This window comes from Adiantum capillus-veneris, chromosome 11 (genome assembly GCF_014529385.1).
Source record: "Adiantum capillus-veneris isolate H3 chromosome 11, ASM1452938v2, whole genome shotgun sequence".
In the NCBI taxonomy this organism is placed as follows: domain Eukaryota; kingdom Viridiplantae; phylum Streptophyta; class Polypodiopsida; order Polypodiales; family Pteridaceae; genus Adiantum; species Adiantum capillus-veneris.
The window spans coordinates 125,476,360-125,620,538 of NC_140941.1; the positions used below are offsets into that span (position 1 = coordinate 125,476,360).

The window sequence follows — 144,179 nt, forward strand, 5'->3', positions numbered from 1 at the left end:
ATCTCAAAAGAGAAAAATGGATTTATTTGAGGCCTTGTTGAAGAAGGAATTCAGTATGCACAAGATTTATTAATTCTCAAGATCAACTTTGACAAACCGTATGACCAACTAGAATGATCATTCTTACTTGAAATTTTGAAAAGGATCTGGCCATAAGTTCATTAAATTTATGCTTACGTGTTTTGGAAATTCCTAGGCAAGAATGGCTGTAAATGGAGCATTGTTCGAACCTTTCCCACTTCAAATTTTAGTTTCGCAAGGGTTCCCCATAGTCCCTCTACTGTTTCCTTTGAATGGACTCAATTCCTAGGCAAGAATGGCTCTAAATGGAGCATTGTTTGAACCTTTCCCACTTCAAATTTTAGTTTGGCAAGGGTTCCCCGTAGTCCTCTACTGTTTCCTTTGAAAGGAATCAATTCCTAGATAAGAATGGTTCTAAATGGAGCATTGTTTGAACCTTTCCCACTTCAAATTTTAGTTTGGCAAGGGTTCCCCGTAGTCCCTCTATTGTTTCCTTTGAATGATGAAATTTCCAGAGGACTGATCAAGGGTATCTTCTTGCCTAACTCAAAAAGAGTCCAATGTTTGTCCTAGTTTGTTGACGATACAAATGCACTCTTGGCTAATAATGGTAGAGCTTTGAAAATATTTTGACAAAAGCTAGACACATTTTTCCAAGACTCCGGACCAACAATTAATCACCACAAAAATGGGAGTGTATGCAAGCAATAGACCCATACTTGCATGGCTCTCTAATGAGGGCTCTGAGACTATCCCAATGTGGTTTAGGGTCATCCTAAAGTAGAGTTGGATTCAGTATGTTCTACTTTTAGAAGTAAACTAAACACATGGATAGGGTTTTAAGATTCAATTGGAGGAAGGGTTATGGTCATATACCACTTCCTAGTAGCATATGTGATCTTCTTCTTATCTTGTTGGAGACCCCTAACTCACATTTCGACCAAATCATGAAAGTATGCAGGAATTTTATTTGGGCAAGGGACCCTTTCACTCTAAATTAGCTACATTTAAATGGGAAAATTGTTGTCTCCCAAAGGATAAAGGAGGACATGGAATCAAGGACATGTCTACTCTAGCTGACAAGATACCGTTTAAAATAATTATTGTATCAACCTCTGCCGCAGATTAGAATGGGCAGGGCCCTACTTCTGAGGAACTTGGACAAGCTCAAGATATCAATTTCTCATGGTTGGAAGAGTTTATCTTTGAAAAAAATATTATTCAATGAATACTCTATCTCCCCAAGCGATTTTGACCTAATGTGCTCTCTTTGGAAAGCTACGGATAGACACAAAGTCAAACTCAGTATCAATTAGCGCATCCAAGTCACCATAATAGTTCCCAAGGTCAACTACTTGGGATGACGGGTCATAGATGTGGATAAGGTAAAAGAGTTGTAATGGAATATGGCTATGACATTGAGAGTAGCAGCATTAAGATGATTGTAGCGAGCATTTCTTTAAGAGAATTCATCATAAACATAAGAAGAGTACTTGATTAGAGATAACAACATAACCATTATACCTAGTTAGCTTGGCATGAACAATACTTGTAAAAGAGAGAGAGAATTAGAAAAATTGACAACAATTGAGGACAAGATTGATTTGGAGCCAGCCCCCCCTCCAAAAGGCTTTTGTATTATAGATTCTCCCATGAAGAGAGACTTGGTACAATACAAGCTTTGTGTTCCTTGAGACCTAATTGATGCAATGATGATGGTAAGCTTCATGCATCAATATTATGCCCGTAACTTTTGCAAAAACATGAACTTTTCTACGGTCTCATCCCAAGACCTCAAACACCTTCAAAGGTGGAGAGAGCTAACATGGAATGAGGGAAGGAAAGAAGAAGAAGAAGTATTCTTATGAGAAAGAAATAGTTTTCTCACATATAATTACTCTTAGTGCATAGCATGGCATCATAATGGAGGTGGAGAAGATGGTAAGCATTGCTTTGAAGCACGGCTCTTGGTTGGATTTGCATTCCATAGCCAGAGGTGTTGGTGTAGGCTCTCTACTTCTCAAACTTGGAGAAGGAGATGACTTGTGTGCACAACACACAATGGGGGGTTTGTGTGTGTATGGCTTGTGGAATATATAAGTCCTCCTTTCCCCTTTTCACAAAAATTTCTTCTTTATTTATTTTTAATTGTAGCCTTTGGACAAGCACCCTCCTTTTCCCCTTCAAGAGAAAGACTTTAGTTACATTAATTGTATCATTTGCACAAATGTCCTCCTTTCCCCCTTTAAGGCAAAGGCTTTAATTTATTAATTGTAGCATTTGGACAAATGTCCTCCTTTTCCCCTTTTATGAGAAAGACTTTAATTTATTAATTGTAGCATTTGGACAAATGTCCTCCTTTTCCCCTTTTAAGGGAAAATCGTAATTATTTAATTGAATCTAAATTCTCATTGGAATTTCCTATAGATCATCCAATAGGATTCAAGAATATTGTGAGTTCAATATTGCTAGGGGCCTGACTTGTGGTCTTAATGCCTTTTGGGCTTGCCTTGAGTGTGTGTGTGTGTGTGTGTGTGTGTGTTCTCTCTCATGCCTCTCCCTTTAGGGCTCATCTTTGACTTGAACACCTCAAGCACATGCCTCACTTGCTTAAGTTCTAAGGCTTTTAACACTAACCTTTGGAGGTGTTTAATGAAGCTAACCCTAAGGTCTATGAAGCTCCATTATTAGCACATTTTTCTTCAATAGACCATCTCCTTTTGAGCCCTTGTCGGGATGTAACCATCTCCTTTTGGCCTCATGCCGAGTTAGATCTAACAACACATATCTATCTTCTAGCTCTTGTTCCTCTTTTACCTTCCCATATTAAATGGTCAGGTTAACATGAGAAAATCATTTGGATAAAACTAGATATTAGATTTTATAACATTACCACTCCCTTGAAACCATAGTCGTCCTCGACTATGAGGTATAGAAGATAAATTCTTAGTCATTATTTCATTTTTCGTAGCAGGTAGAGGATCCCTTTTTACCCTACGAAATCATTCCAAAATGGATGACTAATCCATTTGGTGCTTGGGAGACTTAGCTGCCACAAGTATGTCTGCTCTTCAGACCATATCATAGTTCTAAAGTAGAGTGACAAATTCTACTTGGTGTTTGAGAGAAGTCGTCAACACAAAAAATGATTCTAAGCATGCATACTACATTAATTTTTTCACAATAATAAGAGAACTAGTCTTATAAAACAAAAACATTGTTCATTAAAAAAGAATTTACATTTTCTTACTCTAGTGTAGCATTGTAAGCATTGACAAGGTTCATATTATCCTTAAGCTCTGTTCCTTGCATCCATCTAGCATCTTCAAAAGGATAATTTTTAAACTTAATAAGATATCGTCGGATAATCTTACCATTCCGTAGCACCTTGTCCTCATGTCGAAAAATAGCTTCGAGTTGTAGCACCTCTTCTTGATTGCGATCTCTAGGGGGGTCTTCAACAATTGGTTCTCTTGTTGGCTCTCCTTTGTAAGGCTTAAGTAGGCTCACATAAAAAAAATTGTGTATGAGCCAATGGTTGGGCAACTTGAGTTGATATTCCATCTCATTGATTGGCTTCAAGATTTGAAAGGGACCATAGTATCTTTTTGCTAATTTAGCATAATACTTTTGATGGCCTGTAGGATGTCTGCCTGTAGTTTGCCTCAATCGAGCCTTGGGAAACTTGGTAAGACCCAATCATTTTCTTTCAATGTTAAGGCCCTTCTGTGCTTATTAGCAACAACATTTTGCCTTTGTTGAGAGATAGATATAACCTCCTTAATCTTTTGGAAAGATTCTTTAGGTCTCGGCTTTACTCATTGGCAGCGAAAATCTTCCCATGTACCTTAAAGAGCAAGGGACTTTTAGGTCTTTCCTCAATGATCTCAAAAGATTTTTTTCCTCTAGTAGTATGGACAATGTTATTGTACGCATACTCTACAAGTGGTAGATACTTATCCCATTTTGAATGTTGATCTACTTCTGTAACATAGGTATTTAGTAGATCGAGAATCGTAAGGTTGGCTATCTCACTTTGGCTATCCGTTTGTGGATGCTAGACCAAAGAGAAAATTAACCTTGTACCTAGATTTTCAAAGAGACCCTTCTAGAGTGTTTGCAAATCTGGGAGATAAAGAGTGTTGCCATTTGGTGGCCTTAATAGTTTTTTTGACAGGTATAAAGTGTGCTTGCTTGCTAAACCTGTCAACTATTGTCCATATTCTCGTATTCCCATGGACAGACTTGGGTAATCCAAAGATAAAATCCATGGATATACTCTCGCATGGCGAATTAGGGATTGGGAATTGGCTGGAGTAACCCATGTTGCTTCCCTCTATCATACTTGGTATTTTGGCATACCACACATTTTGAAACATATTCTTAAATGTCCACTTTCATGGTAGGCCAATAGAAATACGTTTCTACTCCTCAAAGAGTAGGTTGAATCCCTCTATGCCCCGCATAGGGAGGAGCATGCGATTCATACATCACTTTCTTACGAAGGGAGTGAGTAACACATAGCCTATTGCCATGGAGAAGATAACCATCCTACATGGTGAATGGTTCTTCTTTTTTCCCTAAGGCAAGGGCTGACACAATGTTCTTAAAATCATGGTCAGTAGCATACTCATCTATCATAAAAGATAGATCATTGTGAGTTGCTATGGGTACTGCATTGACTCTGGGATGTCTCATGATAGTGCATCAGCTACTTGATCATGCTTACGAGCAATATGGAAATTGAATTGTGAAAGAAAACTTGCCCACCACATTTGTTTGTCGAAAAGCTTGGTTTGCATCATGAAGTACTTAAGACTTTGGTGGTTCGTTCGTAAGATGAATTGCTTCCATGTGTCTAGGGCATGTAGAACAGCTAGTAGCTCTTTTTCGTATATACCCAAACTTGTTCATCGGTATTGAGTCTTCGACTTTCATATACTCTGGCATGCCCTTCTTGAAGCAAGACTGCTCCAAGGCAATCTCCACAAGCATCACATTGCACCTCAAATGGCTTTGAGAGATCCGGTAGTGTAAGCATTGGTTGGGAGATAAGCTTCTCTTTGAGTTTGTCAAAAGCATTTTGCTCTTTAGCAGTCCATGAATACTTAACGTTCTTCTTTCTTACTTCATGTAATGGTCTTGTTATTTGAGAGAATTTTTGTATGAAGCATCTACAGTACGCGCACATACCAATAAAGCTTTGTAGCTCATGTAGATTCCTTGGATTAGGTCATCCTTTTATTACCTCTAACTTTGTTGGATCCATACCGATACCATCTTGAGAGATAATATGACCTAAGTATTGAATCTCTTGAAGGAAAAATTCACTTTTCTTTTGATAAATAAAAAGTTTATTCTCCATCAAAGCTTGAAAAATTACCTGGAGAAGTTGCTTGTGCTCCTCAAGGGATTTGGCGTAGATGATGATATCGTCGAGGAACACTCCAGTAAACTTGCGGTGGGGTCTAAAACTTTTCTCCATCAAACGATTGAATGTGGCCGGAGAATTTACCAAGCCAAAAGGCATGGCTAGATATTCAAAAAGACCAAATGTTGTACGAAACACGATCTTTACAATAACTTCATTCACTATCCTTATTTGATGATAGACACTTTTAAGGTCAATCCTACTGAAGTAGATAGAGCCTTGTAGCTTATCAAATAGATCTTCTACCCGCGGTACAAAACATATGTTTTTGATAGTGATGCAATTTAGTGCTCTATAGTCAACACACATACGGTATGTGCCGTCTTTCTTTTGTACTAGAAGGACTGATGAACAAAAGGGGTAGGAACTAGGCTTCACCATCCCTTTGTCTACTAGCTCTTGTACTTGCCTCATAATCTCTTCTTGTTAAGCTTGTGAAATTCAAAAAGGAGGCTTATTACGTGGTGAGCTTCTAGGTAGAAGCTCTATTCTATAATCATCATCCCCTCGTTTTGGAGGTAACTCTGTAGGGATGTCATTGATAAAAACATCTTGGAATACGTTTAGGAAATTAGACAACTCTAATTTCACTTGATTCCTACCATTTGCATTGGATAAAACATTAAGATCATTTATGGACTCTTTGACAAAAATCATATACGCAAAAATTGAGCTTTTCATTGATTTGTCAAAAGCATGGGAATTTTCAAGAGGTATGGTACAACTAGGCTCATTGGCATCTATGTACATGTTGTTTGTCCTATACTTGAAATACATTCTCCTTTCAGGAAACTTTTCATTGACATCCATGCGGTCGAACCATGGTTCCCCTAGGATAACATCTTCATGCTTGAGAGGGGAGACGAAGAAATCTTCCTTGTCAACATAGTCTTGGACATGAAGCCTCAATTTTCCAATAAAGGGAGTAACTGCAGCTCCTTGACCCTTGAAGACACCATTAGCCATGAGAGAATCTCCCATCTCATGAGCTTGAATGCCTAACTCGGTGGCCAACTCCGATGATATGAAGTTGTGAGTAGATCCAGGGTCGAACAAGCTAAAGGAATCATGCTCCCTCACCTTTTTCCAAGCATAGGAAAGAGGTGATCCTTTGCAATGAGCATCCTCTTTTGGAGCTTCAACCATGGAAGCTCTAGGAGTCTTATTGCAAGTATTTCTTTTGGGGCAAGAATGGTAGCCATGTCCTTGCTCCCTACACTTGAAACATTTGTGGTCCTTGCAAAAAGCCTCTAGCTCTTCAAGAGAGAGTTTATTTTTACCTTTGTAAACTCCCTTCTCCTTGGACTTGTTGTTGTTGGAATTGCCTTACGAAGAACTTTGAGCATTGTTCTTCCCTCTTGAGTCATTTTGGTCTTTGTTTTCCACGGGCTTGGCATTCCTTTTAGCCCCTTGTTGGAAATTGATGCATGAAGCAACCATAGTGTGGTGGATGACTTTGGTGATAGTAGTAGGCCATTGTGAGTTGACATACTCGGCCATTTCTTTAGGTAATCCCGCACAAAAATTTTATTTTTGCTCGGCGAAGTCTATTTTTTGAAAGACTGTAGCTTTGAGATGTAAATCCCAAAACTTGCCCACATTTTGTGGATAGACTCATTGGAGAGTAGCTTCAAACTCCGCCATTCGGTGAGCACTTTATCTTTGTCATCGCTTGCAAGGAATTGCTTCATGATGGAAACTCATAGTTTTTTCCATGTCTTTGGAGCTCCGCATTGCCACGAACGCTAGCCCACCATTATTGAGTAGATTTTTGAAAGTGCATAGCTACATGACGTAGCTTGGAGGACTCTGTATAGCCCTCGTCTCCAAAGGCCACATCAAATTGTTGGATGAATGCCAAAACTTTGTCGGTAGCACCAAAGGTGCCATCATAGGTGAGAAAAGAGATGCTCCTTCCTCCCTCCTTGAACTTATTAAGCTTGTAGGACCTTTTTCAAGAAACATAGGATTTGCGATGTCCTCCCCTCTTGCATTCTCTAGAAGAAAAACCGTTGTTTTCATTGGAAGAGGATGAAGATGATGAAGATGGAGAAGAGGAAGACCTCTTTATTGCCTTTCTCTTCCTTTGATTCCTCTCTTCCCTTTCAGAGTGATGAGGAGAAAGACTATAAGGCGATCTTTTCCTTTTGGGAGGAATTGCAGATCGTCGAGACCGCCGTCTTTGTGGAGCCACATCTTAAGAAGAATTCGGAGATTTACTTCTTTCTTGTTCATTGGATTCTCTTCTTCTCTCATAGGAGAGAGTCTTCTTTTGGAAGTCTCTAGAAGAGGCTTCCTAAGCTCTCTCTCCTCTTAGAGAGGTAGGGAAATCCCATGAGCACGAAGTTGTTGGGTAACTTTGGCTTGCAAAGCAGGGTTGCCCATAGCTTGTTGCAACCTAGTAACAAGATAGTTCACAAACATGGGGGCATCATTAGTAGCACCTTCATAAGCAAAATCAAAGTCGTCAATAATCATTCTACCCTCTTTATTATTGTCAACCATGCTAATTAAAGTTATTTATTTGCTATTTTGTGCTTTGGTACCCTCCAAAACCTTAGTTGCTACTCTTCTTTACTTTTCAAAATTAGCTCTCAAGCAGCCACACTCGTGGTTTAGAGACTGTTGATAGCAAAGAGTAGTGGAGAGGGTCTAACATTGCTCGATTGATTATGGTTCTTGTTGAGCTTGCTAATCAATAATGGTTAAACCAAAGGCAATCCTCGAAAGACTCCATTATTAAGTCTATAGTTCCCAACGGTGTACCTCAAACTAAGTCCTTTTCAACCAAGATAATAGATCCTTGTCCCACTTACCCTCTTGCAATGAACATGTCCAACCTTTCATGGACAACTTAAGGACCTCTCTTCTTAAGCAAGAAAAGAGAAACCAATAGCTCTAATATCAATAAAAATGGAATATGGCTATGACATTAAGAGTAGCGGAATTAAGATTATTGTAGTGAGCATTTCTTTAAGAGAATTCATCATAAACATAAGAAGAATACTTGATTAGAGATAGCAACATAACTATTATACCTAGTTAGCTTGGCATGAACAATACTTATAAGAAAGAGAAAAAAAGAGAGAAATTGACAACAAATGAGGACCGTATTTACTTGGAGCCGGTCCTCCCTTCAAAAGGCTTTTGTATTATAGATTCTCCCATGAAGAGAGACTTGGTAAAATACAAGCTTTGTGTTCCTTGATACCTAATTGACGCAATGAATATGGTAAGCTTCATGCATCAAAATTATGCCCGTAACTTTTGCAAAAACATTAACTTGTCCACGGCCTCAGTCCCAAGACCTCAAACACCTTCAAAGGTGGAGAGAGCTAGCAGTGAATGAGGGAAGGAAAGAAGAAGAAGAAGTATTCACATGAGAAAGAAATAGTTTTCGCATATATCATTACTCTTAGTGCATAGCATGGCATCATAATGGAGGTGAAGGAGATGATAAGCATTGCTTTGAAGCATGGCTCTTGGTTTAATTTGCATTCCATAGCCAAGAGGTGTTGGTATAGGCTCTCTACTTCCCAAACTTGGAGAAGGAGACGACTTGTGTGCACAACACACAATGGTGTGTGTGTGTGTGGGGGGCTTGTGGAGTATATAAGTCCTCCTTTCCCCTTTTGATAGAAAGTTCTTATTTATTTATTTTTAATTGTAGCCTTTGGACAAGCGCCCTCCTTTTCCCCTTTAAGAGAAAGACTTTAGTTACTTTAATTGTACCATTTGGACAAATGTCCTCCTTTCCCCCCTTAAGAGAAATACTTTAATTTTATGGATTGTATTATTTGGACAAATGTCCTCCTTTTCCCCTTTTAAGGGAAAGAGTTTAATTTATTAATTGTAGCATTTGGACAAATGTCCTCCTTTACTCCTTTTAAGAGAAAAATTTCAATTATTTAATTGAATCTAAATTCTCATTAGAACTTCCTATAGGTCGTCCAATAGGATTCAAGCATATTATGAGGGCAATATTGCTAAGGGTCTGAAATGTGGCCTTAATGCCTTTTGGGCTTGCCTTGAGTGTATGTGTGTGTGTGTATGTGTTCTCTCTCATGCCTCTACCTTTAGGGCTCATCTTTGACTTGAACACCTCAAGCAAAATCCTAGCTTGCTTAAGGCCCAAGGACTTTTAACACTAACCTTTGGAGAACTTTAATGAAGCTAACCATAAGGTCCTTTTAAGCTTCATTATTAGCACATTGTTCTTCAATAGACCATCTCCTTTTGAGCCCCTGTCGAGATGTAACCATCTCATATTGGCCCCGTACTGAGTTAGGTCTAACAACACATATCTATCTTTTGTGTCTCATCCTTTTGTGTCTCATCCTTCACAAAGCTGCAAGTAAACTACTAAAAATGGGCGTAGGACATGGCCTTTGTCCCATATGCAAGAGTAGGATATAGCCCATTTATTCATCAATTGTCCTTTCAATGAACCTATCCTAGCCCTCTGGTTAAGTCCTAGGCTTTACCCCTTCTAAGCAACATATGTTACTAGGAGAAAGTGTTGGCCTCCTTTTTGTGTGGAACAAAGCCCGCTTTTAGTTTTTGTTGATAATCTAGAGACTGAGAAATTATTATGTGTAGGAAAGTGCTTACCAAACTCTAGTTTAATGATATTTTTTGACACTATTTTTTTGCAAGATAAAGATTTGTGTTTGGGCCAAATCACAATATGGAGAAAGCAGTGTGTGATGCTCCATGAAACTACTCTGAGATATAAAGTTGTGCACAATGTAGGGCTAGTCGTATTGTTTAAGGTAATTTTGTTCATCTTGAGGAATGGACTTAAGAAATCCAAGATCAAGTTCAAGGGTGATTGGATGAATCCAGGAGGGGAAAGCCTTTTTGGATACTCGCAGAGGGAGCTTTGATGAAGCTCTAGTTGTGGTGTGACTTTTTTATTTGAAATATGGTCGATATATGGTAGTTGGCTTGTATAACTTTCTTATCATATCCCCCAATTTGTTATCTCTATAATCATTAAATCCCCGAGCCCCTTCCTCGGGCTCTAAGATGTATAATTTGGTCTCTTCCTAATGAATTCGAAAACACACTTACGACCAAAAGAACAATCTCATGGAGAGATCCACTAACCAAGGACAACCGCTCATCATTTATAGCGTGGACCACCAAGTTATTTAATCTTGTTTGCTTCCCAAGCTCTTGCACCCTAGCAGTAGTAGAGACGTAGAAAATTGCTTGTGATTTTTCGATGTTCTCTTGTATATTTCTAGAACTTACCGCTATCACTTGAAATCCAACTCCCCTTTGACCGTGCACCACACACATATATGGATCACACCAAGGAGACACACATCAATTTTTACGAGAATGTTTGTCATTATTGGTCGTTGCACATCAATGCGGCCCTACCCTAGTGTAAGGGCTTTGAACTTTGGTCAAATTTGAGACTTAATTGAGATTTTGGTTGAAAATTGAAACCAAGTGTGAAAAAGTTTGAAGTGTGAACTAACCTTGTAAAAAATGGAGGGGCGATAGACTATAGTACTATAGAAGAGGTACTCAAGATGGAGGCATGCTTAGAGCAAGACTCAAGTGCAAGGTGGCACAGATATAGGTAATGGGCAGAGCATTTAATTGTTCAAGGACAGCACAAGCTTTCATAGGTAGGAATCCTTATGATTGAGATAGTTAAGATAAAGTACTTTGCAAGGCTCAAGAATCAACCCTCTTATTACTACTTTATATCTAGAGGCCTCTCAGGCAAGGCTCCACCCTCCAAGATCTATATCACAATTATCTGTTTGTTTGAATAGATAGATTTAATTCCTTCATGGAGACATTGGACTCTGTGAGTTCTTTTGATTCTTTTGGGCTCTTGCTTTCTATTGACTTTTGTAGTGTTCTGTTCTTCATGGAAGAAAGAAGCCACCCATGACCCATTCATTAGCACAATCTTCTTTAGCCATCCAAAATATATTGGCCTCATGCTGTGAGCAAGGTGGTCCCCCCCCCCCCCCTCCCCCCCCCTCTCTCCCCAAAACAAAAGCAGCACTAAAGGGCCCGGGAGGAAAGAGATGGGATCCGTGGTGGGGGTTCAAAGGGGGAATCTCGAGACGAATGGATGGCGGAAAAAAATGGGCGCTGGTCGTAGGCACAGACAGGGACTCAAACCCGGGTCACCAACGTGAGAGCCCAATGCACTAACCATTAAACCTGCGACGGCCATGTGAACATGTGGGCAAACCATAAAGTCATAAATAAACTTGGACAAGCTCCCCGCCTGTCCAAGTTTACTATATTTTGTCCTAGTTTACCCTTGAAATCAAGGGTTGCGTGCGCCTTAATCCCCCCGTCCTAGTTTCGCTATCGTAGATCCCAACGTTGGAGCTTCATTAAACCTCCCGTGCCCTTTAGTGCTGAGCCCCCCCCCCCCCCCCAAACAAAACACAAAAACACACACACACACTCAAAACATGGAGCGAGGTAATTGTACATGCACATGGAGCGGGATAATTGTACATGCACATTGCACAAGGAGGGAGGGTGTAATGTTAACTTTACCTATTTAAGGTAAAGCTATTTGAGAGGAAATATGTAATCATGTAATCAGTGTTTGGGAAAAAGCACTTTCAGAACCTTACACAATTCCTTTTCATGAGATCCTGCAAGGAAAATTTTGAGCTTATTTTTAATGCTTTTACTATATTCTCTTTAAAATCTAGGCGGGGCAGGGCTAGAAAAAAAGAATTTTTCCTAACCGATCAAAATAAGGGGAAGCTTGAAATTCTCCCGGTTTTCAAGTCAAAATTTGAAGCTTTGCCGGTAATTACACTAAAACCTGTGTAAATTTGCTAGTTTTCTTAAAGGCAAGCTTAAAATCTAACCGGGATTTTATAATTTCAGCCGGTTAAAATACACTAGACCCCGTTTTTTTTCTAACATTGAGGCGGGGGTTTTCCTTTTCCTCAAATAGAATTTTTGAATTTCAAAACTGCATGATTGTAAGTTGGGACACACTTTTCCCAAACACTGCATGTAATGAATTCTACATCATGGACACTCACAGTAGGGGTCACCAAAAATTCAGACACTAGATCTGAAATGGCCTCAATGTCTTCTCAATCCTAACACGGAGGAAGTATAGCATGGCCACTTTATGCAGAATGAGCATGGAGCTCAGATAGAAAAAGGACATATTCCTCTGTTTTTTGGGTTAAAATTTGAATTATTTGTCACTTTTTAATGAAAACTTGGAAAAATTTATTGGTCACCAAAAATTCAGACACTAGATCTGAAATGGCCTCAATGTCTTCTCAATCCTAACACGGAGGAAGTATAGCATGGCCACTTTATGCAGAATGAGCATGGAGCTCAGATAGAAAAAGGACATATTCCTTTGTTTTTTGGGTTAACATTGGATTATTTGTCACTTTTTAATGAAAACTTGGACAAATTTATTGGTCACCAAAAATTCAGACACTAGATCTGAAATGTCCTCAATGTCTTCTCAATCCTAACACGGAGGAAGTATAGCATGGCCACTTTATGCAGAATGAGCATGGAGGTCAGATAGAAAAGGACATATTCCTCTGTTTTTTGGGTTAAAATTTGAATTATTTGTCACGTTTTAATGAAAACTTGGAAAAATTTATTGGTCACCAAAAATTCAGACACTAGATCTGAGCTGGCCTCAATGTCTTCTCAATCCTAACACGGAGGAAGTATAGCATGGCCACTTTATGCAGAATGAGCATCGAGCTCAGATAGAGAAAGGACATATTCCCCTGGTTTTTGGGTTACAATTTGAAGAATTTGTTTTTACATAAAAACTTGGAGAAAATTATTGGTTTTCTTCAAGGCAAGCTCAAAAGCTAATGGGCTTTTAGCTGGTTAAAAATACACTAAAGGCCAGTCTTTTGCAAACACATACTCAAAGAATGCGTTCACTTCCCAAAGGATAGCGCCACCGAGTATACAATGTCCAATGTCTCCTTCATGGCCCAAACAAAGAAGTGCAATTACCAAAGACAACACTAGGCAAGATTTTTTGCTCCATAATTTTAGGGATAACCTTACAATTCACAAAGGTCTCAGCCCTACCAAAACTTTATTGTGGCTTGTTAGCCAGGCAAAAGTCAACAAAAAACCGAGGTTTAGTGTATTTCTTAACATTGCAAGATCCTGGCTAGATTCTGGGATCGACTTGAAGACTGACAAAATAGTACAAACCTTAGTGTAAATACCGGCAAATTCTTTAAATTTTGACCTGAAAACTGAAAGAGTTTTAAGTGTGGCCTTATTTTCTTCGGTTAGAAAATATGTTTTTTGGCAAGGCTACTACTAGGCTTGGGATAGTGTACATAACAAATCTAGGTTTCGAGTAGTTTTAATCGATTAAAACTGCAAAATCAAGGCTAGATTTCGAGCTTGCTTTGGATAAAACCGCCAATAATTCATAATTCATAAGTTTTAATGTAATTACTGGTAATTGCTTCAAGGTTTGACCTAGAAATAGGAAGATTTTTCAGTGAGCCCTTATGTTTTCGGGGATTTTTTTTATTAAAAAAAAAAAAGCAAAAGCGCATTTTTTGAATTAATTAAGAAGAGATAAAATTATTATATATTCAAAGCCCAAGGAAGGGCTTCAAGGATTGACTGTTTACTTAAAATAGGCTACAAAATTGAGGGATATGGTATATACAAGCCACTACCATATTCCGGGGCTCAAATCCTTGAAAGAAATGAAATAATGCCCAATGGCCGAGGGCCACGAGGGTGAGGTAGTGCGCACTGGGTCCTGAGAACTGTCATATTATTATTGGCAGGGGGCGTACCGTTGAGGGAATCAAGGCTTTCAAACTTCATCTAACGATCTGTTCTACGATTTCCCAACGATTTAGATCTTTAATATTGAGTTTAAAAAGGGCCGGACAAAATGGGCGTGCTCTCTGCTGCTGTGTAGTGCGTGAAGAATCGCAGGATTCGAGTTTCGATCCGTAGATTCCCCACCCACTCCCAGTAGCAGGCCCACTGCTCAGTGCTCTCTCTCTCTCTCTCTCTCGATTGCTCCCCTGCACCGGCACACATTGTCGAGGCAGGTTCTTTAACGGCAAACCACTCTGGTTTCTATGGACACTACACATTCCAGGCATAAAGTTTCTTTGATTTTTGGCCCACACAAGGCCTTTGAAATTCCAGGAGCAATTGCGGACCGTTGGATCTAGCCTCTCCATTAGTGCCACATGGCAAGTTAAAGATTTGTCATCTTTAACTTGCCACTGCCATTGTGGACGGTTGGATCAACCCTGTCCATTAGTGCCACATGGCAAGTTACACAACAAATCTTTTTTTTTTTTTAATGCAAGAGTTATTATATTAAAAAGGACTCAAAATTACATTTTTCGCAAGGAGACAGCACGATAAAAAGAGGGTACATATGGGATCCAAAACATGTTGAGATACATTCACTAGTAAGCTTTAACACTGTCAAAAAGGTGGGCATACATATCGGAGACTTTGGTAAGATGTTCTTGGATGACATCCATCTCAATTAACAAAGCCCTTGCAGAGTCTAAACGTGCTCAGGAGGGGGGGTACCTTCACATTTCTTTTCTTCTATTGTCACATACTTTCACGATGGTATAAACGAACCAGGGTTTGGCTACACAATTGACTTTTAGCTTCACAAACCTGCAAAACAGCATTAACAATCCAACCATTGTCAACTAGTTGTGAGTGGGAACAGATAGTATTACATCTTTTAATCCAAATATGCCACAAATTTTGTGCTCGAATGGGTTCCACATGACAAAGGGAAAGCCCATGAAATTTCCTACTAAAATTTGTTGCCTGAACAAGTTAGAGCATTTAATGTTACAAAACTGAGTTAGAATGAAGAAATCTATTTTGTTTCCTTTGCAATTAATAAACAAGTGAAAAATATCCTTTGTATGCCAATTTGCATCTGGGATAGATGTCCCTCCCTAGTCCACATTTATGAGCCTGAACTCCAATCCACACACTTTTGTGAAGAATAAGCCAAAGTAGTGCTGATTTTTTTCAAGTGAGGGGTTTCACCCATAAATGAGAGAAGAGACAGTACCATTGGGAACCATCTTTAAAAATTGCCCACCTTTTGTTAAGTTTATTGTGTAGAGGTGTCAAAGTAGGTTGGTGGAGGCGAGGGATGTTATGGACAGGTTGATAGCCTGGCCATTGTAATTTCCTCAAGTCTAGTGGGCCTCCACAACCAATTTTTCAGCTCTGACCTTCTGAAAATTGAGAGGAGTGTAAGCTTAAGAAAAGGGCGTCTTTAATTGAGATGCCATAAGACGATTCTAGCCCTTTAGCCGTCTTATTCCATAAATTTTACCAAGTGCGAAATCCTTTTTTGATCAGTTTATGGGCTTTTCAATAATCACGGTGGGCCAGAGGAGGGATGTTTAGGGCCGACCATCATGGACAATCAAATTTAACAATATCCTATTGGGATTTGTTGTGGATAGCGAAGATGAGGTTTGGTTTGTACTCATTCCATGCTTGCTACATGTCTCTAACCAGTTCTAAACCTTTACTTTTGATATTGGACGCGGACCCGGGGGGGGGGGGGGGGGGGGGGGGGGGGGGGGGGGGTTTTGGTTTTGTGCACCATGAAGGAGCCTTTGCAGTGAAAAGTGATTAATATGTCTATGTATTAATTGTGCCCAATCACTGGACGGGTTTAAAAGAGACCTCATGATCCATTTAGCCATCAACTTCTCTGCTACTGCTGAAATGCAAATGATCCCAAGCCCGTCCTTGTTTTTAGGTAAGATGCAAGTTTAGTAGTTGACTTTAGCTATGCCTTTCTAAAGTCCTTGCAAATCTTGTGAACCTTTTAAAGAGTTGATTCTAGAGGTTGCTAGCAAGATACATAAAAGAGTAAGGAAGTAATGGTAAAATGGTTTATCACTAATACTTGACTGGGAATATTGGACAAGAATCCATCCCAATGTTTTAGATTGATAGAAACCTGTAAATCACCTTGTCCCATCTTTGCTTCTAACTAATAAAGAATCCCATGGGGATACCCAACAGTTGGAAGGGTATACCTTCCTCAATGATTTGGCAGCCATATGACTTTAGTGTTGTGGAGTATGTCTTTGTGGAAGCGAATATACCTATTTTTATGTGGTTGATCACTAACCCTAAATCTATACAAAATATCTCCAAGTAATTGCAAAATTCTGATATGGATTGTTCATCGTTGTGGAGGAAACCTGTTGTATCATCAACAAACAGTTGTAAGCAAAGCTGCTCCTTGTTAGGTAGCATGATTCCTTTGATCTTGCCTTGAGTGATTCTATCATGGACCAAGCTAATGAGGCCTTCTGTGATTTTTCATGAGAGACGGTGGTCTATTGGTCAGGCTCCTCAGGCATTTGATCCACAACTAGCACTTGTTTGAGAAGTTTAGACTTAATAGGAGAAGCACCTTGCAAGGAGGAAGGCTTTCTAGAGCAGGACGGCTTAAATAGATCACTCGGGACCAAGGGGTAGAACTCGTCGTTGTTCAATTAAGCTAGAAGAGTGTATAAGTGGATAGGGGGATTTTTTTCCTGGTTTTGCTGCTTATGGGTGGGTTTCTCTTTCCCTAAGACAGAGTCGAGTCTTTGGGGCAAAGGATCCCACATGAGCTAGAGGCTGCTCCTGGGGCGGTTACTGACAGGAGTGGGTGAGGAGGTGACGAACCTGGTGGCTACTGCAGCATATGAGGGAGGTGGGCAAAGGAGAAGCTCCCTAATTGGGTTGCCCAGGAGAGTGCGAAGTAGAAAAGCCTTGCATGTGTGACAACACAAGGGGAGAGGGCCAGGGTCACGACATCACCAAAGCTCTCAGCTCAATTCTCAAACCTTTTTTCTTCCATTTTCATAAGAGGGGCATTAATTAAGCATTGTTTTATGTAGGGTGAAAATCCCTCTTAAAGGACAAGGTTGTGTGGTAGGTTGCTCACCGCTAAGCCGCCATTTATTTTGTAGATCCCCACTCAAACTCAAAAGCAGGAACACTTGTGTAAGTGTAATGACACCAGAAATCTAACATGTTTATATCCCTTTCCCCAAGAAGTGAGTTCAAGCCCCGATCAACAACGTCCTTTCTATGGGGGGCGCTTGGACCTCGCTACTAGTCCTCACTTTTGTTACACAGTGAAATGCAAATGTGCAACGCGACTACACTATGGCGCATCAAATTCAGCCTCACCTTGTGCATAGGGAAGCTCTCCTCTCATGTATCATTTTGTGCCATTCCCCGCCTAAATCTAATTTGAGATGATGAAGATCAAGTTGCCTCGATTTCAATGTCCTTAATTTGGCCCCTTTACCCTATATGTAGGCCGCGTGAAAGATAGGTCACGTGGCATTTGTTTTTCATTTCTATAAAGTGGGTCATTGAGTAGTAGGCCACACACTCTTTCTTATCCTCTTATATGTGTGATTTTTGACCTTGTTCCATCTATCTTTGTTTTAATGCACCTCTTTGGATCATGAGGAATGCATCATCACTATTTGGCACACGAGGTCCTTAAAAAATATATATAGTGCCAATTAGCCATCAAAAATTGTTGGGTAATCTCAGTCATTACAATCACTTATGTGGCCTAGCTTGAAGTAGGCCATCCCTAGTTGCCCCTAATTTATCTCTAGTTCATCGCACTTATTTGATAGCCAATATTGTCTCGGTCGTGACACCTAAATTCAACCATAGATCCCAACCACCTTGTGCCATGCAAAAGCATGAATGCATGACCACAATGCTTGATCAAAATTTCCAAATACGATTATAATCGGCTTTTCCATTACAAACTAGAGTAGGGATATGTGAGCATTGGAAGGCATACTTAAAGTAGTTAGTATGTCATGCTCCTCTTTCTAAGAGAATGCTCCCATATCCATTGATCAAACATGAGGTCGTGCATATCAAGGATAACATCATAACCATGCCAAAGCAAGAGCCCAATTGGTGGAAGAGCTGGCTCCAAAGAAATTTTTTAAAAATTCACTGTACCCAATGCCAACATGGAGATCATGGGACAAGTTCTTGTTTATGCAAAAGAATCGACCAACCTAGTTGAGTTACCCATTGCTACCAAGGCCAAGAGCTAGGCTTGCTACAAAATCTTATATGAGGGAAACTTTTGACAGCATGGCAAAGACACGCCAAAGAGTTCCAGACTTGGCATGCACGATGATGCGAAAGATGTCATATGCTACTCACATGCATTGAGACCAACAACGTGAAATACGCTGATGCTCCTGTTATGAGTTGCCTAGAAGGTGCTCAAGGGCTTTGTTAAATCTACCAAAGCAGCCATCCACATAAGGTCTTTTTGGCTTTTAAGCTCACTTAACTTTTTTGGCTTGTAGGATTGAGTTACATTTGAATTTTGAGCCAACAGGGAAAACCATTGCAGTGGGAGGCTAAGTTGAACCAGTAATAGCATCAAGCATCCATCTTGATTTCACATCCCCCTTGCGGTTCTGCACCTCATTACCCTAATAATGCTATAGCTCAAACAAATATGCAGCGTTTCCCTGGCTTTCACAAGGGTAGCTTGTATTTCCCCAAGTTATTGCTCATTTTTTTCATATTCAGAATGATACACAATTTGTTTTATGATTTCCCAAGAGAATATTAAAAATTTGAGGTAATTTTGAGAAAAATTTAGGCAACATATATCGGTTCTTTCTCAACAAACTTCTTTTGAATATAACCTGAACTTTTTCATGGGGTCATTATCGGTGAAGTTCCTGCTTTTAGGTCCATGCGACAAGGTTGCCTTTTTACAACAGCATAGTTGCCCGAACACAATCAGAAGCTTACATGTAAAGATCCTCCTTAGTGGTAAACATGTAGTGAAATATCCACTCAATTGTCCCAATTCTTTTGAACACGGTCAATGCATATATATGCTTACTAGAGTGTAGTCTCCCCTATCAAGCACGCAATGCTTGCTTCAAACCATACAATGCTTTATGTAATAATTTGCTTTCTTCCCTTTCTGAAGGAAGCTATCAGTCTTTGTAAGCTATGTGTGCAACTTCCATACATTTATTTCTTGCACTTTCTGAACAATCTGACGAGACAAAAACCAACAACGGAGATAGTGACAAGAAACACTATATGATACAGTTTCTCTAACACTGAATTGCAAGATGTGGAAGCCTGTACATTTTTACCATAGTATGCTTCGCAATGCAAACAAAAGAAATCTCTCGCTCTCTCTGCCTTCGGCCTTGCACATGGCTCCTCTGTGCCTCTCCCTCTATTGTTTAAGACGTACATGCATCATGAACATTGGATTTTGAAGGCAATAAACATTGAATGCCTGCTTAGTACCCTACGCAACATAGGCGAAATTTGCATTGCATTATGGAAATGGCAAAATCAGCCCTTTCCTCTTTGCATTCTTAGTACATAATTTTGGACCCTGTAACCTCTGCCCACATGGTTGCAGCAAGTGCTAAGCAAGCAATTGTTTGGAAACGTGCATATAAGATTTATTTTGTTAAAATTACAGATTGCCTTGCATAACTCTTTGGGATTTCTTTGGAGCACGCTGTGGTTTTAGTGCCCACAGTTAAATTTGCACACTTGCCAAAGTTCAGGAGTTCCAAAACTGCCAAACTGAAGTTTTCATAGCTAGGGATTTGTGGCTTTTCTTGACTTTCGCCATAAGTATTCTCATATTAAAGCATGTGCAAGCTCATGGTGAGGAGCATAGAAAGAGCAAATTACTGCCCTTTTCTTCTGGTCAACACCCTGTTCTCGATTGCCATCACATATACCAACCACCTCCTACCAATAGGCTATTGCCAAGGGGTGTCCCTCAACATGCCCCTCTTGAAAACGCAGTGAGACAATGAAGGGAGTGTTATACAGCTAAATGTTCAGGTTAAAAAACAGAAAGGAAGGTGAAAATCAACAAGGTGTCTTACAGCATGGCACTACCTTTCGATTGGAAAAAGAGAGTTGAGAGAGAGAGAGAGAGAGAGAGAGAGAGAAATGAAATGTTATATTAACGTCTATGAGACCAAAGCGTCACAATGTGGTGGATCTGATACAAAGTAACAAAATGAAATGACAAAATGATAAAATACAAATACTAAGAAATCCTAAGCTGGTAGGTGTGAACTAAGCAGCTAGCCGGGATAGCAAAATCACGTCACAAGAGATCCAACATTAGTCGCTGGCGGATCTCATCAATCTCCTCCATGGTCAGCAGTCTGACCGGGCGTCGTGCATGTTGGGAGAGAGAGAGAGAGAGAGAGAGAGAGAGAGAGAGAGAGAGAGAGAGAGCAATCAAACAAAAATTCCTTTTTTTCTACAGAGCTCAGGGGCTCACTCACATGAGTTGGGGCCAAGAGCCAGTAGCTAGGTCAACCAAGGGCCATGTACCATTGGTTGCCTGACAGCCATGCGCCCACCATTATCGCCCTCCACTGCTGAAACAGTGGAGCAATCTCGAAGGGCTCGGAGTCCACCCAAGGAGGAGGAATCACTCCAGGCTTCAGTGTCCTGATAGAAACTTCAAACTTTTAATCGGAAATTTGTGAGCTTTATGCTAATCCGGAATTTCCAAGGCGCATTCTTTCTCCCCTTGCTCTGACCTGGCATATTAAGACGTATAAACAGCAGGGTTGAAAGTTAAGACACCCTTTTCCCCGGCAAGATGAACAGCCCATTAATTCAACAGTGTCATTGCTTTTAAAAGAGAAACCAAGGGGCATTTTACAAGGCTGAATTTATGCGACCATTACACAAGAGCAATCTTCTCTACAATGTCGAATTTTGTGATCTTAGAAGTGCCATAGTAGAGCCTAAACCTCCAGCTTTTCTATGCCATCCTCTGGCTTTACCAGCACCCACAATTTTTGAGTCCTTCCCTGCAGAAGAGCTGCTTTTACCATTTTGTTTTTCTAGCTCTCGATTCTGGATAAATGCAGTCTCCTCTTTATTCGCAAGCTCCTTGTTCACCTGCCCATTGTTTGTAAGATCCACAATTCTGGTTGCTGTGGTCACTCCAAAGATCTGTGATTCAGGTCGATGTTCATTCTCAATCTCCTGATCACTTCCATGCTTTGAAACTTCAACAGCTGGAGTTCCCACTTCCCTTCCAAGCTCCTCCCGCTTTCTTTGGAGGGCATCAGAAATTCCCAGCCAACCTGAACCACCCACAACTTACAAATGATCTATGGTCATAAAGTGTCTACATTAGAAGCAACGAGAGCACATGCTGTTACAGCGAACCAAACCTTCAAATGGAGCGGGCCCGCTCTTTTCGATCTGTTCTACTTCTGCTGCGTTTGGTTTGCCATTACATGCGAAGCTGATATCCAGTGTAGCATCCGTGGCCACGTGCAAGTCTCTCTCATTGACAAGATTCTCAACCGATGCCTGTACAGTATATTCCAGCTTGTTGCTGCGTTCAACCAAGCGAACTTCGGAAAGAGATGAGATCTCGGTCTGATCACCATAGAAAAGAAGAAGCTTTCCTTAGTTACAAGCCCCACAAAAGACCGTACCTTGTATTTTACAGCCTTCAAGGATGGCCTAGAAATAAATGAAGCTTAGTAACTGCTCATGAAGATACCTCTAGGATGCCACCTTTGTAAAAAGAGGGCTCCTGGTCATTGTGTTTCTGTGTTCTATAATTTGGAGCTTCAGCGAGTTTCACTTTTCCTGATTGACTTTCTAAATGAAGTACTCTTCCAACCTGTCAAACCAAAGCCCTTTCCTCTCTCTCTCTCTCTCTCTCTCTCTCTCTCTCTCTCTCTCTCTCTCTGTGCTGATTAGAGCCAAGGCTTCTGTACCACATGGTATCATTCGAGCAGAATTAGCTGCCCCCCCCTATGGAGATTGAGGCGCTGACTAGATCAGTCTCCTTTGTGCACGGTCTGAGGGATACTACCAGAGACAGATATGTCAGGGTGGCTCTAGAGTCCTCCAGAAAATTAGCTCTTAATGGGGATACATCATGCTGGTATGCACACATGGCATCATGGTTTCAGACACATGGTTTCACCATGGATAGGTTGCCTCCTTTTTAATACTCTCTACAGGCACCCTTGAGGTCTTTGACGCGAGTAGAGATTAATAGACTCATTCGTCAGGATCTGATCCAGCTGGACACGAGGAGGACATGGATAGAGCCGATACAGGAGTTGGGCACAAAGATGGCTTTTTATAGAGAGCATTTTCTCCACCTCACGGGGGATGGGTTTGTGATTAGACCTAGCTATATGGACAGGCATCTTTCTCATGGTGTGCGATGTGCCATTGGCCAGGTACGGATGTCCACTCATCAGCTCGAGATTGAGACTGGCAGATTCAGAGGGACACCAGCAGATAGCAAGATATGCAGCTTATGCCATCCAGAGCCAGAGACAGAGGTACATTACATATGTCATTGCACAGTGTACTATGAGATACGAGGCCGTTTTCATTGTCTATTCAGAGAAGGTTTTGGGCCTCTATCTAGGGTCATGAGATACGAGGATCAGAGATGTCTTGGGCTATATCTACTTGAGCTACACAGGCATAGAGAAACTTTACTGAGGAGAGCTGAAGAGAGACAACCCCAGAGACAAATCACAGATTTCTTTACACTAGATATTGTACACCCAGAAGAACAGACAGAGGAGCAACCAACAATGGAGAGGTCTACCCGCACTACTGGCATTCTCATTGACCAAGCATTGGAGCTAGGGAGATCTAGACGACCCCGATGGAGAAGAGGAGCTACACAATTTCGAAGGAGGCTACAACAAAGGATTCGAGCCATACTTTTTCGTCGTCCAGAGTGCAGATGAAGATGGATCTCTATGAAGATAGATCTCTACTTCCCTCCCAAATTGTCTACACATTGTATAGCTCAGTTCACACATCTCACGCCTTTCGCCTTTCACACCTATTCGCTTAGTTTAGGATTCCGCAGTATTTATATCCTGTTATCCCTAGTTGGATTTATTTTGTTAATCTGACTTGGTATCAGATACACCGCATTGTAACTTCCTGGTCTCTTTGGTCACTTTGGCCTTTTGAAGACGTTAATATAACATTTCATTTCATCTCTCTCTCTCTCTCTCTCTCTCTCTCTCTCTCTCTCTCTCTCTCTCTCTCTCTCTCTCTCTCTCTCTCTCTGGCGGGCGAGCAGTTCTGTGGCGGGCTGAAGCTCTGAGGCGGGCAAGTCTGGCGCGAGGCTGAAGCTCTGTGGCGGGCAGGTCTGGCGCGAGGCTGAGGATCTGTGGCGGGCTGAGCACGAGGCTGTGACAGGTTTCATGCGTTAGGGACAAGCAGCACAGTGACTCTCTCTCTCTCTACACACTCAGTTCGAGCAGTGTGCAACATTCTGTGGGCAACGTGCAACATTCCACAAGGCAGCGCTGCCTGTGCATTAGGGTTTTGGGCGAGAGAGGTGGAGCAAGCAGGAGCCCGCGCGAAGGGCAGGCAGCAGAAGAAGTCCTACGCGTAGCATGTCCTAGCAACCCTACGCGTAGCAAGTCCCAGCAAACGCGCACCCTTCACCTACGCGTAGGAAGTCCCAGCCTTAGAGAAAATTTTAAGCCTTAAGGTAAAAAGCCTTAAGATAAAATATTTTAAGTTTGTCCTATTCTCCCTAGTACCCTACCCCACATTTGGGGCTCGGGTTCGATGGATCCGCCTATCGAAGGGGAAGGGCCGGGTGTAGATAGCTACACCACCCCAAAAAAAACAACAGCTACATTTAAGCGGAGAAACAGAGATACTGTACTATCACCAGGATCATTACGAGTGGGGAAAACGTCCAAGATACATGATGAACTAATGATGGAGAAGGTCCAAATGATGCTCAAATCAGAACTAAACTACATGAGAGATGACATCAGGAAGGAAATGCACGCGAACGCTGGGAGCTACAGGAAATCCATGTATGGAGACATGATGAGAGAACTAAGGAGAGAGATCCAGGGGATACAGAATGAGGAGATTCAGATCTTGAAAACGGAAGTACGAAACCTAATCAAGGCCGAAGTAAATGTAACAGAATGTGTTATGTAAAAGAAACTCGATGAGGCAGTAGCAAGTTTTGAAGCATGGAGAACAAATATGGAAAAGCACATGGGGGAAAAAGATGCAATAATTGAGGAGCTAAAAGGAGAACTTGCGGCTTGCAAATCTGCAACTAAGGAGAAGGGAGACGACCAACCCTCGGTGCTGAAGGAGCTCGAGGACATGAAAGATCAAATGAAAACTCTACGGGAAGGAGATGAACAGAAATCGAAAACGGCATCTTCATGGGCGGAACGTCTTTTTAAGACACAAGAAAAGGTTGATGAAGCACAGAAATGGATTGAGGATGCGAAGAAAGGGAAGGCCCAGATGCTCGAGACCACACCTACTTCTACCATTATTAATATGACCATTGAGGAAGAGCAAAAAAGGAAGAATCAGGCTCTGCATGTGCCGGTCACAGGAGTCAAAGACAAAGAGAATGTAGATGAAGAAGTGAAGGAATTGCTACAACGCATGGGCATCACAGAGCCTACTCACACAAGTGCATGGAGAGTGGGCAAGAAAGGAATCGATGAGAAGGGAAACGTAAAGGACCGGGCACTTATTCTCCGCTTCCCGAATATAGAAATAAGGAAAGAATTTCTAAAGAAGAGGCCAACTCTTAAGAAAACCAGTATTTTCCTGGGAGATGACCTTACATTGGCACAAGTGGCACACATGCAAGAGTTGATGCCAGAGATCAGGGCAACAAGAGAAAAGGGGAAAATCGCCTTTTATAGAGGAGGGAAAGTAGTGGTTCTGGAAAAGCGCTCAACATGACAGTGCGAGACCTATGGGGCGACGCTCCAAATAGCGGCGTGGAATTGTAATGGGTCATATAGGCTAGATGTAGGTGCCTTTGAAGACAGCTTGAGGGACAAAGACATAGTTTTCTACTCAGAGACACACCAGATACCGGGACAGCGTATGCCACATGTGAAGGGTTATTTATGGGAAACAGCTGGTCGACCAGACAAGAGATCTCTACAGGGTAGCCGGGGGTCAGGAGGAGTAGCAGTCTTATTTAAAGAGGAGCTGAAACCACTACTACAGATTATCAGGAAAGATGAGCAAGCAAGGTATATGTGGGTGAGAATGAGAGCCGAGACAGGTAGATTTCTATATATCGCTATATGCTACTTCCCTCCAAGTACCTCAGTCTACTCCTCACCTAAAGGACAGTCCCCTTTCTCCATATTGAATAATGACATATGGGAGTTCTCTAGAGATGGAGACATAGTTCTCTTAGGAGACTTTAATGCCAGAACGGCCAACTCTCAAGCAGTATTCTATGATACTTCTGAGGAAATGCTCAGAGAAGTGGATTTATCACAAAGGGGGCTTACTAGAAACTCACAGGATAAAGAACACACTGAATATAGGAGACATCTCATGGAGATGGCAACCATACATGGTTTGGCCATACTTAATGGTCTAGAGAATTTCCCGTTATCTGGGGGATTCACATGCTTCCCACACAGGCATGGGGCCAGTACAGTGGATTATGTCATGACTTCACCAAGCTTTATTTCTAGTATCAAGGACTTTAAGGTGGGACCCAGACCGGTTGGGATTGCAGTGGATCATGCTCTCTTGACCTTATCAATCTCCTTCCAATACAATGCCTCTCAAGTACAAAGGAAGAAGACACACACAAGATATACTTTCACGCCAGAAACTGATTCAATCTATGTGGAAAAGATCTATAATAGGATGCGGGCAGCCAAGCCAGTATATATTGTAGAGGAGATTACTTCTCAGTTAACAGAGATACTACATGGAGCAGCACAACAGGCATACCCACATACTCAACCTGATCAGAAGAGAGGAGCTGGGAACATGCCTCAAAACAGTTGGTATGACGAGGAATGCAGAGAGACGAGAATCCAAGTCCAGAAAGAGCTTACACTTGGGATCATCACATATAAGCAGTCTCGGATTGCTCTTCGGCGTATAGTACGTCGCAAGAAAAGGACATTTTTAGCCAAACTAGAGAAGGATTTATATCAGCTCTTCTTGAGTCAAGACTCACATGAGGCATGGAGCTTATTTCAAGAGCACTCACCGCCTCCGACGATTACTTCTCCTGAGATCTGGGGTCAATATGTAACATCATTATATATGGTATCTGGACAGCCTCCATTACCAGATCCGTTAGAGCCATGCCCTGCTGCTAGCACTTTCTTTACTACGGAAATGGTGGAAAAAGCCATTGATAAGATGAAGCCAAGAAGAGCATATGATCATGAAGGTTTAATAGCAGAACATCTGATCCATGCCACGGATCTACTTTCAGAAGTCCTTGCTCGACTGTTTAATCGGGTCATGTGTGAAGGATTACCTGAATCTTGGAAATTATCTACTATCGTACCTATTTTCAAGTCAGGGGATCCTATGATACCCGGGAACTACCGCACCATTATGGTAGGTCACACTTTGACCCGACTGTACGCATCCATTCTTGAACAAAAATTGAGTAGATGGGCAGAGAATGAGGGCATAAGAGCAACAGGACAAGCTGGATTCATAAGGGGTTATTCCACTTTAGATCATATTCTTACGCTCAGAGCCATTATTGAGGAAGGAAGAGCAAACGGGAGAAGGATGTATTGTTGCTTTGTGGATTTTCGGAAAGCTTTTGATACAGTACCAAGGGCCAGATTGATTGTAGGATGCAAGAGTTAGGGGTCCCCAAAGAGATTATTTGGGGGATTATTTGGGGGATCATGGCTTTATCCGGGTCAGTAACTGGTTATGTACGTACTCTAGAAGGGGATTCCGACATTGTTCATTCCACCGTTGGAGTAAAGCAGGGATGCCCTACTGTCCCCTACTTTATTTGGTATGTACATAGATGAGGTATCATATTACATTCATAGAGAGGGTGACATAGGGGCTCAACTTGCAGGGTCATGGATCCCTTTGTTGTTGTATGCAGATGATATTGTATTGATAGCAGAATCACCAGATGGAATGCAGAGGCAGCTAGATGCATTACATAAACTCGCAGAGGACAGTGGTCTGTCGGTAAACTTGGGTAAAACCAAAGTTATGGTGTTTAACACCACACCGCAGTGGGTCAGGAGATCGGCACCTACATTTGCATATGGCCAGGATACAGTAGAGTACACAGATGCATACACATACCTTGGGGTGGTATTTGCAGGACCGAAGTTTACTCTTAAGAAAGCAACGGATGCTAGATTATCCAAAGCCTCTGCGGCCTTGGGAGGGTTGGAGAGGATGTGTTCACAAGTGCAGTTTCAGGAACCACGAACAAAACTTTGGCTCTTTGATACTGTGGTGGCTTCGGCTATGCTTTATGGGGTCCAGATTTGGGGACCATCTATGGATCAGGATAATTGGAAGTCAATGGAGAGACCTTTGGTATCTATGATTTCCCGAATGATTAGAGCCAAGGCCTCCGTACCACACATGATTACCCGAGCGGAACTAGCCGCCCCTCCGATAGAAATTGAAGCTCTTACCCGATCAGTATCCTTTATACATGGTTTGTGGGATACAAATAATTGCCGATATACTAGACTGGCCCTCGAATCCTCTCAACAATTAGCAATGAAAGGGGATACATCATGCTGGTATGCGCAACTGTCCTCGTGGTTTCGAAGACACGGGTTCAGTGTGGAAAGATTACCCCCCTTCCAATACTCTCTTGAGGCCCCATCACTGGCAATTACACGAACGGAGATTAATAAAATCATCCGACAGGATCTTATACAGTTGGATACTAAGAGGACATGGCCTACACAAGAATTGGGCACGAAGATGGCCGACTACAAAGAAACTTCCTACAACTATCTGAAAATGGATTTGTGATTTGCCCGAGTTACATGGATACCCACCTGTCTCATGGTTTGAGATGTGCTATTGGTCAGATTCGTACATCCTCACACCATTTGGAAATTGAATTTGGCAGATTTAGGGGAATCCCACCTGAGAGCAGAATTTGCAAGTTATGCGGAATGGAGCCGGAGACAGAATTACACTATATATGCCACTGCACAGTATACTATGAGATACGGGGGCGTTTTCATTGCCTCTTTAAAGAAGGCTTTGGACCTCTAGATAGAATCATGCAATACCAAGATCAAATATGCTTAGGCTTGTACCTACTGGAACTACATCGGCACAGGGATAATCTAATGAGAAGACAAAGAGCACTACAGCCTCAGAGGCCGATCACAGATTTCTTCGGATCGAGAGAAGTAGGAGTGGAAGGAGAAGCAAGAGGCCAACAGCCAGCACAAAGGAGTACCCACAGTCATACCAAAGGCACGCTAATTGACAGAGCGACTGAGCTTAGGAAATCGAGACGACCACGACCAAGATGCAGAAGCACACTTCACCGGAGGAGACTACAACAAAGGATTAGAAGCATTCTAGCCAGACACCTAGAATGCTCCTAAGAAGTTTATTTAATACTTTGTATTTAGTTTTTCACATTTATTTTCACACTTTCACACTTAGTACTTTAGTACTAAGGTACCCAGACATTGTAACAGATTCACCACTTTTGTATCAGTTTGGTCTCATAGGTCATTCTGGCCTTTTGAAGACGTTAATATAACATTTCATTTCATTTCTCTCTCTCTCTCTCTCTCTCTCTCTCTCTCTCTCTCTCTCTCTCTCTCTCTCTCTCTCTCTCTCTCTCTCTCATGTCATCCCCAACCTCACCTATGGCAACAAGCAAACTCAAATATATGCTTCACTCCAAACGAATTTCCATCATTGAATTGGAAATGAAAGCATGGAGAAAAGAGATGGAAGATTGGAGGAACGCGAAGACTGTTTTCCTCCGAGAAAATGAAGAAAAGGAGAAGAGGTGGAAGGACGAGAAGGATCATCTTCTCAACAAGATCGCCACGTTGGAGAATAGCATTTTGGACCTCCACAAAGAAGTGTTGGAAACACGGTCAAAAAATGGGCTTGAAGAGGGGGAATTTCAGCCCTCTTTGAGGGAAGAAATTGACAACATCAATGAGGAGAAGAAGTCATGGGCCGCGGTCATATCCGAAACGCAAAAGAAAGTAGAGGAGGCCGAAAAATGGATTGAGGTTGCCAAGAAAGGGAAAGGTAAGGAAGCTCCTTGTACACCCACTCTTATCAACATGACCCTCGAAGAGGAACAAAGAAGGAGGGTGCGGGCTCTACATGTGAGGGTAACCGGCCTCAAGGACATAAACAATGTGGAAAAAGAGGTCACAAGCCTCACATCAATGATGGGGGTGGAGAAGCCTTCACACACAAAGGCATGGAGAGTGGGCAAGAAGAGTGAGGGCCCCGGAGAATCTTCAAAGGAAAGAGCTCTCATACTACGCTTCCCTTCATTGGAAGAGAAGAAGGAATTCTTGAGGAAGAGACCTACTCTCAAGAAGACAGGTATTTTCTTAGGCGATGACCTCACTCTCTCACAACTTGCGCATATGAGAGAAGTAATGCCCGAGATTCAAGCGGCAAGGGAGAAGGGGAAGATGGCCTTTTACAGAGACGGTCGGGTGGTGATTGTAGAGCGGCGCTCTACATGACGGTGCGAGACCTATGGGACCACATTGAGGATGGCGACTTGGAATTGTAATGGGTCTATGAGGTTGGATGTTGGTGCCTTTGAGGACAGTTTCAGAGACAAGGACATTGTTTTCTTTTCAGAGACTCACCAGGCCCCTGGCCAACTGTTGCCACATGTGGTGGGATACAAATGGGAGACAGCCCACAGAACAGTCACGAGATCTGAGCATGGGAGTAGAGGTTCAGGAGGAGTAGCGGTGTTGTTTAGGGAGGAGCTACAGCCACTACTACATATTGTACGGAGAGATGATCAGGCGAGATACATGTGGGTGAGGCTGAGAGCTGACACAGGTCGATTCTATATATTGCTATATGTTACTTCCCCCCCAGTACGTCAGTATATGCTGTATCCAGAGGGCAGTCGCCTTTCTCAATTCTAGATGATGATATATGGGAGTTTTCTAGGGATGGTGATATCATCCTCCTAGGAGACTTCAATGCTCGAACGGGCAACTGTCAGACAGTCTTCTACGACACTTCAGATGAGATGCTTAGAGAGTTGGATGTGGGTGAGCTGGGGTTTGACAGATGCTCACATGACAGAGAGCAGACTGAGTATGGGAGATACCTCACGGAGATGACGACTACACATGGGCTAGCCGCCATACTTAATGGCTTACAGCGGTTTCCTGGAGCAGCAGGCTTCACATGCTTTCCACACAGACATGGGGCCAGTACAGTGGACTATGTTATGACACAGCCGAGCTTTATTCCTTGTATTCAGGATTTCACAGTGGGAGCCAGACCAGTGGGCGTAGCAGTGGATCATGCTCTCCTGACACTGTCCGTATCTTTTCAGTTTAGTACAGCCCAGAAATCAGGAGGCAGGTCACACACCCGTTATACATTTACACCAGAGACTGACTCGGTTTATACACAGGCGATCTGGGATCGTCTATGCACAGTTGCTCCAGGCCTCTCAGTAGAGGAGTGCACTACTTTACTGACTGAGACACTACATGATGCAGCATCAGAGGCATACCCACACACTCAACCGGATCGGAGGCCACATTCTGGGAGCATGCCCCAGAATAGTTGGTATGATAAGGAGTGCAGAGAGATGAGAGCCCAGCTTCAGAGGGATCTTCATTTAGGAGTCATCACCTACAGACAGTCGCGGATTGCTTTCCGGCGCCTTGTGCGAAAGAAGAAACGAGCTTACCTGGCCCAGATGGAGCGAGACTTGTATCAGTTGTTCTTGAGTAGAGACTCAGGCGAGGCATGGCGACTATTCCATGAGCACTCCCCTCCCCCAGTGATTACTTCTCCTGATGTGTGGGGCCAGTATGCGACATCGTTATATACGGTTCCTGGGCAGGATCCCCTTCCAGATCCTACAGAGCCATGTCCACCTACGAGCACCTTCTTTACCACTGAGATGGTAAAGAGAGCCATTGACAGGATGAGGACCAGGAGGGCTTACGATCATGACGGTCTAGTAGCGGAGCACTTTATACATGCTAGGGATATGCTGATGGAGGTTCTTGCAGTGTTGTTCAATCGTGCCATGTGTGAGGGATTACCTGAGACTTGGAGGTTGTCTACTATTGTGCCTATATTCAAGGCAGGTGATCCTACAGAGCCTGGAAATTACCGCACTATTATGGTTGGACACACACTGGCACGATTGTATGCATCCATTATTGAGCAGCAGTTGAGTAACTGGGCAGAGGGTGAGGGTGTACGGGCAAAGGGACAGGCAGGTTTCAGGAGGAGTTTCTCCACTCTTGACCATATTCTGACACTCAGAGCTATCATTGAGGAGGGCAGGTCACATGGGAGACGGATTTATTGTAGCTTTGTGGATTTCCGCAAAGCATTTGACATGGTACCGAGAGCTCGACTGATGCGCAGACTGCAGGAGATGGGGGTGCCCACAATGTTGATTTGGGGGATTATGGCTTTATACAGATCAGTGATGGGACATGTACGCACCCCAGAGGGGATATCTGACTTAGTTCACTCCACTATCGGGGTGAAACAGGGTTGCCCATTGTCTCCTACTCTATTTGGTATGTATGTTGATGAGGTGTCTGATTACATTGACAGAGAGGGTGATAGAGGTGCCCAGCTGGCAGGGACGTGGATCCCATTGTTGTTATATGCTGATGATATTGTCTTGATCTCTGACTCACCAGAGGGTATGCAGCGACAGTTGGATGCATTACACAGTTTTGCAGAGGATAGTGGATTGTCTGTAAACCTTGGTAAAACCAAGGTCATGGTGTTTAACACTACACCACAGTGGATCAGGAGATCGGCACCGACCTTCACGTATGGTCAAGAGATTGTGGAGTATACAGATGCATACACTTACCTTGGGATAGTCTTCACTGGGCCGAGGTTTTCTTTGGGGAGAGCAGAAGAGACTAGACTGACCAGAGCTTATGCGGCCTTGGGAGGCTTGAAGAGGATGTGTTCGCAGGTTCAGTTCCAGGAACCTCGGACAAAGTTATGGCTCTTTGATACTTTAGTAGCCTCAGCTATGATGTATGGGGTACAGGTTTGGGGACCTTCTGTAGGCCAGGATGGTTGGAGACGTATGGAGAGGCCCTTGGTATCTATGATCTCTCGATTGATTAGAGCCAAGGCCTCTGTACCTCACGCGATCATTCGAGCAGAGCTAGCTGCCCCCCCCCATGGAGATTGAGGCGCTTACCAGATCAGTGTCCTTTGTGCACAGCCTATGGGATACTACTAGAGACAGATATGCTAGACTGGCCCTTGAGTCTTCCAGACAGTTAGCTCTACAGGGGGACACTTCATGCTGGTATGCACAGATGACTTCATGGTTTCAGACGCATGGCTTCACCATGGACAGGTTGCCCCCTTTCCAGTATTCTCTTCAGGCACCCTCGCTGTCTCTTACACGGGTGGAGATCACTAGACTCATTCGTCAGGACCTGATCCAGCTCGACACCAGGAGGACATGGATAGAGCCGCCTCAGGAGTTGAGCACGAAGATGGCTTTCTATAGAGAGCATCTTCTCCACCTCACAGGAGATGGGTTTGTGATTCGACCCAGCTACATGGACACACATATGTCTCATGGTTTGCGTTGTGCCATTGGTCAGATACGCACATCCTCACATCAGCTCGAGATTGAGACTGGTAGATTCAGAGGGATACCAGCAGACAGCAGGATATGCCGATTATGCCAGAGAGAGCCAGAGACAGAGTTGCACTACATATGTCATTGCACAGTGTTCTATGAGATACGGGGGCGTTTCCACTGCTTATTCAGAGAGGGTTTTGGTCCTCTATCTAGGGTCATGAGTTATGAGGATCAGAGATGTCTTGGACTATATCTACTTGAGTTACACAGGTATAGAGACACTTTACTGGGGAGAGCTAGAGAGAGGCAGTCCCAGAGACACATTACAGATTTCTTTTCACTAGATATGGGACAGCCAGAGGAGCAGCCACCACTGCAGAGCTCGTCCCACACTCATTCGACCACTACTGGGACTCTCATCGACCGAGCATTGGAGCTACAGAGATACAGACGACCGCGACTGAGGAGAGGAGCTACACAGCATCGACGGAGACTACAACAGAAGATTCGAGCCATACTCTCTCGACATCCAGAGTGCAGATGAGGATGGATCCTCACCATTTCTTCCATCTTTGTTTCACACACTGTTACATCCAGTTTACCGGGTACCTATTGTATCAGCTGCTACACCCACGTAGTTTTAGATTGTAGTAGTAGTAGTAGTATTTTGTTCCACTTCTAGTTCTTTTGTACCCAGACATGGTATTAGATTCACTATTTTGTAACTGATTGGTCTCATAGGTCATTTTGGCCTTTTGAAGACGTTAATATAACATTTCATTTCATTTCATTTCTCTCTCTCTCTCTCTCTCTCTCTCTCTCTCTCTCTCTCTCTCTCTCTCTCTCTCTCTCTCTCTCTCTCTCTCTCTCTCTCTCTCTCTCTCTCTCAAAAGAGGCTGATTCTATTACTTGAAAATCCCCCAGAACGCCCAAATGGTTCCTATTTCGAGGGCAAGTACATCATTGTTTACATAGCAAGCCCGTAGGCATCAAACGGAAAACTGACAAGCGAGATACAACTAGACACGTGGCCAAAGTTAGCTAAGTAGAGAGAGGATGACAGTAGCCTCTAAAAGATGGGCACTTCGACCAAAAGCCTTTCTGCAAGTGCAGATCAAGAACCGGAGCCACCAAAAGCCGCCAGCGATGAAGATGATAGTGAGCACAAGCTCGGCATACGGCAGAAGCCCGCCAACTGGTAAAATCTGACAGCTAGAGGTAATGGAGAAATAGAAGGGAGAGAGAAGTTGGTGACGAAGACGAGGGTGAAGAGGCAGCCGACATCACAAAGAAACTATAGGAGGATAGCACAAGGTTGGGTTAAAGGACTGCACCGGAGCTGGCAAGAAGCATTCACCTAGAATAGAGAACAATCCAACTGCTGAAGGTGGCTCCTGAAAACCATGACTGGACAGGGGACTTCTGTGAGACATTGTAGGAGGCTTTGAAAACATCATCCAGGTGAAAAACCGGCTGAAAAATCTTAGAAGAGTGAGTAGAGATGAGAGCAGCTAGCCAACCCCGAGCAAACCAACAGCCAACAGGCAACAACAGTGACCCAAGCCCAAACAAACAACCGAAGCCTACGAAAAGAGATGGAAAGAAACAAAACAAACAAGAGCAACAGAAACCGAAAAGGCAGACAAAACAAATTCGAAGGACAAGCTTTCACGCACTCATTCGCACGCGCGCACACCCAAAAGCAAGCTTCAGAGAACAACTAAGGAGTAAACACACACCCACACAGACTCTAGGCGCAAGCTTCCATGCACACACACCTGCACTCAGAAGCAAGCTTTTAGAGGGACACACATACACATACACACACACACCCACACATACACAAAAGAAAAAACAAACCAGAACCAATGAAAGATGAAGAAGCAACAAAAGAGGAATAAAGAACCAAACCCGAAACATGCAGGGCACCGATAAACCAGTATGATCAACAGGAGGAGGAGAGCTGGTGTGCGAGGCAAGGTTGGGCAAGCAGCCTTCTCCAAGCGGAGACAGCTGTCCCGACGGGCTCCGTGTTGACGGAAGTAGGGTGGCAGCTTGAAAGTTGGGTAGGGAGACGAAAAGGACGGGGGAGGTGGTCACGAACCAGATCCGTGCAAATGGCAACGGCGGCGAAGGTGTCACGAAGCTGGGAGCTACAAGGGGATCTGGCCGCAATAGAGAGTAGGGGGAACAACTTGCAGGAAGCGGGGTAGCAAGCCACGGCAAGGCAGGGGCACATGGTGGAGGGTAGCATCGCCGGGGTAGGGCAGGGGCACAAGGCAGGGGCAGCAACGTAAGGAGCCCTCTCTAGTCAATTTTCTCTCTCTCTCTCTCTCTCTCTCTCTCTCTCCTAAGACCTGCGCGTAGACTCTCAGCCCCAGCAGGGCTCTGCGCATAGGCCTGCTCTCTCTATTGCTCTCTCTCGCGCGCGTAGACTCTCAGCTTCAGCACCAGCGCGTAGGCCTCAGCCTCAGCACCAGCAGCAGCGTGCGCAGGTTTCAGGGTGCTGTGCACAAGTCTCGGGGCACCAAGGACAGTAGAGCATGGACTCCTAGGGCAGCCATCACTGAGCAGGCCCCCCCTCTTCTCTCTCTCGTACGAAGGCAACCTTCATGCTTACAAACAAGCGGATAACACAAGTGGAAAGGGAGATGAAGGAGTGGAAAGCAGAGATGGAGGATGGTGGAAGGAGAAGGAAAACCTTCTTCAAATGTTCCTCAACGAAGGCCCGCAATGGAAGAAGGAGAAAGAGGATCTGCAAGTAGAGATGCAAGCACTGAAGGCGGGTTCACAAGCACTCAAAGAAGAGGTCTCAACCCTCAAGCGACAGCTTGCTAATAGAGCAAGCAACAGACTAGAGGAAGGTGAATTCCCGCCCTCGGTGATCCAGGAAATCAAGGTCATCAAGGAACAGGTACAGAGGAAGAGATACAGAATGGGGCAAAGACGTCTTCGTGGGTGGATGTAATCACGAAGACGCAGAAGAAGGCAGATGAGGCCGAGAAATGGATAGAAGTCGCTAAGAAAGGGAAAGGGAAAGAAACCACATCTATCCCCACTCCCACAATCATCAACATGACTTTAGAAGAAGAGCAACGAAGGAAGACTAGCGCTTTGCACATACGAATAACCGGTCTAATAGACCGAGATGATGTGGAAGGGGAAGTCAAAGAACTTCTCCGCATGATGGGTAGTGAGGCTACTCATACAAAGGCATGGAGGGTAGGGAAGAAGACACAAGGAAATGAGGAGACTTCATAGGAAAGAGCTCTAATCATGCGCTTCCCATCCATGGAGACAAAGGACTTCTTGAAGAAACGGCGAGCATATTTCTTGGAGATGACCTCACACTCACACAGCTTGCTCATATGAAAGAAGTTATGCTCGAGACAATGACAGCTCGAGAGAAGGGGAAAGTGGCCTTCTACAGGGATGGACGAGTGGTTATTCTGGAGAAGCGTCCCGCATGACGGTGCGAGACCTGTGGGACCGCACTCAAAGTGGCTACATGGAATTGTGATGGATCTTTGTGCCTTGATGTAGGGGCCTTTGAGGATAGTTTCACAGGGAGAGACATCATTTTCTACTTTTTGTTTTGTTTTCGGAGTCGGGTAGGGCACGCCCGACAGCTCCCCTCATACACCAAAAAAAAAAAGTATACAAGAAGAACGACAAGGACTATGCACCCAGAAACCGAAGGCAGACGCTTTGTCACTAGTTTCCTCTGGGCTACGAGAGTTTAGAATTATCTACACTCTTAGGGCCATGACTAATCCCTTGAGAGACCCATTCGCCACTTGGATTTGGGCGTGACAACAACCAAGTACCTCTGTTCAGAGGCCCAGGTACTACAGGACTTGCTTCGGTCTTCCCTTTGGAGTTGCCTCCTCTAGGTAACTTATCGCTCACCTCACTAAATTGCCTTTGAAACACGACGGTTTTCCCCTAGGAAATGCCATACCCGCTTGGAAGGGCGTCGGCTCACAGGTGGCGTCCGCTGAGGTTGGTGATGTCTCCCTTTTGCATCTCCCAACCCCTTTTAGGTGAAGTTGACCCCCCCCGGGGGAATGGCACTTGAGTGTTCTTGTAGCTCATCTGGCTTCGCTTGGGGAGAATTACGTCATTTCCCCCGGAAGGGATCGGATTCAAAATAATAGCATAGGAAGGGGAGCATTATCTCCCCTTCCGCCTATGCAAAGCACCCAAATACCGGGGTACAACTTCACCGAGGAACTTCGCCACAGGCACGTGCCCTGCGGTTCCGTCCCTCGAGTGCGGATCACGGCGTACCGAGAAGGGCATCCAATTCCCGCGAGCCTCCCCACCAAGGAGGATAACCGTCCTTTCTTCAGGGTCCAACGAAGGGTCGATTGCGTTGAAGGTGGAGTTGAATCGGTTTAGCCAGCGGCCCCTAGATTCATCTACCGCCGAACAACTCATCAACAAATGCGAAAGCCAACGACCCTCTAACTGGGAGCACAGCGTGCAAATGCTGTGTCCGCGCATGTAACTATCAGCCAGTTTAAGCCCCCCTACTCTAGCAAGAGCTAGCATTCTCTCCTCCTTTCTATTCACTATAGTGCTCTATTGAGCTGCAACAAGTATCCACATGTTTGTTCAAAGCCAGCCTCCTTATAGGGCTCCAACGCCAGGCACAAATGCCTCTCGTCCCACTTGTCCCATGCGTGGTAGCGAACTGAGCTAAAGTCAGCCGTTGGGATATACTTACTCATCCAATTCTCGGTTCTTGTCGTCCAAGTCCACTTCTTGAATGGTTGGTTCTTAGGCTTCTTGTTTACCTAGGAGCCTATCCAAGTAGATGAAACCGAGCGGTACTTGTCAAAAGCCCTTGCTCGTTGTCCCCCACAAAAGGAAGGTACGGGTGGTATGTTAAACTCGTGATGGAGAGTTGCCGTCCCTACAGAGGTTGACCTTGCTCCCTTTCCGAGTAACATTCGCATCCCGGTGGCGACGAGGCGCTGCAGAGAGTGAAGGACATGCTGGTTGTGGGCCCCCATAATTTCCGTGCCATAACAAATCACTGGATACACGCACGCCTTAAAAACAGTCACTCGAGACCAAATAGGGATGGCTCGGTTCGCCAGTAGGTGCTGACATGCAAAGAGACTTTTCCTCCCCTTGTCCACTCGCTCTTTATCGATGCGTTCAATGGAAAAGGTCGAGTCTACGTCGATGCCAAGGTACTTGTACGTTTCACCCACCGCAACCATCTCACCACCTAAAATAAAGATCCTCATAGAGAGATCTTGCAGGTCACCGTGGAACACCGTGACCATTTTCTACTCTGAGACGCATCAGGCCCCAAGGCAGTCCATGCCCCATGTGAGCGGATACAGATGGGAGACAACTTGCAGACAGGAGACTCGATCAGCGCACAAAGGACGAGGTTCAGGAGGAGCGGCAATCTTATTCAGGGAGGAGTTACAGTCTTTGATACATATTGCTCGGAGGGCTGAGCATGCTAGGTACAAACTGAAGGCAGAGACAAGCAGATATCTCTATATCGCTATTTGCTATTTCTCTCCTAGTACGTCAGTATATGCATCACCTAGAGGACATTCCCCCTTCTCTATTTTGGATGATGATATATGGGAGTTTTCCAGAGATGGCGACATTATTATCTTGGGGGATTTCAATGCTAGGACTGCCCATCACTAGACAGTATTTTATGATATCTCAAAGGAATTGATGCGAGAGCTTGATATTACAGAAATGGGCCTGTCTAGATTATCACAAGATGAGAATCACACTGAGTATGGCAGATACTTGATCGATATGGGGACTAGACATGGATTGGCCATTTTGAATGGCCTACAAAGATTCCCTACAGCAGGTGGTTTTACATGCTTTCCACATCGGCGTGGCGCTAGTACAGTGGATTATGTTATGGCTCCGCCAAGACTCATTCCTTCCTTTCAGGATTTCATGGTGGGAACAAGGCTAGTTGGCTAGCAGTCGATCATGCTATCTTGTCTTTCACTCTATCGTTCCAATTCATTACAGTGCCAGTGGGAGAGACCTCCACACGTACTCGGTATACCTTCACGAGGGAGACGGATCCCGTGTACACTAATGAGATATATAGGAAGCTATGCACTCAAGAGCCAGGACGACCACTAGATGAGATCACCTAGCATCTGACAGAGATGCTACATGATGCAACATCAGAGGCATATCCCCACAGCCAGCCTATACATAGATGATCTTGGAGCATGCCTCAGAACAATTGGTATGATGAGGAGTGTTGTAAGGTGCAACGGAATGAATGTTTGAACTTTGCTCAAGATGAGTGCTCCGAACTGTGCTCAAGGTTCTTTCTGTTCTTATGGAAGGGAGAGCCTTCCATCTTAATGAGAGTGCAATGGACACAAACAAAGTGAATGGACACTGTGCGTGCAAGTGTATGAGACTGAGAGAAAGAGAGAGAAGAGAGATATGACACCAGAGACGTTGTAAAACCCTCCTCCGAAGGCCCCACTCCCGTCGGCGAGAGTGGTCTACTATTGATTGCACAAACTGGTACAATGGGAATGCATGTGACTGATGCAAGTTTAGGCTATGTCGGTGTCGACAACGGGGATGGCGAGACCGACGCTATGGCTGAAATCTGTTGTCCTTTTACTGCTGTCCAAAAACGCTAATGGCTGATTTCTGCTACGGCTGAAAACTGATGTTCTTTAGGGCTGAAACTGATGGTCTTTTAGGGCTGAAACTGATGGTCCTTATCTACTGAAAATTGCAGGTCTTAGGGCTGAAAGTCGCGATACACAAGAGAGGACGATCTGGCTCCAAAAACGCTAGGGTTACAATTCTGCTAGCGATCTTTGCTTGAAGGAAAAACGCTAGGGATGTTGATCTGCTTGCGGAGGAGACTTGCTGAAATACGCCAAGTACTGAGAGGCTAGGGCGATTTGATGAAAAACGCTAGGGAGAACTGCTAGATGGAATCGCCAGGGATGGGATCTTGGCTTGGAGGGGAAACCACCAAGGTTCGTGCACAGCACTTCCCAGGCGTCCTTGGATGCAATCACATGCACAGTTGCAATGCAGACAGACTTCCTCGCGGGAAACCATCTTTCCCGAAAAGCAATCCCGCTTTCTCATAAAGCATCTGTTTTTTCTCAAAGTTTCCATTGAATCCATCTTCATTCAAGTGCTTGCTTTTCCTTGCGCACAATTCTAACACAGTTCGTAATTTCCTCCTGATTATGCATATTCCCTTTCCGATGCACTCGTCACCCACCTTGTGACGCATCAGGAATACCCTTCAGCTAGTCCTTTCCTACCGAACTTGTCACCCACCCTATGACACATCAGAGATGTGCGTTCTCGGATGGTCGAATACTTCTTCTCGATGCTCCTTGTCACCCATCCGATGTGGCACGTCAAAAGTATCCATTCCTATTGGTCTTACAGATATTTCCTTTCACGGTGCTCCCATCATTACTCTGAAATTCCCTTTCACAGTGCTAATGTCATTACTCTGAATGATGCACTAGGAATACTTTGTACTCGGATATCTCCAGTGAGAAAAACCCTCACTTAAAATTCCAATAATTCATTTATAATTATTTTTCTTCGTGTTCCAAGGGAGAAAACCCTCACTTATAAATCCAATAATTCATTTAGAATTATTTTTCTGTTAGATAAAGCCAATTTAGCAACATTCCTCTCACTTATAAACAATTGTCCTCAATTGTAGAGGTCCAACTGAACTGTTAGGAGAAACCGGAAAAATTCAAAATCTTGCTCAATGGTGAGTTAAGAGGTTCTTTCTCAAAAGAGAACTTACAGATTAAATTAAATAAAAATTCGATAATTTCAATACTTACCTTACCGGTACATGTCCTTCCTCTAGTACCTCGAGGATATCCTTCACCATTCATCAAACTAACGAGCCACGTAAGAACTCATCGTTCACATCTTTCCGAGAATCTGTTAAATCAATTCCACCTTCTCAATCCCGAGAAGAATAATTCTCCTAGAAATCAATCTAGGTCTCTGTCCTTGCGCATAACCTTGCGCTATTAGTCCTGAGGATATTAAACCTCTTGTGTCCTCCCGCATAGGGATGTCGAGAGCATTAAGCTCATGTGAATCTTCGTGTGGTAGACATAGTGTGCCTTCTTACCAAAGTAAGTTCTTATTCCGGGGCTTTTCTTTGGGTAGGCCAATTGTTCTGATCCGAAGATCCCTTGTGCATTGCCGCACGTCTTTCAACTTTTTTTCTCCAGATCCAAAGTTTCCTTATTTGAGACTCTGTTAACTCGATCTTGTCTTCTCAAATTGGAGAAGAATAATCTTCCTAAAAATCAATCTAGGAATTTGTCCTTGCGCATAATCCTGTGTTGTTAGTCCAAGGTATTAAACCTCTTGTGTCCTCCCACATAGGGAATGTCCAAATCATACAGTATTAATCTTGATGTCTTTCTTTCACAAACAGAGTGTGCGATCACCTTAAAGAAGGTTCTTGTTCCAGGCCGTCGCTCAATGTAGGCAGACGGTTCCAATCCGAAGATTCCTTGTGCACGACGGCACTTCCTTCCAATCTTTTCCTCCTACGAGTTGTTACCACCAGCAATGTTTTCCTGACGTCCCGGTTGGCGAATTATACTCTTCCGAACATAATAGTTCGAGTTTATTCCAACAGCGTGTAAATGCTACTTGACCTGTTCATGGAGAAACATATACCACAACCAAAAGTTGTTGCTGTAATGGTAAAAGTACATAGCGTACTCAATGATCAACGACTATCAGAAAACCTCTTTTCCGTAGAGAAGCTCAAATTCCTTCTACCGAACACATCTCAAATAGAGATTCTCGTGTAGAAATATCCTTGCGCACAAAAAGGCGCTTAAGAAAGTATAACAAATTCCCGTCCAGTTCCTGAGAAGGAAGTTGGATCATCTCATTCCGTTCAGAAGAAAAAAATTCGACTAGTAGATGACCCACCTTGGCATAGGTCTGCATCTTCGTGTGTTACCCATGTACCCAAAGGTGTACATAATTCTTAAGTTGTGTTAGAGTTTAGGTGAACCTGGGAAATTACCTTTCCTTCTGAAGATCCTTAGAGCGAAGACGCTCAACCTGGCAATCCCTTGGCTCGATCTTAGAGCAAAACCCGCTCATCAAATAAACTAGCATTTCAATCCTTGGATTCCTCGAGCACAAGTCGTAGCTGTCGCTTATTCCTTCACTCGTAAAGAGAGTGTTCATTCACTTGTGCAAACAACACTACCATAGCTTCCATTAATTGGTTTAGGCTTCAAGCTTAGCGAAAGCTTTTTACTCTGCTTGAAATCTCGGAAAGATTCCTTTCTTTTTGCTGTCCTACCCGCATTAGCAAATAATTTGTTGGAGAACTACCGGATACCAAATCAATTATTGACCTTTTGGATGGTTAGCAAACCAGTTGATCTCATAGAACAATGTTCCTACTTGATCCTACTCTCATAAATACTCGAGAGTGATTGTCTTGGTTAGACACATGCATATCTCGTGCATAAAAGCAATACGCAATTTTCGAATCCCTCAAAAATTTAACTTTGATCAAAGACCTGCCCTCTCACTTAAAGTTTGAAGGTCTTCTATTCAAAAACACAAGAGTTAGATTGAATTCCCTTACTCCAAACTTTCCTTCGAGGAGAGGTAACAAAAATTTGTTGTTTGTGTGTTCAATGGTTCCCGTCCCACTGCGGGGATTAGATTCTATGTACACTAAGGTGTACACTTTCAGCTTTTATTGCTGACTCCACCATCCGCTGCAAAGTATCTTGCAGATGCTTCTACAAAATTCGAGCAAAAGTCCTTTTTTGAATCTCTCATCTTTCTTTTCTTAGAGAGTGTCAAGAGTGGAGCTACCTGGCAAGAGTAAACCACTACTTGCTTTGACTTGCTCGTGTTCCTATTGGGCAAACCAATCCCAATCTTCTTGGATGCCTTCCTCAAAGTGTAGAGGAAAAAAATATTGTCGGAAAATTCAGCCTTGAATTGAATCCAAGTCTTGTTGTAAGTTCCTTGTAGAGCTTTAGTATACCACCAAGTACTGGCAATTTGAGGTGTTTGGTCACATGTTTCACCTTCGATGCTTCTGAGAAATTGCCATTTGTAAAGGCAACTTCAAACTATCGAATTAAAGCGGGTAGCTTTCAGGGCATCTTCCCTTCTGTCAAAACTATCAAATTGAGTGGAGTGTTCCTAGGTCTAGAGACTTTCTTTATATCCTTCTCAAAATGACAAGATTTCTTGGCCATGGTTCTGGATTGATGTTCATGGATATTTTTTGAGTTTTGAAGGATCTTGAGCATTCCGCTCCTTGGATTCTCTAGGTTCTTGATCATCATGCTCTTATCACCTTCTTGTAGAACAAAAAAAATTTCCCAACTCTGTGAGCTTTTTCTTGCAAGGCTTAGGGTTCCGCCTGCTTACTTCTCTCTTGGCTTGTCATGGCTTCTTTCCATATCTTCCCAGAGTCGTCCTCCTTTACAGAAAAAAGGAGGAGACCATGCTCTGATACCACTATCACAAACGGGAGCGCATAGCAATATAAAATAGACTCGCAATAAGTAGAATTTATCACTTAGTATTGAAGCCAGAGGATATATATAAATATATATATATATATATATATATATATATATATATATATATATATATATATATATATATATATATATATATATATATATATATATATATATATATATATATATATATATATGTGTGTGTGTGTGTGTGTATATATATATATATATAGAGAGAGAGAGAGAGGATCGACACAGTACTGGGGACCAAAAGATGGGTGGCTTTATTTTCTAGGTGGCTGTCCACTTATTAAGTGGACGGGCGACGTATTTTAAAAATAGTCTGAATCTGCACAAAAACTCAATAAAACCTTATAAGTTAAAAACAATGCTTTCACAGCACTTCCCAGGCGTCCTTGGATGCAATCACATGCACAGTTACACTGCAGGCATAGAGTTCCTCGCTGGAAAGCATCTGCTTTTTCGAAAAGCAATCCCGCTTTCTCATAAAGCATCTGTTTTTCCTCAAAGTTTCCTCTGAACCCATCTTCATTCAAGTGCTTGCTTTTCCTTGTGCACAATTCTAACACAGTTCGTAATTTCCTCCTGACTATGGATATTCCCTTTCTGATGCACTTGTCACCCACCTTGTGACGCATCAAGAATACCCATCACCTAGTCCTTTCCTATTGAACTTACGGTACAATCTCCTTCGCGATGCTCTATGTCACCCATCCTATGACACATCAGAGATGTCCGTTCCCGGATACTCGAATACTTCTTCTCGATGCTCCTTGTCATGCATCCGATGTGACGCATCAAAAGTACCCATTCCTAGTTGTCTTATAGATATTCCCTTTTACAGTGCTCCCGTCATTACTCTGAATGGCACACTAGGAATACTCTGTACTCGGATGTCTCCAGTTAGAAAAACCCTCTCACTTAAAATTCCAATAATTCATTTAGAATTATTTTTCTTAGTGTTCCAAGCGAGAAAACCCTCTCACTTACAAATCCAATAATTCAGTTAGAATTATTTTCGTGTCAAATAAAGCCAATTTAGCATCACGAGGTACCAGCCTGTGCGTCCAGTGTAGCTGGCTACTGGGCAGGCTCAGCCTTGGGAGGCTGTGCATGTGATGTAGGTCTAGGTTTCCTACGATGACAGGCCTTTGCCAAATGGCCCATTTGTATGCAAATAAAACATTCATTCGAGAGGCCCGAATACTCCACGCTCTAACGGAACCAACCTCCACTCACCCGAGGTAGTAGGATGACCTTCGAGAGAGTATGGGTATCTCTAACCGGAACACGTGTTGTGGGTATGCCAGCCGCCTTGGCAGCTACAGAGGCTGCCATGTGAGGTGTCTCCAAGACAGTCCCAATCGATGCGTCTGGAAAGGAGCGGAGGGTACTACTCCCTCCGCAGACCGGGGAAGCAGATTGAGATGGTTTGTTCTCCTGCTTCAATTAGATGGTTTGTTCTCCTGCGTCATAAGAGGCATGATACTTGTACGACCAAGGCATGCCTAGTACGAACATCACATCCTTGTAGTCGAAGTGATCCGACCAATGGTGTCATTGATGTGTAGGTTTCATTAACCATTTGAGGCTCAATTTATGTCCCCTTGACATATTCCTCAATACTAATCAGATAAAATTTTGCATGGAACCTAAATCAAAGAGAATAAGGGCATCTTGATATTTAACTTCTCCATAGCTTTGCATGGTTCATAAGATGCGTCGACGATAGAAAAACCTATCAAATCTAAAATCATTCCAACTGAGGGTCATGATTTCTTGTTTTCTGTGCTGTCATAAGTGGATGATCTTTTGTTATTGGGGTTTTCCAAACACTCCCAGGCAATACGGGTGTGAAGGCCAAATTTGAAGCACCTTCCTTCTGACCACTATTGTGCCATCTCTTCACGAGTCAGCCGTCGAGTAGATGTGTTGCAACTGTACTAATTCACGGTTGTGGGGTATCTTGGGCGAAGGATCGAGGATTGGATTTCTCTTCTGAGAAGGGGCGGTAATGTCAGTGAATACCATTTATTTCTTCATAATGCAATAGCCCACTCTTGGATGCAACATCAATTGTTGTATATTTGATACCACTCTACCTATATAGTAATCTCGCAGTGGAAAAGGTAGGCCCACAATGTACTGCTCGGTCTGTTCCCCATAAGTAAAGTCTCGAAAGGTGGAAATTGGCAAATAGGCAACCCACAATCTTTGGTTGTAATTTGGAAGGGTATCTGAGGGGTACATCCTGAGGCCAAACCATGCTACAATTATATCTACTTCAAATGTTTTGTCAAGGGAGCTTGGGTAAAAAGCAAGCTTAAAATCATGCCAAGTCTTCGAACTGTTAGGTTTCTTAGTTAGGGCAGCCAAAGCACTATCTTGGAGAAAAGAGGTGACTCGTAGCAACTTGGATTCTTTTGTAAAATTCCCGTTATTGAACAAGACGTCAAACTACTGTAAGACCTTGAGAGCGCTGTGGGAATCTTGGGCGCCTAAGAAAGTGAAAAATTTAAATCTAGCACCACCATCCTTGAAGGGTTTTCGACCCAAATCTGCCACATGAGTTATTGAGTAATGATAGTAATGATGATGGTGTCGGGCTGTAGTGGTATCGGTCGTGGTACTTCGGAAGCCACATGCGGTCGTTCTTTTGAAGCCATATTCTTGAAAATGCCTCCTAGAAACTAAAAGACATCTCCCGAGTTCTGCCGTGACGAGGTAATTAGATAATTCCGACAAGGTTCATGTGGAAGAAATTAGTAAACCTGAGAAGGTTGGGGTGGCATAACGGGGTTAGCCGGGGGATTCAAGGTACTAAAATAGCTATGCAAAGCTTCCGAGTCAATCATATCATTTGTTGGTCTTTGTTTTTGTTGTTTTGCTAAGTATACCAATTGTCGTAACACGTATTGAGCGTGTGTCTCGTCAAGGTGCCTCTGAGGAGAGTGACTTGGTAGGTTTCCTCTTTCGGCAATTTTATCTCCGACTGCTCCGTCCATGTCAATAGGATCATGATGTGGTTTGCAGAGGGCAAGGGAGCAAGCTGATCTTTAATACCATTGTAATCACTTCTAGCGACGAACCGAATGGAAACACAGAGATAACTCAAACTTTACACTCGACAATACTTAAACACTCCAAAACACTCAAATAGAAGGGAGAGTAGATGACACGGTGCAGCGAGGTTCCGAGCCAAGACGCGTTGGGCCCAAAGACTCGTGCCCCTTTCGGTATTTTTTTATTATTGACTCGCAAAGATACAACTCCACATGGTCCAACTCTTTGAAGCTCTGTCTTCAAAATACCCAAAACAGTGGCCCATGGGGCGCTTATAAACATACAAGGCTTGCCAAAAGCAAAGCCTCAAAGTCAGTAATCCTAGAAGCATTCAGCTTCAAAAGCATCTACTTTTAAAATCTTGCCTAGAAAACTGCCCAAAAGCCAGCAACGTAATTCATGGAAATCCGTACACGACACTTGGCATGTCAGCGCAAAACATGAAAGTGTAGTACGGTACCCATCCTAAATTGTGGAGGTCCGTATTGCTAGCACGCCACCATGTCCTTTGTTATTTTCTATAAGTGGGTCCTTTTCATGATTTAAGCCCCTCGGCAGGAGTAATAAGTTGGAGAGACTTTTGTTTCTTCTCTTTTAATAAGTGAGGCCCCTCGGTGGGTATTCATAAGTTCGGATCCCTTCCGTTTCTCTCTCATCTTCTAGGTGTTAGGCCCCTCGGTCAGTTCTGCAAGTAGCGTCCATATAAAATCTATCTAGTCGCTCTAGCAAACGACCAAACAATCGTCTATGATGCCTTTGAGTCACATATCAGCCATCAATGAGACAAGTTTCATGGTCTTGAAGAATGATCTCTTAGAGTGTTAACATGGTTTACGTGAGTGTGAGCTTTCCTTTTTAAGATTTGGCGTGTTGTTTGTGATCACACCCGTGTTTTGCAGTGTCCGTGTCCCTTGTCCGAGCAACTAGTTGAGTCTTGCAAAGAGTCATGAGGAGACACGAAGCGAGTGTTAGTCCAAAGCAACTAGAAAAGTCTCCTAGGTACGGTATTGAGCCAAAAGCTAAAGGGTGACCCTTTCACATCCTTTGAGCAGTGCTTCAAAGGGGGGTGATGAAGTTCATCGGGGGAGGGGGGACAAACTTGCCAATTACTCCTTAGGTGCCACATGTTGAGAGTCAAGATCGCTTGAGTGCACGTTACCTTAGAATTTAGAGGACCTATGCACTGTTTAGAAGTCAATTCTATTGACCTAATTAATTTTAGAACATCCAAGGTCAAAGGGCTGCTCCATTCTTTGGATATTGGGAAAAGAGAAAGCATTTCCATGCACTTCATCACAACATTGCCTGAAACGCGTCAAGGGAATAATTTGGTTTGGGTAGTGGTGGATATGTAGCAAAGTTTATATCTAATAGTAGGGAAGTGAAAATACTTGAGCTAGCTAAATTATTTGTTGAATATCTCTACGAGCTATATGGCTTGCCTGTACATATAGTGTCAAATAGAGATAGGAGGCTTAGCAATCGCTTTTGGAGGGAAGTCTTCAAAAGGTTGGACACTACTATGGATATGCGTACAGCTGATAAATCATAATCTGGAGACTGATGGCTCATACTGAGAGAGTCAAGTACCCTTCAGAGGATATGTTGCACTCTTGTGTGAGAACGAAACAATCCTAGTGGGAGGATAACCTACCAAATTTAAGTTAGTTAATAAGAGCTCCAAACATTTGGTTGCAGGCTTTATTTTATTAAAACAGAAAAGCGCATTATATTTTCCCCATGGTAGTGTTGACACTATACAATCCTTTACAAGATTGGTTACAAACTTGAGGTGATTGAAATCGTGTAAGTGCATCTTGTGTTTCATGTTAGAAGATTGAATGAGTCCCTTCACCCTCAGGGAAATGTAATCTCCCCCAATGTCAAGGGATTGTGACAATCCATAAGATCAGCCCATACAGCTGCCAAATCAGTATCTGAATCATACTTCTGACAAACAAGTGAGATGCAACAGAGATTGTTGCTATGTATGGCTTACTTGACAATGCATCCTCTACATTCTTCTATCCCTGGGCGTGTGTAATTAGAGAATGAAACAAAGGAAACTTGCTATCTTTATATGCTTCTCAAACAACGTAGTTGCGTCAAGAAGTATCTCAAGCTTCGATGACTGGTTTTCGCTGTGAGTCAATCCCAGGAAAATGATATTTTCCGAAATGTCAAAGCATAAATTACAGCCAAGTTCCTACACTTTTCAGATGCCACAGCATGTCCCTCTTTGTTTAAAAGAGCTCCTAAGCATTCTCCACATGCCTCATATTCGACAAAAAATGTTTTTTGTAAATTTCGAGCAACCAAAACTTGGCATTTCTACTGCAACTTTCAATGCATCAAAAGCACCTTTCTCATCATCCGTCATTTAAATATAAGCTAGAAGTAGTCCTACGAACTTTCGTTTCTTCCCCACATCCAAGATAGGCAAGAAGGTGGACTTGTGACAAAGCTTTTCAAACGTTCTCTACATGATTCATGTAAGACCTGAGCAAAAAAGTGTTTTAACTCCTTCCAAGTCATGATTGGCTTAAGGGTCTGGACAGCTTAATGCTATTGTAAAAGGGCTAACAAAGGAAGCAAGTCCTGCTCAGGAGGCTTTCACACCATTCCATTCTAGCTAACAATGAGAGAAAGATCATAGTTAGTGAGTCTGTAGATATCAGGGTTGGTAGAGACTAGGACAATTAGCACAACATAACTATGGTGGACTAAGTTACTCTTTGAGCTACATGATCATAAAATTGTTAATGAGAAGAAACCAATACATGTTTCATTATTCAAAGGCTATCTACACATCAGACAGCACAAGCTCCATATTTGAGAAAATTTATAAATATATAACTGCTGCAATTCTTAAGCATAACACAATCACTTACTCGATATTCAGACAGCTCTGGACGGCACAAATTTGTCAGCTCCAGAATTCGATAGGCAATGACGTCACCATTCTGGCAATGAAACTCACTGGTTAGGAAAGCTCTGATAAGAATACCAGTTACAAACAGATGCACACAATAGCTTATTGCGTGGTAATGTCTGCTTTTGATAAATTGGTCAGCTGAGTGTGTGCAGTGGAATGCATGCTTGCAGGCATGAGTTGTGTGTGTGTGCGAGTGTGTGTGTGTGTGTGTGTGTGTGCACGCACGTGTGCATAAGTGCGAGTGCGCGTGCCCATCTGTGCATGTACTACATTAACCATTTGTGCCTCTAGGATGATGCACCTGAGGCATGCCCTCAACAGCAGGTAAGGTTTCAGGCTCAAGTTCTTGAATATCATCAAGTTCCGTATCATCCAGTGCTTGTAAATAGTTGTTGCCCCTTTTTGTTTTCTCTTGGCCCCAGCTCTGTCCTTTTCTCTTGCTTATTCCAGTGCTCCAATGATCGTTAGGCTGTTGCAAAAGTTGAAAACATCGTGACAATGAAAATAAGCATCTAATAAGGTCGAAAAAAAAATGTAAAGAACTTACCAAGGGTTTTTGTTGAGGATCAAGACTGTCATTTTTATCTGCAAAGAGAAAAGGGTTTTGGAAGGGGAAAAAGGGGGGAGAGGGTTTCTCTCCTCTGCTTCTGCTCCCTCTGCATGTGCTACCTTGGCATGTGCTCTCTCTCCCTTTCTTGTAATGATATACCCCTTATGAGTCATAGGAGAGTTTCAGAAGCCAATTGTAGTTTCTTTTTTTACTTGCCTGAATGGCATGATGCCCAAAGTGGAATATAAATGCAGATGAAAGAGAGAGAGAGAGAGAGAGAGAGAGAGAGAGAGAGAGAGAGAGAGAGAGAGAGAGAGGTTATGTTAGAAAGTGTTGCTAAATAGACTATTTTCTTGTTTTCTCGAGTAATTTCTTTTTATTGAAATTAGGATATTTAAAGATGTGCACTTGAACCGTAAGGTTAGGAACTGTAGATCTAGTGGAATTATTAAAAGCCATCACGAAGGGAAAACTCTGATGCGTCATATGATGGGTGACATTAAGCATCGCGAAGGGGTTTTACCGTTAGTTCAGTGGGAGAGACCGGGAAACGGATATTCCTGATGCGTCACGTGATGGGGTGATGGGAGCATCGGAAATGGAATATTTCGTTGGTCTGGCAGGAAACCCGAACTGGAAAGAGGAATACGCGTAAAGACGCAAGCACAAGAATAAAGATGGGTTCTGAGAAGCTTTTCTTAAAAAGCGAAAAATTTGAACGAGTTTTCCGGGAAGAGCAAACGCTTTCCCGCGAGGAATCTATGTATGCATTGCATTTGTGCATGTGGTTGCATCCAGGGACGCCTGGGAAGTGTTGTGAAAAGCATTGTTTTAAACTTGTAAGGTTTTATTGAGTTTTTGGGCAAGTTCAAACCAATTTTAAAATATGCCGACGGTCCACTTAATAAGTGGGCATGCACTTAGAAAATAAAGCAACAAAACCAGCCAGCGAATCCTCTCTCCCTATTTCGGGTAGAGCAGCCAAAAAAAAAAAAAAAAGACCACGATCTCTACGCGAGCAGCTATTCGTGATGTGGCCAAGGAGCTATAAAAGCACCACATGCCCTCACTGAAAGGGAGTTACCAACGTCAGCAAGAGAAGACTCTGCAACCAGATAACGCAAGAGGTCGCGAGACTACGAAGCACGGAAGTCGCTTTTCCCGCACAAGAGCGACAAGTATCTATTATGGATTCGCCATACGAATTGTTGTCGCATGTGTGCTTGCAGATACTTCATCGCGAAGGAGAAGCGAGAAGGCTTCGGCCTACGCTGGGAATTTCGGGTACGAAATTCGGATATTGTCTGCGGAATCTCGACTCCGAGTACAGACGGAAAAAGGATTGAGAGCTCGTCTCTCGGATTTCCCTTACAGGAAAGTACGACCGTCGAGTCAGAGATTTAGAACGGAGGGGTTTTCTCCGGTTCTTGTGCTTGTAAAAAGATTCTCCCTAATAAAGGATTCTCTTTAGGGGGGGGGGGCGGGCAGCCCATCTTCTGGTCCCAAATACTATGTCGAACTTCTCACTCAACTTTGTTTAGTTGAAAGATTATTTATTTTCATCGTGTTGATTATTCGTGTGCGCTCCCATTTGTGACAGTGGTATCAGAGCTCGGATTCCTCTCTTTCTCTGCAAAGAAGGACGATTCCGGGAAGGAACGAAAAGAACCATGACAAGCCACGGAAGAACCGCTGAAGACGAACTTCAGCAAGTGCGAGCCCAACTCGCGGAATTGCAACAACTCATTTCGTTGCCGGCTGTCCAAAAGGCTTTAGACGGAATCAAGAAGCCGCAAGGAACGGATGTCGATGGGCGTCAGGAAAATCTTGTTAATGGAAGTAATCCGCAGGTTGATGGTGCAGAAAGAGGTGCTGAAACGCACAAGGGATCTCCGGATCAGGACAAACGGCCTTCCAAGAGCAAGGGCCAGGCAAAAGAACTTTCTCTGCTTAATGAAAGCAAGGATGTCTCAATCTCTTCTCCATCATACTCTCCTGACTATACTACTACATCTACTTCTCATACAGTATCTAAATCTTCTCCCCAGATGTTAGGTGCAGCGGAATGAATGTTGTTTTTTCTCAAGATTAGTGATCCTTATTGCTCAAGGTTCCTTTTAGTTCTTAGGGGAAGAGAGAGCTTTCCATCTTATGGAGAGTGCTATAATCACGAACAAAGTGAGTGGATATTGTGCGTGCAAGTGAATGAGACTAAGAGAAGGAGAGAGAAGAGATACGACACCGCAAAGGTTGTAAAACCCTCCTCCAAAGGCCCCACTCTCGTCGGCGAGAGTGGTCTACTTTGATTGCACAAAGGTGTACAATGTGTATGCAATGAACTAATGCAATGGGACTATGCCGATGACAACGACGGTGATGGCTGAAATCTGAGATCTTCTAATCACTGAATTCGGGGACTGTTTCGGTGGCTGAAAATGACTGTTTTGGCTGCGTTTTTCGAGGCTAAACTTGGGGGGACTTCTGCAACCAATCTGGGGCTGATCTGCTGCTATCCCATAGGCTGAAAATCTGCGTTTCGGACTGCTGCAAATCTGCGTTTAAGGGCTGATAACTGAGGTTCTTCATGGCTGAAAACTGATGATCTTTACGAGGCTGAATCTGCTACTTCTTGTGGGCTGAATCTGATACTTTTTCTATTGCTGAAATCCAAAACACTAGAGACTGAGGTTAACCAAAAACGCTAGCTGATCTTGCATTTCCAAAAACGCTGGGCATGTGAAAAACGCCAGGCATGTGATGGTCTTTCCGGCGACGATCTGATGCAAAAACGCCAAGGGCTTGGCTTTCCGGCGATGAATGTTGTTGAAAGCGCTAGGGATAGGAATCTGCTGCTTGGAGAAAACGCCAAGGCTTGGGATCTTGCTTGGAGGGAATCCACCAAGGTTCTGCTGAGAAGTTGCCTGTTGAGCAAGGTGCTCCTGCTGCCTCTTCTGCCATTTAGTGCTAACTTGGGTTTGCTTATATACAAACTTAGCAAAATTGCCCTACCTACTTTTGTTGGAAAGTCACTTAAAAATAATAAGTGAAAATACCAATAAATAGGAAAATAGGCTAAATGCACTTGAAAATTCCCCTAACTGATGCTAATGGATTCTGATGGGAATTCCGATGATCATGCTGTGTGCAACCGGAGGATATGCATCTATACTGAGTGACTGGGCATGCACGGTCTACGAATAGACTCACAAAAGTGCCAGATCACTGCTAATCTAGACTTGATTGAACTGACTGAACCCTGTTGTGGTGTAGCTTGTCCACGGACACATAGGGTTGGGATGTGTCACGTGACATCCCCTCCTTTTCAAAGTGAGGTATTGGTACCCAACTGTATGGCGTCGAGGGAGATCGCCAACAGCATCCGGAATCTTGGAAGGGACTCTTCGTCGGCCCACTCTGATGTGTGGGTCGTGCCGTACTTGAACTTCATAAAGGTCTGCAACGCTTGCTTCTTTGGGCCGCGCCGAAAGCGACACAAAGTCTTCTGTGGCTCCTTCGATGCTTCAACTTCGTCTAGAGACCTGCTTCTTTCGTCCTCAAGAATCTCCATGGCTGAAAATTCATGAAACAACCTCCAACACAAAACCATGAACATACCCATTCCATGTAAAGTGAAGGAAAAAAATATTGTCTTCTCTAAAGACTGTGTATGCAATGTAGATGAACATAGAGACGGAGTGACAACCCGTTCATCAAACACATGCAAACAATGCGCCCGAATCCTTTTTGTTTGATCAAAATCAATCAACTGTGGAAAATCACAATGGAAATGCCCATGCTTGGTGCTCATACTATCATGTGCGCTGTCTACAACTGTGTCATGCCAAGGAAGAGACATGGAATGCGACTTCTTGACATACAAACTTTTCAGCTTTTCATGGACAATACGCATACATTCGTGCTCATCCATGAGAGAAACGTGCTCAACATACAGTATGTCATGCCTAGGAAAAGGGATCACATAACGATGCTGACTAAAATACAGGAAACCTTCACGAATGAAACGCTCGAACAATGCGTGCGTATCAATCATGCGAACACATAATACTTCCTATGAGGGTTCTTTGGACCAAGGCTCGAGAGCCAAAATCGCTTCTTTGGGATCTATCGAATCGTCTTGTGGGGGATCTGTGGACCTCGACTCGAAAGCCAAGATCGATTCTTGGTGATTGATCGAATCTACAACGAGGTTAGCTTCGCTAGAAAAAGCATCAACTAACACATCATCCTTGTGAACAATCACATCTTCTTCATGCAGCTCGTCATGCTTGTGAGAAATCACATCTTGATCATGCAAATCATCATGCTTGTCATTGTCATCCAAATCATTATGCAAATCATTGGCATCCAAATCATCGTGCTTATCATTGTGCTTCAAATCATCATGCAAGTCATTGTCAATCAAATCACCATCATGCTTCACACAATCATGCAAATCCTGTGGGTCATGCTTTCGAGAAGAAGAGACTGAGAGAGTCTCCTTTTCCCGAATCTCTTGCATCGGTGCCGGCACTGGAGACAAGAGTCGCGAGAACTCTTGCATGTGTCGGTCGCGTTGTTCTTGTCTTGCCTTTCTTTCGGCTTCTCTTTCTGCTTTTTCTTCTGCGTGTCTGCGTTTCACTTCTGCCATTCTTTCCTTAAACATCTGCTGTAACTCCTCCATAGGCGTTAGTGCAATCTTTGTCCTAGATGGGGAAGGGTCGGAAAAACGTCCTGGTGGGGAAAATTCTTCTTCGCCTCTCTCATGCTCATCACCTCCAAGCGAAGTATCCATTCCGCTTCGAGTGATGATCATTCTGAAGTCGTGGGTTCTTGTGGGTTCTTGGGGTCTTGGGTTCTTAAGTTCGCGAGGAACTTGGGTTCTTGAGGTTCTTGAGTCTTGAGGGTCTTGGGTTCTTGGGGTTTTCTTTCGCTTGCGAATCGCGTTGGAGAAGGATCTTCTCTTCACCCGAGTTCTACCCTTTTCTATGATGCACCCCTTGGCGGCCTTGCGCTCACACCAAGGTTTCTTTTTCCCACCTCAGGTCGATTGGCCGACCGCTAAGTGCACGGTCCGCTCTCAATGAGTGAAAAGAGACACAAGGGGAGGCTGGACAAGCCCTTCTTTCTTGGGATTCCTGTCACTCTTCAACAAAACACGATTAGGAATCGCCACGCCCAAGTAAACTTGGGTTCGTGCGATCGCAACAAGCAAAAAAAATTCTTGTGGTTCTTGTGGTTCTTTCCTTGAGTAATGCAGAACACTTCCAAAGCTCTGATACCAATGTAAGGTGCAGCGGAATGAATGTTGTTTTTTCTCAAGATTAGTGATCCTTATAGCTCAAGGTTCCTTTTAGTTCTTAGGGAAAGAGAGAGCTTTCCGTCTTATGGAGAGTGCTATGATCACGAACAAAGTGAGTGGATATTGTGCGTGCAAGTGAATGAGACTGAGAGAAGGAGAGAGAAGAGATACGACACCCCAAAGGTTGTAAAACCCTCCTCCGAAGGCCCCACTCTCGTCGGCGAGAGTGGTCTACTTTGATTGCACAAAGGTGTACAATGCGTATGCAATGGACTGATGCAATGGGACTATGCCGATGACGACGACTTGATGGCTGAAATCTGAGATCTTCTAATCGTTGAATTCGGGGATTGTTTCGGTGGCTGAAAATGACTGTTTATGCTGCGTTTTTTGAGGCTAAACTTGGGGGGACTTCTGCAACCAATCTGGGGCTGATCTGCTGCTATCCCATAGGCTGAAAATCTGAGTTTCGGACTGCTGCAAATCTGCGTTTTAGGGCTGATAACTGAGGTTCTTCATGGCTGAAAACTGATGATCTTTACGAGGCTGAATCTGCTACTTCTTGTGGGCTGAATCTGATACTTTTTCTATTGCTAAAATCCAAAACACTAGAGACTGAGGTTAACCAAAAACGCTAGCTGATCTTGCATTTCCAAAAACGCTGGGCATGTGAAAAACGCCAGGCATGTGATGGTCTTTCCGGCGACGATCTGATGCAAAAACGCCAAGGGCTTGGCTTTCCGGCGATAATTGTTGTTGAAAGCGCTAGGGATAGGAATCTGCTGCTTGGAGAAAACGCCAAGGCTTGGGATCTTGCTTGGAGGGAATCCACCAAGGTTCTGCTGAGAAATTGCCTGTTGAGCAAGGTGCTCCTGCTGCCTCTTCTGCCATTTAGTGCTAACTTGGGTTTGCTTATATACAAACTTAGCAAAATTGCCCTACCTACTTTTGTTGGAAAGTCACTTAAAAATAATAAGTGAAAATACCAATAAATAGGAAAATAAGCTAAATGCACTTGAAAATTCCCCTAACTGATGCTAATGGATTCTGATGGGAATTCCGATGATCATGTTGTGTGCAACCGGAGGATATGCATCTATACTGAGTGACTGGGCATGCACGGTCTACGAATAGACTCACAATAGTGCCAGATCACTGCTAATCTAGACTTGACTGAACTGACTGAACCCTGCAGTGGTGTAGCTTGTCCACGGACACATAGGGTTGGGATGTGTCACGTGTCACAAGAAGAAAACTCCTACTACTTCCCTGCTCGCTACTAAAGAGAAGCCCCAGTTCAAGAGGGATAACCGCAGACGTCACCGCAAGATGCGGATTTTCAAATCCGGTGACAAGGATGTGAAGTTTGATAACTACACATGACGGAGAGATATCTCCAAGGCACTGTCTTTCATCAGGCAGTTTGAAGTTGCTTTTGCCAACGGTAACTTCACTGAAAAATCCAAGTTGCATCATGTTGGGATGCATCTGAAGGAGACTACAAGCAACTGGTGGTTAGCCAAAATTCTGGAAGGAACTCAAGCCAAAACCTGGGCTCAATTCAAAGCTGAATTCTATGAACAATTTCTTCCACCTGATTTTGAGGACATTCGGAAGGAATGGGACTGGCTCGCCCAGAAGGAACATGAGAAAGTCACCACTTATGTTGATAAGTATTGGTCGGTTCTTCTAAACGTTACTCCTTTCATGAAGATCTCCGACAAGGAAAAGATGCGAAAATTCGAAGCGGGTCTCCTACCACAGCTTCGAAAGAGCGTGAAGGTATATCCTCATAATACCCTTCAGAGGATGATGGAGTCAGCAATCATTACTAAGGACCTACATTCTAATTACAGAAGAGATACTCCAACCGAAGCAGACTATCCATCATCAGGACCGGACACTTAAGTCTCGAAAGATTTCACTCTAGATGCTCAGTGGATGACCGAGCAGGAATTAGCATCCTATCCCAAGATTCTGGAAGGATATATACAAGCACTACAGTTCAGGACAACTATTTAGAAGCCAAAGGGATGTTGCTAATAGACTATTTTCTTATTTTCTTGTTTTCTCGAGTATTTTCTTTTTATTGAAATTACGATATTTAAAGAGGTGCACTTGAACCGTAAGGTTAAAAACTGTAGATCTACTCGAATTATTAAAAGCCATCAAGAACGGAAAACTCTGATGCGTCATATGATGGGTGACATTAAGCATCGCGAAGGGGTTTTACCGTTAGTTCGACGGGAGAGACCGAGAAACGAATATTCCTGATGCGTCACGTGATGGGGTGACGAGAGCATCGGAAATGGAATATCTTGTTCGTCTGGCAGGAAACCCGAACTGGAAAGAGGAATACGCTTAAAGATGCAAGCACAAGAATAAAGATGGGTTCTCGAAAGCTATTTTGAGAACCCATCTTTATTCCCGAGTCAGCCAACGCAGGGAAAGATAAAGCTACGGCTGAATCAGAAAAAGGACCAGCAAAGAAATGGAAAAGACGTTTTCCTCGCAAGTCAGAAGAGCAAAAGAAGGTCCTGAGGACAAAGAACAAATGCTTTATATGTGAGCAGCCTGGCCACATTGCTTACAACTGTCCTACAAAGAAAAGGCCAGCTGATTCTGATGACAAGGAAGACAAGAAAGGAAAGAAGCCCATGGCTGGTCTAGTGCCAGATATGGTGGGCGATAAGCCAAATTCAGATGCAAGTGAGCTTTGCAGAGCATGGGGAAAGGTCAGGGATCAAACAGTGCTTATCTTCTTTGATCCAGGTGCCAAAGCCAACTTTATTTCCCCAGAATTGGCTTCAAAGTTGGGAATCACACCTGAAGAGATGGGGTATACAACAGAGGCAGGTTTGGCATGTCCTGGCCATACAGAGGCTGTGACACCCATCATTGGAAAGTTGCGTCTACATATCCAGTCCTATGTAGATGCTGAAGAATTTTATATCATGCCACTGGACGGATGTGATGTGTTGTTAGGTATTCCTTGGTTATTTCGTGTACATGGAATCATGGATGCCTACAACAAAAAGATCACTGTACAGAGCAGGGGAAAGACTCACATTCTGGATGTAAAGCTTAAAGGGGAGTCTATTCCTACTGTATCAGCTTCTGCTATTACTTCTGTAATGAAAAAGCATCTTTCTGCGTACTTGGTTTTTGCACGTGAAGTGTCAGATTGTGATGAATCAAATTTATCTGTCCTAGATAAAGAAAGGTCAATGTTTTTACAACAGTACAGTGACTGTTTTTTCGATTCATTACCGTCTCAATTACCGCCAGAGAGACCCGAGGACCATGCGATAGATTTGGTGCCAGGCAGTAGCCCACCAAATAAGCCTCCGTACAGGGTTAGTGCGGCTCAGCAGAAAGAGATAATGGGCCAAGTACAGGAGTTGTTAGAAAAGGGGCTGATTCAGCCCAGTTAATCTCCATTCTGTTCTCCAGTGTTGTTGGTGCAGAAAAAGGATGGCTCATGGCGTATGTGCATCGACTACCGTGCATTGAACAAGAATACCATCAAGAATAGGTTCCCTATACCTGGAATTGATGATATTATGGACAAATTAGAAGGAGCAGCTATGTTTAGCAGGATAGATCTAAAGAGTGGGTACCATCAGATCCGCATTAGATCAGAGGATGTGCACAAGACTGCTTTTGGAACAACGTTTGGCCTTTACGAATTTTTAGTGATGCCCTTTGGTCTTACAAATGCTCCTGCTACGTTCAATAGGATGATGGACAGAATTTTCCGTCCACACCAGCAGTTTGTTGGTACATTCTTTGATGACATGATAGTCTACTCAAAGAATGAAGAGGAGCATAGGCATCACTTGGCCATTGTGTTCAAAGAGCTACGCAGTCATAGGTTGCTCATCAATGCAAAGAAAAGTGAGTTTTTTCTGGAAGAGATTCACTTTTTGGGACACATTGTCTCAAAGGATGGTGTCAGAATGGATCCTGCAAAAGTTGAAGCGATCAAGTCATGGCCAAATTTGAAGACGGTGCATGATGTCCGAAGCTTCTTGGGACTATGCTCCTATTACAGAAGGTTTATCCAAAATTTCGTTGAGATTGCTTCACCTTTACATGATCTTCAAAATAAGGCAGTCACCTTTAGATGGACACAGAAAGAGATTTCAGCTTTTAATCTCTTAAAGGAAAAGATGACTTCACATCCAGTCATTGTGTTGCCAGATCTTAGGAAGTCATTTGTGGTCCAGTGTGACGCCTGCGGTAGTAGCATTGGTGCAGTGCTAATGCAAGATGGCAGGGTAGTAGCCTATGAGAGCAGAATTTTGCAAGGGCCAGAGATGACCATGCAGGTCTATGAGAAAGAGTTACCGGCTGTGATTCATGCGCTCTTAACTTGGAAACACTACCTGCTAGGTGCAGACTTTGTTGTCCAAACGGACCATCAGACCTTGCGATACTTCTTGACACAGACAAAGTTATCTGAGAAGCATATGCGATGGGCAAATATCTTGTCCATGTTTCATTTTCAGATTGTGCATGTGGAAGGCAAGAAGAACGTTGTGGCTGATGCCTTGTCAAGGAAGCCACAAATTTCAGCTCTGTCGATTCCTTATCATCATTAACTTGATGATATGAGAGAACAGTATGCAAATGATGAAGATTTTGCAAGGGTCTTCGACCAACTAATGGATGGACAACGTCATGAACACTATCTTCTTAGAGACCGGTTCATGATGATGCATGGCAGATTGTGTGTCGCAAAGCCATTGCGACGCAAAGTGATAGAAGAGAGTCATGTCCCACCGTATTGAGGGCATCGTGGTATCGATGCTACAGGTAAAGCGGTTGAGACATTCTTCTATTGGCCTACATTGAGAAGAGATGTGGATGCCTTTGTGCGAGAATGCCTAATATGCCAAAAGGTCAAGTTTGACAGGCAAAAGGCACCAGGGTTATTGCAACCACTACCTATTCCAGATAAACCATGGGAAAGTATTGCTATGGATTTTATCTTTGATCTTCCAAGAACGCAGACAGGAAACGATGGTATTTGGACCATTATTTGCAGATTCAGCAACAGGCTCATTTCATTCCTGTCAGGAAGAAGATAAAGCCAGATCAGATGGCACGCTTGTTTATGAGCAATATTTTCAAGTATCATGGCATGCCACAGTCGATTGTTAGCGACCGTGATCCACGCATGACAGTTTGTTCTGGAGAGGCTTGTTTGAGAATATGGGCACCACGCTCAAATTCTCTTCGTCATTTCATCCTCAAACAGATGGGCAGTCAGAAGAGGCAAATTCTACTGTCCTAGATCTGTTGAAGTGCTATGTGTCAGAGCATAAAGGAAAGTGGGAGCAGTATTTGCCATTGGTGGAGTATGCATACAATAATACAGTGCATTGATCAACTGGCAAGGCACCCTTTGAGATAGTTGAAGGTGGCAAGAAAGTTACTCCCATACTGCATACAAAGGACAAGATATTTGAAGCAGATAAGTATGTCAGGACATGGATGAAATGTACAAGAAGGTCAAAGTGGCCTTAGAAAGGACTCAGGCAAAGCAAAAGAAAGCAGCTGATCGTCACCGTCGTGAAGTGGTATATTAACTTGGTGATTGGGTGCTTTTACGCTTTGAAAAGGCAAGGTTAAAGAAGATGAAGGGCAAGGAAAGACTGTTTCCAAAGCTCAGCATGCGTTATTATTGGCCTTTTCAAGTGTGCGACATAATCAGTGATGTTGCATATAGGCTGAAATTGCCTAACAGTTGGAAGATTCACAATGCGTTTCATGTGAGTCTTCTCAGACCCTATGTGGGTGATGTGCTTGAAGATTTGCAAGCTGAAGATCAGCCGGAAGTCGAGGAACTTGACGAGATCTTGGTCCCTGAACAGATTTTGGCACACAAAGAAAGGAAAGTGAAAGGCAAGGTTGCTAGGCGTTACTTGGTAAAGTTCAGAAACTATCCACCAATGGATGCTAAGTGGATGGAAGAAGGTGAACTTGCAGAGTCACCAACTGTGTTATCACTTTACCTTGAAGCCTTCGATTTGCAACCTACCTTGACCCCATGAGTTTCAAAGCTACATGGACTGTCAGTGTGACAATGGCTTCTAAAACAAATGATGTACAAGGTATTTAAAGTGAGCTCAAATGAAATACCTGTTACATGAATGTTAGAGCTGTACAGATTGTCAGTTTGGCAATTGCTCTTATGCAATGTCCAAAAGTTTGGTTAGTGCTATAGAAGTGAGTATTTCTTGTCAGTTTGTCAAGGATACAGTGATTGCTTCTATTCAAGAGTACATGTGTAACTGCATTCTTAAACTATCGGTTTGGGTATGCTCGAAAGTGTTACGGGATCCAACGTGTACTATAAGACAGTGGCAAAATGTGCAGCTACCATTTTGTCATTGGAAAGTTAGTGACTCAAAGCAATGGCAGAGTGCGAAGCTACCACTATGTCATTGGGACAGGGTTCACACGCAGGTAATACATGAGTTGACGAGGTGTTGAATACACCAGGGTTGACAATGAGCATGTATGTGTCGTATATGTGTCGACAGGTTTTGAATACATCAGTGTTAACAATAAGCATGTACGACATACATGCAAACGAGGACGTTTGAGATTTCAAGAGGGGTATATGTCACCAGCGTGTGACTACTATCTATCCTTTTTGTTGATTTCTTTCTTATTATCTATTTACTTTCACTTTTTGGAAACACCCCTCGGGAAATCTAACTGCCCTGCATTGCATAGCTAGTGTGGAACTGTCCAGAGGGAGTCCAGGCCTGAGGACAAGAGAGCACTAAGGTTGGACAAGGACTATGGTTAGCCAAGTGGGGTCATTGACTAGCCAAAGTGGAATCCTTTGCTACAGAGGCTACATTTCAGTTCTGGATGTGGCCGCAGTGTACAAAGAGGGTCGGATGACCTAGAAAGATACAATGGCAGCATCTCCTAAAATTTAGGGAATTGCTATTTTAGGACTTGAAAATGTGTTGGCGTCATTACCTCCGGAATGACAAGGGGAACATTTTCTTACTTTGCCGTGAAGTCAACTGGGCAGCCGGTTGGGAGATTTTTAGGCGGCAACCCCGAAAGGGGAAAATGCTTGTAAATGTGCCAAGTGGCACCTTCTGGTGCACTTGCCTCATGCAACAAGAAGTGGCGCTGAATTTAGGAGGGGCAGAGCCTCATTTTCAGATTTGTCACAGGTTAAGAGCTATGGAGTGCTTGCTTTCCCTCTTATGCACAGTGCGGTGCCAGGAGTGATGCCCTGCACACTACGCACTGCCCTCTCTCGCCCCTTTGGCAGTATGTTATGCCCCTCCAGTGGGCTCTTCATTTGACCAATGTACAGTTGTGTGGGTTCATGCGCGATTGCCGAGGCAAGAGCCTCTTGCACAGGTACTGGATTAGCTAGCGGCTAATCCCCCCGCAGGTACAGGTGAATTCGGAGAGGTTTCACGCCAGAAATCTCGTCCGATTCAAAGGGCAAGTAGCCCTACAGGTGCGGGAGCTCGAGGACTTGCTACGGATGCGACCGGCACGCGAAACGGAGCCCGCAACAGTAAATTACAGCCTGCTGTGTATTTTTGCAGGTTTAGGGTTTTGGCCCTAAACGGACCCTAATAGCCCCAGGAGGTTCGGGGACGCAAGGAGACCGCTGTACAGGTGATCTGGCGCATTTTCAGGGCTGAAAACAGAGAATTCAGCGTGCCGCAGATTCTCGCCAGGTTTTGCAAAGTGCCCGTATGCGTCGGGAAAGTCATTTAATGCGTGGGAATACTGACCGTGAAGGGTTCTAGTACAGTTATGCTGCCGAAATCGGGCTGGAACAGTGGAAATTCAGCCGAGTTTGTGCGGGGCAGCTTGTAGGGAACCACAGCGTTTATTCCCTCTTTTGAACAATAAAGAAATACCGAAAGGGGCGCCTAAGTTGAGGGCCAATCTGGTGTCCGTCTACTCATACAGGTGCAATCTAGCGGCCTGTATCCCTCTCCCCTTTGTTGTGTCTTGAAAGTACAGGTAAAATAGACGACTAATAATGGGTGAAAGCTAAATCAAGGTTTAAAGTAAAGTCTACCGCCCTTTTTGGATTGAACAGGCCGGTTCCATCGGCTACCCACTTAATAAGTGGGAAGCTACTTAGAAAATAAAGCAACAAACCAACCAGCGAATTCTCTTTCTCTATTTCGGGTAGAGCAACAAAAAAAAAAAAAAAAAACGACCACGATCTCTACGCGAGCAGCTATTCGTGCCGTGGCCAAGGAGCTATAAAAGCACCACATGCACTCACTGAAAGGGAGTTACCAACGTCAACAAGAGAAGACTCCGCCAGAGATCGCGAGACTACAAAGCACGGAAGTTGCTTTTCCCACGCAAGAGCGACAGGTATCTATTGTGGATTCGCCATACAAATTGTTGTCGCGTGTTTGTGTGTGTGCTTGTAGGTACTTCATCGCGAAGGAGAAGCGATTCGGAAACTGTCTGCGGAGTCTCGACTCCGAGTATAGACGGAAAAAGGATTGAGAGCTCGTCTCTTGGATTTCCCTTACGAGAAGGAACGACCATCGAGTCAGAGATTTAGAACGGAGGGGTTTTCTCCGGTTCTTATGCTTGTAAAAAGATTCTCCCTAATAAAGGATTCTCTCTAGGGGGGGGGGGGGACCAGCCCATCTTCTGGTCCCAAATACTGTGTCGAACTTCTCCCTCGACTCTATTTAGTTGAAAGATCATTTATTTTCATCCTGTTGATTATTCGTGTGCGCTCCCGTTTGTGACAGAAAGAGATAGAGAGAGAAGGAGATCATGCAATCAAGCCACGATAATACCCAGTGGGGCTCTGTAGAAAGTGGAAACAGACCTTAGTCGAGAATCAGACCAGCAGTAGAAACTGGTAATTACCGAGCCGAGTTACTGCGGTAACTATATAGGGAACACTCACGCTCGAAAAGCGACTCTCCGGACGAGATCTCTACATAGAAAATCCTTTCTTCCAATCCTACACACAAAAGATGTGTGTTCTCGGGTTCCTTCTCGTAAATCAGCCCCGTCTACGACGTTTATGGGCTGAAAACAGAGAAAAACAGCGACTTGTCGCGATGGAAACAAGCTCCGTAGGCACTTGTTCGCGAGGAAATTCGCGCACTGGGTCTTGGCGACATCGGGTACACCTGGAACAGTCATGGGCATCACCGGCAAACGTCTTCTTTGCGGGTGAACTGTGCAGCAGCATCTCCTTCTTGCAAAAACTGATCCTCCCCTCTGAGTGAGGGCATGTGATGCTTTTATATCTCCTAGCCACGGCACGAATAGCTGCTCGCGTAGAGATTGCGGCCTTTTTTATTTTCTTTTTCTTTTTTTTTTCTCTTAAAATTCAAATAATTCATTTAGGAATTTTTTTCTCGCTTAAAATTCACTTCATTTAGAATTATTTTTTCTTGGTGTTCCAAGCGAGAAAACCCTCTCACTTATAAATCCAATAATTCATTTAGAATTATTTTCCTGTCAGATAAAGCCAATTTAGCAACATCCCTCTCACTTATAAACAGTTGTCTACCGGGGAGAAACCGGAAAGAGTCCAAATCTTGCTCAATGGTGAGTTGAGCTAGTCCTTTCTCAAAAGAGAACTTAAAAATTAAATTAAACATAAATTCAATGATTCAATACTTACCTTACCAGTTCACGGTTCATGTCCTTCCTCTAGTACCTCGAGGATATCCTTCACCAATCATCAAACTTACGAGCCATGTAAGAACCTGTCATTCACGTCTTTCCAAGAGATCAGAAGTTTCCTCATCCGAGAATCTGTTAACTCACTTTCGCCTTCTCAACCTCGAGAAGAATAATCCTCCTAGAAATCAATCTAGGTCTCTATCCTTGCGTATAACCTTGCGCTTTTAGTCCTAAGGGTATTAAACCTCTTGTGTTCTCCTGCATAGGGCATGTCGAGAGCATTAAGTTCATGTGAATCTTCTTGTGGCAGACAAAGTGTGTCATCTTACCAAAGTAAGTTCTTATTGCGGGCCTTTGCTTTGGGGAGGCCAATTGTTCTGATCCAAAGTTTCCTTATCCGAGACTATGTTAACTTGATTCTGTCTTCTCGAATTCAAGAAGAATAATCTTCCTAGAAATCAATCTAGGTATCTGTCCTTGCGCATAATCCTGCGCTGTTAGTCGAGAGGGTATTAAACCTCTTGTGTCCTCCCACATAGGGAATGCCCAAGTCATAGAGCATTAAGCTCGATGTCTTTCTTTCACAAACAAAGTTTGCAATCACCTTAAAGAAGGTTCTTGTTCCGGACCGTCACTCAACGTAGGCGGACGGTTCCCATCCAAAGATTCTTTGTGCACAGCAACACTTCCTTCCAATCTTTTCCTCCTGCGAGTTATTACCACCAACAGTGTTTTCCCGACGCCCATTAGCGTCTCTTCCTTACAAAATCATCAAAAATGATTCACCTTGCGAGCATCAATGACGACTTGCAAAATCTCAGGCATATAGGATTCTAGCCATAGCATTTTCTGAACATACGTTCAAACCTGGTTCACAATAGAGCGAGCCCTCTTTGATTCTCAGGGATGTTCTCCCATATGTAGTTCTTACCATTTTGAAACGGTTGGCGAACTATATTCTTACGAACATAATAGTTCGAATTTATTACAACAACGTGTAAATGCTACTTGACCTGCTCATGGAGAAACATATACCGCAACCAAAAGTTGCTACTGTAATGGTAAAGGCACATAGTGTACTCAATGATCAACGACCATCAAAAAACCTCTTCTTCGTAGAGAAACTCAAATTCCTTCTACCGAACACATCTCAAATAGAGATTCACGTGTCGGAATATCCTTGCACGCAAAAAGGCGCTCAAGAGAGTTTGTTAAAAGGATGTTGATTTATCTCATTCCGTTCAGCAGAAAAAAATTCGATTGGTAGATGACCCACCTTAGCATAGCTCTGCATCTTCGTGTGTTATCCATGTACCCAAAGGTGTACATAAGTTTCACTGAGCCTGGGAAATTACCTTCCCTTTGTAAGATCCTTAAAACGAAGACGCTCAACCTGACGATCCCCTGGCTCAATCTTAGAGCAAAACCCGCTCATCAAATAAACTCGGATTTTAATCATTGGATTCCTCGATCACAGGCCATAGTCGTCGCTTGTTCCTTCCCTCGTAAAGAGAGTATTCCTTCACTTGTGCTAAAAGCACTACTATATCTTGTCTTACCGGGTAGGGGGTGTCGGCTTAAAGAGTACTCAAGCTTCATCAAAGCTTTTCTTTGCTTGAAAGCTCAGAATGGTTCCTTCATAATTTCCTACCCGCAATAGCAGGTAATTTGTTGGAGAACTACCGGATACCAGATCAATCATGGACCTTCTGGATAGTTAAGCAAAGCAGTTCATCGTATAAAACAATGTTCTGACTCAACCTTACTCTCATAAACACTCGAGAGTGATTGTCCTGGTAGACATGTGCATATCTCATGCATAAAAGCAATACGCAGTTGATGAGTTCCTCAAAGATTTAACTTTGATCAAAGACCTGCCCTCTCACTTAAAGTTGAGGGTCTTCTATTCAAAAACTCAGGAGTTAATTTGAATTCCTTTACTCCAAACTTTCTCCGGATAGCAATGTATCCTTCGAGAAGAGGTAACAAAAATTCGTTGTTTCTGTGTTCAATGGTTCTTGTCCCACTGCGGGGATTGCATTCTATGTACACTAAGGTGTACACTTTCAGCTTTTATTGCTGACTCCAGCATCTGCTGAAAAGTATCTTGCAGATGCGTTTACAAAATTCGGGCAAAAGTCCTTCGTTAAATTTGTTCATCTTTCCTTCCTCAAAGAGGATCAAGAATGGAGCTACCTTGGCAAGAGTGAACCACTACTTGCTTTGACTCGCTCGTGTTCCTATTGGGCAAACCAATCCCAATCTTCTTGAATGCCTTCCTCAGAGCGTAGAGGAAAACAATTTGTCCGAAAATTCAGCCTTGAATTGTTGTTGTAAGTTCCTTGCAGAGCTTTGGTATACCACCAAGTACTTGCAATCCCCCTTGAGGGGTTTGGTCACATGCCTCACCTTCGACAATTCTCAGAAATTTCCGTTTGCAAAGGCAACTTCAAACTGTCGAATGAAAGCAGCAGTTTTCAGGACATCTTCCCTTCCGTCAAAAGTATCAAACTTCACTCGAGTGTTCCTAGGTCTAGAGACCTTCTTCATATCCTTCCCGAGATGACGGGATTTCTTGGCTATGGTTCTCGATTGATGTTCATGGATATCTTCTGGGTTCTGAACGATCTTGAGAATTCCGCTCCTTGACGGGATTTCTTGGCTATGGTTCTGGATTGATGTTCATGGATATCTTCTAGGTTTTGAACGATCTTGAGAATTCCGCTCCTTGGATTGTCTAGGTTCTTGAGCATCATGCTCTTGTCACCTTCTCAAAGAATCCCAAGTCTTGTTCGACTTCTTGCAGAGAGGAAATAAAAATTCCAACTCTGCGAGCTTTTCCTGCATGACTTAGGTTTCCACCTGCTTACTTCTCTCTTGGCTTGTCATGGCTTCTTCCCGTATCTTCCCAGAGTCGTCCTCCTTTACAGAGAAAGAGAGGAGACCATGCTCTGATACCACTATCACAAACGCGAGCGCATAGCAATATAAAATATACTCGGATAAATAAAATTTATCACTTAATTTTGAAGCCAGAGAGAGAGAGAGAGAGAGAGAGATCGACACAGTACTCGGGACCAGAAGATGGGCTGGTCCCCCCCCCGTAATAGTATCTTTATTACTGAGTAGAAGTCTATACAAGCACTTGAACCGAACGTATTACCATGTTCATTCTAGAATAAGACTTGCCCTAGGAATAGGAAGCCTCGGCTTCCTATTCCTAGGGCAAAGCCCTACTCCAAGGAACTTCCGTTCCTTATTCCAAATCCTTGAGAACCAAGGTTCTCGCCTCTGGATCTCACCTTCCAGATTCAGGGCATGACATCCTTGCAACTCTCTTTTCCAACTCTGTTTCTTGAGTTCTCTTCCCGCAGAACAACTCTGCTTTCCCGGACACGAAGTCCTTACTCAGGAATTCCAACTTTCGGATCACAACTTGAGAGACTACCTCTCTGCGATCCGTGGATCTACTTCCCAAACTATGGTATGAAACCCTTGGGCTGATCTGGCTCTAGTTCCTCAGAGCACTTTTCTCCTACATAGGCTCATGCCTTTGTCTGCTCCTACTCCCTCACTAAGAGGAAGTACACCTGCAAACAAATACTTAGAGACCATAACAGGAAAATCGTTACCTTCAAAGTCTCGACGTTCGAAAAACGCAACTCGGTTCTTGAAAAGCGATTCCCCGGAAGAGATCTCTACATAGAAAATCCTCTCTTCCAATCCTACACACGAAAGAGGTGTGTTCTCGGGTTTCTTCTCGTAAATCAGCCCCGTCTACGACGTTTATGGGCTGAAAACAGAGAAAAACAGCAACTTGTCGCGATGGAAACATGCTCCGTAGGCACTTGTTCGCGAGGGAATTCGCGCACTGGGTCTTGGCGACATCGGGTACACTTGGGACAATCATGGGCATCACCGGCAAACGTCTTCTTTGCGGAACTCTACAGCAGCATCTCCTTCTTGCAAAAACTGATCCTCCCCTCTGAGTGAGGGCATGTGATGCTTTTATATCTCCTGGCCACGGCACGGATAGCTGCTCGTGTAGAGATCGCGGCCTTTTTTTTTCTTTTTCTTTTTTTTCTGCGCTGCTCTGCCAGAAAAAGAGAGAGGAAACGTTGGCTGATTTGTTGCCTTATTTATCAAATGGCTGCCCACTTATTAAGTGGACAGCCGGTGTATTTTTAAAAATAGTATGATTCTGCCCAAAAACTCAATAAAACCTTATAAGTTAAAAACAATGCTTTCACAACACTTCCCAGGCGTCGTCGGATGCAATCACATACACAGTTGCAATGCAGACATAAACTTCCTCACGGGAAAGCGTCTCCTTTCCCAAAAAGCAATCCCGCTTTCTCAGAAAGCATCTATTTTTCCTCAAAGTTTCCTCTGAACCCATCTTCATTCAAGTGCTTGCTTTTACTTGTGCACAATTCTAACACAGTTCGGAATTTCCTCCCGACTATGGATATTCCCTTTCCGATGCACCCGTCACCCACCTTATGACGCATCAAGAATACCCATCACCTAGTCCGTTTCCTACCAAACTTACGGTACAATCTCCTTCATGATGCTCTATGTCACCCATCCTATGACGCATCAAAGATGTCCGTTCTCGGATGGTCGAATACTTTTTCCCAATGCTCCCTGTCACCCATCCGATGTGACGCATCAGAAGTACCCATTCCTGGTGGCCTTACAGATATTCCCGTTCACAGTGCTCCCGTCATTACTTTGAATGACTCACCAGGAATACTCTGTACTCGGATGTCTCCAGTGAGAAAAACCCTCTCACTTAAAATTCCAATAATTCATTTATTATTATTTTTTCTTGGTGTTCCAAGCGAGAAAACCCTCTCACTTATAAATCCAATAATTCATTTAGAATTATTTACCTGTCAGATAAAGCCAATTTAGCAACAGAACCTATCTTGGAGTCCCTGATTCCGCAACGTGCGAGTGTTCCCTATCCTGCTGAGACGCATGAAGTACCTGGGCTTGAGCCTCAGCGGCCTCTACTAGCTACGTGAGTTGCCTTGTCTGCTGTGGCACTGCTGGCGCTTGCAAAAACTCCATATAAACCTTGGGTTCTGCACCAGTTGAGAAAGCACATTCACAACAGCAACCAACTGAGTCATGAACGCATCATCTTCAAGGTGCCCATTCATAAAGCCTTGCACTGGTGGCACATTCACATCAACAAGAGGTACAGACTTGCGTGGCCGTGAACTCTCGCCAATCGCAAACATTGTAGGAATTGCTTGCCTGTCCCGTGAAGAGGAATCCTCTTCCAAAATGCCTTTCCCTTTGTCGGCCATAGTGTAATCCCGCGTTCCTGTATTGTGTGTCTTTGCCGCAAACCAACCGAGGCTCACTTCTTAAGGACAAAGTGATTCGGTCCCGGCGCGACGAAACCATGAAACCGGCCCGTATGGCGGTAGGCGTAGGCTTCCACCCGAAACTTTACTTTAGTCTTTAAAACACAGAGAAACTTTGCAAATAAAAACCTGTAACCGGAATTGATACTTCAATCACACACAAGATTGGCAGCTAGAGTGCTACCAATTAGACACCCACACATGTTGGCCCCAAAGACTGGCGCCCCTTTCGGTATTTCTTTATTGTGTTCAAAGAGGGTATTAAATCTGCCCTGCATAATCCGAGCTGAAAATGACCTGTTTTGGCCCAATTTCGGTAACATAACAGTACTAGGACGCTTCACAAACAATATCCCCACCCAAAAAGTGACTTTCCCGACGCATACAGACACTTTGCAAGCTGGCGAGAATTTGCAGTACGATGTATTCTCTGTTTTTTGCCCTGAAAATGTGCAACATCACTCGCACAACGGTCATCTCGTGTCCCCGGAGCTCTTGAGGGTATTAGGGACCTTTTAGGGCCGAAACCTAAGCCTGCAAAATACAGAGCAGACTGTATTTCCCTATTTTGGGCTCCGTTTCGCAAGCTGGTCGCATCCGTAGCAAGTCCTCGAGCTCCCGCACCGGTAGAGCTACTTGCCCTTTGAATCGGACGAGATTTCTCGCCTAAAATCTCTCCGTATTCACCTGTACCTGCGGGGGATTAGCAACTAGCTAATCCAGTACCTATGCGAGGGGCTCTTGCCTCGTCGATCACGCATGAACCCACACAACTGTACATACAGATGGAAAGCTCTCGAGCGTGGCATCGCGTTTTTGAATTCAAAAGGGAAGAGAGGTGCGCGAGAGCAGAATCATCGCGCTACATAGTGCAAGGGAGAAGGCATGCTTTCCATCAAAACTTCATCACCTGCACCAACTACTCACACACACACTGTAGAGCTCACAATGTGTAAAATCAGCCTCCTCTCTTGATTTGGGCGCCCCCTCTTCATGCTGGCTAGCATGTTTGCTCAGGAGCTGCCATGTGTCCGCTTAGCCTCTTTTAAGTTAATTCCTAGTACCCACTGACTTATAAGTGTAGCGAGGGGGCCTAAATAACTTTGAACTGAGCCTAGATACCCTTTTACTGCTCGGATTCCAATGTCGGTCGGCCCGACCAACTGGTGGCGACAAGGCCTTCCCATCTGCGGGTGAAACTCTCGGCCATCGACCATTTCACACTGGCCACACAATGTCCGACCATTTGCAACTTCAAAAAGAGGGTCCCAAAAATTAAATAACAATCATTGGAAAGAAACCAACAACTAAGGTTAGCAGTTGCCACGTCCTCGTGACAACCTCGGTGCTCGCAAGGCCAGTACCTCAACGTTTTCAACCTCTTCTCCTCAGTGTTTTCAACCTCTTCTCATCAGCGTTTTTAGCCCAGAACAGCTAGTGTTTCCAACCTATGATCATCATCAGCATTCAGCCACTAGCCTCATGATGGTTGCAAATCCTAGCCATCAACATCGTTAGCATTTCAACATTCAGCCATAGGGCCGTCATCGTCACCGTCATCAACACGGTACCCCAACATCTAGCACCCCTTGTGTTTTGGCTTGGCTCCTACCTAGCTCAGCATAAGGATCCCCATTACCCGCAATACCCCAATACCTTCACCCCAATACCCCCAAGTACCTGTAGTAACCCAGTACCTCAGTACCTGGAGTACCTAGCAGTACCCCTCAGCATCTACAACAATACCCATTAGCATCTCAGTATCATCAATATTTAGCATGATTGTATCAACATTTGTGCAAGAAATAAAGAAAGTACTTGCTCTTACAATAGAGCAAGGGGACCCTTGAGGGTTTGGGACCCGACATGCCGTATCGTATCTTTCCTCTCTCGTGTCTCTCTCTTTCATTCAGCTCAGTTCAGTTCTTTCAAGTGAAGTACAGTGTCCCTTGTGTTTGTGCGGAGTACTAGATCCGAGCTAAATCCGTAAACTCTTCCGCTCCACCCAACATCGGGGCGAGCAATGGCCAAGTAAGGGGTAGAGCTAATTTTGGCAGAAGGAATTTCAACTATTATTCCTTTGGAAAGTAAGTCATTGTACATCCCAGTACCCTGAAAATGAGAAACCAAAAGGATCTGAGCAGAAGTCACCAGAACCAGTATATGTTCGAGTACCAGTACCAGTTCAAGTGATCACCAGAAGCAGAGAGTGGTGATTGAGGAACTCAGACGAATCTTGAAAGGAAGTGACGTAGGCTGTTGAAACGAAGAAATGGCAATAGCAGAGAGCTACCTGGAAGGCAAAAGGCAAGGCAAAGGTGGTTGATGAATGGCAGGAGCAAAGAGATCTGACAACAAAGATTACACAGGAATTGGCAAAGAAGATGCCAGAGCAGTCAGAATGCTCAGAGGCTAGGACCATCCACACGTTGCCGCCTCAGTCTTCAGTGGCTCACGAGGAGAAGCCTATAAGAGAATCTTGTGAGGAAAAGGTAGGAAACGGATTGGATAAGTCTGTAATAGCAGCAGTCAAAAGTTTAGCTCACCCAGTGCCGCAAGTCAGAGCAGACTCGGTCGGGACTGGGAGTGCTGACTTGGGGATGGAGAAGGTTGGAGAGCAATCAAAATGTCCATCACAGGGTCAGTCAGCCACTAGACGAAGGAAGCCTGTTGAATGGCACTGTGAAGACGGTCAGTTGAAAGAGAGGTCTTCCAGCTCAGACAACAAATCTGGTAACGAGTAAGATGAAATATATATTAAGGTATGTGAAAGGATCCATAAGCTTACAGAGTCGCTGGAGCAAGAAGCTATTTTTCAGCTCATTCAGAAGGAGAATGCTGGCACCAGTGCTCAAGGTACAGGTCAACCTCTGGCAATTCAAGCTCCCCCTCAGTCTATTCGGAAGCCCACAAGGAAGAAGGCTCCAAATAAAAGAAAACAATGACATCCACACAGTGTTCAGATATGCAAGCCAATGCACAAGCATAGAGAGCTGAGAGGCCTAACCTCAGCTGGTAAGACGTATGGTGCAGTTACGATCTGTTGCATAAGAGCAAGTTGGAAGAAAAGTGGGTGGATTCAAATCCATTCCCCGAGGATAGCAGTCATTTTCGGTAATATATCTAAAATTTTGGAAATATTCCAAAATTCAAAGAAAGGGGGGATGAAAATGTAGACAGTGGGAACAGACCATAGTCGGGAATCAGACCAATAGTACGAACTGGTAATTATCGAGCCCAATTATTGTGATAACTGTAGAGGGGACAGTCAGTCGGAGGCCCTGTCCGACACCTACAAATAGGCCCCATTACTCATTCGGCAGAGTCTATTGTCACCATTGGAGCTAGTTGTACTCATATACTATTTGGCATTAGCTCAGAACATTCCTTGGCTCTTATTGTTGTACTTGATAATCAATCGTACTTTCCTTATCTGAATATACTTTCAAGTTACAATCTCATTTGAGTTCAGTCTTTGTCTGAACTTGTATCTGAAGTCTGCTTGCCTGACCTGATCTGACTAACTCTAATAGTCCAACTTGGAATAGCTATCAAAAGTGACCAGCTCATTCGAGGCTCAAACTCCGAAAGGAACCTCTAATTTATGGCAAGCAAATAAGACGAGCTTACCTTGTAACAGTCCCAAACACCCCTCTCTAAAGGGGCCCCCACTCAGTCTCCACAGTGGTAGTTGCTTTTGAATTGCACAAACGATGTGTACAAGATACGTAACTTGATAGCTCATGCAATGATGACAAGACCTTTGATGCAGATCCAACCAAACCATAACTTGGCATCTGCTGTCCCACTTCCTCTAAGGCTCCAAACTCGCTCTAGAAAAGGGTTCCAGGAAACTCTTACCATGAGGCACCTCATAGGGTTGATAGCGGATGGCTTCTAATCGTCTAGATCTTGCTTCTACTTGGCTGAAAACTTCATCTTTGCAAATGATTTAAGATCTCACAACACTGGTCTGATCTGAGGTCTTCTTTTGACCTATCCAACATCCACTTGGTCGCTAAGAGAGGGATGAAATCTGATGGTGCAGAAAACCGGCCCAGAAGTGGCTGATGTGGAGCTTCTCCGCGACAAATCTGCACAAGAAGGAGTCGCCCTTGCCGGCTGAATTCTGCAACATCAGAAAGGCAGGGCTGGTTGCCTGACTAGAGGTGGTTACTAAGGCAGACTGAAGGCAACATTTAGTCTACCTTGGTTGATGAGGCTACATCTACAAGGCATCCACCAAAAACTCCAGGCTATAGGGGAATGGGCACGGTGGTTTAAAAGTTAGGGCTGCTCCAAAAATACTAGGTTGGCTGACAGGAGGCACCCCTAAGAATAATTTGCTTCTGTATTCTAGTTGCACCTTGCGTAAAATGAGACCCTAAGGGCTCCCTTAATACTGATATTGGCAAGAAGATTAAAAGCCGCTGACTTTTAGTTGTTACTTCTGACGTCTACCGGGCACTTGGAAATGGTAGCCCCGGTGAAAGTCAGCAGCAGATGTGAACTACAGATGTCAGCTAGTCGCATACTTGCACCGAGTGTTCCTGCAAAGTCACACTAGGTAAGATATGCACATGCTTGTATATGTCATGCTAGGTGATTCAGGGAGGTATGAGACCATAAATACGGGTATGCAGGTGGTAACTTGTGTCGTTAATTGCTCGACTACGCCTTACACAACCACTTGTGCAAAGGGGGTTATGCAAAAATTCTCACTATTATAGAGATTGAGAGGTAGAGATGGGGTTGGGAGAGATGGAGAGGTAGAGTTCCTCCCATACACGGTTTTGGCCCCTGAATAGGCGCCCTTTTCAATATTTCTTTTATTTATGTAAAATGTTACAGTACAATGCTCATGAGAGATGGCCCCTGCTTCTGTGAGAGCAGCACGCACGCACACACACACACAAAGAGAGAGAGAGAGAGAGAGAGAGAGAGAGAGAGAGAGAGAGAGAGAGAGAGATGAAATGAAATGAAATGTTATATTAACGTCTTCCGAAGGCCAGAATGACCTATGAGACCAGAAAGTTACAATGTGGTGGTTCTGATACAAAGTCAGAGTAACAAAAATGACAATGACAAAATAAAATGACGGAATAAAATGCTATGGAATCTGAAACAACTAGGTGTGATCTAAGCAGATAGGTGGGATAGCTAAATCATAGATCACAAAAGATCCAGCTAGGTGGGATAGCTAAATCACAGATCACAATAGATCCAGCATCGGTCGCTGGCGGATCTCATCAATCTCCTCCATGGTCAATAGCCTGACCGGGCATCGTGCATGTTGGGCCAAAGTGATCCGAATCCTTTGATGCAACCTCCGTCGATGCTGTGTAGTCCTCCGCAGTCGTGGGCGTATGGATCTCCCTAGCTCGGTCGCTCGGTCGATCAGTGTGCCTCCAGTGTGAGGTGGCGAGCTCTCCTGTGGTAGTAGCTCCTCCAGGTGTCCAGTGTTTGCTCTAAAGAAGTCTGTGATCCGTCTTTGAGACTGGCTGGCCTCTCCTCTCATCAGGCTCTCTCTGTGTCTGCACAGCTCGAGCAAAAACAGACCCAAGCATCTCTGATCCTCGTACCGCATGACTCTGAAGAGTGGTCCGAAGCCCTCTCTGAACAAGCAGTGGAAGCGGCCGCGTATCTCGTAGTAGACGAGGCAGTGGCCAGTGTAACAGGGAACGGGCGGAACACAGCCCAAACGTTCCAAAACGCCATTCCGGACGAGTCCCGTTCCCGAAACGGAGTCGGGAACGGAACGCCGTTCCGAAACAGGGTGTAACCGGAACGGTGTTCCAGAACGAGGGGAACATGAGGCGGAACAGCGGAACACGAGGGGGAACGGGTAAAAGTAGGCATTTGCGGGCAAAAAAGTAGGCTTTTGGGGGCAGATTTGGGGCTGTTTGCGGAACATATTTGGTGCAGTTTAAGGGCAGGTTTGGTGGCACGTTTGGGGGCAGTTTTTGGGTTGTTTGGGAGTTTATTTGGGACTAAGCTGAATGGAGTAAGTTCAGGCCTTACTTTAGTCGACCGTTCCGGCCCCGTTCCCGTTCCAACCCCCCCTCCTCCTCCCCGTTTTCGTCCCGTTCCGGACCCTCCTGTTCCCGTTCTGGGTAACTATGGCAGTGGCATGTGTAGTGCAACTCTGTCTCAAGCTCCAGGTCACATAGGAGGCATGTCCTAGCCTCTGCTGGTACTCTGCTGTATCTCCCAGTCTCGATCCGCAGCTGGTGTGAAGATGTGCGTATCTGGCCAATAGCACACCGTATCCCATGAGACAAGTGGGTGTCCATGTATCTAGGTCTCGTCACAAAACCGTCCTCTGTAAGCTGGAGAAGATGCTCTCTGTAGAAAGCCATCTTCGTGCCCAGCTCGTGTGCTGGCTATATCCATGTCCTCCTGATGTCTAGCTGAGTCAGGTCCTGACGGATGAGCATGGTGATCTCGGACTGTGTGAGAGTCAGAGAGGGTGCATCCAATGAGTACTGGAAGGGGGCCAGTGTGTCTACGTTGAACCCATGCGCCTGAAACTATGATGTCATCTCCCCATACCAGCATGCTGTATCTCCCTACGTGGCTAACTATCGAGAGGACTCAAGTGCAAGGCGGGCATATCTATTTCTAGAAAGTTCCCAAATGCGGTGTATAAAGGAGACAGATCTGGTGAGCGCCTCAACCACTAGCGGGGGGGCAGCAGGCTCTGCTCGTATAATGGCACGTGGTACTGAAGCCTTGGCTCTAAGGAGCCGTGAGATCATAGAGACTAGTGGCTTCTCCATGTCCCCCATCCATCAGTGCGACCTGTCCTCCCATGATGGTCCAATGAAGGTCCCCAAATCTCAGCTCCATAGAGCAATGCAGAAGCCACCAGGGTGTCAAAGAGCTAGAGCTTCGTCCGAGGCTCCTGAAACTCAACATATGAACACATCCTCTCCAACCTACCCGATGCTGCATGGGCTCTGGTCAATCTAGTCTCTGCTGCTCTTCTCAATGAAAATGCTGGTCCACTAAAAACCACTCCAAGGTAGGTCAAGGTAGGTGTAAGCATCTGTATACTCCACTGTCTCCTGGCCGTATGTGAATGCGGGCACCGACCTCCTGATCCACTGTGGGGTCGTATTAAATACCATGACCTTGGTTTTACCAAGGTTGATAGACAAGCCACTTTCATGGGCAAAGCTATGCAAAGCATCCAAGTGACGTTGCATTCCCTCTGGAGAGTCGGAGATCAACATAATTTCATCAGCATATAACAATAGTGGGATCCATGTTCCTGCCAGTTGTGCACCTCTATCACCATCTCTCTCAATGTAGTCAGAAACCTCATCCACATACATACCAAACAGAGTAGGAGAGAGCAGGCAACCCTGCTTCACCCCAATAGTGGAAAGAACCGTTGTAGATAGGCCCTCTGAGGTGGGATCCATGTTCCTGCCAGTTGTGCACCTCTATCACCATCTCTCTCAATGTAGTCAGAAACCTCATCCACATACATACCAAACAGAGTAGGAGAGAGCAGGCAACCCTGCTTCACCCCAATAGTGGAAAGAACCGTTGTAGATAGGCCCTCTGAGGTGCGTACATGCCCCACTACTGACCTGTACAGTGCCATGACCCCCCAAATGAGCTTTGTGGGTACTCCCATCTCCTGTAATCTGCGCATCAATCTAGCTCTGGGTACGGTGTCAAATGCTTTGCGGAAGTCCACAAAGCTGCAATACATTCGTCTCCCATGTGATCTGCCCTCCTCAATGATGGCTCTGAGTGTCAAGATATGGTCAAGAGTAGAAAAACCTCTCCTGGATCCTGCCTGCCCGGCTGCGCGTATCCCTTCCTTCTCTACCCATCTACTCAACTGTTGCTCAAGAATGGATGCGTACAACCGTGCCAATGTGTGTCCGATCATGATAGTGCGATAATTCCCAGGCTCCATAGGGTCTCCTGACTTGAAGATAGGTACAATAGTAGATAGGCTCCAAGTATCAGGCAAGCCCTCACACATGGCACGGTTAAACATAACTGCTAGGAGCTCTGCTAGTAGATCTCTGGCAAATGAAGTGCTCAGCCACTAAGCCATCATGATCATATGCTCTCCCAGTCCTCATCCTGTCAATGGCCTTCCTCACCATCTCAACGGTGAAAAAAGCAGACGATGGGGGCATGGATCGGGAGGATAGGGAAGGGGCGGCTGTCCAGGAACTGTGTACAGAGATGACGTGTACTGGCCCCAAGCCTCTGTGGAGGTAATGGTAGGGGGAGGGGAATGCTCATGAAAGAGCCGCCATGCCTCACGTGAGTCCTGACTCAAGAATAGCTGGTATAGATCCTGCTCTAGGCGAGCCAAAAATGCCCTCTTCTTCCGCCGCACTAGGCGTCGGAAGTCAATCTGTGATGACTGTCTGTGAGTGATGTCCCCCAAAAGCACCTCTCCTTGAAGTCTAGCTCTGGTCTCTTGGCATTCCTCGTCATACCAACTGTTCTGGGGCATGCTCCCAGAACGACGTCTCTGCTCAAGCTGTGTGTGTGGGTATGCCTCTGCTGCTGCATCATGTAACGTCTGCGTCAATATAGTAGTAAGCTCCTCCAAAGGTCGCCCTGGCTCTTCTATACACAAGCCTCTGTAGATCCCATCTATGTATACAGAGTCCGCCTCCCGCGTGAAGGTGTAGCGAGTAGGAGCTGCTGCTTGTGGCTTGTGTGCTACACTAAACTCGAAAGAGATGGTCAACGACACAAGAGCATGGTCCACTGCCACACCAATAGGTCTGGGTCCAACTGTGAGGTCCTGGATACTAGAGATGAGACTCGGCTATGCCATGACATAATCCACTGTGCTAGCTCCATGTCTGTGTGGAAAGCATGTAAAACCCCCCGCAGCGGGAAATCTCTATAGGCCATTCAAGATGACCAATCCATGTGCAGTCCCCATGTCTATCAAGTGTCGTCCATACTCAGTATTCTCCCCATCTTGTGATAGTTTGGATAGGCATGTCTCTGCCACATCTAACTCTCTCGGCATCTCTTTTGAAGTATCATAAAAAACTGTCGGATGATGAGCAATCCTAGCATTGAAATCCCCTAGAATGATGATGTCACCATCTCTAGAGAACTCCCAGATGTCATCATCCAAAATAGAAAAGGGTGACTGTCCTCTGGGTGGTGCATACACTGACGTACTCGGGGGAAAGTAGCAAATAGCAATGTAAAGATATCTGCCTGTCTCTGCTCTCAATCTCGCCCACATGTACCTAGCTTGCTCATCCCTGCGAGCTATGTGTAGCTGCAACTCCTCCTTGAATAACAATGCCACTCCATTTAAGCCCCGCCCTCTGTGCTCTGATCGTGTCTCCTGTCTACATGCGGTCTCCCATCTCTATCCACTAATGTGAGGCATAGACTGCCCAGGGGCCTGATGTGTCTCAGAGTAGAGGATGATATCTCTCCCATTAAAACTTTCCTCAAAAGCACCCACATCTAGAAGCATAGATCCATTACAATTCCAGGTAGCAACTTTGAGTGTGGTCCCATAGGTCTCACACCATCATGTGGAGCGTGGCTCCAATATCACCACTCTTCCATCTCGGTAAAAAGCAATCTTACTTTTTTCCCTTGCCGCTCTAATCTCTGGCATTACCTCCTGCATATGAGCTATCTGTGATAGGGTAAGGTCATCCCCGAGGAAGATGCCCGTTTTCTTAAGAGTTTGTCTCTTCTTCAAAAAGTCCTTCGCTTCCATAGAGAGAAAACGAAGAATGAGTGCTCTTTCTTTCGAGGTTTCCCCCTTGCTCCCATTTTTCTTGTTGCCCACTCTCCAAGCTCGAGTGCATCAGCTCATGAATCCCCATCAAAGCCATGAGTTCTTTTACCTCTTCGTCCACATTATCTTGGTCTTTAAGGCCGCAAATTCTCACGTGTAGAGAGCCCACACGCCTTCTTTGCTCCTCTTCTAGTGTCAAGTTAATTATGGTGGGTGTGGATGTAGTTGTTTCCTTGCTTTTCCCCTTCTTGGCAACCTCAATCCATTTCTCGGCCTCATCTGCCTTTTGTTGAGTCTTTGTGATAACGTCCACCCAAGAGGTCGTCATTTCTTTGTGTTGCTCTTCCCCCTCTTTGATGGCTCACACTTGTTCTTTGATCGTGTTGAGCTCTTCTATGACTAAAGGTTGCAATTCTCCTTCTTCAAGCGTGTTTCGTGAGTGTGCCTCGGCGAGCTCCTTCTTGAGTGATGCAATCTCTCCGTCTTGGGCCGTCATCCGATCTCCCATTGCCGCGATCTTGCTTTCTTGGGCCGAAACGCGATCCTCGAGCATTCTTATTGTCCCTAAAAGTTGGCGGTTGATATTATTTATGGTTTCAACCATTTCTTCTTTGCATTTTGAAATTGCGTCTTCTAAGGGGTCGGCCTTATCACTTTGCCTCCTCATGCTTGATCGGTGTCAGAAACGAGAAAAAATTAGCCTACACGCACACGAGAGAGAGAGAGACAATAGTAACCTTTACAATTTGCTAAATCAGCCCTTTAAATAGAGATGTATGTGTGTGGGTGTGTTTACATAGAGTCTAAGTGTCAAGTTTGTGCACTTTCTTTTTCTGTCTAAGCCTCTAATGGGCTGTTTTGGATAAGCGGCCAGTTCCTCCTCTACGTGTGTGGTCACCTGGTACCCATCATGCTTGAACTCCCCTTCACTAGGATCGCTTGGTACTTGCCATACTTGAAATGCAACCTCCCATGCAAGGACTCTAGTTGCTTTGCATGAACTGCCACCTACCATGCATGGACTCCAGTTGACTTGCATGGACTGCTATCTGCCATGCATGGACTCCAATTGACTTGCATGGACTGCTACCTACCTTGCATGGACGGCTAATTGCCATGCATAAACTCCAGTTAACTTGCATGACCCATCCGAGTGTCCACCTGCCATGCATGCGCTGCCAGATGCTAGGTGCCCAGACTCCAGTGATCTTGCTCCTTTCTCTACATCCTTTGCTAGGCTATCGGTCGCCCTGCATGCTCTGCCAGCTTCTCATCTCCTGGGCACCCTACACAGGTCAAGCACCTGAAGCTTCACAAGCAACAGATTTTCCTACAGCTCTCCTGAAGCTTCACAAGCAACAGATTCTCCTACAGCTCTCCTGCAGCTTCTCAAATGGTTTTTGTAAAATCAACAAGCATATCAGTGCACTCAACACTTGCAGATACCCAGCCAAATATCTGCCCTATCCATGGCTATGGGCCAAAACGGTAATAGCCCTGCAGTGGCCAAAATTGGTGACAGATTTCCCCTTCTCTCAAGGTTTGCTTGCTAGCAAGTTTCCCTATGAGCATTGAGTATGTTCCTAATCTTCAGAAATGTAGTTGTTGATGCATTAAGCTGGGTGCTGCAAGCCCTTGATATGATTCTTTCCCCTATGATTGTAGGCATCCCTGCTTGTTTCAAAGATGAGCATTTGAAAGACGGGGACTTTGGAGAGGCCTTTCGAGCTTGAAGATCGTTGACATCTAAAATGAGCTTGTTTACAACTTACACATTAGTAAAGAGGCTAGTCTACTACGCAGATCGTAATCAGGTTCCACACAATCTTCAGTTAAGAAAAATATTTGGTTCAAAAACATCATGAAGTTCCATATGCTGCTCATCCAGGCAGCATCAAGAGGTACAAATTATTTTCTTCAACATGTCTGTGGCCCCAAATGCAGTTGGATGTGATTAAGCTTTCTATTGTTGCAAGGCCTATTCCTACTAAACGATGGGAAAGGATCAATATGGACTTTATTGTCAGTTTTCCAACCTCTTCGAAGGGCAATACTCACAATTTGGCAATTGTTAATTGGTTCTCTCAAGTGGCACATTTTATTCCTTGCAAAAATGCAGCGTCGGCAATAGATGTTGCTTCATTATTTATGCAGCATACTTTTTAAATAAATGGCTTGCAGAAGTCAATTGTTTCTAATCAGGATCCAAAGTTTACTGAACATTTTTTAGCACAAATCCCTGCTTTAGGGCATATTATCTGCAGACAGATGAACAGATCGAACAAGTTACTCAGATTTTGGAAGAAATGTTGTGACATTACATTCACTCTCGATTTTCTTCTTGGGATTATTTGCGAATTTTCTTATAACAATTCTTTCCACTCAGCAATTGGAATGACACCTTTCCAAGCAGCTTTTGGTCACACTATGATTATTTGATTCTACAGCATTAAGTTGCTTTGGCTGATCAGTTGGTACAAGGGATGCAAGCAGCAAAATATACTTTTGCAGATTAGAGATAACTTGGTTCATGTGCAGCAGAAATATCAGAAGCAAGCTTATAAATATCGACGACATGCACTCTTCGAAGAAGGTGAATTGGTATTGTTATGTGTGGCCTCACATCGTTACATGACCGTGAACTCTGTGTTCCCAAAGCTTCGGCCATGAAATTATGGTCCCTTCATGATTATTAAGAAGAATTCCTCAATTAGCTATAAGCTTTGAGTGATCTCCTTTATCCTACATTTCATGTTTCTTGACTCAAAAGATATGTTCAAGGAGATTCCATCATTCCAGAAATTTCATAATATGTTCAAAAGATTGAAGACTGGCATGTTGTTTTGTTTCATGAATGGACTTTAGATGTATGTCAAAAACAGACTTGAAGAAGATTATCACAGAACTTGATGAATACAATTTGACTTGCAAACAGATAAAATGCAGCAATCTCCGAGAATTCTTTGACGAATGTTCGTTTATCATTTAACCCTTGGCTTTTTTTTTTTTTTGGGAGGAATGTCATGACTGTGAGTCATGACTAGATTTCATTAGCATCAGTTCCAGATTATGCTTTTTAGACTATTTGTTGCAGATTCATCATCCATTGGTGGAGCTTTATATCTATGGGCATGACTATTGAGTGTTTCTACAAGCTGGGACATAACTTTTCATTTGTGTCTCTACGCCTCCTATAGTAAGGAGCTCTTGTAACACATTGTTCAAACATTCAGTCTTCAGTTTACTTTCCTGTTTCTATGTCCGAGTCTTACAGTCCTCATCATGTACACTAACACTGAATTCTAGGATTAGTACACATGATCCTCGTGCTTAGGCATGCTTCACTGGAGAAGCCAGATGCGTATCACAATGTACTGACAAAAAGATAGATTAATTGAGTCCATTACATGTGACCTAGGTATAATGTTCAGACCATAAAATAAAGGGCATACTTTTGGGCAGATACCTTCATCCGAATATTGAAATCGAAGATGTCCAGGTCTCACCACACGGGGTAGCCTCTCTTCCTCAGCATCACCATCGTCCTCATGTTTGGCTTGTTCTGTACCAGTTTTGCCAACTTCAACAGGATCATCACCTTCTCCACTTGTCTGTAAGTCAGACGGCAAGTTCAAAGTTGAAGCAGAAAAACTAAGAATCAGAATCCCAGCACTCAACATTGTAAGAAGTGAATACAATTTTTGTTTGCAATTTGGCCTTCTCCTGTTTCCAACGGCGTTTTGCCTTCTTTCGTGTTGAGCTTCTGCTACACTTCTGCAACAAACAGTACAAAAGCGACTAAGACAATCCTCGAAAAACTTAAATTCACAACTCTAACGTGTTCTTCAGAACTATAGCAACAAGCATACTTTCACAATTTCATTCTCCGAGTGAAGTCCAGGTGTCTTCTCTTTATGCTTCACCTCTTCATCAGGAGAACTGTGTAACAGAACAGATTATCACGCTTACCCAGGTATAAAGGTAACTAAAAACTTATGAAAAGTTTGAGAACTGCTATTCTGTAAAGAAAGAGCAACCAAGGAAAAACATCTTTAACATTAGGGACATCTACTCCTAAACATGTTTAAAAGTCGCAAACACAGAAAAGAGCAAAAACTACATAGTTACAGAAAATTACTGGAAAAACACTTGTCTCTTAATCTGTAGACCTCATATCATTTAGACAGGATTCAGGACATAGGTTGATCATGCCATCTTTCTCAAGCAAGCTTACAAACAAAAATCACCTAGGCAATACCTCATAGAGAGAGACATTCTCTCCTTGTTCCCAAAATCCATCATCTGCTTTTCCTCGGTGCAACTTTTGACTGGATTATCACCTTTATTTGAGATGGCCTTATACTTCTTTTCCTCCTTGATCCTAGCTGCCTTAGAGCAGTCAGTGATTTGTGCTTCCCTGCTGAGTTGACATTCTTGTCTTTCAGCAGTCCCCTGCAGATTCTCACTCTCAACCTGCTGATCTTCAAGCATTTGTTTTTTGACATTCTTTCCTTTCTCTTTCTTATTCATGACACCTCCAACGTAAGGAACTACTTCAAGTCCGTGCTCTCCAACCCTTAAACAAGACAAGTATTCATAAAATTGTAGCACAAACACCTTCGAAATTGCAAATTGAAAGATAAGAGGAAAAGCTTTAAAATCAAAAGAAAGAAAGGAGAAAGCAATCTCAAAAAAGAAAAATCAGACGATCATGTTTGAAGCTATATCAACTAGAATTCATTGTTGATCATTTAGTACCAGCAGCAATCTTTGCAATGGGCATAAGTGCTCACCTAGGATACACATCCATCCTAGATGCATGAAACAACACAATCCAAACAAGAACAACAAACATCAAGCTGACTCCAAATCATACAGCCCATACAAGCTAACTCCCAAGCCAAAAAAGCAGCAGCACACATTCCCTATAACTAAGTTCTACCAATACCAGTGTGCCGGCAGAGCTGCCTTGAGTCCCAGTGTGAGATCCATAATTGAGCCCATGAATCCTATTTATAGGGCTTGCGAAAGATCTTTCATTTCTACGTGAAATTTCTTGTTCTAAAAGTAGCAGCAAGCTGTTGTGCAAATTCAAAGCTCGCTATCATACTTTTACCCTTGTGTCTCTATGATGCAAACACACACGTCACCACTTTCTTTTGCTAGTCCTTTCAAGGAGGCAAGCTCTATATCAATTTGCTAAAGTATTTTCAGCCTCTGAAAATTCTCTTATTTCTCCCTTTGAACTTGATCTGCATCTCTAAGCTGACTTTTTCGCAATCACTACAAGCTTACATTATTTGGTTCGCACCATTGTGTGACAATTATGGAGAAAAAATGTGGCACTTGCAAGCACATCAAAGAAACAGTCGATTACAAATCTGACATTCTTGCAGTGCATATGGGTATATGGTGGATTACTTCCATCATTATACGGCCATACCCTCTCTAACCTCTTTTGCCTCAAATGATCATCTTGTTCCAGAGCATACTGTCACGTTGTGGTTTCACATGTCAAACTATACTGCAACATTAGTGTAATTAACATCACCTCAGCCAGCACCCTAAACCATTAAAAACATCATTTGTGAAACCCCAAGAGAAAGCTATCAAGATAATTTTATGAAGTTGGAAAATTCAAGAGAGAAGGAAAATATGCTCTTGCTGTGATATCAAATAAGGCTATATAGTCAAGGGGTTCAAGTAAAGGAGCATGCGTACCATTCCACTTCTGCCCGTTTTCTCTTCTTTTCTCTTGATTTTGCTTTGCTTTCATTCAGGCCATTATCGGTCACATTCGTTTCCAGATATGTGCAGGAGCTGTCTGTAGGCTTCCCTTTATAGCAGGTAGCACTTGACGGAATACGCTTCCTGTTCATGCTGACATAAGACGGGCTTTAGTCCCTTCGGATCAAAAAGTCACATCATTGGTCGAACACCTCTCTTAACACATCTGCAATCCCCCTTTGGATGCAGAATTAAAGGATTTGTATAAAGAGTTCCTATTGGAAAAACGCATCTTATGAAGCATGCAAATCGTCAACAATAATCCCTTTTGCTGTATGCACATGGAGAAACCTTCATGTGCTCACACTGAAAAATCATGCATGCAAGCATTAATTCACAAGGGATTTCTATGTGCTTCCATTAACTCAGCATCTACCAATGAATGTATATCCACTGATAATGCATAGTATGAAACAAACTAGTCACCAAAGAGAAAGAATACTTTCCCCCACACTTCATTCTTAGCCCAAGGGTATAAGATTTCAATGTAGCCCCTCCACTTGTCCTTAAGAAAGGTTCACTTGCAATACAGCATGGTGAGGTGCAAAGGTCTGTGTGGGCTCTCAGTATTGAGGATGTGCAGATCCAGGAGGCTCCTGCCAACTAGACCAGTTGTCTTTAAGCCTGAATTCAAAAAAATTAATACCCTCTTGTGGTGATTGGGTAAATCTGTCACTGTGAGGTGTATCTTGGTGTCTATTTATTTTCATTTTGTAGATTTAATTTACTTTATTTCCTTTCTTTTTCCCTTCTTGATATGGGCAAGTGGACAAGGCCTTGAGGCCCTAGGACAATGCATAGGCAGTGTGACATGGGCCAGGGCCAATTAGCCAGGAACATTGTGTTTGAGCCGATTGGCATTGCAAGAATCAAAGATGAACATGCAGGGACCACTCCTTGTAAAAGCAAAAAAACTCCCATGCTACCTTTTCTCTAGTCTATAATTTGTATTCACTGTTAAAACATGTGAGCCAATATTCTTTACGCGAAGACCACTACCCTCCAGAAAGCCTTCCTTAGCCGCATTTAAAAAACATTCAAACTTCATTCTACGCGTCCAAAGCCAAATGTCCTCGAAATTCCACCACTTTTTAGAAACATAGATTAAGACCATTGAATTGTTCCCCATATCCAGTGAAATCACTTAGATAAGATCATATTGATGTGCGGAAAAGCAAACCCAAAAATATCTTAACCTGACGCAAAAGCGGACATTCGAACCAAGAATATGCTGAGAGATTGGACTTACAAATAATATCATGGAAACCTCCCCCAACAACTCTCACAAGCCCTCCAACTGCATTTTCTCTCAAGGTTGTCCATTTAAAAAGATGGTCGCAAAAAAAAAAGGTAGTAGACAGTTACACAGCAAGATACAAAAATGAGCTTTAGCGTCACGAAACATGAAGTGAAAACCTCGAAAGCGTGAGCTTTATAATTTTTTAGAAAAAAAATGCAAAATATACAGCCAGCCATAATAAAAGGCAGCTTAAATGTTCCAAACTCAGCAATACTGGTAATCCATCCTGAGCACTCACCACTTAAGGAAGTGCCACTGACGGGTAACATCCAAAATAGGAAATTGATTAAAATGGAGAAAACAGGAGACGCAAGTTTAAGGGAAATAATATTGAACCATGTAACATGAAACTGACATTTCAGATGCAAAAATGTGTTTCTCTGTGTGTATAAATGTTAGAGAGTGAAAGCACGAGATGAAGCATTGGTGAAACTCTGGGAAGCATTGGTGACACTGTGACAATACAAGAATGAGCCAGGCCTTAGAGAGAGAGAGAGATTGTATTATCATCCTCAACGGTCAAAATATGCCCTATAAGACCAAATGAAAAATGTCACATGCTCTACAATGAGCTGATCAATGACTCTCGATGCTTGAGGACAGTGGATATAAGGGTGGCAATTGAAAGTCCACGAAGGGGCTGGGAGAGAAAGGTATGTAGGGAGTGGTCCAGGGTGAAAATATGAGGAAGCTCGAATGAGATCAAAAGCCGAGCACCCAAGGTATCATGATACACCATATGAACGTCTCAAAGAGTCAATGTAGCCTCTGAGACCGCCACATTGAGGCCAAAACAGCACCCACAATGAAAACGTATCTTTCAAAGAGAGAGAGAGAGAGAGAGAGAGAGAATCCTTGCCTCTCCACTTTTTCCCGATTTCTCATCCTTCTAACACCCTCCTTGAGCAAATCCTTAGAAATATCCTTTTCTTCTTCCTGTTCGCTTTCATAACCTCCTGTTTCCCTTTCAAACTCCTCAATAGCAGGTGCTTTAACACCAAGGGGAGCAATCTTTTCAATGGTGTCAAAACTGGAGCTGTATGCAAGTTTGCCTTGTTCATGCGCTGCACCAAATGGAGCTCCTTTCCTGTTGATACTGATTTGAACTTCCTCTTAGGTCAAGTTGCAAAAACAAAAAACCGTAAAACTTCCTGCTAAGCTGCAAATGATATAAATGACTGCATTTGTGCCTGCCTAGCAAGAAACAATTCCCACATGTGCACTGCATTCGCAAAACCCAGAAGGAATAGCCCTTCCACCACAAGCTACTGAATGCACAGTGGAAAAAAAAATAGCCACAATTGTCTGTGGACTTAAAACGCACCTGACAATATCTCTGTCCTTCAGTAACTCGACCGGTTGAGAAGGGGGCAATGTGAAATTTTCCATCTGGTTGCCGAACGAAATCAGCAAGCTGTTAATTCCATAACTTAATAACTGAAATGAATCAATATCATAGGATCCAGTAGATGATTCTCTATATAAAAAAATTTAATGTCACCAAAATAAATGAGCTTGAATGCACTAATGAATGTGGACATATCTGCACACACATATATAAAGCATGCCAAAAGCTCCACTGCAAAGAGCACATAGATTAAAGAGAGATTAATCTGCCAGCCGGGTTGGTTTGTGTGTGTGTGTGTGTGTGTTGGGCAAGGTGGGGGGGGGGGGGGGGGGGGGGGGGGGGGGGGGGGGGGTGGTTTAAAAAGAGCAAGAAACATCATAGAATGTCCTATAAGAGAAATTGAAGTACAAATTCGACACTAGATGTACTAGTCATATCATAAAACACAAAATGAGATACAATCCGAAAGAACGTAGAAGTTGTCTGGGCTGTAAGGTGGAGACCTAGGCCCCAAGCATCCTACCACCGACATGACATTGATGTAAAAAGTATATGCAAAAAGAAGCCTACCCGTATCTCCGAGATCTAGCGGAGTGTACACTGTAAGACGATAACCATCATTGGTGCCGACTTCACTACCCTCAGCGCAGTTGCTACAATGACTTCAGTTTTGTCTCTATTGTCTAAAATTCACATATATGCTGACCCTTGACGAAGTTGTAACTTGTCTTGACTATAGTGACATCATTCAGCACTTTGATAAGTAAGCGCATATAGACTGCACAGTGCAGGCAACAACTGTCACGATTGTGACTATGTTGCAGTATTACATCTCTTCCTAGTTGCAGATACGCGAAGTGCCATGCCAAGGAGGACCCCTGCGCTTGGATGGTCACACCCCTTCGCCCAAAGGACGTGTCTCTTCTACAAAAGCCACACTCCTTCGACGACTGGTCACACCCCTTCGCTCTACGGGTGCGACTCTTCGCCCAATGGTTGCAGCTCTTCGCCGAAAGGATGTGTCTTTACGTCTAAAGTCATGTCTCTTCACCAAGAGACGTGTCTTTTCATTTATATCTCTTCGTCTCCTATATAAGGAGCCTATTGTACTCAGTTTTCAACAAGTCAATCAATCAAACACAGAGTCTTGTTCTAAGTTCAGTTTCAGTTTCTTAAGTCTTAATCATGGGTTTAAGTACTTAATTAAGGATTAGCGACTAGAATCCTTACAACAACCCCCACGTGAGGCTAGAGTCCCTTTAGTTTTTAGGCCTCTAGGGATTTTAATCTTAGGCCTCTAGAGGATCAACTTTCAAGGGATAACTAACATTTTGTAGTGTATAACTGAAAAAAATGTATTTTATCCCCGATTCCCATTTGGCCCCTTTGGCTATTGTCGTTTTGTTCCCACATTCTATGTCTCTCTCTCTAGTGTAGCGTCAGCATCTCTGCCACATTCCCACTCGATGACTTGTCGTCTCAAAAGCAATCTTGGTTTTATTCAGTCTATACATACCTCCATAAGGTCAAAAAAATGTGACCTAAGAGAGGGAAAAGACACTCGCACAAAACACAAAGTTAAGACAAACAAAAGGGAAAGCTATCTTTATACAAAAATTAAGAGATCTTTTCAATACAGCATTTTGTAAATCGTACAAACCAAGAGGGGAAAAGACACTTGCACAAAACACAAAGTGACACACAAAAAACAAAATAATCAGCTATCCTTATCCAAAAATAATTAGCTATCCTTATGGGACACCAAATCTGAAGACAAAATATGAAGATAAAGTATTAGAGGAATCTCAGAAAGAAGCCAAAGAAGAAGAAGCCGATCATGAGATAGATCAGTGTCACGTGACACATCCAACCCTATGTGTCCGTGGACAAGCTACAGCATGACCAGGGTTCAGTTTAGTCAAGTCAGTCTAGAATAGGAAGTGATCTGGCACTTTGTGAGTCTGTTCGCAGACTGTGCATGTCCAGACACTTAGATTAGATGCATATCCTCTGGTTGCACACAGCATGATCATCAACGTTACCATCAGAATCCATCAGGGGAATTTCCAGTGCATTAAACCTACTTTCCCTATTTTTGACATTTTTCACTTATTTATTAAGTGACTTTTGTTGGGAACTAGGTAGGGCAATTTAACTAAGATAATATATAAGCAACCTAGCGCTAGCACTTTCTGGCCAAAGAGGCAGCAGGAGCACAAGCTTAACAGGCAACTTCTCAACAGAACCCCCAAGAGACCTAGCGTTTTTGCGTCACAGCAAAAGGCTGGCGTTTTTGGGCCAGATCAGCAAGCGTTTTTGCACTGGCAACAACTTGGCGACAGCAAGAAGCAGAAGACTCCTAGCGTTAGCAAATTGCACAACGACAGCAGATCATCCCTAGCGTTAGCAGATTTCCACCGCAAGTCAGATTTTCAGCCCTAGCGTTTTTGCATCTGCCAGGCATTTCAGCGTTTTGCAGATCTACCGCGACGGAATCAACACAAGCACCAGTGTTTTCAGTTTTCAGCACTTATACATCGCAGAACAACCCCCGAACCTCACAGATCTCACCTTCTCGCAGCAAATCCTCGCCGCACGCCCAGATTCCGCAAGGTTTACAGATTCAGCCCGGAAAACACACATTTCAGCATCTGCGTTTTCAGCACGTCGTCATCACATCGTCACCATCGACACCGTCACCGACATAAGAGTTAGAATACAGCAGATAGGAGATCCGCAGATTTCAACCATTAGCATTTTCAGATTTCAGCCCGTCTCGCCGTCGTCGACATCGTCGGCAAGTCCAAAGCATTGTAGAGATTTGTGCAATCAATAGTAGACCGCTCTCGCCATAGAGAGTGGGGCCTTCGGAGGAGGGTTTGACAACTTTCCGGTGTCGTATTCTTTTCTCTCTATCTCTCAGTCTCAGCACCTTCACGCACAATGTCCATTCACTTGGTTTGTGTCCATTGCACTCTCTCACTAAAGGAACGGAAGGCTCTCCCTTTCGTAAGTAAAAGGAACCCTTGAGCACGGTTCGAAGCACTCATCTTGAGCAAAGTTCAACATTCATTCCTGTAAGGTGCAGCGGAATGAATGTTTGAACTTTGCTCAAGATGAGTACTCCATAATGTGCTCAATGTTCCTTTTTGTTCTTATGGAAGGGAGAGCCTTCCGTTCTTAATGAGAGAGTGCAATGATCACAACAAAGTGAATGGACACTGTGCGTGCAAGTGTATGAGATTGAGAGATAGAGAGAGAAGAGAATACGACACCAGAGACGTTGTAAAACCCTCCTCCGCTCTAAAGTCAATGCACATTCTCCAAGATCCATCTTTCTTTAGAACCGACAGCACTGGCAAACAATAAGGTGATGTAGTGGGCAAAACAAGACCCTTCTATAGAAGCTCTTTCATTGGGTTCATATTTTTCCTCTTTCTCCTCGGATGACCTTGCATCAGGTTCCCTTAGTTCGTCGGAATCGTCGAATGTGCTATTATCTAATTCTCGTCCTGTTCCGGAATCCTGTGATAATCTGTCATCCGGCTCCTCTGATCCATTCTCTTTATTGGAAGACTCTGACCTTGATGAGGTGGATATTGTCATGTCCATAGGATGAGTCACTGAGCCAGCATGCATCCCAGTTGCTTAGCATATCCCAAATAGAGTCAGACTTCTGTTACAGACAATGCTCTCGAATCTCTTTTGGCAAACCATAGCAAAACCGCTCAATCTGGTCCCTCAAAGTAATCTTTCGAAACGAAGACACTGGCAAATAAGTATCCCAAAACCTCTGGCAATAGTCATCCAATGTGCCTTTCTTAGTCATTCTCAAATGATGCCAAGTTGTGGTGACATCTCTTTCATATTCGCCTAATATCCAAGTTGACGTGAAAATTCTCTTAAATTTTACCCACGTCGCAGGTGTTTCTCTACGTAACAACGGAGTAGACCACCATGACTGTTTGCACCTTGGAGTGTTCCGTGAACCAACTCCCGAGAAGATAACATCAAATTGTTGTATAAACTCAAGGGTTCGAACGGTGCCCTAGTAGCGTGAAAACGTCTCAAACCTGACGGCTTGACCCCCTTCCTTGAACTCCTTGGTCTTCTTGCTCATCTGCTCACTCTCAGAAGAGGACCAGCTCTCCTCCTCCGAGCTGCTAGATGGCCTTCCTTGCCTTCCAGACTTTTGCAAAAATCTACTTTTCTTGCTCTTCTTGCTTTTTCTCCACTTCTTTCGCCTTTCCTTATCCTCTCTGGAACTAGAGGACGGCGAATTGTCGAAACTCTTTGAAGATGAAGAAAATCTAAGTCATCCTCAAAACGAGCACACTTCTTGAATCTGCCTGCCACCTCGAAACTCGATTTCCGACCCAAATAACCAAGGAAAACCACCGATTTCCTTTTCTTTCGAGAGTGCTTTATGCCTTCCAGTATCTGGTTCATCTTCTTTTCAAGAGATTTGTTTAACTCTTTCTGCGAGTACAGCTTCCGCTTTTCTGCACTCATCTGTCCTTTCAGATTTCTTCCCGACTGGAGAGGCCTCATGCCATCCCGAGCGAATCTCATCCATCGGGTAAATGTTGTGTTTCTCGAATCTCAGGTCTCTGAAGTACTTCATCAGTCACGAGGTTGTGGCAACCACTAACCTTAGTTGTTGGTTTCTTTCCCTTGATTTTTATTTGATTTTTGGGACCCTCTTGTTGAAGTCACAAATGGCCGGACATTGTGTGGCCAGTGTGAAACGGCCGATAGCCGAGAGTTTCACCCGCAATCGGAAAGGGCAAGTCGCCACAAGATGGTCGCGCCAGTCGACACTGAAATTCGAGCAATAAAAGGTTGGGCTAGGCTCAGTTCAAAGTCATTTAGGCCCCACGGGACACTAGTTGGTGGACACTAGGAAATTAACTCAAAACGGGCAAACTTGACACATGGCAATAGGAGAGTAACCCGCAGGCCACACACTCTCCAGAAGCCTCATCCATGAGGTGGCACCCATTTAGTGAGGGCTGAATTCTGGAGTTCATAAGTGACTACAGTGTGTGTGTGTGTGAGTAGTGGGTGCATCATATGAGCCCGATGAAGAGATATATGAGCAAAGAAGAGTAGAGTTAAAAGTGGATAAGGAGGCCATAGTTTCCTTCCATGTTGTGGAAAGAGTAAAATAAAGCGTGTCCAATTAGCATAAACAAACCCAGAGATTCCTATATAATTTTAGATGGGCAAAAATTATAGATATTTCTCTATAAGCATAATTCACTGTAAAACTTCTCCACTAAGACAGGACTTCAATAGTTTTGGGAGATTATATTGCATTTCCCACTACATGCAAGCATGCTAGTAAAGAGTGGTGGTGGAGAGCAAGAGGGTTAGTAGCCGCTCTCATCTTGTGTGTGTATGAGAGTAGAAAACAGTTCCCACACCATAGCCATGAACCTAGGAGGGTTGGATGGTGGCCACACAAACCTAGGAAGTGAGAGCAAACGATGGGTAAGGAGTGGTGGAAAAAGGAATAGAAGTTTTGGCCACTCAAAATGGACGGCCACCCCTGTCTATACCTTTTGTTGATTTGAATGTTCCGCATGGTCAAGGATATATGACTGGGCAACTAGAAGAGGATGCGTTCAAGACACAATTGGTTGTTGTTGTGAATGTGTTTTATAGGTTTATGGAATTTCTGCAAGGGCCACCAGTGTCACAGCAGACAAGGCAAGTGTCTCATGAAGTAGAGCCTGTTGAGGCTCAAGCCCAGGTCCCTTGTTTGTCCCAATAGGACAAGGAGCACTCACATGTTGCGAAGTCAGTTGGGACTTCAAGACAACTTCCTTCTGTCCACGAACAGCTTTCCAGGCTATGCAACAGGTTTTTCCACCACCCACAGTATATCCTGGGTATTTGGAGGTGGTGGCACGAGAGTTGAAAGACTATTAGTTCTCTTCACAAAGGGCTTGAGAAATGAGACTAAAAAAAAGGAGGATCTGTGTTTCAAAGCATGGCTGGTTATGCACCTAGAAACCAGCAATATATGCCGATAACAGTCTTTGGGGGTATGCAAAGCATGATGCCAAACCCCATGTATGGTAATACTGGCATGCAACAAGGGTTTCAATGCAACCAGGGCCACTTTGGGGTGCCACACGGAAATTTTGGTATGGCTGGTTTTTCCAACCTGCAGGCACATATGGCACTAGTGACGCAGAATGTCAATGGTCAAGGGGCGCCGATGATCCCTATTACAGTGCCCATGTTGCAGACGCTTCCCTGTAATAATTTGGGAGCACTGGAAAAGCCAAAAGCATACAAACTTACAAAGAAGGTGGTGAAGCTGTCCAGTTTGATACTGTCCGCGGCTTTGAGGATAAGACAAAGGCTCTTACTTTCCTCTAGCAATTTAATACAGCTTATGCAGGGGGGAATTTTACAAAGGCCTCCAAGGTTAGGAAAGCTCTCACTTCCTTGAAAGGCAATGCGCTTACATGGTGGACAACATTGTTGATGCAAGGACAGGCACCCGCCACATGGGTATACTTCAAGCAAATATTTGCATCTGCATGGCTATCAAATGAATTTGAAGCCGATGTCACGATGGATTGGCACCAACTCATTGCGGCTACTTGCAAGAGCCTACATGAGTACAATCGGAGGTTCTGTAAACAGATTGAAAAGTATTGTTGTGGACTGCCTAAAGGGCTTCGAGACTACTATACAAAGAACAGAGTGGCTACCCTCACTCAGCTTATGGAAGTTGCCAACACTAATCATGAATGTTGAAAGGAGAAGACAATGGATTCAAGGGCAACGTGAAAGGGGCCAGCCCAAGAAATATTCAGCAAAGAAGACCAATGCAAAAGCGGCTTCTAAAGCGTCACAAGGGTCAAAAAAGAAAGGAAAAGCTCAAGACTCAACCGAGACGTCTGACGGACAGGCCAAGAAAAAGAAAAGGAAGCCTTTTGTGCGCACGTCCGTTCAAGGAGAAGAAGGCTTTAAAGGCTGAGAACAAAAGCTTTATATGTGAGCAGCTTGGCCATTTTGCTGCAGATTGTCCCCAAAGGAGGAGGCCAGCTGACGCAGAGGACAAAGAGGACAGGAAAGGCAAGAAGCCCAAACCCACGGCAGGTTTAGTGCCAGACATGGTGGGTGATATGCCAAACTTAGATGCCAGTGAGTTATGTAGAGCGTGGGTAAGGTCAGAGACCAGATAGCACTTATCTTCTTTGATCCAGGTGCTAAAGCAAACTTTATCGCACCGAAGTTGGGCATCAAAGCTGAAGAGATGGGGTACACAGCAGAGGTAGGGTTGGCATGTCCTCGCCACTTAGAGTGTGTTATGCCTATCATTAGAAAGTTGTCTACATATTCAGTCATATGTGGACACAGAGGAATTTTACATCATGCCACTAAAAGGGTGCGATGCGCTGTTGGGAATCCCATGGATGTTCCGTATACATGGAGTGCCAGATGTCTTCAACAAGAAGATAACCCTTCAACATACGGGCAAAACTCACATTCTGGATATAAAGCTCAAAGGGGAGTCTGTCCCTATTGTATCTGCTTCGGCTATCACTTCTATAATTAAGAATCATCTTTCTGCGTAATTGATTTTGCACCTGATGTTTCAGATAATTGTCAGTCAAATTTATGTGTTAGATAAAGAAAGGTCAACATTTTTGTGAGAGTTTAATGACTCTTTTTCTGACTCATTACCGTCTCGGTTGCCACAGGAAAGGCCTGAAGATCATGCGATAGATTTGGTGCTAGGTTGTAGCAAACCAAAAAGGCCTCTGTACAGGGTTAGTGCGGTTCAGCAGAAAGAGAATATGAGCCAAGTAGAGGAGCAATTAGAAAAAAGGTTGATTCAACCTAGTTCTTCACCCTTTTGCTCCCCAATGCTTCTAGTGCAAAAGAAGGATGGCTCTTGGCATGTGTATTGATTATCGTGCGTTGAATAAGAATACCATCAAGAACAGGTTTCCTATCCCAAGGATTGATAATATTCTTAACCGACTAGAGGGTGCTACAATTTTTAGCAAGATAGACCTTAAGAGTAGGTACCATCAAGTTCGCATAAGGCCAGAGGATGTACACAAAACTGCGTATAGGACGACATTTGGTCTCTATGAGTTCTAAGGGATGCCGTTTGGTCTTACAAATGCTCCTGCTACATTTAACAAGATGATGGATCAGATTTTCCACCCACATCAAAAATTTGTTGGCACATTCTTTGACAACATGATAGTCTACTCAAAGAATGAAAAGGAGCATAGGCATTACTTGACCATTGTCTTCGAAGAGCTATGTAGTCACAGGTTGCTTGTTAATCCTAGGAAAAGTGAGTTCTTCTTGGAAGATATTCACTTTCTTGGTCACATAGTGTCAAACGATGGTGTCGAATGGATCTTGCCAAGATGAAGCAATAGGACATGGTCAGATTTGAAGACTGCATGATGTCCATAGCTTCTTGGGCTTATGCTCTCACTAAAAAAGGTTTATTACGAACTTTGCCGAGATTGCTTCACCCCTACATGCTTTGCAAAAGAAAGAGGTCACTTTCAAGTGGACAAAAAAAGAGATTTCATCTTTTAATCTCTTAAAGGAATAATTGTTTTACCAGATCTTAGGAAGTCATTTGTGGTCCAATGTGATACGTGTGGCAACAGTATTGGGGCAGTGTTGATGTAAGATGGTCGGGTAGTAGCTTATGAGAGCAAAAACTTGCAAGGATCCAAAAAGACTATGCAAACCTATGAGAAAGAGCTACTGGCCATGATTCATACACTTTCTAGTTGGAAGCACTACCTGTTAGGTGTTGATTTCGTTGTCTAGACGATCATCAGACCTTGCGATACTTCTTGATGCAGCCAAAGTCATCCGAAAAGCACATGCGATAGGCAAACATTCTCTCTATGTTCCATTTCACATTCTGCATGTGGAAAGCAAGAAGAATATTGTGGCCGATGCGTTATCAAGAAAGCCACAAATTTCAGCTGTGTCGATTCCTTAACATCATGAGCTTGATGACATGAAGGAACAGTATGCTACTGATGAAAATTTTGCAAAGATCTTTGAGCAATTGTAAGATGGTTAACGCCATGAGCACTGCCTCCTCAAGGATGGTTAATGATGATGCATGGCAGACTATCTATCACTAGGCCATTGCGACATAAGTTATGGGGCACGTTTGGACAACTTGGTGAGAGTTAGGTGAAAGCGTTCAGATCGTTTATTTGCAATAAGAATAACGAAATACCGTAAGGGCTGCCAGTCTTTGGGGCCTATAGGGTGTCACTGTCTGCTTGGAAGCACTATAGCTCCCAAGCCGTGTTTTCATTTGAATTGTTGAATTCCAATCATCACAGGTTTATTTGCAAAGTGTCGTAAAGTTTTTCAAGTAAAGATTCAGGTGAAAGCTAAAGTCTACTGCCCTACGGGCCATTTCCATCATCAATCTTTTAATATATGTATCAACCTGCAGTTGACGTTTGTACTCCACTCTAGCAAACTTCCCTTCCGAAAATTTGCCTAATTCTTCATTCTTTTCTTCAATTCCTGCGCTGGATTTCAACTTTTCTTTGCTTGCCCACCAAGAGATGTTATCTCTGTCAGACTCTCCGCGAAAACCCATGTGTACTCTTGGGTTCTTTATTGCTTATGCCCTTTAAGACAGAGCGATGAAGACGAGAGCACGCTTGATGCGCGATGGACGAAGGGTGGGAGTGGCTAATAAGTCCAAGGTCAAGGCACGAAAGAATCTTGACTACTCTGTTAGATTCTCCTCGAAAATCAATGTGCGCTGCTGAAGGGATCGGATCCTTCGTAGAAGAAGAATCTTTCTAAGCTCTGATATCACTGTAGCAAGCTTGGACACTCCAAGCGAGAAATCAATAGCAACACACAAAGAGAAACTTCAAAATCATTGATCTTTAATAGAGAGAGAGAGAGAGAGCGTCGACACGGCACACCGGACTTCCGCACCTAGAAGCATTGGCCGTAGAGACTCGCGCCCCTTTCGATATCTCTTTATCATTGATCATTGCAAAGTACAACTCCTGAGGGACCTCTGCTGCTCTTAGACTCTACGTCTTGATGCTCTACAGAGTGAGGCCCCGGGGGCTCTTTATTCTTACAAGGGATGCCCAAAAGCAGAGCTCCAAAAGCAAGCAGGTTCAAAAGCACTAAGCCCAAAAACACTTGATCCCAAAAGCTCGCGTAAAACTGCCACGTCAACAGTCGAACGCAAATCGTTGAAATCCGTACATCTTGCCGCATGGCACCTGCAATGTAAATCACGAAAATTCATATGACCTTGCCACGTCATCATCTATACGATCTACCACGTCAACATTTCAACGCATTTTACGGAAACCTCTCCCAGAGCTCAAGTTTTTGGTCTTTAGGGTTTAAGGCCCTATAAGTTCTTCAAGTTAGTCCGTTCAATCTCTCCTGTCCCCTCGACCCTTTCTTTGCCAGTTGGTCATGCCACGTCATCACTTTGTGACACACCCACCTTCTTGTAGTAGGATGTCTCGTTGGTGTTAAGTCAAACGAGGTCATGCCGATTGAGTCGAGTTGTCACAAGAATCCTAAGAATTTTTTTGTTATGGTCGAGGATTTTGAGTGTTAGTCGATTGCACCTTCAAATTTCCTTTCATAAGTTTGTAACCAACCGCAGCATGGTCCATCAGTTCTTGCATAGTAGACACTTGTTTAGATAGACTGTAACAGGCTTGGACACTCCAAGCAAGAAATCAATAGCAACACAGAAACTTCGAAATCACTGAACTTCACTTAGAGAGAGAGAGAGAGAGTCGACACGACACGCCGGAGTTCCGCGCCCAGAAGCGCTGGCACCAAAGATTGGCGCCCCTTTCGGTATTTCTTTATTATTGCTCAGAGCCAAGTACAACTCCCGAGGGTCCTCTGCTCTCAAACTCTGCGTCCACATGCTCTGCAGAGTGAGGCCCCAGGGGCTCTTATAAACTTACAAGGGATGCCCAAAAGCAAAGCCCCAAAAAGCATCATGATCAAAAGCACTAAACCCCAAAAGCACTAAACCCCAAAAGCATCTGCTACGAGAAGCTCACGCAAAAGTGCCACGTCATTAGCCTAGCGCAAATCACAAAAATCCGTACAACCTGTCACGCGTCATTTCAGCCCATTTTACGAGCTTCTCCTCAGAGTTGAAGCTTTTGGGCTTTAGGCCCCACAGCCAATGCTCATAAGTTCTTCAAGTTGGTTGGTTCAATTTCTCGTCCACTAGGCCATTTCTCTTCCATTTGGTCATGCCACGTCATCACTTTGTGACATTCCCCCCTCTTGAAAGAATTATAATCGCCCTCAATTACGCTTGCAAAACAACCAAAGACAGAAACTTTCTTCAGTAGACACCGACTCTATGTACTCATGCACCAGACTCCACCAATCCAGCACTTCTCAAGAGACATCGGTCACTGATCAATCACATTTCTGTCAAGTGTCTCAAATACAAATCTTGATCATTGTAACCATCACATCTAGACCACGTTGATCTTTCACAGATGTCTTCATCTACTAAATCTTATTACTATCAGATTCATATCTTTTCATTTCACATTTTAATGAAGCAAACCATGCCCATGACAAGACAGTACATCCACATAGCATGCAGTCCACAAAATCACACACCGTTCACATGAACACCGTGTTTTCAATCATTCAATCTAGCCATCTCATTCCGTCCAAAACTCTTGATGCACCTAGATCACTGTGCAGCCATCTCATCCTTCCGAAACTCTTGATGCACTCACAACAGTATCCTGTCATCTCATCCAGACAGACATCTTGATGCACTCGAATCTCATTTAGTTCACCATTCACTTACGCATCACATCTAGATCTCACCGATCTTTAACAAGTGTCTGTATGCGCTAAAATTCAAATCACATTCATTCTTCATTCACTTAGCCATCACATCCAAATTTCACCGATCTCTAACAGACGTCTAGATGCACTAAGTTCAAATCATTCATCAAACAAAATGCTGCAAACATTTCATCTTTCTTTGCATGTGTCTAACAATACACACATGAAGAGCACATGTATCACTTCAATCAAGACATTTTCAGATCACTACACACGGTTCATAAATAAATTCATTCCGCAAAATATTGTCAGCTTGTCACTACCCTAAAATCTCAAAGAGAAATTAGTGACTCTATTCAATCTAGGAAATCTGTGACAAGGGAGTGGAGTGGCTCCCCTCTTGCACAATCCGCATCGCACCAGATTCAACATGCTGATTCATCGGTAACTTCTAGCATAGACAGTGCTAATAGCCCAAAAGCTTCAAGGTATAGCTCTCTCTGAAGAGAATTTGCGAGGTTCTCTTCCTCCATCCACTTTGCATCAAGGGCCAAAAAATACGTTTGACCAAATTATCCACTGGACCTTGTCACAAGACGGGCACCACGTGCCAATAGAAAAGAACAGACTGAACAAACTTTTAGCACTTCAGTAACAATTGAACTGAAAGAGAGACGACACCTAACACGGAGTGGCGGAATTCCACTCCAGAGAGTATTGGCCCCAAACCTTGGCGCCCCTTTCGGTATTTCTTTATATTGCATCAACACAATACAAGCCGGTACTCCAGACTCTACACCTTCTCCAGGAAGCATGCCATAGAATGAGCCCTTAGCACATATTTAAAGGCCCCTGGCCTATGAAAAGCAGTTTACATGAAAAGCTTTCAAACTCAAAAGCTTCTGGTCCAAAAGCAATGCCAAAAAGCTGTCAGCGTAAATCACGGAATTCCGTACAGCAATCAACGCAAAACGCGAAAATCCCTACAGTTTGCCACGTCATCATGTCAACGCAATTTCCGGAATTTCCATACAACTACCATGTCATTAGCTGCCACGCAAGACTTTTAGTGTGTATGGGTCCAGCTTTATTTTAATCCTTTATGTGACTTGGGGCCCCATCGGACAGGGTCCCGTAGGACTTCTTCTTAGGGTTTAGGCCCCTCGGCCAACATCTGCAAGTTGGCTCCCTTCTTCAAGGCTTTGACACGTAGCAGTTTGTGACATCTACCCTTCTTGAAAGAGAGTAATTTTCGAGGGTCATTCCGAGGGACAATCAATTAGCTCTTTTTGTTCAGGAGTTAGCTTCTCCTTTCGGCTCTTTTGATCAAGGAGTTGGCTTCTCCTTTCGTCCAGATCGGAACTCTTGATAATCCGGCGTAGTAAAATTAGCCATCACACCCAGACCGCACTGATCTTCCACGGGTGTCTTGATGCACTAAAACTACATACCCAAGCAATCTCATCCAATTAGGAATATTGAGTGATTGACACATCCCCACCACAAATGCTCACATATGCATGTTACAAGACAAAGAAACATAAAGCCGTTGATGAAAACTCCTCCCGCATAACCTAACAAGGTCCAAGCCGGGAAATATTCAACAACTCCCTCATCACTCCTCCCGCATAACCTAAAAAGGTCCGGCCCGAGAGATATAGAGGCGTTTTTACAACCAAACGTCCCCCAAGACCGCAGGCTGCGTCATTTGGAGGTGCTAGAGTAACCATTGCTCAAACTTCTTAATACTCCTCCCGCATAACCATCTAGGTTCGGGCCAAGAGTCACAACAACAATACTCCCCCCGTAAATAACCACAAGGGTTCGGGCCATGAGTATGAACAAGCATTCTCAAACATCATTTCTCACTACTCCACCCGGGAGTAAAATCACCAATCATTGAAACCAGTATTAAAACCAGAGTCAGACATTTCAAATCGGCACCAGAACAGGTTCAAAACACATACCATCCATTTCAAACAAATTCCAAACAGGATCACCAAACAAGTTCAAACAAAACTCAAACTTAAAAAGCAATCTCGACATCAGCCAAGCTCGAAAAGTCGACTAGCTTTGCATCCTGAAACCTGCATCAAAAATTAGAATTTCGTTCCTTCCATAAGGTCGTAGACAACCACAGCATGGTCCATCAGCTCTTGGACAGATAGTGTTCCTGTGGCAGCGATGGTAGTCCCAAGCCATAGCAATCACACCGAACCTCCAAGGTCATCAGCTCGTGAAAAGACATTTACTGAGAGATGTCAAGAAATTTCAAAATATAATCTGCTAGGGTTTTCGTGGCAAGCATTTAAGGACACCCCACTCTACCAGAAGTTGCACTCCAAAAGAAGATGTTAGAAACCATACAACTTCGGGCAAAAATTTTCTTGAAAGCTTGCCAAGTCCTTGAAAGTGTGCGGCTTGGTAGCTATAGACATCAGCATCTGCATGCCACTGCTTCTAAGAAAAACAGTGACTCGAAACAAATATGGATCCTTCTCTTGCAAGTGATCTTTATGGCTTATACCCTGTAAGACATGAGCGGTGAAGACGGGAGCGCGCTCGATGCGCGATAAAGTAAGGGCGGGAGTGGCTAATAAGTCCGGGGTCGGAGCACAAAGCTAAAATTTCCAATGAACTTTTGAAAGTGCAATCTTGCTCTGTATGCTCCTTGGTAGGAGCGGTATGCTTTCAAAAAAGCACACGCCTGATGCTCTAATACCACTGTCACAAGACGGGCACCACGTGCCAATAGAAAAGAACAACCTAAACAAACTTTTAGCAGTTCAATAACAACTGAACTGAAAGAGAGAGAGAGAGAGAGAGAGAGAGAGAGAGAGAGAGAGAGAGACGACACATGACACAGAGTGGCGGAATTCCACCCCAGACAGTATTGGCCCCAAACCTTGGCGCCCCTTTCGGTATTTCTTTATATTGCATCAACACAGTACAAGCTGGTACTCTAGACTCTGCACCTTCTCCAGGAAGCATGCCAGAGAATGAGCCCTTAGCACATATTTAAAGGCCCTTGGCCTATGAAAAGCAGTTTACATGAAAAGCCTTCAAACTCAAAAAGCTTCTGCCATCTAGTCTGTCACCAACGTGTGACTACTATCTATCCTTTTTGTTGATTTCTTTCTTATTATCTATTTACTTTCACTTTTTGGAAACACCCCTCGGGAAATCTAACTGCCCTGCATTGCATAGCTAGTGTGGAACTGTCCAGAGGGAGTCCAGGCCTGAGGGCAAGAGAGCACTAAGGTTGGACAAGGACTATGGTTAGCCAAGTGGAGTCATTGACTAGCCAAAGTGGAATCCTTTGCTACAAAGGCTACATTTCAGTTCTGGATGTGGCCGCAGTGTACAAAGAGGGTCGGATGACCTAGAAAGATACAATGGCAGCATCTCCTAAAATTTAGGGAACTGCTATTTTGGGACCTGAAAATGTGTTGACGTCATTACCTCCGGAATGACAAGGGAAACATTTTCTTACTCTGCCGTGAAGTCAACTGGGCAACCAGTTGGGATATTTTTAGACGGCAACCCCGAAACGGGAAAATGCTTGTAAATGTGCCAAGTGGCACCTTCTGGTGCACTTGCCTCATGCAACAAGAAGTGGCGCTGAATTTAGGAGGGGGAGAGCCTCATTTTCAGTTTTGTCACAGGTTAAGAGCTATGGAGTGCTTGCTTTCCCTCCTATGTACAGTGCGGTGCCAGGAGTGATGCCCTGCACGCTACGCACTGCCCTCTCTCTCCCCTTTGGCAGTATGTTATGCCCCTCTAGTGGGCTCTTCATTTGACCAATGTACAGTTGTGTGGATTCATGTGCGATTGCCGAGGCAAGAGCCTCTTGCACAGGTACTGGATTAGCTAGCGGCTAATCCCCCCACAGGTATAGGTGAATTCGGAGAGGTTTCACGCCAGAAATCTCGTCCGATTCAAAGGGCAAGTAGCCCTACAGGTGCGGGAGCTCGAGGACTTGCTACGGATGCGACCGGCACGCGAAACGGAGCCCGAAACAGTGAATTACAGCCGGCTGTGTATTTTTGCAGGTTTAGGGTTTTGGCCCTAAACGGACCCTAATACCCCCAGGAGGTTCGGGGACGCAAGGGGACCGCTGTACAGGTGATCTGGCGCATTTTCAGGGCTGAAAACAGAGAATTCAGCGTGCTGCAGATTCTCGCCAGGTTTTGCAAAGTGCCCGTATGCGTCGGGAAAGTCATTTAATGCGTGGGAATACTGACCGTGAAGGGTTCTAGTACAGTTATGCTGCCGAAATCGGACTGGAACAGTGGAAATTCAGCCGAGTTTGTGCGGGGCAGCTTGTAGGGAACCACAGCGTTTATTCCCTCTTTTGAACAATAAAGAAATACCGAAAGGGGCGCCTAAGTTGAGGGCCAATCTGGTGTCCGTCTACTCATACAGGTGCAATCTAGCGGCCTGTATCCCTCTCCCCTTTGTTGTGTCTTGAAAGTACAGGTAAAATAGACGACTAATAATGGGTGAAAGCTAAATCAAGGTTTGAAGTAAAGTCTACCGCCCTTTTTGGATTGACCAGGCCGGTTTCATGGTTCCATCGACGGGATTAAATCACTTTTTCCCATAGAAGTGAGCCTTGGTTAGTTTTGGGCTTCAAGACACAGGGGATCATAGACCAGACACAGGGAATTGCAATTATGGCTGACAGACCAGATGATGTGACTGAAGAGGTTTCCTCTTCATAGGGTCAACAGACACATGAAGTGGGTGAGTCCTCAAGACCACCACAGACAGATGATGATATATTCAGGACCCAGTTGGCTACTGCTGTGGCTATGTTCACACAAGTAATGCAGAACCCAAGGTTTTTAGCCTTTCTGCAACCTCCTGTTCCGTCTCAGCAAGTTGGGTCACTGGATCATATTCAAAGGCCTGTTAGGCTCGAGCACAGGTGATTCATACCGCACAGTCAATGGAAACACCTGTACACTTGACGGAGAACATGCAGTCTCCACAACCTATGCCTAAGGTGCAAGAACAGGTGGCTGAGATGCCAATATTTCAAGCTGTACCAGTTCAGCCCGCCACCTTTCAGCAGCCTATAGCTGGTTCTAATGGGCAGGGAAGCAACCTACAGGCTATGCAACAAGTCTTCCCACCACCTTACACCCTGGCTATTTTGGAGGTGGATCCGTATTCCAGAGCATGGCTGGTCATGCACCTGGAAATCAGTTTCACACGCCAGGAACAGTGTTCGGGGGTGCTCAAACAATGATGCCTAGCCCCATGTATGGTGTCACGGGCATGCTACCAGGGTTTCAAAGCACTCAGGGCCAATTTGGGATGCCACAAGCAAATTTTGGTATGGCTGGAATTACAAATCAGCAGCCAAATATGGCATTTCCAGGTCAAGTTAATAGCGGCCAAGGAACACAGATGAACCTTAATAGTGTTCCCATGTTTCAGTCACTTCCATATGACAATTTAACGCCGCTGGAGAGGCCAACTCCGTACAAAGAAGGTGGCAAAGGTGTGTCATTCACAACCTTTACAGGGTTTGATGACAGGAAGAAGGCTCTTTCATTCCTCCAGCAGTTTGACAAGGCCTATGCAGGGGGAAACTTTAGAGAGGCTTCAAAGGTCCGCAAGGCAGCCACTTTCTTGACAGGGAATGCGGGACAATGGTGGACAACTTTATTGCTTCAAGGGCAAGCTCCGTCCACATGGATTGACTTCAAGCAGATTTTTGCAGCAGCGTTGTTATCTGATGACTTTGAAGCAGATGTCATGACAGAATGGCACCAGCTTAATGCTGCTACTTGCAAGAATCTGGATGATTACAATCGGAAGTTTTGGAAAGCTCTACTTCCAGTAACTTCCTATAGGTTTGTGCCATTGACAGAACAGATTGAAAAATACTGTTGTGGCCTACCCAAAGGATTGAGAAAATACTGCACGAAGACAAAAGTCACTACTTTGACGCAGCTCATTGAGGTAGCAAACACTGGCAATGGTTTGCTCAAGGGAGAAGATTGTGAATTTAACACTGGCGTCAAGGCAGGATCAAGCAAGAAAAATTCAGCCAAGAAGCACGTTCCCCATGAGGCTCCTATAGGGACTCAGGAGTCAGCCAACGCAGGGAAAGACAAAGCTACGGTTGAATCAGAAAAAGGACCAGCAAAGAAATGGAAAAGACGTTTTCCTCACAAGTAAGAAGAGCAAAAGAAGGTCCTGAGGACAAAGAACAAATGCTTTATATGTGAGCAGCCTGGCCACATTGCTTACAACTGTCCTACAAAGAAAAGGCCAGCTGATTCTGATGACAAGGAAGACAAGAAAGGAAAGAAGCCCATGGCTGGTCTAGTGCCAGATATGGTGGGCGACAAGCCAAATTCAGATGCAAGTGAGCTTTGCAGAGCATGGGGAAAGGTCAGGGATCAAACAGTGCTTATCTTCTTTGATCCAGGTGCCAAAGCCAACTTTATTTCCCCAGAATTGGCTTCAAAGTTGGGAATCACACCTGAAGAGATGGGGTATACAACAGAGGCAGGTTTGGCATGTCCTGGCCATACAGAGGCTGTGACACCCATCATTGGAAAGTTGCGTCTACATATCCAGTCCTATGTAGATGCTGAAGAATTTTACATCATGCCACTGGACGGATGTGATGTGTTGTTAGGTATTCCTTGGTTGTTTCGTGTACAGGGAATCATGGATGCCTACAACAAAAAGATCACTGTACAGAGCAGGGGAAAGACTCATATTCTGGATGTAAAGCTTAAAGGGGAGTCTATTCCTATTGTATCAGCTTCTGCTATAACTTCTGTAATGAAAAAGCATCTTTCTGCGTACTTGGTTTTTGCACGTGAAGTGTCAGATTGTGATGAATCAAATTTATCTGTGCTAGATAAAGAAAGGTCAATGTTTTTACAACACTATAGTGACTGTTTTTCCGAATCATTACCGTCTCAATTACCGCCAGAGAGACCCGAGGACCATGCGATAGATTTGGTGCCAGGCAGTAGCCCACCAAATAAGCCTCCGTACAGGGTTAGTGCGGCTCAGCAGAAAGAGATAATGGGCCAAGTACAGGAGTTGTTAGAAAAGGGGCTGATTCAGCCTAGTTAATCTCCATTCTGTTCTCCAGTGTTGTTGGTGCAGAAAAAGGATGGCTCATGGCGTATGTGCATCGACTACCGTGCACTGAACAAGAATACCATCAAGAATAGGTTCCCTATACCTAGAACTGATGATATTATGGACAAATTAGAAGGAGCAGCTATGTTTAGCAGGATAGATCTAAAGAGTGGGTACCATCAGATCCGCATTAGATCAGAGGATGTGCACAAGACTGCTTTTAGAACGACGTTTGGCCTTTACGAATTTTTAGTGATGCCCTTTGGTCTTACAAATGCTCCTGCTACGTTCAATAGGATGATGGACAGAATTTTCCGTCCACACCAGCAGTTTGTTGGTACATTCTTTGATGACATGATAGTCTACTCAAAGAATGAAGAGGAGCATAGGCATCACTTGGCCATTGTGTTCAAAGAGCTACGCAGTCATAGGTTGCTCATCAATGCAAAGAAAAGTGAGTTTTTTCTGGAAGAGATTCACTTTCTGGGACACATTGTCTCAAAGGATGGTGTCAGAATGGATCCTGCAAAAGTTGAAGCGATCAAGTCATGGCCAAATTTGAAGACGGTGCATGATGTCCGAAGCTTTTTGGGACTATGCTCCTATTACAGAAGGTTTATCCGAAATTTCGCTGAGATTGCTTCACCTTTACATGCTCTTCAAAAGAAGGCAGTCACTTTTAGATGGACACAGAAAGAGATTTTAGCTTTTAATCTCTTAAAGGAAAAGATGACTTCAGATCCAGTCATTGTGTTGCCAGATCTTAGGAAGTCAGATCTTAGGAAGTCATTTGTGGTCCAGTGTGATGCCTGCGGTAGCAGCATTGGTGCAGTGCTAATGCAAGATGGCAGGGTAGTAGCCTATGAGAGCAGAATTTTGCAAGGGCCAGAGATGACCATGCAGGTCTATGAGAAAGAGTTACTGGCTGTGATTCATGCGCTCTTAAGTTGGAAACACTACCTGCTAGGTGCAGATTTCGTTGTCCAAACGGATCATCAGACCTTGCGGTACTTCTTGACACAGACAAAGTTATCTGAGAAGCATATGCGATGGGCAAATATCTTGTCCATGTTCCATTTTCAGATTGTGCATGTGGAAGGCAAGAAGAATGTTGTGGCTGATGCCTTGTCAAGGAAGCCACAAATTTCAGCTCTGTCGATTCCTTATCATCATGAACTTGATGATATGAGAGAACAATATGCAAATGATGAAGATTTTGCAAGGGTCTTCGACCAACTAATGGATGGACAACGTCATGAACACTATCTTCTTAAAGACGGGTTCATGATCATGCATGGCAGATTGTGTCACAAAGCCATTGCGACGCAAAGTTATGGAAGAGAGTCATGTCCCACCGTATGCAGGGCATCGTGGTATTGATGCTACAGTTAAAGCGGTTGAGACATTCTTCTACTGGCCTACATTGAGAAGGGATGTGGATGCCTTTGTGCGAGAATGCCTAATATGCCAAAAGGTCAAGTTTGACAGGCAAAAGGCACCAGGGTTATTGCAACCACTACCTATTCCAGATAAACCATGGGAAAGTATTGCTATGGATTTTATCTTTGATCTTCCAAGAACGCAGACAGGAAACGATGGTATTTGGACCATTATTTGCAGATTCAGCAAACAGGCTCATTTTATTCCTGTCAGGAAGAAGATAAAGCCAGATCAGATGGCACGCTTGTTTATGAGCAATATTTTCAAGTATCATGGCATGCCACAGTCGATTGTTAGCGACCGTGATCCACGCATGACAAGTTTGTTCTGGAGAGCCTTGTTTGGGAATATGGGCACCACGCTCAAATTCTCTTCGTCATTTCATCCTCAAACAGATGGGCAGTCAGAAGAGGCAAATTCTACTGTCCTAGATCTGTTGAAGTGCTATGTGTCAGAGCATAAAGGAAAGTGGGAGCAGTATTTGCCATTGGTGGAGTATGCATACAATAATACAGTGCATTGATCAACTGGCAAGGCACCCTTTGAGATAGTTGAAGGTGGCAAGAAAGTTACTCCCATACTGCATACAAAGGACAAGATATTTGAAGCAGATAAGTATGTTCAGGACATGGATGAAATGTACAAGAAGGTCAAAGTGGCCTTAGAAAGGACTCAGGCAAAGCAAAAGAAAGCAGCTGATCGTCACCGTCGTGAAGTGGTATATTCACTTGGTGATTGGGTGCTTTTACGCTTTGAAAAGGCAAGGTTAAAGAAGATGAAGGGCAAGGAAAGACTGTTTCCAAAGCTCAGCATGCGTTATTATGGGCCTTTTCAAGTGTGCGACATAATCAGTGATGTTGCATATAGGCTGAAATTGCCTAACAGTTGGAAGATTCACAATGCGTTTCATGTGAGTCTTCTCAGACCCTATGTGGGTGATGTGCCAGAAGATCAGCCGGAAGTCGAGGAACTTGACGAGATCTTGGTCCCTGAACAGATTTTGGGACACAAAGAAAGGAAAGTGAAAGGCAAGGTTGCTAGGCGTTACTTGGTAAAGTTCAGAAACTATCCACCAATGGATGCTAAGTGGATGGAAGAAGGTGAACTTGCAGAGTCACCAACTGTGTTATCACTTTACCTGGAAGCCTTCGATTTGCAACCTACCTTGACCCCTTGAGTTTCAGAGCTACATGGATTGTCAGTGTGACAATGGCTTCTGAAACAAATGATTACATGGTATTTAAAGTGAGCTCAAATCAAATACCTGTTACATGAATGTTAGAGCTGTACAGATTGTCAGTTTGGCAATTGCTCTTATGCAATGTCCAAAAGTTTGGTTAGTGCTATAGAAGTGAGTATTTCTTGTCAGTTTGTCAAGGATACAGTGATTGCTTCTATTCAAGAGTACATGTGTAACTGCATTCTTAAACTGTCGGTTTGGGTATGCTCGAAAGTGTTACGAGATCCAACGTGTACTATAAGACAGTGGCAAAATGTGCAGCTACCATTTTGTCATTGGAAAGTTAGTGACTCAAAGCAATGGCACAGTGCGCAGCTACCACTATGTCATTGGGACAGGGTTCACACGCAGGCAATACATAAGTCAACAAGGTGTTGAATACACCAGGGTTGACAATGAGCATGTATGTGTCGTATATGTGTCGACAGGTGTTGAATACATCAGTGTTGACAGTAAGCATGTACGACATAGATGCAAACGAGGACGTTTGAGATTTCAAGAGGGGGGTATGTCACCAGCGTGTGACTACTATCTATCCTTTTTGTTGATTTCTTTCTTATTATCTATTTACTTTCACTTTTTGGAAACACCCCTCGGGAAATCTAACTGCCCTGCATTGCATAGCTAGTGTGGAACTGTCCAGAGGGAGTCCAGGCCCGAGGGCAAGAGAGCACTAAGGTTGGACAAGGACTATGGTTAGCCAAGTGGAGTCATTGACTAGCCAAAGTGGAATCCTTTGCTACAGAGGCTACATTTCAGTTCTGGATGTGGCCGCAGTGTACAAAGAGGGTCGGATGACCTAGAAAGATACAATGGCAGCATCTCCTAAAATTTAGGGAACTGCTATTTTGGGACCTGAAAATGTGTTGACGTCATTACCTCCGGAATGACAAGGGAAACATTTTCTTACTCTGCCGTGAAGTCAACTGGGCAACCGGTTGGGATATTTTTAGACGGCAACCCCGAAACGGGAAAATGCTTGTAAATGTGCCAAGTGGCACCTTCTGGTGCACTTGCCTCATGCAACAAGAAGTGGCGCTGAATTTAGGAGGGGGAGAGCCTCATTTTCAGTTTTGTCACAGGTTAAGAGCTATGGAGTGCTTGCTTTCCCTCCTATGTACAGTGCGGTGCCAGGAGTGATGCCCTGCACGCTACGCACTGCCCTCTCTCTCCCCTTTGGCAGTATGTTATGCCCCTCTAGTGGGCTCTTCATTTGACCAATGTACAGTTGTGTGGGTTCATGCGCGATTGGCGAGGCAAGAGCCTCTTGCACAGGTACTGGATTAGCTAGCGGCTAATCCCCCCACAGGTACAGGTGAATTCGGAGAGGTTTCACGCCAGAAATCTCGTCCGATTCAAAGGGCAAGTAGCCCTACAGGTGCGGGAGCTCGAGGACTTGCTACGGATGCGACCGGCACGCGAAACGGAGCCCGAAACAGTGAATTACAGCCTGCTGTGTATTTTTGCAGGTTTAGGGTTTTGGCCCTAAACGGACCCTAATACCCCCAGGAGGTTCGGGGATGCAAGGGGACCGCTGTACAGGTGATCTTGCGCATTTTCAGGGCTGAAAACAGAGAATTCAGCGTGCTGCAGATTCTCGCCAGGTTTTGCAAAGTGCCCATATGCGTCGGGAAAGTCATTTAATGCGTGGGAATACTGACCGTGAAGGGTTCTAGTACAGTTATGTTGCCGAAATCGGGTTGGAACAGTGGAAATTCAGCCGAGTTGGTGCGGGGCAGCTTGTAAAGAACCACAACGTATATTCCCTCTTTTGAACAATAAAGAAATACCGAAAGGGGCGCCTAAGTTAGGGGCCAATCTGGTGTCCGTCTACTCATACAAGTGCAATCTAGCAGCCTGTATCCCTCTCCCCTTTGTTGTGTCTTGAAAGTACAGGTAAAATAGATGACTAATAATGGGTGAAAGCTAAATCAAGGTTTGAAGTAAAGTCTACCGCCCTTTTTGGATTGAACAGGCCGGTTTCATAGTCCAAAAGCAATGCCAAAAAGCTGCCAGCGTAAATCACGAATTGCGTACAGCAGTCAACCTAAAACGCGGAAATCCCTACAATCTCTGGCGTCATCATGTCAGCGCAATTTTTGGAATTTCAGTACAGCTGCCACGTCATTAGCTGCCACGCAAGACTTTCAGAGTGTGTGTGGATCATGCTTTATTTTAATCCTTTATGTCACTTGGGGCCCCATCAAACGGGGTCCCCATAAGTTGGTAGGACTTCTTCTTCTGTTACTTGTTCGGACTGTGGGTAGCCTCGCTAGCCTCCCCTATCCATTGGCACGTAAGTCTCAATCGTTGAAACGTTGAGACGCACTATCATTCGATCCCTATTCTTCTCCGAAATCTTCTGATGAACTTGCATCTAGTTCCCTCAGTTTGTCAGAACCCTCAGATGTGCTACCATCTAGTTCTCTTACTGCTCTAGAATCCTGTGATGAGCTCTCATCCGGTTCACCTTATTCATTCTCTTCACTAAAAGACTCTTGCCGTGTTGAGATGGATACTATCCTGTCTAAGCATGCATCCGTAATCCTTGCTTAGCATGTCCCATAAGTCTTTGAATAGAGTCAGACTTCTGTTGTAGACAATACTCTCAAATCTCTTTTGGGAAACCATAGCAAAACCACTAAATCTAGTCCCTCAAAGTAATCTTCCGAAAAGAAGACACTGGCAAATAAGTATCCCAAAACCTCTTGCAGTAGTCATCCAATATATCTTTCTTAGTCATTCTCAAATGATGCCAAGCCGAGATGACATCTCTTTCATATTCGTCTGATATCCAAGTGGACGTCAAAATTTCCTTGAATTTTAACCACGTCACATGCGCTTCTCTGCGTAACAACAAAGTCTTGGATATGCTTGCCACCTCGAAACTCGACTTTAGGCCCAAATAACTCAGGAAATCCACCGATTTCCTCTCCTCACTCGAGGGCTTCAAGCCTTTCATTATCTGGTTCTTCGTCTTTTCAAAAGCTCTACCCAGCTCTTTCTGCGAGTACAACTTCCACTTTTCTGCACTCGTCTAGAGGAGAATCAATGACCTCGCGCCATCTCCAGAGAATCTCATCAATCAGGTAATCCTTCAAGTGTTTCGCAAATTTTGGGGTCGCTGGCAATCTTTTCACACGTGTCAACTTGCAATTGATGTTTGTACTCCGCTCCGCAAAACTTTCCCGTCAAAAACTTGCCCAATTCTTCATTCTTTTCTTCGGTTTCCAAGCCAGATTTCAACTTTTCTTTGCCTTCCCAATGAGAGGTGTTCTCTGTGTCAGATTCTCCGAAAGAACCCATGTGTACTCTTGGGTCCCGGTGTGTACTCTTAAGTCCTTTGTGACTTATGCCCCTTAAGACAAAGAGATGAAGACGGGAGCACGCCCGATGCGTGATGGACTAAAGGTGTGAGTGGCTAGTAAGTCCGGGGTCGGGACACGAAGATTCTTTCACAAACAAATGGTGCCCGCTCACAGGGTACCCATAAAAGCAGCAAAGTGGCAAATTTTGAGCCTGCTGCCCACCCAAAAACACACATGCGAGTAGCTGAAAATGCCACTATCCAATGAAAATCAGTAAACTCCTCCGCTCCCGGATTATATTGGAGCGTTGCAGAGGTCCAAGTAGGGTAGATCTCTGAGGGCTCAGTCATCAAAAGGCTCAAAATGGCAAAAAAACATCATATAGCTCGAAAGCAATCGTTGTCGTCATCGTCGAACCAGTGTAGACGGATATCAAAAGACTAGATCCCATGTCGTACCACTGCCAAAAAAATATCTTCCCTAGTGTATTCCTGATCCGCCAAGGGCTTACCCAAAACCTCCTGAGAGGTGCCCTCATTGCCACAACACGCAACAAAAAGGAAGGGCAGTACCTAACCACATGTGCACGGGGAAACTAGGAAGACGAAACTGCAATCTAACTGGTGAAGTTTGAGAGGAGACACCCGATAGCCATCTGCCTCGCTCATGACCAAGAAACCACCTGGCAATTGAGGTGGTGGGAAGGGCCAAGGACAGGTTAACGGGGCTAGCCGGTAAGCCTCCCCAATGGCAGTCATCAGATCCATGCAAAATCGCAGCCAAGATGGCTGCTGCCCAACATTTTGCAAAATGCTAGCAGCCAAGAGCAAAGCCAATCCAGATCAAACAAACCTTGGCTTTGAAGACGTCATAGTATCATGTCCACGTGGTCATGTGCACATGACTGAATAACACAAGCGTGTGCTCATACAACTCGATAAATGAGAGTGGGAGGCAAGGCTTACCTTTATAGTAGTAAAGGTGACCTAGAGGTGGGCAAAAAAGGCACGCCATAAATTGGAACCAAATCAAGGGCTAAAGAGGGCACTCATCTACAATATACGCCACCTAATCTAAAAATGAGGCCTCTAGACCAAAAAAGGGTCAATTGGTGAATAAAAGGTTCAAGACAAAAAAGAAGGGACCAAAATGGACTAAAAGTGCATATGCGAGGCCAATTTGGCCTACAACCATGAGACGCAACCTAGGATGACACCATCTATTGAGGACATATCTTCAATGTCTCCTCTTAAGCTCCAGATGGGTGGTCCAATTTCACATTGTTGAGGAAGTTTAACAAGTCTAGGTCGAGGTAGAGGCTTAGTAAGAAGAGCTTCAAGATTATCAATGGTGGGACAATACCCCATGTTCATTCGACCATCCTTGATATAATCCCGAATAAAGTGACAATGAACATCAATGTGCTCAGTCCATCCTATGTGCTAGAGCAATAGCACTCTGTAAATCTAAATAAATAGTGGGAGAAGATGGAGTTTTAATGGCAAGATGGTCTAAAATATGTCGAAGCCATAAAGCTTCCATATTAGTGCCACGATGAGCCCAATACTCAGCTTCAATAGAATTTTACTTTTGACATTTCCATGATATGAGAGCATTCCCAAAGAGGAAGCAATCAGTAGTGGATCTCCAAGCTGTTTTCCGCATTTGCTAGGTGAATGTGTGCAGTCGCATTGCTCTACTCACACCTGATTTCCTTTCACAGCTTGGGCACTCCTTCCTCTCTCCAACAGTCATCCTCCAAATGTTTACAAACTAGGGACATTAACTACCCTTCTTACCTGTTTTATCTGCAGAGCTTATGCGCCTCTTTACCCTTGACTACAAAACATGAGTGTGGGCGCACGCATAAGGATATCTGTGGGAATGTGAGAGGCGTGCATAACTTTCAGTAGTTCAAAGAAGACTAGGACCAGAATAGTGAGGGGCTAGTATTTACACGCAAAGAGATTCCATGAGGGCAGGAGCTGCGAAGTCCGAAAGCGATCATGATGTGTGAGGCAAGGTCGGCCATGGAGTGAAGTTGGCGGCCGAGAACGAACCAAGAGTCACACAGGCCTTCATGAATCTGCTGGGCGCTGAGAATGGTCGCATCCTCGAAGTGGAGCTTCAGTCTCACCTGCTGCTTGTGGATAGCAGAGTCGCTTACCACTGCTAGCTCCATGCCTGCGTATGAATAAGAGACGTTCGAGAGTACGTTGCAAAGACCAGTCCTTATGATCAGAGAAGAAAGAAGCTGATGGAGTGCGCAAAGTTATCTAGCTTGCCCTACGCACAGGAGAGCTTGTTCACACCAAAAAATTTGGGAAAATTACCAAAATACCCCTCTAATTTGTGGAAATTCCCAAAATACCCCTCAAATTTCAATAATCCCAAAATACACTTATATCTATTTTAGCTGGATAGTTCACGATTTCCTAATCTTTATTCTTTTTTGACAATGTATATCCGTTTTTTAGTGCTTAGCATGTAATTTGTCACAAATTACCTCCCAAATAAAGACAATTATGTCTAAAAATAATGAAGCAATTCATCTCCAAAGCCTACATAACCAGCTCAAATTCTAGCTTTAGTATCTTGTATTCATAGACAATCAGTCTTCTTATGAAAAGCTACAATTTTTTTAATTTTTGGATAAAATTTACTCTCATAGTATTTTGGGAATTTTGGAAAATTTGAAGGGCATTTTGGGAATTTTTGACAAAATATGAGGGGTATATCGGGAATTTTTGAACTTTGAACGGTATTTTGGGAATTTCCACAAATTAGAGGGGTATTTGATAATTTTCCCTTTTTTTTTTTACGAGTGAGACTCCCGGCCGACAAAAAAGCCTAATGAAAGCTCTTTGTTGTCTTCTACAACGATTGTATGATATTAGGAAAGCATTCTTGGTTGTGATTCCAACTTACAACTAATAACTAGAGTGCTTCATTAGGCTGCATGACTGCAAGTGGATAACAAACTGGTGGAACGGTACAAGCCTTCACGGCGATTGCAATTAGAGAGAGAGCTTCCCTTTGGTAGCTGCATGTGTATGGAGATGAGTGGAGAGCAAGGACACTATTGTAATTACTATTTTGTTCTCATCGAAGCATTGAACAAGAGTATACATCAGTAAACAAGAACATAGAAGTGAAAGCTGAGAGAGAGAAAGAGAGAGAGAGAGGGCGTGCGTGCGCTTATTATTTGTTTTGCACAAATCTTGTTACCCTAAGTGATTATAAGTCACTGAAACGATTTGATGTAGAGAGTATGTAAAAAAAATGTTGATGAATTAAGAACGGAACTAAGCAAGAGAGAGTTGGGAAGACCTTTAATGTAGCATCCAATGACTGCTTTACTATGCAATGGACAAAACTTTTGTGGAGAAGAGGAGGAGGACAAGGTAACAACACATATCAGTGGGAGTTTTTGATGTAGGAACGGAGGGCTATATCGGTAAGATGTTGTTCAAAGTTGTGCGTGTGGTTAACTGGTTGTCAGGAAAGTAGCCTGAAACGAATTTTTTAGCTGACTGAAGGTGGTTGGGGACCACATTAGAGTAATTTAATTCTATAGTCTCGAGTAGGCCAAGCACGTCCGCAATCTGTACGAATAGCATACAATGGTGTTTTGTGGAGCAACTAGCCAGTACGGCGATGTCGATAGTGATTTGTCGATCGAGTGTATTCTAAGTGATGTAATGTGGATGCCATGGGGTAGATGGTTGAACTGGCCATGGAATAAACTCACTCCATTTATGCATGTAGTGTCTGAGCACCCACTGTTGCAAATTTGGGTTAAGACAGTATTGCAACTTATACATTGCAATCTCAAATTGTGTCTGCTGCTCAATCAGATCAGCTGGAATTGGCCTATCCATTCTGAACGGAAAAAGAAAAAGCATTTAAATCGAAGCAATTGATAAGTTGTTATGCCTTTCATATTTTGAATGGAAACAAAAAGACATTGTTGTAGCCAATGATCAAAGTTATGTGACGAAGACAGTGAACAAAACAATGAAATAAAGACGGCAAAAGTTCATAGCTATATTTTCTTGTGTTTTTTCAAAAAATAATATTTTCTCAACCTTGGTGGATGTCCATAACAAACGTTATAACCTAATGCAGTTGTTGTTTTTTTATGTTTAATATAGAAATGTTCTAAGTTTCTAGCTTTATGTATATTGGTACTAGTTGCTAAAGTGGTAATATCAAAATTGTCCTCGAAAGGACTATGTGCATGCATGTCCGCTCTCATTCTCTTCAAAGTATTGTGTTTGTGCTGGTGGCCAACGTGTTCATGGATGTTTTTTGTAACTCCGATATATCTCCTATCATTTTTTGTGCATCGTGTACTGTAGACTATGTATTCTTCCCGCCACACTGCTTTTTCTGGGGTGGAAGAACGATGCTTGTCTCTGGTTGTTGATGAGTGTCTAGATCTGTAGTCCATGGAGATTGGTTAGGTCAGCAAAAAAACGACAGTGCTAGGGAGAAATGAATGGAAGCTAGTGATACTTGTTATCCATACTTGCCTTGGTCGGTTGCAATTGGCTCGTATGGGGAGGCTGGATGGCCGTAACTTACTGCCTTGCGTTCGTTGTAGTGCCATGCTACCTTCTGGATTGTGATAGGTGGATTAGTTGCATCGTGCGTGTGGTTTGCCGAAGTCATGAAATTCTCCAAGATAGCGGCACAGTTTTCTTGAGTAGCTTTTGAAAGTTCAGCCAAATCAATGTTGTACCCAAACTGCAGCTGCTCCATTGTATACAGTGTAATTCCTTCGGTTTTTGTGTCGAGGAGTTGTTGTGCTTCAACATTATGCAGCATACTCTCATCTTCCTCGTACTGGATATCAAGCTCTTCACGTATTTGCTTCGTGAGACCTGCAGGATGTAGAAGCAAGCTGGTTAGCATGACAAACAGAAGGCATTAGATTTTTCTTTTCTAATAGTACCTGTTGTCATCCTGTCTGTGTTTGGTGTGAAGTCATAAAAATGTAAGCTTCTCCAGAGTTTGTGGTCGTGCGCAATACAGATCAACAAGGTGCAACACGACATTATTATTGTGAGAAATGATTCGTTGTCGTAGTGCCGGGGGCGACGAGTCAACATAGTGGACGCTATCGCTCTTTGAAATGATTGGGATTTGCAAACAATTTAATGCCACTTCTATTGCTGAGATAGGTTTCGACAGTAAAGAGGTTGAGATTAGCTTCAATTTCATAGTGTCGAGGCCACCTAGGCCTAAGCACTCTGCATCTTCTGAGCGGATGTTGAGATGGCCCATTGGTTCAGTTTTAAGTGCATACTTCAAGAGGTAGTAGGACAGCGGTCCGCTATATATTCATCGTTGTACGATTGGCCCTCTTGTAGTTGTCAATGTCCTTTTGCAACAAGCTCGTGTGTGTATTGTTAGCCAACATAAGTGCCTGCTTTAGGTGGTACATTATGAGCAGGTATGGCTTGTACAGGGTGTAAACGGAGAACAGAGTCGGTGCACGTATCTTTACATATATACTGAAGTTGATTTTACCATCATACTGGCCTTTCCCAAAAGGGAACAGGAATGGGAACCTTGTTGTCTCTATTGTGATGTCGTTTGCAGAGCTTGATGGGGCAGGCATGCCATTGGGCTTGAAAGTAATTGTTCTCTCAAGCAATTGTTGACGGCCACGGAGTTGCAGAGAAGCAAATTCATAAGTATCGCTAGCGGTGAATGCTCTTCTCCTGGCTGGTTCAATGATGTTTTCGATGATACCAAACATCAAACTCGTGTCAAGCTGCACCATCAGTGCAAACGGTGCGTTGTCTCATTGTCGTTGAATGATCTTTCTCACACTATCTTGACTTAGTATGCAGAGGCCAACCTTCTTATTCGGCCGTTCAGCCCATCGACATGTACTTCTATAGTACGAAGTTGTTCTCGAGATTGAATGCAAGTATGTCTGCCACTTGTGATGTAGCTAGATCTTGCTTGTGAATATTGTTCTATGGTCTTTACTCCATGATAGCAGAGGGTTATCCAATATTGAACGTCTGTCTAGTGTACCTCGTGCAATTGTTGTAACTGTTGAGATGGCATTGACAAATATGTCAATGACGCTCAGTAGTTGTATGTGAAGCTGATTTCCGTTCAATATTCTTCTTGTGTAAGGGCACACAATATCTGCGACGTGCACTTGAGTTCTCCCAAGTGGAGCACTGCACCCATTGCGTTTGTATTTGTGTAGCCTCTAAGCTGGATACCAATAGACTGCCAGCAAACATTGCAATCGATGTCTCGTCTGAAGCTCGAGTACAATCGATAGAGGCACTTCTTTGGATGAAAACTACACCACAAACAAAGCATATGCTTAAAGGTCTAAATATCGCTACAACGTCTGAACTCCATTGGTAGACTATATCGACAATATCAATCCATGATTGTGAGCACAGTAGAAATCTGGCCTTCTTCTTGATTAAAGTGCGATATCTTGATTTTGATATGTTGAGGTGTATCCTACACTTTCGGTGATGGTCCATTCAAGGCTTAAGTCGGACTCAATCTGTACGAACAATGCAAGCGTTTGAAACAACCATGTACCTGGTGCTGGATTGTGCTGCAGTGGGCTTTCGAGCTGGGAAGAGGTAAGAGATAGTTGATTTCCGCAATGTCCCTTGCAAAGAATAAGTATGAATCGCTAGAAAAGTAATAGCACAATGTTGAAGGTTCTAAGAGTAATCTCATTATTTGTAAGTGTTCTTTCATTCTTATGTTATAGAAAAAAAAAAGAAAACGTGTTGGTGTCCTTGCACAAGGGAGTTTGCACTGTCCTCCCCAATTTTTATAATACGAGGGAACATGCCATTCCCACGGCGGCATGCAATTTTTGGTGTGTTCGTTTTACTGTGTTTTCAGCGTTCAAGACTAGAATGTGGCACTTCTTACTCACTGCACGCTGGAATATGTCGTCGTTGCAAATGTAGAGGAGATGTGTCCAAGCTTCTCTTTAGCTATTTGCAATGAAACACGAGAGAGTTAGGGATGTCAGAGGTTTGAATGGGATGCATGAAGAAAAGTGGAATAAAAAGCTGAATTACAATATTTAGTGGACTCCAAGAGGCGAAATTTCAGGAAGAAGCTCCTCAAGCAGTTTTTTTGCTTTCTCAAGCACATCACATTTGGCATACATATCGACCAAAGAACTGCCAAGCACAAGATCTGCTCTCAAGAGCCCCTGGCTGGAAATCTCATCACATTCCAAGCAATGACATGCAATGAACTGCTGCAAATTGTGACGCTCCTGCTGTAATGATGGAAGGATTTGCAGATCATGGAAAACTCTAATAACTCAAATGGGAAATGTCCCCGCGGCGGGGACTCTTTGATATGAAGCACCTCTCGGGCTGATTCGATGCACCTTTAAATCCTTCCCGATGGGGGATTGTAGATGGCCACCGATGGCTAGAATGTGCACCTGATGCGAGAGGAATGAAGGATTCAAAATGCAGATCTTGGCGTTGTCGATGATGTAGAGCAATCGAGCAATTGATGTCGGTGAGGAAATGCTCGAGGAGAAGCCCAACGGGCTAACGAAGCACCAGACCGCAACGGAATGATTGCAAAGGCAGTTACGAGCCGTTTTGTCGATGGGGAATGGGCTGAGAACTGAGATCACTGGCATATCTATTGCAGGCTGAGAGAATAGGCTAACTCGAAGAAAAAACAGTAGGCTAATATGCTGTGATTGTCAAGCAGCAGGGCTGATCTGCAGTAGCCAGCACAACGCAAGTGAGCCGGTGAAAAACCATTGGGTAGCTACTCATTCTAACTCCCCTTCTCTGTCTGAAAACGCTAGGAGAGCATCCCTTTTTTATACTGGCCGAAATCTACTCCGAAAGTCGACCATGCAAAGATCCACATGGTCATACTCATGGAATTCCTCTGCTGATTGTATCAGAGAAGGTAGCTTGACAAATTTTTGTCCTTGCATTGAAGTGCAAAGCTAACACAATACCTGCCACTCTCTAACTCCATTGATGGGAGGATCTACAGAGCGTGGAAAACTCTAATAACAACTTAAATGGGGAATGTCCCCGTGGTACTCTTAGATATGAAGCACCTTTGGGACAGATTTGATGCAGCTTTGAATCCTTCTCGATGGGGGATTGCCGATGGATACTGATGGCTGGAATGCGCACCCGATGTGAAAGGCTAGGGATGATGGACTAAAAGTACGGATCTTGGCGTAAGGCCACATGCCTTCCACACGAAAGCATGGGTGAATGCATTTGGAGAAAGTCCTTGCATATTTGTTTGCACGAGCACTCCAAGATAGTTCTTACAGCGAGAAACCCTCACTTTGCAGCTCCTAGAAACAGTCTAGAGCTTCCTTGCCACGTCCATGTTGGTAGTACTATGCAATCAATGTGTTCCAATAGAGGACATCTCGAAGAGAATGCCCGCATGGTCTGTTTGTGCTTTTGTGAGGGTACGACTAACGAAAGAGTCTTTACTGTCAAGATAGCCTTTAAGACCAAAGCATAGGTGATTTCATCCGGAGAGATGCCCTCACCTTGCATCTGCTGAAAATAGCCTAGAGCTTCCTGGCCCTTCTGCTGTTCCGCATATTCGGGATCAATGCGCTCCAAGAGTCGACATTCTGCACAGGAAGACTCTAATCAAATGGTCAATTCTAGGCTCTGACAATCTGCGGGAAGGCTCCTCCTGGGAATGGAGCGGGTGATCTATAGGCACATCTAGGTCTGTTTTGAGCTCCAAAAGCTGGCTGAGTCTAAGGTTCCTCTTGGCTACTGCCGAAAGGGGTCCTTGGATTCTCCTTTCGTGTAAGATCTGCAACAAGCATCAGTGTGGATGATCTAAAACGTAGAGTGGCAGCAATAAAGATGCATGGGTGTCAGGTGATCTGGCTGCTCTTTGGGTGCGATCACCTGCACTAGCTGCTGCCTTTACTGGCAATAGTCTTCCTCTAATTGTTTCACCCTTATGGCTACCCTATACCTCCTCATATGTGACTTGCAGGCCCTATCAACGGCTCATCAGACCATGACTTGCACTCGTGGCAATATTCTCCAATGCCTTTCCCTCGACATTGAGCTGTCTGTCACTAATCCCCTCACACTCTCTGCTAAAAGTGCAAGCAGCTAGCACTAAAGACCCTGGCTTAATTACTTCAAGATAACATCCATCATAAGCTTAGCGTCAGCTTTTTGTGTATCCTTCGCTTCAAGGGCATCATCATTGATTGAAATTTGATATCTTCTGCTTCAGTAGCACTAGTAGAACATACCTTTGCCATGGGTTGATCGCACGAAATATCTGAGCTTTGGGAGTGCTCATCACATCGGCAAGCATCCGAAGTACTCTCTAGCTTGATGATCTATGAAATATTACTAGGGTTTGAAAGATCTTTGATACTCCTTTCTGGTTCTGCCCGGCTTGCTGCTACGCGGGCATACTGTGCAGAAAATAACTGGTGTGAATCTTGAGAATTAGGCATGGGACCTGTTGTATATCATTTCCATGAACATTGAAGGATGGCCAGGGGCACAAGGTTGTTGAATCTGCATGAGTTGTACTTGGAGCGGCATAATGCTGGTCATAACTAGTTGCGTCTGTAGAAACGAGCTGAGTAAGGTAGTTGAACCTGGACATACTGTTCAACTAGCCACTGGGTCTTGTTGCACACAAAGCTACTATGATTGCTACGCGGGGAAGGTGCAGAGGCTTTACTGCAAAAGAACGTCGGTTCCAATATGCCAATGAGGCAAACAATGACATTGTCGACCTTCTACTGCTGGAATGAATAGGGAGGAGCTTGGCCTACAGACTCTATGATACTGAAGAATGATCTCGCCATGTCGACGAGGTAGGCTTTTCTTCATGGCTCTTTGCTTTTATGTGAACAGGTATAAGGTGCCAGTACAACAGCTAGCTGGGTGTTGCCACTTCCAACACCATAGATGGGTCAGTAGGGTCCGTGTTTGATGGTTCCATTAAAGCTCTGCGCAAACAGGTACTTCTAACTTTTGTCTCCATTGCTTTCTCTTATATGACTTCATATGTGAGTAGAAGCTGCTAATTAACCTCTTAATAAGTTGCTTAAGCGTAGGGTAAATGCGAGCTATTTTGGAGCACAGAAGAAAAGCATGGAAAGAGAAGGGTAATCTGTAGACCCACATCCATCAATGCTTGTTACTTCCTGCAGTACTAGCTAGAAAGAAGTCGCAGCCTCCTGTAGCAATTACTCCTGTGAGTATGTGTGTGCGAAAATTATAACGTGCTGTGATGATGGCTTTGGTTGAAAGGAGGAGCGTCAAAAGATGCTACTAGCTTCATAGCCTTCTCTCTCTCTCTCTCTCTCTCTCTCTCTCTCTCTCTCTCTCTCTCTCTCTCTCTCTCTCTCTCTCTCTCTCTCTCAAACAGTGGCCAGAGACAAACCTGTAGACAAAGCTCCGAGCTGCTTCTAGCAACCTGCGAACTGCTTGTGGCTGCTTCTGGAAAACTGCGAACTGCTTGTGGAGAAGATTGAATTGCTGTTGAGAGCAATGCAGAATGCTTTTTTTATTTTATTCACTTGGTAGCTTTTGACGGCGTAGTTTTTTTTAGACCTTTTTATCGCTGATTTTTTTTTTGTAAAAAGAGGAGCCACGTGGGTTAACGAGAGGCCAGGGATTTGAAATTGCCTCCTATGCTAACGAAGTAATGATCTATTCATAGCCTTTCTAGGCACAAAGACAATAGACATGTTACTTGACCTAGACATCACGCATTCATGCTGGATAAATTAAAGCATCGCACGGGTTTTGTCATGGGAGGAGTGCCTCAATAGCTCTCTCACATAGTTGGAAGTGAATATCATCATGCTTGTTGATCTCTTGCCCTAGCTGCTCTCTGTGTTCACCAATTGCCTTTGCTTGAATAGCCCCCTCTATGCACTTTGATTCCATCTAGCTATGGGATACGTTTATATCTATCGCTCCCTCGGACTGCGGGGCAGCATCATCAGATTGTGGGACTCCAACCGGTCTCCACCCTTTGCGCTTTCTCTTGGGTCGTTGTCCAACGCAACTAATCAAGGCGTGCCAACTTGCCGAGGTGGCCTCAAGCCGCAAGGTTGTGCCCTTGCCCCAGCGGCTAGCAATAGCCAACCGTTCAATATGAATGCGTAGAGCTTCTTGGCCTTGCCCCATATCAGCAAGTTGGGCAATCAATGCATTCCAAGAGACAACATCCTAGACAAGAAGCTCCTCAAGCACTTTTTGTACTTTATGACGTGCACCACATTTGACAAAGCAAAGGAGGAGAGACTCACCTACTCCAATGATCAAGCATCAACCATCGCTGAATTTGTACAATAGCAAAGTTGTTCTTCAATTGGCTTTACCTCGACCTCTTCCAGGGCATTGATGCACTCTTTCGTCTTGTTCAAATCATTGTATTGTTGTGGGAGTTTTCTCACTACAACAACCTACTTGAGCAAATGCAACAACCTAGGCATAGGAAATCCCATGGATTTTAAATGGTTTATTTAATCCACTACACAGTATACCTACATAGCTCATATGGAACATCTGCACACTGCATGTTCCAAAATCCTCCAAAACAATGCTCAAGCCCGCCAGTGGTTGCTGCACACAGCTAGCATCTAACAAACATGTGGGTACCTTCAAGCTTCCAAGCATGCCTACAAGCCTAATGAGGACTGAAGGGCATCTCCTCGCCCTGATACATGGGCTTGTGCTAGGTTTTCAACCTCATGGAAAGTGTAGAGCTTCTTGAAGGAGCTCTCGTCATAGGAGTTCCCTGTTGTGAGTTGTGGCGTGCTTCACTACGTTTGATGCCTACATCCATGGGGCAAGTTTCTCGTTGCACTGTAGGACAATTGCTGGTGGACAACCTTGCTCTATAACCTTTGTGTGTGTGTGTGAGTGTGTGTGTCCACCTCTCCACATTGATGGAAGACTCCTTTATTACAAAATACAAACATGTGCAAGAGCAGGAGAGAATGCTTGTAATCCCACCTATTTGAAAAAACCTACAAAAAATTGAAACAAATATAGAATAGAAACATTTAATTATGGTCAAGCTACATGAAACTTTTGGTATTTCAAGTTTTCTTTGTTTAAGTTCATTTCGAGCGTCACTGGCATTTTGCGCTTTAGAAAAAAATAAATCTTAGCATGCAATAGAAAAAATTTGTTGCAGATTCTCTCTCTCTCTCCAGCCAACTTTATTCTCTCTTGCCTCTTGAGTCTTTGCCCCCCCCCACTCTACCTCCCACAACATGCAAGCGTATAACAAAAGTCCAATTAACAACCTCTTTTGGCACGTTTCTAGTCATGGACTACTATGCAACACCCCACTCTCGCTGTTGTAATCATTCATGTCGTTGGTGATGTCATTCTTGGCTCAGCTACATCAAAACTCATAGCTTTATGGGCTACTGCAACCCCCCACCCTCGCCTTTCCTATGGTGCACAATGGCGTAGCCATTAATGTCGTCAATGCTACCATTCTCAACTCAACTATGCTATCTTTGCTATAGAGGTCATGTTTGCTACACGTCCGGAGCTTTAGATGGTACGCAGCTGATCCGACCCCCCTGCCCATTCCTGGATGTTTTCTTCGCCTGGCTACTTGCAACCTTAGCTAATTTGTTGAGGGTGATGACAATAGCTAGTTTGACGCCTTGACCCCAGGCATGGATGTTGGCAACAACGCAAGAACTTGGCATCTCATTCTACCGCAATAGAGGGTTTGTGATCGTGAGGGACAACAAATCTGCAATTAGCAGGGCGGGGTCATGATGAGATAGCAGAAAGCGGCCAATAATGGTGATGTGAGTCGGAAGGAGCGTTGCTTGTTGGACAGTAGTACCGCCAAGGGCTGCAACATGAAGAAGGTGAGGCGAGTGTTGGTAGGAGACGTGTGGAGTGAGTTGCTAGGAGGCGCACGCAGCGGGAGGAGTTCTATAGCTAGAATTCAAGAGTGGGTGCCCGCAGATAAAAACCTTCTATGCACTGGTCGAGGTAGAGGCAAGGCGAGGGCAAAGCCTGCCCTTTGTATGCACCATTATTGTGTCCGCAAATCAAGGACAAATTCAAGGTATACCCCCGCTCGCAAATCAAGTAGGTGCCAGCTGTGCAAGAATTGTTGCCATGTAGGTGCCAATGATGTGCCATGTAGACTAGCATGGGAAACGGAAGGCAAAGGGACATCTTTTGGCTGCAAGCATTTGCAGCCATGTGGAGATGGACCCTCTCTTTTTAATATAAATATAAGATTCCGAGACAAACGATAGACTTGATGCTTTTTTTGGCGTGCCCCACAGGGGTGAGGCCTTACTATGCCTCCCCTTTTCATGGATGAAAAATGCAATGGTATTTTTGGCCTACTAAAGGTTTTAATACCAAAGGGTAAAGGTCGTTCAATTTTCATTGATAGACTAGTGTTCCTAAGGGACCTTAAAAGTTTTATGAATAGAAACAGGTCATAGCCTACTAGTGTATGACCTGCGCGTTGCTGCAGCCAAGAAAAGCATGCCCATTGTGTCACTCACTCACTCACACACACCCATTTTTGTAGGGGTGTGTGTACACACACAACCAGAGAGGATAAATTGTAGTCCTTGTAATCACTCCAAGAAGATGGCAATTCTCTCTTTCTTTTTCTCTCTCTCTCATTAGACCTTGAGATCAAGATTTGTTGAGTAGATCTTTGATATCTATTCGAATCAATAAAAATTATCTTCTTCTTTGACCCCCTCTTCTCTCTCTCTCTCTCTCTCTCACACACACACACACACACACACACACACACACCTACATGCACACAGAGTTTTGAGGTCGAGACTTCTTGAGTAGATCTTTGAGAGGTCTCTCCCTTAAATTAAAGACTTGTCAAGCTAGAGATTTGAGGTCTCTCTCTCTCTCTCTCTCTCTCTCTCTGCGAAACCCTAGCAAAGTCTCTGTCGTGATCTCTCTACTCCACTGTGGGCACAAGGGCATCGCCCTCAAGAGGGGGCTAGACAGAGAACCACCTCGTCATGAAGAATGAACATTGGCGCTCCTGCACTCGCTCGATTCCATTTTTGCACCTGCCCAACCCCATTTCCTTTCTCTCGTCTCTTAGCTTGTGGCGACCTGTTACGACATGCTTCCACTCAGATTCGACCATGTTTCGCCAAGGTGCAGCCTCGGCTCTGCTTGGGCACAATCCTAGCTCACGACACTGGTTCTGCTCCGACGACTCTGTAACCTGGCATGACGACCTACTGCGGTTGCGACCTGCTGCCCTACAACGACATTTACAACAACAGCAACCTGCATGACGATGACATACACAATAGCAGCTTCCATGACATCAACCCCCCAAGAAGGGCATCTGCAATTCGACCTCAAGAAGGGTGTTTTCCTTGAGAAGGGCGTCCTCATGGCTACCCGGGCCTTGTTCTGCGGTAAACTCAACTTCGTTGGAAACGTGGCAACACCTCTGAAGGGGGACAACATCACCCGCCTTCAACTGGAAGTCAACGTACTCCGCACGGAGAATGCTGAGCTGAAACAGAGGCTTGTAGCCCTTGAGGATCGGCTTGCCGCAATGGAAAATTACAAGGAGGAAATGAAACAGATGAAAGTCAAATTTACTAAGGTAAAGGAGAAAGTCGAGACCACCCTCACAAAGGAGGTCAAAAGCCAAGTACACGAGGTAATTTCTCGTAACGTTGAAGACCGGGTGGCATCCACGCTATGCGAGCGACAACAACAAGAGGATATCGCCCTCAATGTTCGCATTACCAAGCTCCCAAGCGATTAGAAAGGGGAAGGGGATCTCAAGTTTCACGAGTCCTTTGCTCGCATCCAATCCGTAATCCACATGGTACAATGGGATCTAGCAACAATCAGTTCTCTTGCACACAAGCATCATACCAATCATGCAGTCCTCACTTTCAAAACCAAGGCAGACCAAATCAAACTCCTTGAGCAATTGAGGCTTCTCAAGGAAACCAAAATGTGGTTTGTAAAAGATCTCGCACCCGATCAACTAGAGCAGAAGAAGGTAGAACTCCAAAAGTTTCAAGAAGCACGCGCGACAGGGAAATGGGCAGTCTATCGTGGAGGTAAAGCCATTATTCAAGAGTTTCAAACTCCCAAACCGGCTTCCTCCTCACCCCCCTCTCCATAGGTTTTGTTCATCCTATCTTACCCCCCCTTTTTTTGGACCTTCAGTCCTTAACTGAGATGTATCCCGTAGCCCCCCTCATTTTGCAGAACCTGTTGTAATGTTTTGTGTTTTCGGTCCCATAGGTCATATATGATCTCCGTGGATGATAACTCAATCAATCTATCTATCTCTCTCATAAGATCTTGAGATCAAGATTTGTCCAGTAGATCTTTGATGTCTATCGGATCAATAAAAATTCTCTTCTTCATACTTTATCTCTCCCTCCCCCCCCTCTCTCTCTCTCTCTCTCTCTCTCTCACACACACACACACACACACACACACACGCACAGAGGGTTTTGAGGTTGATACTTGTCGAGTAGATATTTGAGATCTCTCTCAGTGAATAAAAAAGGAAACTATAATAACCATTAAGTGTGGTAGATTGGTTATCACAATTCTCTCTTAAAGCCAGCTCTTAAATTAAAGACTTGTCAAGTTAGAGATTTGAGGTCACTTGATGTGTTCCTATGATATTATAACTTCTCTCTCTCTCTCTCTCTCTCTCTGTCACACACACACACACACACACACACACACACACGCATATTGGTGTTCAATTCCTCAGTCACCCTTTGTATCTCCGTCCATCAATATTTCTTTTCTTATAGGCAAATTGAGGCTTGTAAGGAGCTGTAACCTCTCTCTCTCTCTCTCTCTCTCTCTCTCTCTCTCACACACACACACACACACACACACATATGCTAGCGCACAGCCCTTGGATGACCCTCTCTATCTCCCTACATCAATCTTTCTCTCCTTATAAGAAAATTCAAGCTCATAAGGAGCTACAATTATTATCTCTCTCTCTCTCTCTCTCTCTCTCTCTCTCACACACACACACACACACACACGCATATTGGTGTTCAATTGCTCAGTCACCCTTTGTATCTCCGTCCATCAATATTTCTTTTCTTATAGGCAAATTGAGGCTTGTAAGGAGCTGTAACCTCTCTCTCTCTCTCTCTCTCTCTCTCTCTCTCTCTCTCGGAATTGCAATTGGAAGCATGTCATACAAATTGTCTCTATGAAAATGTACATGTAATACATTTCTAACACTTGATCCTTGTTGAAACAATGATACGATATATTACTAAGTAAAGATACGCTTAGTTGCATGGTCTTGATCCCTTTATGTGAAAGAAATTTTCAAGCACTCCTTCAGGCAAACGATGCCTTGACATGAAAGAAATCTTCAAGTGTTCTATGTCAAAAGGCAATGTTTTATGTAGCACAAACACAAGAGCTTCTAAAAGTTCTTGAAATCGTTATCTGGATATTTAAATTCTAGTGGTAATATAATTATGCACACACTACCTAAGTTCATGAGTCAAGAGCCACATCTCAGGTAACACTTCTCATATCCCTCAAATGAACCACCCTTCGCTTGTTGATTTCAAGCCTAAAGAATATGACTCAATAGCCAATAGTGCAACCATCTCAATCCACCATAGCAGATTCATCATCTTTTGGTGTTTGCAACCTCAGGTCCTTAAGCAGTAGTGAAGACTCTGTCAACGTATATTTGGATACTTTATCTTTGGCTTTCCACAATCTTTTCCTCACAAAGCTAACATGTCTACAAACTCTAACGTCGACACTCTTTTATTTTATGCAATATTTGAAAGCCAAAGTAGTGAGTGCTAGCTAGATAAAGCATTTCTCATTACGAAACACCTAACTTCTTTTTTCCTTGAAATGGTATGTAGTTGTTTTTGGAAGGTTGCCAGGGAATCTCTCTCTCTCTCTCTCTCTCTCTCTCTCTCTCTCTCTCTTTGCCCACATAACCCAAAAAATACACCCCTAACAAGAGTAAGGCTCATTGACATGGAAAGCCCCTCTTCACTCCTTTTGGGATGACCCCTCATAACTAACAAGACGTAGGGGCCACCACCCAAATATGAAAAGGGAAAAGAGGGCAACGTGGGTTTCTTTCACAGCCATACACATATTTTTTGAAAGATGCTCCTAACTGACCACCCCCTCTCTTTGCAAAGTAAATGCCCCAATCCTCTTGACCGACTACTCTCTTGGAGGAAAAAGTGAAGTGAAGAGCACCTATATAAGGTGAATACTTTTCCAAGACTCTCTACCAAGCAGTTGTACACCTCTTACTTGCTGCCAAGAACATCATCACCTACACTCACTCTTAAATGGACCCCTCTAACCAGGTTTATATCACTTATTCTTCTATTTTTTTGTACTAGATGGACATCTATAACATGTAGGAGTATCTCATGATACGTGCCTTCCACCCGATAGACTAACAATTTCTTGTTTTTTTGTGGGTGATGGTGGCAAGTAACAGGATACTCCTCTATCTAATGCACTTGCATGGAAGCATAAGGACCCTCCATTTGGTCTTTTTTTTGGTAAATTTATTTTGACCAAGTAGACATCATTTCACTCTTTTGATCATAACTTCTTTATCCGAACTTTGATTTGGGTGATCTATAGCCTCAATCAAAGAGCACGACACCATCTACACATTGATGTAGAGCCAAAATAATTTAGAGTTATAGAAGCCGTTTCTCTAGCAGATTTTTTGGAGTGAACAGGTTCAGAAAAGTTGACTCTCAGAAAAGCAGGAGAATTGCCAATTGTATGCACCATGCCGGATGAGACCAAACGAAAGATTATCCTTGATAATAGTTGGATCTATTTGAGGGATACGAAATGTTTTGTATGTGAAAATCACACTATTAAGCAGCAAAATATGTGTCGCAAGGCTTATGAGAAAAACAATAAGAAAAACAAGGAGATCTCTCACGAAGAAAATGTGCCCAAGGAGGAGGCAAGTCCCTCGAGCAAATAGGGATACATGATCTATGGGGTCGAGTTACAATTGAAAATATGCTTTTGGAATTGCAATGGATACCCATGGAATGTGGGGGTTGACATTGATGAACTAACCAGCAAAGCCGATGCTGTTCTTCTTGTTGAAACTTGGGAGCATGATACACAAAGGATTAATGACTTGCAATGTACATTCATTGATGTGGTCAAAGAATCTCAAGCAACAAAGAGAACGAGGAGGGGTAGCATGTATGGTTAAGAAAGGATTGGAAGATTTTGTATCAATTGTGAAAGATGACAAGTACAAACGTTATGTATGGCTGAAAATTATGACACCAAAAAGAGCATCCATTTTTGTAGTCGGTTGCTACATTCTTCATCATGATTCCCCCTTTTATGCTTGCATGGATAGAGATCATCCATTTTTTGATTTAGAAGAGGACATTTCTTATTTCAAAGGCGAAGGTGATGTTCTTGTATTTGGGGATATGAATGCTCACACAAAAACATTGCAACATTTTTTATATGCCATATATTTCAAGGGAGTTGGAGAAAGTTCACTTGTATGATCGTACTTCAATGGATGAGAAAGAGTCGGATCACTATGGAAAGTTACTTTTACACATGTGTAATAGCACGGGTATGCTCATTGCCAATGGTGTATCTTTGTGGAGTGGAACCAATGGATTTACATGAAGAAAACATAATGGGGATAGTGTGATTGACTATATGCTACTCTCCAAAGTTATCATGTATCACATAAAGCGTTTTATGTTTGGCCAATGGACCCTAGAATCAGACCATTGGACCTTATGTATTGACCTTGCATATGGAGAAACAACTAAGCATGATACTCTCAGCCAAAGGGAAGAGAAGTTATCACTATGTATGGATTTCAAACGGGCACCAATGTTAGGTAGAGGCGGTGTGCCTCACCGTGCTTTGCCCGTGTCTGTCGGCCAGTGCTCAGCCACCCACATTTATCTCCTTACTTGTTGTACATACAAAGAATAAGGAGCTCTCACTTATTCTCACATTGTGCTCATACAATGAGATTTGGGAGCTCCACCCACATCTTGTGCTCTCTCTCTCTCTCTCTCTCTCTCTCTCTCTCTCTCTCTCTCTCTCTCCGCACATGCACCACATTCACACACTCACAATTGGTATCAAAGCTTTGGCGAGGCGCGTGCGATAGCTTACCGGCCAGACGAAAGCGACGGAGCTTGGCTAAGGCAGCTTGAGCTCGGCGGAGGTGGATACGGCTCGATGGTGTCAGATCTCAGGTTAGGCATGTATATTTAGCTTGCGTAGAGCTTGTGTAGCAAGCCATTGCTGAATTTTGCAGAACAAGAGCAGGAACAAGAAGTGTTGCAGCTCGTTTTTGCTGTTTTTGACTCCCGAAATCGTGTTTTTGCATATCTTCGTCACATGGAGTCGGATAGAGATGATCTAGGAGTCTAAGTTGGGGTTTTGGCACATTTCGAACGGAATGGTGATGTCCATTTTCTGAAATTTTGCTCTGAATTACAGCAGGTACAACAACAGTAAGTTTATGCTGCATTTTTGGCCGAAACGGAGGTTTTTGGCATATCTCTCAGAACTGGACTCAAATATATGTGATCCAGAAGTCTGCCCTAAGGTTTTGGCACGTTCCAGACGTGCTGGTCATATCAAAATTTTGAAATTCTGAGCGCTAATTTTTTTTGCAGCAACCTGTCAACAATCTCGACATATCGAGGTTTTGTAGTTTGATTTCTACAGTGTAGAGAGTGATGCGGTTTGCATCTTTGGCTATGTATGGCACACTGTGGTGTTGTTTGAGAGAGAATTCATCTTGTTTTTGTGTATGCAAGTGATGCTTTGGGATGTGACTTTCGGATTTTTACACATTCGGATGCGGTTTTATGCGCATTGCTTGACTGTATGGGACATTTCAGAGAGCTTTTAAAGCACGGTTTTGTGCAGTTTCATGATATGTATGCATAATGCAGATACAATTTGAGTTAGCCATAGCTCGCACATGTACAGGTTTGTAGTGTTTTTGGGATAGGTACACGTCTATAGAGCTACTCGGTTAGGAGTGAGCCAATTTGCCAGGCTTTTGGCATTGCATGTAGACCATTTGTGGATTTTGCTACTGAGACAATGTCTTTGTCATGAGTATTTGGTGAGCTCTTTTTGAGCTTTTGCTCAGTTTCCAGGGGAAACTCTGTCGGGTTTTTCTCAAGATTTCTCTCCATGGTTTATGCGGATTCGTAGTTTGCTCTCTGATGGTATAGTGGTCGATATTCCCACTTTGACAGTGATCAAGTGTTTACTCTCACTTTGACATGTTTTGTCAGTTTGGATACAATTTGGTGTTCTTGTACTCACTCTCGCACGAGTGACGATTTGCGTATGCTTGTGTGGCTACAATATAGGATAATCACAGGTTTCACAGGTTTTGCAGATTTTTGCAGGCAGTTTCTCTTGTGGGACGCGTTTTGAGCTAGTTTGCTCTCTACTTGCGTATATGGTTATGCGCTATACGCTCGATTGAGAAATTTGTCCCAGTTTATGCTTGCACAGTTTGCAGATTGTGGAGTTGTTTTATACATATGTGAGCATTGATTTTGATGCGATTGATCATGCTTTTGAGCATTGTGTAGTGCACTACAACACAACCCAAAGTTATCGACGCTTTATATATCGACGCCCGTGCCTTTCCACGTTTATATCAGCGTACTTACAGTCCGTCGATATACGCGTTGATATGCCAGTGGATATACGCGTCAAAAGACTAATTTTTCCACGCATCTATCGACGCAGGTATTGACGCATATATCAATGTAGATATCGACGGAAGTAATTTGGGGAAAAAAAAGCCGAACCCGCGCGAAGGGGGCATTTTCGCCCTCAACGCGCGCGTTCTCAGATCTTGGCCGAAACCTGCTGCGAGGTATTATGGCACTCTTCCCCCCCTAACCCCTCTCTCTCTCTCTCTCTCTCTCTCTCTCTCCCCACATCGTGTGTGTGTGCGTGTGTAGGAAAGAGAGAGAGAGAGAGAGAGAGAGAGAGAGAGAGAGAGAGAGAGAGAGAGAGAGAGAGAGCGGTGTGTGTGTGTGTAGGAGAGAGAGAGAGAGAGAGAGAGAGGTGTGTGTAGAGAGAGAGAGAGAGAGAGAGAGAGAGAGAGAGAGAGAGAGAGAGAAGTGTGTGTGCGTGTAAAAAATTAAAGAGAGAGATAGAGAGCGGTGTGTGTGTGTGTGTAGGAAAGAGAGAGAGAAGTGTGTGTGCGTGTAAGAAATTAAAGAGAGAGAAAAATGTGCGTAGGAAATTAAAACTAGAGAGAGAGAGAGAGAGTTATGATTTGCGTAAAAAAGTAAAATTAAAGAAAGAAATGAAATGAAATGTTATGTTAACTCTTCAAAAGGACAAAGTGACCTATGAGACCAGAAAGTTACAATGTGGTAGACTGATACTAGGTTAGAATAACAAAATGACAAAATAACATATTATGGAATCCTAAACTGGTAGGTGTGGACTAAGTAGCTAAAACAGCTAGCTGAAACCATCCTTAGACGATTAGGTAGTCTTTAGGCAATGTCAAGAGCGCGTATGGCAAGCCGTAGGTCAAACGGATAGAAGAAACGCCAAATACACAAGCCGTAGGTCAAATCCGGTTGCGTTTTTCTACGGAAAAACGCAAACGAACTTAAAAAATGGCTTCTATGCCTTTTGAAACCATCCGTAGACGATTACGTAGTCTTTAGACAATGTCAAGAGCGCATATGGAAAGCCGTAGGTCAAACGGATAGAAGAAACGCCAAATACACAAGCCGTAGGTCAAATCCAGTTGCGTTTTTCTACGAAAAAACGCAAACGGACTTCGGAAATGGTTTCTATGCCTTCCGAAACCATCCGTAGACTATTAGGTAGTATTTAGGAAATGTCAAGAGCACGTATGGAAACCCGTAGGTCAAACGGATAGAAGAAACACCAAATACTCAAGCCGTAAGTCAAATCCGGTTGCGTTTTTCTACGGAAAAACGCAAACGGACTTCGGAAATGGCTTCTATGTCTACTGAAACGATCCGTAGACGATTAAGTAGTCTTTAGGCAATGTCAAGAGCACGTATGGCAAGCCGTAGGTCAAATGGATAGAAGAAACGCCAAAAACACAAGCCGTAGGTCAAATCCGGTTGTGTTTTTCTACGGAAAAACACAAACGAACTTCGGAAATGGCTTCTATGCCTTCTGAAACCATCCGTAGACGATTAGGTAATCTTTAGGCAATGTCAAGAGTGCGTATGGCAAGCCGTAGGTCAAACGGATAGAAGAAATGCCAAATACACAAGCCGTAGGTCAAATCCGATTGCGTTTTTCTACGAGAAAACGCAAACGGACTTTGGAAATGGCTTCTATGCCTTCTGAAACCATCCGTAGACGGTTAGGTAGTCTTTAGGCAATGTCAAGAGCACATATGGCAAGTGGTAGGTCAAACGGATAGAAGAAACACCAAATACACAAGCCGTAGGTCAAATCCGGTTGCGTTTTTCTACGAAAAAAACGCAAACGAACTTTGGAAATGGCTACTATGCCTTCTGAAACCATTCGTAGATGATTAGGTAGTCTTTAGGCAATGTCAAGAGCGCATATGGCAAGCCGTAGGTCAAACGGATAGAAGAAACGCCAAATACACAAGCCGTATGTCAAATCCGGTTGCGTTTTTCTAAAAAAAAAAATACAAACAGACTTTGGGAATGGCTTCTATGCCTTCTGAAACCATCCGTAGACGATTAGGTAGTCTTTAGGCAATGTCAAGAGCGCGTATGGCAAGCCGTAGGTCAAACGGATAGAAAAAACGCCAAATACACAAGCCGTAGGTCAAATCCGGTTGCGTTTTTCTACAAAAAAACGCAAACGGACTTCGGAAATGGCTTCTGTGCCTACTGAAACCATCCGTAGACGATTAGGTAGTCTTTAGGCAATGTCAAGAGCGCGTATGGCAAGCCGTAGGTCAAACGGATAGAAGAAACGCCAAATACACAAGCCGTAGGTCAAATCCGGTTGCGTTTTTCTACGGAAAAACGCAAACGGACTTCGGAAATGGCTTCTATGCCTTCTGAAACCATCCGTAGACGATTAATTAGTCTTTAGGCAATGTCAAGAGCGCGTATGGAAAGCCGTAGGTCAAACGGATAGAAGAAACGCCAAATACACAAGCCGTCGGTCAAATCCGGTTGCGTTTTTCTATGGAAAAACGCAAACGGACTTCGGAAATGGCTTCTATGTCTTAAAGCAATGTCAAGAGCGTGTATGCCAAGCCGTAGGTCAATGGGTTTAAATTAATGTCAACTACACAAGCCATAGGATGTTGAAGAAACTATGGAACTAAAAGAGGCAAAGGGGTTTTGCCTGCTACATGCATTGCCATGTACACCGGGGAGTGCACGTATGTGTCTATCCATATAGGATTTGACCAATAAAGACGAGATTTTGACCCGGTGGTCCTGATCTCCGTACACCTCTGGACCGAGGTGTACGGAGATTGGGCAAGACTAGAGAATGCGAGGTAGTTTACATTGTGAGGAGTATATATATTAAAACAACATTCATAATCATTGTAGATGGCAACGTCATCAACTAACATGGAGGAAAAGATTGCATGCTCGTGCATGCTCTGCAAGTATCAAATCCTGCGCAAGCGTAGGATATGTAATGAGCATGTGCACAAGTACGGAGAATTTGCTAAAGAAACCGTGCAGAATCTACGATACGACTCTTACGGAACGGGCATTGATTTTCGTGACATAGCACCTACATCTGAGAGAGAGAGAAAAAGGATTATGCGTGAAGGTCCAACCAATATAGAGCCAAGGATGGAAGCAGAAAAGGACTTACAGATAGAAGACGACCGCATGGAGGAGATGCTGGATGCCTTCTTCCAGACAAGTGAGGAGAACGCTAACGAAGCAGCACCAGAAGCCGTGCGCCTATCTCCTGAAGACATGTTGAGGAAGCTGGCACGTCAACCAATTTATGAAGGAGCCAAAATATCGACTCTTTGTACTTGTCTGGCGTTTTTGAATCTTTAGTCAGTGTACGGGTGGTCAGATGCAAGCGTCACTACTTTTTTTAGGTACGTAATTTATAAAAGGCATTTTTCGATTGCAACGGTGACGTGCTTGGAGAGCTTTTTAATTTAATGTGGCTTAAACAGGTTGTTGCGGGAGCAACTTCTCCCGGCTAGCAATGAAATGCCCCCCTCCAGGCCAGACGCAAAGCAACTATTGACCTCAGTTGGCTTGGACTACAACAAGATTCATGCATGTCCAAATGATTGCATTCTTTTTCGCAATGAATTCGCACATTGTCTGTCGTGTCCTAAGTGCGGAGCAATGCGCTACAAACAAGATGCAATTGGCGAAACAGTGCCAGCTAAAGTGTTGCGGCATTTCTCTATTATTCCTAGGATAAAAAGCATGTTTCGTTGTGGTTCCATTGCAAAGTTGATGTGGTGGCATTCTACAAATAGATCCACTGACGCAACATTTAGGGTGCCTGCTGATTCAAAGGCCTGGAGGCACATTGAAGATACCTGGCCACATTTTAAGAGTGAACCACGCAATTTGCGTTTGGGCATGGCAATGGATGGAGTCAATCCATTTGGCTTGAGAAGCTCGTCATGGAGCACTTGGCCTGTATGCCTTATCAATTACAACCTCCCGCCGTGGCTTGCCATCACGAAGGGTCATTTGATATTAAGCTTGATTGTACCTGGTAAGTTCAAGGCAAAAAACATGGATGTTTATCTAGTTCCACTAGTTGACGAGCTCCGGGAGTTATGGCATAAGATCGACATAGCAGATGCGGTTGAACCACTAGGACAACAGCATGCAAAGATCCATGGACTTCTTATGTGGACTATGCATGATTGGCCAGGATACGGAGAAGCTTCTGGTAATGGTTCTTGATTTACAAAATTCTCGCTATTCGCAAGCACTTTGTGGGAGAGCTCCTTTGGAAGACAATCATGGGAATGAAAGACAATCGAGCTTCACGAGATGTTTTGCAGTCAGTTGGAAAGATGCCAGAGCTGTGGCCTTTCACCAATGTAGCTGGCCAAATAAAACTTCCAAGAGCGCCATGGGTATTGCTAAAAAACGAAGAGCGACAAGTTAAAAGGGTGATTTCAGAGTTCAGGACGGCAACAAGATATATGCGATGTCTCAAGACACATTCACCCGTGACGATCAACTGTCAGGACTAAAATCGCACGATTGGCATAAGTTCTTGCAATTCATTCTTCTAATTGTGATCAAGGGGTGTTTAACGGAGGAAGTGCGGACCTGCATATACAAGATTTCAGAGCTAGTGCGGTGGATCTCTTCCAAGGAGATACAGGAGGAATCTATTGCAGTCGCAAGGGCTAACTCCATTGAGGCAGTTTGCATGATTGAGAAGTATCTACCCACGAGCTGTCTAACTATCCAAATGCACTTGCTCGTCCATGTAGTAGATGAGGTTGCAGTGGCAGATACAGTCCACAACCGTTGGATGTTCTTTCTAGAGCGGTTCATGAAAACACTTAAGGGTTTTGTTTGCCAAAAAGCGCGTCCAGAGGGGAGCATGGCAAAAGGATGGCTGGTGCAAGAGTCTCTTGTATTGACGATCGAATTTCTATCCGTTTCTGACCCAGAAATGCCTCGACTGTGGAGCGATGAGGAGGATGCAAGACTGGTGGGAGAGGAGCCGCAAGGGCAAGGGGTGCCGAAGAAAATGAATGACGCCATGCGAGAAAAGATCATGAAGTTATGTATACTAAATCCAACGCCGATGCAAAAATGGCTTGAAAGGTATGAAGAAGAGAAAGAGAGATGCAATAGGGAGCGACAGGATTTCAGGCGAAGCCGAACGACTAGAGGTTTACCCTTGTCAGACTATCTCGCTCCTCTACCTGAATTTCCTACAATGGCATGGTTGGACAAGACAGTGAGAGCAGCTCGACAGATTGGAGAACCCATATCTCTAGAAGAGGAAGAGCTAGCTATTGGATGTGACTGGAAGTATCATACATACATGGCACTGTGGTCGCATGGAAAGCATTTCAGAACACAACAAATTGACAGCAGAAGAAACACGTTTGACAGTGGGGTAATGATTAGTTTCATGCAAAAGAGCAGGGCTAGTGCTAGAGACACGAATGAGAGCACTAGCAACCTAGATTACTGTGGTCTGGTGTCAGATATCCTGAAAGTAAGCTTCAGGCAGTTTGAGATGTTTTTGTTGGATGCTTTGACTCCTCCTTGCTCACGACCCCCGTCCTACCCAGGCACACCTCTCGACACACCTCTTGGCACACCTCGGACACCTTGGGGGGACACACGATCCTAGTGCCTCCAAGCTCTATACTGTATAGCCAGATGGTTCTGTTGACATGGATAGAGTTGGGACTGAGATGAAACAGCGGATTCGCCAGCTCGCGGAGCTACAGTTTTCGACCAGCCTTCTGATGTCTTGGGATCAGCATGAAAAGGACAAAGTCAATTACATAGTGGAGACCATCCTGAGAGAGTACCAGCCTGCTCTGGGTTCTGACGTTATTCCGAGGAGCTAGATCAAGGGTGTTGCACGGGACACCGTGAAACATCGACGAGATGCAGCTCGGAAGGCTTTCAGGATCGGCTCGTCAAAGCCTGCGGGCATCCCACACGAGACGTGGCTTCAGATCAGGGAGGATGAGCGGACAGCGGCCATGCGGTTCAGACAGTAGCGTGAGGCAGATGACGAGGGGGACATCTCATCTTGGCAGCAGAGGCTTCGACACCTTTCGCTATGAGTTTGTGAGTTTCTAATCCAATCTTAACTATGGCGTTTTTTAAAACGCGATGAATCATGTATTGTTATTACTCTGATTTTTGTATAAACATAGAATCTTGCGATGCATCGAGCCCCGACACGTCAGGAGGAGTCAGATGGATATCGCAAATGTATCTATAAAGTATTGAATGATCTTGATGCTTCAGGAGAGCCTGTAGACTGGGCGGCCTTACAGTCTCGCTGATCACTTGAGGTGAGACGTTAATATGTGTGAGTTGATTTAATTAAGTAAGTATATGTGAATACTAATTTTGTGAGTTGTCCTATGTGCAGGTTGTGATGCCTAATCATTAGTGGCCTGGATTTCATATATATGCTTTGTGAGACACAGACACGCTTCTGTGTCTCCTTTTGTATAGACATATATATATGGTTATGATTATTGTTCAGACAGTTATTTTTTTCCTTATGGTTATGGTTATTGTCATTGTCATTGTATAGACATGGCTATTTCTCCTATTCTTGTACAGACATAGTTATGGTTCAGGTTTTGTTTATGGTTATGTTTAACTTTCTGGTTATGCTTATGGTTATTGTTAATTTTGTTTCTGGTTATGGTGATTATTGTTCAGACAGTTATTTTTTTCCCTTATGGTTATGGTTATTGTCATTGTCATTGTATAGACATGCTATTTCTCCTATTCTTGTACAGACATAGTTATGTTTCAGGTTTTGTTTATGGTTTATGTTTAACTTTCTGGTTATGCTTATGGTTATTGTTATTTTTTGTTTCTGGTTATGATCAAAGTGGTTATATCGTTCGGTTATGGTTTTAAGTTATGGTTATGGTTTTAAGTTATGGTTATGCTTTTAAGTTATGGTTATGATTCGTTATGGTTATGCTTTTAAGTTATGGTTATGGTTCGTTATGGTCATTGGCCTTAAATCTCATGTGAGATCCTACATGGATAGCATGTAGGAGGCGTATACATGATTATTTTTTTTTGAAAATTTTATGTAAAAACGAAGGGAACTCTGCCGAAATTTCTGCGGGAGCATGGTTGATTTTGGTGCTGCTCGCTTTCTTGGGCAGAGGGCAGGAAGTCTGGCTGTGGTGCCTATGTCCATCTTTTCATTGGGCAGAGGCCAGGCTACCTGCCCTCTGCCCAATAATTTTTTTTTACTGTTATGGTCATCGATATACGCGTCGCTATATCCGTCTATACCAGCGTCGATATACGCGGCGCTATCCGTGTCGCTAAAAAAGCCTTTCTACGCGTATATCGACGCTCTTTGCGACAGTTTCACAGGGACGCATATATCGACGTGTATAGCGACGTTAAGCGTCGCTAGATATGTCGATAACCCCCTTTTTTGTTGTAGTGGTGGTCGAGTTACCTCCCACTTTGTTTGCCATAGTTTTGGCGTCGATATGGAGACGCTTTAGGTTAGAGGCGGTTCTCGCTCATGATCGCGACTGACATGTTGGCACTACGGCCGCGATGGGCATATTAGGCGTTGTTGCTTGAGACATATGAGGCAGCGGAAGAGACAGATGCATGGTGCTACTATGAGGTCAGATGCTAGAGAGTATGCATGTGACGGACATGTCACCTTTGAGTCTAGCTTGCTTTCAAACTACTTTGTGTCTTGGGATAGCACATTGTCTACGTGTTTTCTACTAGACGAGCATGCAGTTTTTCACGTGACGTCACGTCGTGATTTGTTTTTCTCTTTCTCTAGTGGGAGACTTGGTTGTGTGCAGTTTGCTAATGGTTCAACATATGACATAGAGGGTGTTGGAGATGTATGCATGTCTGTCTAGCGGTGCATTGCTTACGCTACGAGATGTATGTTATGTACCAGGACTCAGCCAGACTCTCATTTCAGTGCATCAATTGCAGAGTAGTGGACATTGTGTACTGCTTGGAGAGCGATCATTTCAGATGCATAGGGGATTAGTGGTGACAGCCAGAGATGCTAGAAGTGATCTGGTATACCCTTTGCATATCTTTGACACACGAACATTGTAGTCTCTGTGTATATGCAGCCATGTTTGAAGCGAGACACGAGGCATGTCTCTTTTGCGGATGTGCTGCATAGAGAGCAGGTTGTGCATTTGTCTTGTAGTGACGTTCACGTAGACAATGGTATCTCTAGGGATGCACATCTTTGTCAGCCATCAGTTGAGGCGACATCAGTTGAGCCAGAGACCAATGCATTTTTCTATGATGCATTTGATACGTTTGAGGGCAACAGTGTCCTTCAGATAGCTGTATGTGATTACAGTGGGGCTGATTTGTCAATTTTGCAGTCATTCTTAGAAAATATGCCTTTGCCAGACGATGCTGACATGGTGATGCATAGTCAGGTGGTTCCTGATGATAATGCATATGGCACTGAGGTTGCTGGTGACAGGGATAGGTTGGCACACATAGTGCATATTTTGTCGGCTTTTGGGTCTCTCATGTCTAACCTTTTGGTCTCAAGACCTGATCTTGCTTATGCGGTTGGTGCATTTGCAGTGGGAGTTGTCAGTTGTGCGATGACTGACACTGGCATTGTGCATTATGGAGCCATGTAGATCGACACTCAATACCTATATGAGGAGTGTTATCGTAGCTCTAGCCCTAGTGGTATGCATGTTGCATCTACACTAGAGCGGTTACTGAGTGAGTTAGTGGGCATAGGTTGAGAGCTGTCTTCTCTCACCTCTTGTATATACTAGTTGTAGGCTAGTCTTCTCGCCACTTATCGGCACACAACATTTAGTGGAAGAACGTTAGGTAAAGGCGGTGTGCCTCACCGTGCTTTGCCGTGTCCGTCGATCACTGTCCGGCCACCCACATTTATCTCCTTATTCTTTATACACACAAAAATTAAAGAGCTCTCACTCATTCTCACATTGTGCTCATACAATGAGATTTGGGAGCTCCACCCACATCCTGTGTACTCTCTCTCTCTCTCTCTCTCTCTTCTTTTCACTCTCCACGCATGCACCACATTCGCGCACTCACAACCAATCTACATTGAAATAAATGAGAAAAAGTTATGGATGACAAAACTTCAATATGACGCACCATTGGAAACTAAATGAGAAGCTTTCAAGAAAGTTATTTGTTCTTGTGCCGAAGAATTGTTTGCCATAAAGCATCTCCATGGTATCAACAAAGATAGATCACGCAAAAAGTGGTTTGATAAAGAATATCAAGATGCTCAAAAGTCCTTGATAAAGCTTGAGGTAACTATGGACAAAGACAACTATCAAAGTCAATTGCATACATACAAGGCATTGATTAAAAAGAAGAGAAGCAGATGGGAAGTAAAGCAAAAACTTTTTAAAGTCCAAGAAAAGACACGTGCATGTGGAAGATTTTGGAGAAACTTGATGGGCAAGCGGGTTGAGAATTTTGGTAACTTGAGTCTTGTGGATATGTGCAAACATTGAAGGCAATTATATGAGCAACCCGATACTGAAAAAATACCCTTTTATGGTTAACTTCCATGTATGCCCTCTTTTTTTACTATTGAGGATGTATGCGGTGGGCTTGAAAAGTTGACTACTCGCAAAGCAGGAGATCTTCAAAGTATCAAGTCGGAGATGATCAAATGGACGGG

The 144,179-nt window shown here is 43.8% G+C and overlaps 1 protein-coding gene across 8 annotated transcripts; it reads right to left on the reverse strand.

Annotated features, from left to right (window-relative positions):
• Positions 1 to 21,126: 21,126 nt before the first annotated feature.
• LOC147447975 (sphere organelles protein-like protein) lies at positions 21,127 to 116,020 on the reverse strand. 8 transcript variants are annotated; one of them, XM_086523871.1, is made up of 14 exons: positions 115,697 to 116,019; positions 88,771 to 88,835; positions 88,306 to 88,533; positions 86,081 to 86,239; positions 84,618 to 84,935; positions 84,229 to 84,298; positions 84,056 to 84,133; positions 83,826 to 83,970; positions 50,254 to 50,417; positions 50,008 to 50,175; positions 49,663 to 49,734; positions 22,062 to 22,184; positions 21,724 to 21,934; positions 21,127 to 21,633 (listed from the first exon to the last, which is right to left on the reverse strand). In XM_086523871.1, the coding sequence occupies exons 1-14, from the start codon at positions 115,919 to 115,921 to the stop codon at positions 21,245 to 21,247; spliced, it is 2,415 nt and encodes an 804-aa protein (XP_086379997.1). In that variant the 5' UTR covers positions 115,922 to 116,019; the 3' UTR covers positions 21,127 to 21,244. The 8 variants fall into 8 exon arrangements, with proteins under 8 accessions (XP_086379997.1, XP_086379995.1, XP_086379996.1 ...); XM_086523869.1 differs by having other exon boundaries at positions 88,306 to 88,542; positions 115,697 to 116,018; XM_086523870.1 differs by having other exon boundaries at positions 86,081 to 86,230; positions 88,306 to 88,542; positions 115,697 to 116,017.
• Positions 116,021 to 144,179: the final 28,159 nt, after the last annotated feature.

Excerpts from the sequence above, each read along its gene's own strand:
- LOC147447975 (XM_086523869.1), bottom strand. The coding sequence starts at position 115,921 with ATGGAGCTAGCAGTGGTAAGCGACTCTGCTATCCACAAGCAGCAGGTG. Across the intron at positions 50,176-50,253 it reads ATCCTCAACAAAAACCCTTG|CCTAACGATCATTGGAGCAC; the intron begins GTAAGTTCTTTA and ends CTTTTGCAACAG. Across the intron at positions 49,735-50,007 it reads CTGTTGAGGGCATGCCTCAG|AATGGTGACGTCATTGCCTA; the intron begins GTGCATCATCCT and ends TTTCATTGCCAG.